We start from the raw sequence: 137,125 nt of genomic DNA on the forward strand, positions 1-137,125 counted from the left end.
GACACTTTTGAATGCTATTAAGTATTTGACACTTTGGTTTGACAAATTCTAACCACTTTACAATCTCTTCTTGGATATCATTAACTGATTTTCGTAACTCATAAAGACAATAAACATCACTGATAATGTTACAAACTAACATTCCTCCATTGTGGTCATCAACCAATATATCAAGATATTGAAAGAATAAAAAAAAAATCAAGCTGGGAGGGGAAGCAGCCTTTGTATAGAACAGGGAGAGAATTTAGGCTAATTTTGGTATTTAGAATAAAAAAAGTGCAGTACGAGAACTTGATTTGGGTTAAAAAAAAAAAATTTAAAAACTTGTTTTATATTCAATTACTCTGTTCCTTGTATATAAGCAGAGTTGTACTTTTCCTATTCATTCAATGAGAAATATCTTTCTCTTATCTTCATCCTAGTTTACCTTTTGACATGAGATGGCAAACAACTTATACATTGGTGGGTTGTTGTTTTAGCCAATAACATGGCTTCGTCCCCGGTTGCAAGTTTTTTTTTAATGTAAATAAGTAGATATCCTGTATCAAGTTTCCATGTCCATTTTTAATGTTAATAGACGGTTAAGATTAAAACAAGTAAAATGGATGGTGAGGATTTTAGTAGTAATTTTTTTTTCCCTTAGTATCAGTAACCAAGTTTTGATTAAGTTCCTTCTCAAAAAAAAAAAAAAAAAAAGTTTGATTAAGTTGATTATATAAAGAATTTTACATTTAATAAATTACGTTAGCCTTAGACGCCATCAAAATTCTTAGTATAATAGGAAACAGATAATTAGGGAATAGAGATTGAAGTAGGAAAAAACACTTGTTCATCCTTATAAAACTAAAGGGTTTAAAGCATGAGAAAAACATCTCAAAGATACTTGTAGATTTTTCTTTTTTGACAATTCAATCCAAATAATTCATATCAAGTATCAACATAAAAAATTATTATAATAGTTTCTTTAAAAATACTCCCAAAGTAAGTCGCATGTCACACAAATAGGATAATCACCAATATCATGGCACAACGGCAAAACCATGTCAAAAGCTCACAAGTTAATGTATTTAAAATACATAATTCACTTCTAAGTAGTTTCATAAAATATTTCAATAACCAAATATCAACAATATCTCTCTCTCTTAAAAGAGGCATTTAATTAAAACTAGGAACCAGATACAAACCGATCAAAACACACCCAGCTGCATCTAAACTAAGCAAAAACAAAACATCTACTATGGAGTCCAAAAAATTAAAAAAAAAAAAAATTACAAAGAGCAGCCATTCTAGCAAGGGGCATCAGCACATTTATTTACTTCCCGGAAACAATGCTAGATTTGGATCTTACAATCACTGACCAAAGCACCAATACCATTTGGGTGGCCATCATTCTTTTCCAGGGGGTCCACAACTAAGTGGGCATCCAAATCAATGATTACAGCAGGGATTTGTAGAGATATATATTCATATAGTCTGATTCTGTCCCATAAAGCCCACAGCTCCACTTCAACACTGGTGGTAAGCCCAATAGCTCTAGCATAGCCTTTGATCCATTCTCCCTTGTCATTCCGAATCAAACCTCCAACTCCTGCCAAACCAGGATTGCTAAGAGTTGATCCATCTAAGTTAAGCTTATACCAATTCAAAGGGGGTTGGTCCATCTCACCTGGATTTTGATACGTGAACGAGCCTGCTTCCCGCTGATACCAATGTATGCAAACTCGATGGCCTTCGAAAGAACCTTCGCTTTCAAATTCCTTTGATATTTTCATTTCGAAATATTATATTATTCCTACGGAACCACAAAGACCAGATACCGAATGAAAATATAATCTCTCAGTTGCTGCCCGACGAGGACGACACTTTGAAGCTGCGACAATTTAACCTTAGCCACTCAATAAGGTCAGACCCATAGAAAAGAGTCTGCCATAAGGGGAGGAAAAGACTTCCAGAAAACCTGGGCTTCGTGGCTATCTTTAAGGGCATGAATCTCTGGACCTTCACTGCAAAGCATGCACATAAAAAAGTGTTACGCATGCAAAGCGTGTTTGGTACTATCTACTTACTATCCCCGAATTTGTCCTCTCTCTCTCTCTCTCTCTCTCTCTCTCAAAGTCATTTCAATCCAAAACATCACTACTATTATAATAGTTTTATTATAAATGTCAACTAGTTTAACTATGGAATTTGAATTTATTTTTTTTATTTTTTTAAATATAATTATATAATGGACAAAGTTTGGCTATAAACTTAATTTTAGCCTTAGACAACTCCACTCAATATATTTTTATTGAACGTGAACTTCGACAAATTCATCATTAAATTATATTTTCTTCTTACATCCTTAATGCTTGCAAAATTTTAAAAAAATTAAAGATCAATAGTTATATTATCAATCAAATATTGAAATTTCAAGTTTTAGTATTCTAAGATTATGCATAAAAAAATAAGTTTATACATCAAATAATAAATCACATCTGTTTAACATGAAATTTGACATATATGTTAAAAACATAAAGAACATGCAATTTAACAGTTAAACTTTAAAAATAATAGCCACAGACCCACATGATGCATGAGAATATAGAAATATTATGTAGTGAGGTCTTATATATATATATATATATATATATATATATATATATATATAAAACAATTACTTCAAGTATTTTCTATTTTTTTATAAAAAAAACATTTTTTGTATTTTTTATCCTTTTATCACTACAAATATATCATTATTTTAATGGTCATATCATATGTAGTGTGCCAAGTGCCAACAGTGCACTCTATCTTCCAGATTTTTTTTTCAAAATGAATCTTTCCTTTTTATCATATCTTTTGACTTCTACAATTTCTGATACATTTCAGCTTCATTTTTCTCCTCTTCCACAAATGCTTTAAACCAATTTGCTAATTTTAAAACTCAATCTCATTGATATTAGCACATCACTAGTTTTTTTTTTTTTACCTCCCCTCTGGAAAAGCATGGTTTTTTACTTGTCTTTTCATATATATGTCCACATTCTAAAAGAAAGGCTGGTGAAAATATTCCTTCATTATTTGATTGCATTCTATTTCAATTTCATTACAAGTGCCTCTCCATGGTTCATGTACAATTTTACTCTAAGATATAAACAGATACAACAACCAGCAACAACCAAGCCCCCCAAAATTAATATAAACAAATCAATTATGAAAATATACAAAAAAGAAAAAAGAAGAACAAAGTAAGTCAAAATCTCAGCCGAAATGGTCTTCATCATCTCCGGTATGTTCTATACATGATACTCGCATTACCGCTTGCTGGTCTTCTCCTTGCCTATATCCGAGCTTCCCATATGTTAGAATTGGAAAGTATCACAAAATTTTAGTAACTCTAAAATTGAATTTATAACACAACTCACCAAATATACTTGATTTTAAAGGGAACCGAAGAGATGATCCTTTTACTCTTAGCTCCCTTAATTGCTTGCTTTTACTCTGTTTCTCTATTTTCGCAAGGCCGTTGCTACTTTCTCCTGTAAAAATATCTGTTCCTTTCTTTACCCTTTCATGATAAACAGCTGGCGGTGCAAGCCTCAACTGAGGCATGTGTTCTATTTGAACTAATCTCTGGTCCTTTTGCAAATTAGTCAAGATCTAAAACTGCAGCATCCAATTCACATTTGATTAATTTTCAATGTTTGTGAAGTCCAGGAAATGGAAAAGATAATGACGATTATAAGTCGATGCTTACCCGTGAAATTTGCTGAAGCCCATAGAAATTCTCTAATGCATCACTTTCATGGGGGTGTAGAATACTAGTTCCATGTGATTGTTGTGGCCTGGACGAAAATTTACTTACTAAACCATTTTCTGCAAGAATCGATTTGCTTCTTGCTTTGTGAGATTTCTTCTTTGGCATATAAACTGGGCATCCAGATGAGGCACCTCTACTTGATGCCTCATTTTCCGGAACTTCACATTGAAGACGCGTTGCATGACCACAATTAAAAACGCGAATGCTAAAGCTAGAAGAATTCTTCGACAAAAGGCAATTACATATACAACATATAGGACTCTGGGGTGCATACGCATGAGAGGCCCCCTTCTTAAGCAAGCTCATGGTATAGAATGTATCATCCTCTATTAAGGATTTGGCAGTGTCCTAAAGCAACAAATTAAATAATTATAATTAATAGAAAATTTTATACTCTGCAATATTTTATAATTACAGTCGAGTGAGTCAGCCTTGTATCTAACTTTAAAAAGAAAGTCATTTATCCACTAGAATGTCAACAATTAATATGCACATGCAATCAGAAATTACAATCAAACTAAAATATCACTATAAGTGTGCTTGAGCATTGTACAAGAGTAGCTTGTATCTAAAACCAGATGCCTTGATGCAAGTTTGCTGCTCACTTCAGTGCAGCAGAAATACTAAATGCAACGTGACATGCAACTCTTTGCAACAATTATACAAGCAACTTTCAAATTCTTTGCATTAGCTATGAGAAGACGTTAATATCCCAAAGATGGGAGAGGAGTTCATTCATGATCCTAAACAAAGGTCCTAGAATCGCACTAAAGAACTCAAATTCACAAGAAGAAGCTTTATGACCTAATCATGCATGTTGGCAAAGTTAAATCTCAACAAAGATGCAATAATAATTTCCATTATATAAACTAATGCAACAAGTATACACAAGGCCGACCACATGACTAAAGCAAATGATGAGTTTAAAAAGTATATCGTCCAGAATTCGCCTTTCAAAGCCATATATTCTGAGCATGCCCGGTATGGTAAGTTTAAAATCACCAAACTGGCTGCCATTATCAGAGAGGAGTTTGGACATGATGGTTGGAAGGCGAACATATCCTATCATTCCCTCAACAATCTCTTTGATGAACTGAGAGAACAATTTCCTCAAGATATGAGCCCCTCTGTGCGATTTTGATATTCTCCAATTAACTATGCATGCTTCATCCTCATGTGAGACTGATGATTCGGTCAGCAGTGGAGCATGATTTTCTCCTCTAGATACCATTTCATCACCATATGAATCCATCAAAGGTTCACAAAACCTAAAATGAATTTTTGTGAGCACTATTTATTATTTTTCCTGCATATATATATATATATATACACATATTTATTTATCTTAATTCTTAACAATATAATAACTTCCTCCTAAGAGAAGTTGCTTATTTAGCAACTTTATAAAGAGCAGAACAGTTGTTAACATGAAAACAAAACAAGTGAAACTAAGCATATGGAAATATATTCTCAGTATCTTTCAAGGTCATGTAAAAGCCAAACAAACCATACATGATGACAACCTGAGCCTTAATGACATATTCAAATCTTTCCTAGTTATATCTATCCTTGTTGATTTTCTAGAAGCTACTATCTCATTCAATCTCCACTCTGACCTAACAAAAATTAAAAATGAGAGAGAGAGAGAGAGAGAGAGAGAGACCTACTCCACTACCTTTTTTTTAATCTTTTAGAGGCTACCTTATCCTTGAGCAACTGCAGTTCACCATTTCAAAACCTTTTGTTTTACTGAAAATAAACTCTTTAATGCAGAGCAAACCAGAAGTTATTTCGATATTTTATTTTAGATTTTCAGTGGATAATTTCAGATTGTAACATAGTTATTTGATTAGTATTGGATTAGTATTTGAGATTGTTTAGAACTATTGGATAAGCATTTGAGATTGTTTAGGATTTGTTTAGGAGAGTTTATCCTTATCATTATGATCCTGGAAGCTGCATATAAAGCTCTAGATGATTTCTTTTGTATTTTCAGACTATGATTATTATTATTCAGATTATTTGCAAAATTGCATTGTATTTGTTTGGTGGTGAATCCAAACACCTTAGGTGGGAAGCCTAAGGTTCTATTGTAGGACTAATCTAGGTAGGAAGCCTAGGTTGTCCTGCATCACTTGTACGAGCCCTATCCCCTGTCAAGCCCAATTGCCCTAAGGCCCATAAGGACTAACTTTTATAGAGGCCCCTTCCCGACCACACGTGGTAATGCTCGTGCCGTCCAAGAGGTCCGATCTAGGAGCGCTCAAAGCAGCCTGTGGCGTGTCCAACCGAGCATATACTTACCCACGGATTCGGTCCCCGCACTACTATCATTTTCTCCTTCCCACCACCCAGTGTCCACTTAGATGAAACGGTATTGGACCTCTTTTCCATTGCCTAGGGAACACCCATGCCGAGCATCAAACCCAGCGGTGGAGCCAGTTCCAATGCCACTCATTTTCTCCCACTCCCAACTAAACCCCTACTAAAGGGTAATAGTATTGGACCCCTCCCATCGCCCATCAAGAGAATAATTATGACCATTCCACTAAATTTGGCTATAAATAGACAAAGAAGAATCAGTGATAGGGGTTGGAAATTTCAGAGGGAGAAAAGACTAGAGATTGAGAGCGGTGTCAGTTCCCCCCGAGGAAGAGAAGGGAGAGACAGTGGGGAAGCCTAGTACGCGGGCCTGCCGGGCATAACATCACCCTTTGTAGGAAATCCAGAAGCCCACTATACAAATAGATTGTGAGCCCAAATCCCTACGAGGCCCACGAGCCTAATTTTGGGACGCACAATACTCTTTTATATTAACTTGTTATTTTGTATTAGTGTAAGGGTATTTTTGTAATCATGCTATTTCTCTAATAAATATATGCTAAGGTGAGGGATATATTAATGTAACCCTAATCTCTCATATTTTACAACTCAAGGCCTTGAACTTTATCCATCTATCAACGACCAAGCTGCAATCATAAAGAAAAAACTTAAGGCTACCAATATAAAGTTCAAATAGAACTTAAGTCAACAGTTGTAAGAAGTATAAGAGAGTGCAACAACAATTTTTGAGCAAGCATATAAATGAAAATTTATGAGATACAATCAGCTGGGTGGTGCAGCTTGTTCATTAAAATAAACAACTGTGCCAGATGGAAATACAAAAAAACAGTAAATCCAAAAACCAAATATTCCTAAAAAGTTCATAATTATATGCCTTTTGGGTGTGTACAAGTGAAATATACATACATACATATATATAAAATATCCCTAAGGCGTTTGTTGTCAGCCACTTGCAAGATACTTCATAAAATGACAGCTTAATTAATATATAAAACCCCTTTTTGGCTAATTTTTATTGTAATAAGCCATTGTAAAACCCCTTTCTCTTCTCCTTTTTATCTTTATTAAGTAATCAACTCATAGCCATCAATATGGGTAGAATCATCAACATTTGCATTCCTAGGAATGATTTTTGCAACAGTTTTGTAATAAAAATTCACAAAAGATTTTCATACGCCACAAGGGAAATGACTCTCACACTCAACAATCAAACCACTGCTAACTTCTAATAAGTATATCCCAAAAAAAAAAAAATTGCATGCGTTGCTTACCTAGTTTGGAACGTGACTGCTTGTTGATGCGCGAATCACATTCAGACATCTCCTGCGGTTATGGCCTTCTTCATGACACACTCCACATTTCGGCTTGGGTTGACTCTCCCTCCAATCCATCTCATTTCTTATTCTTGTTGACATAGGTCGACCTTTGTCTCGCAACATTTCAGGGTCAGGGTACAACTTTGGGCCGGCAACCTCCTACCATAATTACTTATCCTTGGGCACACAAAACTCATGTGAATAAGTGGCAAGTCGCTGTTGTAAAGTATAACATGGGTCAATATACCTCATTGCATTAACATGTTCCCTGATACAAACTGCAATCATATGTGAACAAGGGATCTTATAGATTTCCCATTTGCCACAAGTACATGTGTTCTCCAGCAATCTTACTTCATGACTATGGTCTCCCCCATTAGAGCTGTGTGGATTATGTGTTGTGCAAACCTGATATACACCGTTCTGCTGGTTAAATGGCCTCACATAGTGTCTTGTCCCTTTTTCGTAATTTGCTTCATATTTCTCCATGACATGCTTGCTGAACTTCTGACCATGTTCAATATCACCCAATATTTTAGTGCGCCGATCATTGAAATAGGCGACAAGTTTGCACCAAATGTAGTCAACCAATGCAGATATGGGTAGTCCACGTGCACCTTTTAGAACTCCATTGAAACACTCAGGCATATTGGTAGTCATTGCCTTATAATGGCGTCCACCATCATGTGACAGTGTCCACTTATCTAGACCCTCCTTCGTTAGATAGGAGTACGGCTTCTTTTTTGCTATATTGGGATTGAGATCCTTACTGAATTTGAGTTCAACTTCCTTAAGGCAATCCAATATTTTTTCAAGTTTGCGATCTTGATGCTCGTATCCTACTTTCAAGGCCAAAGACTTTAAGAATTTGTCATTAAAATGGGTGTTGAAGTTACTAGCCACATGTCTAATACAATATCTATGATATACCGGAACATAATTATTGGGCCACTGTGCAATGGATGATATTATACCTTTATGTCGGTCTGATATTATGCAAATGCCAGAATCGGATACCACATCCCGTATTGCAGTCTGCAAGCATTCTAAAAACCATCCCCAACTGGCCCCCGTCTCATCATCCACAACCGCAAAGGCAAGCAGAAAAATCTCATTATTAGCATCGGTAGCCATTGCAATCAACAACTTTCCTTTATATTTTCCATAAAGATGAGTTCCATCAATACTAATCACTGGCCTACAATGTGCGAATCCAACAATGGAAGGAGCAAAAGCCCAGAACACATACTTGAATATAATAGTACCCGGTATGTCCCCATTGATCGACCGAAACTTTACTTGTGTACCTGGATCACTATCCTTATATGCCAACAACTTCTGCAACTTTTGGTATGACTCTTCCCAATTCCCGTGTATGTTTGCAATAGCCTTTTGTTTCGCATCCCATATCTTGTAGTATGATATATCGTGGTTAAACCTTTCCTTCATCAGATTTTAGAGATCTTTTATTTTGCTGGTGTGAGCTTCAAGTACATATTTATGCAGTTCTTTGGCAAGAAAATTTGAATCCATCATTCTGCCATCTTTGTACACCCCAACTGATGGACAAGTGTGAAGACCGCCGAATATTTTGACAGCCCATAATCCGTTAAGCTTCGGTTACGAGAATGCTCGGACTTTCCATGCACATAACTCATTTGCGCACTTCACACACAATCTATTTTGGTTGGACCACTCAGTTATATAATTCGTGTTGTTATCCAGAGAGTAAACTATTAATGCCTGTTTCACAGCCTCTTTATTAGGGAAAATCAACCCTTTGCCAAAATTCATTCCCCGCCCCCAACTTGATGAAAATGGTATCTCAACATTTGAAGAATCAACTATATTATCCCAAGTGTTTGTATGGAATGACAGGCCATAAGCTTCATATGTAGGGACTGTAGCATGATCACCATTGCCTATATCATCTTGAAACTCTATAGCATCATCATCATCATCATCCACGACATCATGACAGACATTGTCAACATTTTCATAGTTTATAGTATTCTCGTTAAAGTCATCGCTCCCAATCATCTCTTCATACTTATCTCTACCATGATCAACATCATCTTCGTCTTTGTCTTCGCCTTCCCCCCTAGAGATTGAATATATTCTTGTTGATAACTAGATCTGCAAGCCTCCATTGGAGTTGGTGTCTCTTGACATGGTAGTGTATAACCCCAATTATAGTGCACGGGGTAAGAGTCGGATGACTATCTGCATGTAATGATTGGAATTCTTCCCCGCCACCACCCTCCAAAGTTGTTTGTTGCACATCTTCACCGCCAACTTCTATACAAGGCTCCACACTTATATACAACTCAGCAGCTTTTAATTGGGGTGTAGAGTTTATCCTGTCAAACATAATCTTAACATGCTTGTCTCCTTTTATTTCAATAGGCGTGAAGACAATATGGTCACTGAACACTGCAAGAAGAGCACGATATGTAATTTTTATGTCACGCAACCGACAGTCCAAATTTAGTTCTTTCATAATTTTCTTTTTCAACTTCTTCAAATTGATCTCCCGCCGTTTTTTTAGCTGAATAATTTCTAACTTTGTACTAGACCCTTTATATGTCACTCCATAAGTCACATCATTGCAGAGCTCCCCACTATAATATAGATATAAATCAATCGAACTCATTACAAGCCTACAAGTCAAATAAGTTTACTGAAAGTTAGTGACAAATATAACACCTTTATTCGATATGAACTACAAAATATTGCCTCAAGGCAAATATAAAGATAACATTGTATAGTCCACCAAACAACTATAAACAAATTTTTAAACTCAAACAAATTTGTACATGGTCGCTAACCTTAAAAAATTAATACGTTACACCTTACAACTAACAACACATTGCAAATAAACAACATGTTACCCATTCATTCGCATTATACATAACAACACATTACAACGAAAAACCCATTGCATTTTCCAAATAACAACCCATTACAAAGTACAAATGACAAATGCCAAACACAATAATAATAATAATAATAATAATAATAATAATAATAATAATAATAATAATAATGGCCTACTCAATACGGCACTACTCAATATGACAAATTGATCTCTTTATACTAATTCATTTGTTCTTTATATAAGATATGAATATATACTGCTCAATATGGCACTGCTCTGTAAATTCTTATTATTGATGTTACCTGCTTTTATAATAAAACAAGTGTGGCTATCAACTTTTAGCAAGCTTGTTTATTAAGAGAAGTTCATGTTTCTTGAATCCTGCCACTATAATTTACAATGTATACATAGAAGAGCTCAAACTTTTCTTTGCTGGGAATTTTATGGTGACAGTTGATTGCTTTTAACTAATAATAATAATAATATTTTGATAAAAAAAACTAATAATAATAATATAACAGCACATTATAATAATGATAATGATAATAAACTACCATTACAAACAGCACATCATCAACAATATATATATATATCAAATGAAAAAGTGAGTAATTTATTAAAAAAAAAATTGAAGAAGGTTGAATAACCAGGTCTAACAAAAAAATATATATGTATTAAAAATGTTTGAATAAGAGTCATCAGAGTATTAATCTGAAACAGTTGAGATAGTTGTAGTATTAATTGGAAATCGAGTATATCAAACTCGATTTCCATTTAAAAGTTTTTTTTACCGTGCTCGCATAACTGACTTAGGTGGGGTTGAATAGCCCGGAAGTCGAGTATAGTATACTCGACTTTCACTAAAAGTCAAGTATATTATACTCGATTTTATGTGGTGTACAAAGTTTTAAGCAAGCTTGAAGTCGAGTTCACTGTATTCAACTTATGGAAGTCGAGTTTATTGAACTCGACTTCCACGTGGTGTTTTTTTCTTTTTTTAATCCACGTTAGACAGAAATATGTGGTGGGAGTGGACTGAAGTTACCCGGAAGTTCGAGTTTAGTAAAATTGACTTCCAAAAAGAGTCCAACTAACAAATTAAGTTTGAACGCATACCATCGTCCTAAAATTTTTTCCTTATTGTATTGTTTGCCAAATTTTGCCCTACATACTGCCTACATAACGTAACATGTGTTGTTGTGTTGGGTCCACCCAGTTTTTCATTTGTTTGGAGTTGATGTTTGCACTGATTAGCGGTCGGTCTCGGTCAGCAAATTTTAATCTTTAGCCTATAAAGGGCCAAACCCCATAAATTTTCACATTTAATTTTATTTTTGGCCCATAAGGTTTTTCTAAAATGGCAGTGGCAACTTGATAATCCCACCAGCTGCTTTACAGCTCCTCCATCCCACTCTTCTTATTGTGATTCTATAAATTCGCTTAATTCCATCCCTAAACCTTTGCTGCAAGAACAGGAAAAATGAAAAAGTGTCAAAAGCCCTTACTCTCATCTCATGTTCAAGTTCTAAGAATGCCAACGTCCCATTGTTCATGATAAGATAAACAATTTGTGATTGAGATATCTTAAATATATTATGCTTTCACCACGCATTAATCACATGGTCTAATCCAATTTATCAACATCACGTGTTGGAAAAATTATATATTCCTTTTCCATACCACACAGAAAAGTTAATTACCGTTAAATAAAGTTGACTTGACTCTTTAGTCTTTAGTCTTTTTAGTCCTTTTTTTTTTTTTTTTTCTAATAGTCTTTAGTCTTTACAAAGAATAGTAAATAAAAAAGTCAACTTGATTGATTCTAAGGATAAGGTCACTGAAACAGAGGTGAGCTTCACGGCGTAGGCATATTTACCAAACATTTCTTTAGACTATTCATCATGGATGAATGATGATAATTACTGGGCCCATGGTGATGTTGATCTTCACACAGTTTATCACTTCATCATGACTTAGTCTTTTTCTATCCGTTTAAGTAGACGTCCAAGTGCAACAAATATTTTTGGGAGGTGTCAAAAGTAATTCTTAAGTGTTTTTGGAGAATGGTGCTCCATCCTTTCATATTTTTGATAAGATCTATCATGTGAGAGGAAGAAGCATCATTTTTTCATATTTTAAGAATACTTAAAAGTTTTATGGTATCAACTACACAAGAATTTTCTCAAACAATTTGAAAACTTGACAAAGGCTAACAAATTTACACCAGGATATACTTGAACTTAATTGTTATAAATATATGATAAATAATATTATTAATAACAGGCCGGCTCAATGTATTTTGGCCATAAGGTAGGATCTGTACTTAAATATTAATTAAATAATATTTTTATGACTTTTAATATATTTGTTTCTTTAAAATATAATTTTATTGCCTTTTTTGATACAAAATTATTCTTTTTTTTTTTTTTAGAATGCTAAATTAGGTTTCTAAACATAAGTTTTCTATTTTCAAAAACTTGTTTTTGGGAATATAAAGAAAAAAACAATTTTCTTGTATTTTTGAAATAAAAAACATGTTTGGTTAGTTGAAATTAAGAAAATATTTTTTTGAAGAAAAAAATAAAAAATACTAAAATATGTTGTTATTAGAATTTGAACTTTAGTGCTAACTTATTAAATGAAACAGATTTATTAAATTAAATGCATATTTTCATTGACTTTTGAAAATTAGAAACTGAAAACAGCATTTTGCATGTTTTCAGTTTCCTTCACGAATTGAGTTTTGAAAATAGTTTTTATTTTATGTCCATTTTGGGTTACCAAACAAGTTTTTTAGTCTCAAAAATAGAAATTTTTTTTTGGAAATAGAAAATAAGGGGAAAAAATAGTTACCAAATATACCCTAAGTTTTTTTTTCTTCTTATAAATAGGAATTTGAGTTTATATCAAAACACATTTTTCATAGTTATGAATTTAAATATGCCTACCAATTTTTTGAGTAATAAATTATTGTAAAGTCTACCTTTTATTCCTTTGGTTTCATTTTAATGCTGATTAAGGTAACATTTTAATATTTTGATGAGTTTTGATTATCATGATAAATTTTGCACCATGTGTATTTATGTGGGGACCATACCATAGTTATCCACTTAAATTTGTGTCATTTATCCACTTAAGTTTTTTTTTTTTTTTTTTTTTGTGCCAAGTGAATTAATGAGTGCAAAATACTAAGAATCTAATACTAATAAACTATAAAATTTATAATAAAAAAAACAATCACATATGCTAAAAAAAAAATCACCACACAACAAAGATCACCACACATTCTATCTTATTAAAAAAATAAAAAAAATAATCGTAAGCAGTATTAAATTTAGGTAAGAATTTTAATATGTGACTAATTATGTTTATTTTTTTTCAAAAAAAAACTATTTAACTAATTATTTATATTTTTATGATAAAAATTGTGTTTAATTTTAAATGTATCCATATTTATACATGTGTTACAAGGAGAGATGAGAGAAGGTCCTAAAAAAACTGACAGTAGTGTATATCCAAAATAACCTAACTCTTGGATACACAACAAAGATTTTAAACCTCTTTAACTCACACTCATTTTCTGATGTGGAAGTAACCCACTATTTTTTCTTTTGGATACTAAGTTTTTGTATTCTAGTTCCACTAACAATTCTCTTTTTTCAATAGATAATATGGAAAATCCACTTAATTTTTCTTATGACATAGTTGATATTAACTAAGATTTCATTAATTTTAATTTAAAATTTTTCTTTCTGCAAACACATTTTAAATAAGTATTGTGAGTTATTTTTGATAAGTAATACATTCATCTGAAAAATGATCTAGCCTTTTGTAAGTGCACAATTGCACCTGGACCCAAGAACAGTTATGGGCTCAGGCCCAATGAGCCTTAAACAATAAAAATTTGTAGAGAGTGGGCTTGAAACCCAGGTTAGAAGTGAGTGAAGATTAAATGACAAACTAAAGATTGCCAGTATTTGGAAACAGCAAGAAGTAATATAAATAGGTCTCCTCGGACGTAGGCCGAGAGCTGTTCTTATATTATCTCTCTCTCTTTGTCCTTTTTCTTTTTAGGTTACAAAAAGTCCCGTCCTCATTTCTGTTCTAGATCTCCCCTTAAATACTCTTCTTTTTAATACTTTATACACGTGTTGCCCCAACTCCTCTCTTAGCCTAGATATTTCTTTTCTTAGTGCCTTTGAACAGTAACTAGAAGTTTCCCTTCCACTGTTCAAGTGTCACCTCCCCATTAATGCGGCCAGGGTGGTAGGTGCAGGGTCTTTAATGTGGAGGTAGCAGCCTTTACCTTTGACACTTTCCCAACATCGGTGCTTCTAGGACATTCAAGGGTTCACCCCCTTTAACCACTGGTCTTGACCGTGTCATTCACTAACCTGTACCATGAAGTCCCAGGTTCTCCGGTGTTAGTCCGAGGAGAAAAACATCCTCGGCTGGATCCTCGGATCCTCGGCGCATGGGCCGACCTAAAGTACCTACAAGCCCTAAACCCAAGAGCAGGTCGGCCTTCCTTAGTAAGGCCCAACGGCCCATATCCCTATTAAGATCTTTTTACCCCCCACACCTTTTATATAATTTTGTACATTAATGGGAGTTTTTTCATTTTTTGATAAACTCTTTTTATTTTTTTGTAACTTTTAGTTTTGTAAATAAATCTAAATCATCAATATCAAAATAAATATCATATTTGAGAAAACATTCAAGATTAAGACAATATTTATTCAAACTATATTGTCTAGATTTTAATTTTTCAATAATAATTAAAGTTGAAAGGAGAGAGCAGTCAAACACCATGCATTAATTGATAAGCAACTAAAGAGAGAGAGAGAGAGAGAGTAGCAAGGTGAACAGTGAGCTAGGAAAAAAAAAAGATTTTGATGTCTTCATAAATGAGGAGACGTGGAACTGTGGTTTTTTCTTTTTTCTTTTGGTTGTCGTTGTTTTAAGAGATAGTCATGGTTACTCTCTTAGCAATGTTGGATTTCATGTAGTAAACATTGGATTTCAGTAATGAATTTGATTGGAAAACTATTAATTTTTATTTTAATTTTAATAGAGAAAAAAAAAAAAGGAAAAGTCTGTTTACCCTCCATTAATATTTTTTTGAGAGATGGAAAATTTTTACACTTTTGAATTGCCACAAATAATGTAAAACACGTTACTAGAGTGCACAACATTGAAAGTGAAGATAATTTTTATTGACTAAAATTTTTGGATCTTAATTAAAATTATTGTACTGTGAAACAAATAAACAGTGCATTGTAAAAACCAATAAAAATGCCTTAATTCTTTTCTTTTTTTGCTAGGTGTGAGGCAGTATTATTGTTTTATATTTTTATATTAAGTTGTAAGTAAAATGGATATAGTATACTTTTTTGGTTAATAATAGAGGGCCTTTTTTTCATATGGGGCCTTATTCCATTGCCTAATTTCCTAATGGTTGAGCCACCACAATTAAATGGTTTGATATCTTATCGTTGGACCAAAAATATTTGATTTTAGTGAAAAATATAAGTGACAAATTTTATGGGGACAAAATTAAATATTAAAATCAATGGCTTTGGCCCTAGATAGAGGTGAGCTATATAGCCCAATTGGATGGTGCTTTAGTAAGTTGACCTTTCTATTTTTTTTTTTTTTTTTATAATGCTAAAGTGCAAGTTCATTTATGCAACAAAATTTAGAAAGATGGTAAAAAAAAAAATGTGTATTTGATACTCTTATTAGTGGATTCCAGTTAGTTGAATTGGTAAAGTTTTTTGTTATCTAATTGGAGATCTAAAGTTTAAAACATACTGACACCAAAAATCAATTTTAAATTTGGTAACTTTAGCCACAAATCAATATCAATATATATATAGAGATAAGCAGAGACCTCGTGCGGGAGTGCATGAAATCTTGTCAAATGACGCTCTAATTTTATATTTAGCTTCTTTTTTTTTACTTCTTTCATTAAGTTTTTTTTATATCAATATGAGCTGTGATGGTCCCACGCGTTTTCACTTTTCAGTTTTCTATTAAAAAGTGAGAATATACAATTTGATCAATTCACCAATATTTCATACTTTTTTTTTTTTTTTTTGATGAAGTTTCATACTTTTCTCACAATTCATAATTTTGAGTAAAGTTTGTGTTCTAGAAATTTTTTTCGCATAATCCTTCAGACAGTTCCATTATTTTTTCAAAGAAGACATTTCTTTAAAGGAAATTGTATTAATGCAATCCTTCTATGTAAAACTCTCTCTTCTTCCCTTTCCCTTCCCTTACTTTTTCCTCCTTCCTTCCTTTTCAATCATCTCCCTTACAACCAAACAGGATATTAGTTTCCAAATTCAACTAATAAAAAAAGAAATGTTTAGAGGATATTAATAAAAAGAGTCCAAATTTCATAAGAATGGGGTGTAAAATTCATATTTTATACCATCTAATGAGAGACTGTTACATTAACTTTTTACTTAAAACTCAGTACATCATACCGCGATTGATAACATCTTAATAAACTCCCATTTTGGTTGAATTTTCATATGAGTATTATAATTGATTGAGTGTGGATATGCTTATTCTTTAATATATGATAAGATGATGTGGCATGTTGGAATTGGAGGGTGTAAAACTTGGGTTTTAAACTACATCCTTATAAAATTTAATCTTTAATAAAAATATGTAAAAAAACATGTTTAATTACCATTTTAGTCTTTAACACTTGTACTATGTGTCAAAATGGTTTTTAACATCTTAAACTTATCAATTTTATTTCTAAACTTTTAATATTGTGTCAAAATAATCCTTATTATTAAGTGGTACATGAAAAAAATTGATGTATCTAATATTAATATCAAAATAATATTTTTATGTCATCTAAGCTATCCTTTGAATTATCACATGTCCTTAATTATAAAATAAAATAAAATATTTGAAAATATATTATTTGCATCTCCATAAGTAAATGAGATGTTATTTTATTAGCAGAAATTGAAAATTTCTTTTCTTTTTTTTTCCTCTACTTTCTTGGAAACCAAACGAGGTTTAATTCTTGACATTTTAGTTAAAGTGCTCATGAACATCATCTGAAAAACCTACTATTTACCTAATTTTAAAATAAAAATTTTTAAAAAACAAAAATCCAAATATCAATTTTTTACATTATCATTTTTTTTTAAGAAGTTAAAGTTATTACCAATTATTCTATAAAAATCTAGTAAACTACCATGGTAATGAATATAATTAGTGTCATGTGAACTTGGTAATAAATCAATTTCCTAATTATTTTCTATTTTGTGTTTAAAAATTTATACATTCATTTAATAAAACTAATGTGTAACCCCGTATGTATGCACAAGTACATCTAAAAACAATCACAATTATATATATATATATATATATGATTTATAATCTAATTGGATATAGACTCTTCGGTTTTTGCACTCAATAATTTACTTACTACAAAAATTAAAAAATTATATGGGATACATGGCGTAAAATTGAACTCCAATTAAAATTCAATTTAGAATCTAATTGAATTTAGACTCTTTGATTTTTGCACCTAATAATTCACTTGACACACAAATTTAAAAATTAGATGAGACACGTGGCACAAAATTAGACTCAAATTTAGAATTGAATTGAATTTTCTTTCAGTTTTGGCTATATTTATAGCAACCTACCATCACTCTATTTAAAATTACATATTGTGCATGAAATCACAATCTCATATATGGCCCTTTTTTAGGAGCCACTATCTCATTAAAAAAAAAAAAGTTAGAATAGTGCAATGTATTTGGAATGGTGAGTCCATCGGTATTTGGAATCCATTTTTTTTAATTAAAAAAAAAACTTAAATTGGACACATGGCACAAAATTAGACAACAATTGGAATCCAATTTAGAATCTAATTGAATTTTCTATCCATTTTGGCTTTAATTATATATATAGACCAGTTATTGGCCCATCCATTGTATGATTTTTTTGGTAAATATTATGACTGGAGAACATTTTTTTGGGAAATAAAAAACTTCTTTCATTTTTATTTAGTGATTTTAAAAAATACAATGAAGGGTTTTATGATAAATTTTGTTAATTTTATGAAATGCATTTATATAAAATAAAACTCATAAAATGCATAAGACATACGTAAAGGTATAATTCGTAACAACGCATGCAATTTTTTTGTATTTTTTTAATTTCTATTAGATCATATTTCTTAAATAAACTGAACAACTATTTCATCACTCCGTTATGCATGTAATGATTGGAATGGTGTTAGTTAGTACATGATTGCTTGATAAACAATATTGAGTAAATTATTTTAATTCAATTTTAAAAAAATTTTGTGAAATTTCCATTTTCATGTCCATTTTTTTTTAATCTAATGGATTTAATTTTTCACATTAGTTTAATTGAATAGTATTTGTGTTTGTACTTCTTCTTTTTTAACTACAATTGATAATTTACAAAATGAGTAAACAACTTATTGAGTATTGCAAAAGATACGAATATGAACATTAAAATGAGCATGACCATGGAGGGAGATTTCTATTCATTTTCTTGAAGAAAAAATGTACTTACAGAAAATTCCAAACTTTATTGGGTAAAAAAGAATCAAGTTATAGATAGGAAAATCAATAAACCAAAAATTTTAGGAGCCTAAGAGGAGCAATTACTCATTTGAAACAACCCAAAATACTCAAGGACTGAAGAGGAAAAAAAAAAAAAAACCATCCACTCCACACTTTCATCACAACTACTTTAGCTCAAGGAAAACAATTTTTTTTTAATAGAAATAATAACAATATATTGTTAACCCCCCAACTTGAACATTTTCTCTCTTAGACCCCAGACACTTTGTGTTTAGGGATGTGTCAATTCAACTACATGGCTCTCCACATATGTGTATATATATATATATAGAACTTCCTTTAAAAAAAATTAATATGTTTATCATAATTAAGGGAAATCTTAATGAGAACATCACTTGAGCATATGTTAAAAAGGCATATACATACCACAAATGGTAAAAGAGAAAGAAAAAGTTGCTAAACCCTTTTAATATGGTTAACTGATTTGCCTCAATCAGTCACCCAAATAACATACTACTTATTCATACCACAATCACAAATGACAATCCAGCATTGCCCATCTGTAATTTCTAATCTGAAAGTACAGATTTCTTTAATAGCTCTACCTTTGTTTTTTTTTTTTTTTTGGCTAATATGTCTTTACTAAAATCATATAAAAATCTCCAAATTAGAGTTTAAAATTAAAATTAAAATTTTAAAACAAATCTAGGCACAATTGCACAAAAACTCCATGTAACTAACTCACACTCAAGAATATTGGACCCCTTTTTCTTCGTATAAATAGGAGGGTCCTAATGGGATGAGGGGGCTAACAATTTTCTCTCCAAAACATTTATTATAGGAACATAAAAGTTTTCTATTGTAGATTTGTCACGCTTAAAGAACATGACTTGTAAACTAATAAAACTAGAGTTCTTAATACCTATAGCAATTTTACAACATCAAGAATAAACCCTAGTGTATACAGTGTCAAATTCCATAGTCTTCTGTTATATTAAATGAGTACTTAATTTTTCTTGCAAAGTATTGAATAGTAAAGCTTCTAGGCCATAGCCTCAATGTATTACCACTCTTAATCATGTTGGACTTGGATTATACCTTTCCACAAGGTATCGTTATGAGATGCAAACAAAGATTGGAGTGTACAGAACGTTTAGCGTGTACACAACGTTTCTAAAATGACAGTGGCAGCTTGATAATCCCACCACCATCCCACTCTTCTTATTATGATTCTATATATTCTCTTAATTCCATTTTCTTGTTTCAAAGACAAGAATTATTTGTAGGAGAGAAAAGAGTGAGAGTACTGCACTATATATATCATCAATATCATCATTTTTGGTTAATTAGATTTTAGGTAGAGATAGAGACAAAGAAAGATGGCAGCTAAAGATGGTCCAACTTTGGAGTACACCCCAACGTGGGTTGTTGCTGTTGTGTGCAGTGTTATCGTCGCCATCTCTCTCGCCGTTGAACGTCTCCTTCACTGCACTGGCAAGGCATGTCTAGTAGTTGTGCATGTTAATCTCTTTTCTGCATCCATCATTTCAATTTCCTTATTAGTCTTAAGACTACTTTGGTAAACTGATCATCATTAATTATTCATATAATGAATGATTCTCTCTCTTTTGCAGTATCTCAAGAAAAAGAACCAGAAGCCTCTCTTTCAAGCCTTACAGAAGATCAAAGAAGGTCACCAGTACTCTCAACTCTCTTTCTCTCTCTATTACTTTTATATATACATACAGATAGAGTTCGATATATTCTGGGTGTGCCTGATCATATCGTTTTATGGTGTGAATGAATGCAGAGTTGATGTTGTTGGGCTTCATATCACTGCTACTCACAGTGTTCCAAACACGGATTGCCAAAATTTGCATGCCCAAGAACTTTGCCAATAAGTGGTTGCCTTGTAAATTAAAAGATGCATCTACTTCTTCTTCTACTACTACCCATTTCCAAACCTTGTTCACTTCTTTTATTCCCGGTCGCCTCCTCTCCGAGGCAACTACTCCCAAAGATTATTGTGCTGAGAAGGGGGTACTTAAAAACTTTTTCTCTTTCTAAATTTTGGAACTTAACCGCAATCAGTGCTTCTATCCATATTACTATTTTGGCTATTGGTGATTGATTAATGGGGTTTTCTAGTTTTGTTGTTTATTTTAATCAAAGTAGATACGAAAATATCGCAAAGGAATCAATTTTTAGTGGAGTTAGTTGACTTTGTCAACGCACCAAAACAATTTTTGTATTTTAGTTTGTAGTTTGAAGTGTATTGAGTACTGTTTATTGGGGGGGAAAAGGGCCATATGAATTTATTTTATTTTTTTAAAGCAAACTACAGATCAATATTTTAATCATGACTTGACTTGGAATAATATTTAATTTTTGAAGTCTTATAAAAACAAATATATTATTGATTGGTGGAATCTTCCGGTCAGTCTTCTCAAAGCAAATGCATTGGTTGCAAATGCATATGCTCTTCTTATCTACATACTTGTTAAATCAACGTGCAGGGTGGATTGTTTGAAATGTCACATATTTGGAATCCTAAATCCTACATTTGACTTTTCACTTTCTACTTTCTTGATTTCTCATAATTTGCTTTTTCTATCATCTTAGTTTAATCCGATTTTGAAACACAAAGGATCATTTTGATTGGGTTGACACTTTACTCCCTCTCTCATTTCTGTAAGACAAAATTTACATAATCTAATTGGTCTGGATGGTTTTACAAAAAAAAAAAAGTTATAATCACATTTGCCATCAATGATCTTCATATTAGGTGCTGAATTAGAACATGTCATAATCCCCAGTATTGTTGATCAAGTCAACCTGGTATAAATAAGAAGATTTGAGAACCAAGGTTCTTAATGCTCATGTTTTAAATATTGCCAAGCATATATGTTTGCTGTTTCAGGGCTTTTCCTGTCTTCCTGGTCACTTACTTTAGATTTCATAGTAAAAAGACTTAGAACTTGGAGATTCAGCTATTATGAAATCGGCCTCCTGGGGCAGGATGGTTAATGTGCTCATGTGAGTTCTAGCTTTAAAACATTCAAGTTAAGTCTGTAAAAATCAAAATCCAAAAGATACAACAATCCAATTGTTTATAGGTAAAGCACACACATAATCAACGTGATCATTAAAACAGAGTAAATTGCGCTAGTTAGCTTGTCCTGAATTACCTTCCTTTTCCTGTATAATAGAAAGATACAACTGCACATACGTAAATTGAATTTAGCATCTATATATAAGAGTCTTTCTTACCTGATGAAGCACCAACTTTCTTCTGATATGCATTGCCAATATAACAGCAAGGATAACTCCCTAAATAAATCATTAAACTTTCACAAAATATTGAGGTTCTAGTCATGGATAAGGTTTCAAGCAGATATGTTTGACTGATTATTTTGGATATGACTTCACAAACTCTTACTAGCCAGGGTGCATTTTCAGAATAAATTCTAAATAACCTTAGATGAAGCATCCCATATATTCTTATTGAAGAGTTTTTTGGTGTTCCAAAGAGCCAAAAAGATTTTTCTAAAAAATTGGTGTTTAATCTTTGGAGTGCTTATTTCTTCGACTAATTCCTGCAATTGCTAGTTATATCTTCAGTATCCTTATATGATACACTAGGTAGCCTTAGAGCAATATGACCTGAGGTGATTGTTAATAGTAGAGTTCTCTCCAAAGCAGTGAAAAAGAATTGCAGAGTATACATTGCCACTTTGAGGCTATAAGACATTAATTACTGTTCCTTATTGTTAGCAGTTTCTTTTCTTTTCTGTTCTTTTCTTCTCCTCCTTTTTCCTTCTTTTGAATTGTCTTTGTGTATCATAGACTCTTGTTCAATCTTCTGCAATAGCTAAATCTTACTGGTAGGAAGCCTGTGTTACAAAATTGTCAGCTAATGTTATATAAATTGTTAATACAAACAAAATATTTTCTCTTCACTGTTTGAAATTGAATAGATCAACATCTTCTAGTGTGGACAGAATTATGTTTTTTTTTTTTTTTTCCAGTTGAGACCTTTGTGGGTTATAACTTATATGCATGCATAACTGAACTCAGCATCATATAAAGTTAATAAGGTCTTCAAAGAATGCTCTAGGAATGCAATCAAAATCTAATTTGTTAACTAAGGTTGCACATGTGTTTATGGATTGAAATATCTTATTAGTTTTTTGCTTTCTTTACATCATTTTTTCAGGGAAAGGTCCCACTTTTATCTCTTACTGCACTGCATCATCTTCACATATTTATCTTTGTGTTAGCTGTTGTGCATGTGACTTTCTGTGCTCTAACCATTCTTTTCGGAGGAGCAAAGGTTAGTTGTCCCTATTCTTATAATTATCCATCTATTTTTTTCTTTTTTTAATTATAACCAAGAATTTTTATTCTTTAACCTTAGAGTCAATTTTTCTATAATATGTTTTAATGGTGTAGATACGTCAATGGAAACATTGGGAGGATTCTATCCTTAAAAAGGAAAACAATCCAGAAGAAGGTAATGCTCAATTTCTCATTAAAAGTTTAAGTCTACAAACTTTCCTGTGTTATGTTTCCTTCTGCTGAATCCCAGATCATAAAATAAATTTTTTCCTTACCTCAATTCTTTGGACTGAATGATATAGAATTGAGTCACTCAGAATTTTTCACAATGGACTGAAATTTCATCATTCACCCTGAAGTGTGTGCATTTTCTTTAGTATCCAACAACTACTTGCCGTTTTTTACTTCTTTTCTCATGAAAATACTGTATTTGCAGTTCTGAAAACAAACTTTACACAAGTCCAAGATCACGATTTTATCAGGAATCGCTTTCTAGGTATTGGCAAAGATTCAGCTTTGTTAGGATGGGTGGTAAGTTATAAAAACCCTTTATAATCAAGTCAATCTGCCTGTTTGACAAGTAATACCAACTATGATTACAACCGCTACTAATTTGATTCATCAATGTTATTAAAAGGATAATGTAATGATCATACTTATCAATAGTTTTTAATGATGGAGAGCATTCATTTCACCATGGTTTCTTGGTCTTTCTTCTTCAGAATATAAATTTCATTGATGAAATTTGTGAAAAATTATAAAGTGACCATACTGACCATTTCCATTTTAAATTCGTTTGATTAAAAGTTGGCTTACTAAGATTCATAACTTAATAGTTTCCGACTGTATCCCAGGTTGTTTTATAAATATCAGGAAAAAGAAAAACCACTATCTTTTACCTCTTCTTGTATGCCAGACTACACGTAATTTTTTTTTTTAAAACCCATGTACTACTCAAATGTTAACAAGCCTGAAATGCATAGGGAAAGGTCAGTTTCAAGACACAAAAAAAGAAAAAGAGATTAACAAAAAATGATTTCGCTCTGAAAATTTAAATGTTGTAGATCACCTTTCCTGTGCATTTTATGTATAATAATCAAGAATGAAATATTTCAGTTATGACATTAGAATATCACTTCCACAGCCATAATATATATAAAAGATAGAAATCATTCTGGGATGCTTGCCTGACTTGTAATGGACATCAGAATTGGGCAGTTAGAACAAAATACACTAATTTTTCTTCTCTACTATTACAAACAAATTTTTTTTTTTTAATGACATCATCATTTTCAGCATTCATTTTTCAAGCAATTTTATGGGTCTGTGACCGAAACAGATTATCTGACAATGCGACAGGGCTTCATTATGGTAAGTTATATAAAGTTCTACATGTATTCAATTTATTATTCTTTTAGTTTTTTTCAAAACCCCATTACTTTTTACTTCACTAGATAATCTTTCTGATTTTTAATATCTTTCTTTTCTATAGACTCACTGCAGAGGAAACCCACAGTTTAATTTCCACAAGTACATGATTCGTGCCCTTGAAGCTGATTTCAGGAAAGTCGTTGGAATAAGGTTAGTCACAATAATTAAAGATATTCCAAGTGCACTCATTATCTCATTTTCTATATTTTGAGCTTATTATTCCTAATGTTAAACCGATAAGAAAGTACTGACTTAGAAGGTTTGTGCTTATGCTCAACCTCTTTTGTTTGAAAACTGGTAGTACTTCTATTTTCCATGTATTTTATTACAATACACTAGCTCTCTGTGCACTAAGTACTTTCTAATCTGATTCCTCTTAGTTGATAGATCCTACTAAATTCTAACTTCATCAATTGCAGTTGGTATCTTTGGTTATTTGTGGTCATTTTCTTGTTGCTGAATGTGGCTGGTAAGCTCTCTCTCTCTCTCCCTCTCACGTTAACAAAGTGTAACAGGTTTTTCGCACATAATTGAATGTATGGCCCTAAGGCCATTCTTAGCAACCCAGTTTTTCTATTCTGACTTGCATTATAATATGGTCCTAACCCAGGTTCTGAAAACAGCGTAGAAATTTTCGTTGTAGAGGTTTCAAGTTCTTATCCATTTGACTCAAATTTCTAAATCTAATTACTGTTGAGTGGAACGTCATGTTCCACGAATTATTCATCAAAATTTCTGAGTTCCAATGACCATAATGCCATAGTCCTTGTCTCTGTTCTAGGCTCAGCTACATGAAGATCATTATCTCCAATCCATCATGTATTCTGACTTTTCTTGCAGGTTGGCATGCGTACTTCTGGATTGCATTCATACCCTTCATTGTAAGTTCTACGTCATAGTTTACCTGTTAAATTGCTTATATATTTATGCAACTTCTAACCTATCACAAGGAGCTTGTACTATCTTAAAGCTGAATGTTACAGTTTTACACCTAGTGTAGATCAAGGAAAAATTGTGGTTGTCAAATATAAAATAGAGTCCTAGATCATCAATTCATAGAAACCATCATATGTCCCCTCAAAAGCTTGACATGCTTATATAGGACCAAATCATAAACATCTCTTGCAGCAGCAATTAAGCATTGCTACAATTCACCCAAGCTTAGGCTCTATAAAAGGAGTCTTACAATCTTACAGGCGCTTCCAGAAATTCAAGGAGCTCTCAGTGGTACGAGATAATTTTTGGGCAAGAATTTGATATATACATGCTCATTCTCCCTAAAAAGGAACCTGTGAAAGATAATAATTATATTAGACTGTATTTTTGCAAGCATGTCTTCTATCATATTCAACTTGGTAAAACATAGAGATCATAATCTCCACCTTATCTAATCATCCAAGTCAACTAAGATTATTTTTAAATAAAATTCTATATGATAAAAAGCAAGAAAATTCCTAAAATTGACGTCATTGATGTTAAGGTGATCCTTCATTCAGTTGACCTCAAACTGTAGCAATGAACAAGCAAAAGCTCTGTTTTCATTATAGTTGACTGTTTAGGACAAATCGAACATGTGCCAAAAGATGTCAAGAAGGATGTTATTCCTGGTTTCATTAAATAGTACTTGAATACTAGTATTTACACATATAAATCTGTTAGAGATATTGGTTTGGGATTTTGTTATTTCTATATGAATTAAATTTCACAATTATGTTGTCAAGACTAAATTCTGTACCCTTCAATTTTAATCCATTTCATCAAGTCCTAACACATGTTTGTGTGTGTGTGTGTGTGTGTCAAAAATATAAGGAAGATTGCATGCACTATTTAAATGGCTGACATTGTTCAATTTTGAGTGTGTGCAATTTCTACACTAGAAGGAAGACTGGATATAGACTTGTATACCACTTTATGATATGTCCCTCATCAGTCAACCATGCCACCTAGCAGCTACATGTTATCTATACTGTTATAGTTGAATAGATGGATTTCAGGCTTTTCAGCCTCTAAAGATAAATGTGTTAGCTCATTTCTAGTGTCTTTTCCATACTTTTGTTTAACTTACCATGTTCTTTTGTTGAAAATAACAATCAAATAAATGATTCATAATAATTGTGTGTCTGCTCAATTCATCAAACTACATGTTCATCTTGTAAATGTCCTAGATAAAATGTTGGGTAAGGGCCATAACATTGATATTGTTTTTTTATATTTTACAGCTTCTACTTGCTGTGGGCACTAAGTTAGAGCATGTAATTATCCAGTTGGCCCAAGAGATTGCCGAGAAACATGTAGCAATTGCAGGTGCTTTGGTAGTTCAACCTTCAGACAATCACTTCTGGTTCCATAGGCCCCGGATTGTTCTCTTGCTGATTCATATCATCCTGTTTCAGAATTCATTTGAACTGGCATTTTTCTTTTGGATATGGGCAAAGCAATTAAAATTCAATATTCATTACATACTAATGAGACATAAATTTGAAATGAAAACTATGGATTGAATTTCTATGATGCTTCAATATGTTACAGGTTCAATATGGATTTGACTCGTGCATAATGGGAGAAATCGGTTATATCATCCCAAGACTTGTTATAGGGTAAAACAGTGATAATGATTATTCTATTCTTGAAATCATGTATTTCTATTGATGAACCAATCTGATGTTAAATGCCAACTTTTATTCATAGGGTATTCGTTCAGTTCGTCTGCAGTTATAGTACCCTACCACTTTATGCAATTGTCACACAAGTGAGTTGGATCATCACTAAGAATTCACCTTCTTTATTATCAATTAATTTATGTTGGGATTTAGGCTGATGAAGATTGCTGAATTCCTTAAAATGTAGATGGGAAGTTCATTTAAGAAGGCTATATTTGAAGAACACATACAAGAAGGGCTTGTTGGTTGGGCTCAAACGGCAAAAAAAAAAAAGGGTTTGAGAAAGGCTGCTAAAGGCTCGACTACTACTACTACTCAGGGTTCTACTACTCATGCATCCGGCCAAATGAGTCCAAAAGATACTACTCCTTTGGCAATTCAGATGAGTGAAGCATCTGCAATGGAAGAAGGCAATGCAGGAGAGATTACAGCTGCAACTCTCTACGGTGGACATAGATAAGGGCATCATAGTCTCACTCAAAACTCTTGTAGTTAGCCGGGTGTTTTTTACATGTTGTAGTTAAGGTGAATTTAGAAATAGTTGTGTTTTGATATATGCTACATATTTATTAAAACTAGTAAGTTATTTATGCGATGCACGAATAATGTTGTAATATTTTATGTAAAATGGTTTTAGAGAATATTGTATTTGTATTATGGCATAATTGTTATAGAACTTTATTAGTAATGAGTTCATCATAAAAAGTAACAATTATAAATTGCACACCCATTTCTATTATAAATATTCAATTGAAATAATGAGAAGAAAAACACTTTGGAGGAATATTATAGAATAAAAAGTTGATATAGAATGTGTCTTCCTCTTTCTCCTTAATTCTTAAACAAAATACACATCACAAATACTCACAATCAATCATATCATTTACAAAACCCACAAATCCACAATGCCTGGCCTTAACATCAAAATCATAATTGCTGTCGTCACTTGTCACTCAATATAAAATTCAAGCCCCCCTTCCTTAGTTGTAGTCAACTCATTCGGGTTATGATTAGATAAAACAACTATGTTAGAGCTAGATAAATGTCATTGAAAGATTGAAAGTAAATGACATCGTTTTTGGTTTGTGTGTGTTTGACATGAGATGACATGAAGGGTTATAGGTGGGTATATATAATGGGGTAGAAGTGCAAAAGGTGAAGATGATGAATTAAAATGCAAAGATTTTTGTGTGAGGGATGAAAAATCTTGAAACATTGAACCAAAGGATATAAAAAATATGTATTTTTTAATTAGAAATATCTTGAAACATTGAACCAAATGAAACAAAAAAATATCACTATTTAATTTGTTCTTATCTCCTATGTGGCACTTGAGAACGTTCTCTTTGCATAGAATTCGCCACTTGGCAGAACTTCATGCTTTTCCACAAGAGGTCTCTGCTTTTATATATATATTGATTGTTCAAATGCATACTATATAGTTGGTTTATTGATTTTATTTCTTGTATAGTAATGATGATGATGTGTAAAATGATGATATAATTTTGATGTAAGTAGTTAACTAGTAAGTTCAATAGAATTGTTTGCTAGCAATCAGAACTAAATACCTTAATAATATTTCATGTGGAATTATTTTCTAAAGAAAAGTCATTAGAAGTTATTTCATGTGAAAATTTCCCTCTACATTATATTCAAAGAGTCTATTCATAATGGATTATTCAAAAAATGGCACTCAGCTAACAAAACAGACTAATAACAAACATAAACAGATATCAAGTGCTTAAAATACGACAACACAGCACCCATTAAGTATTGGCTATAATATAATCTCTACATCACTGTTCTTCTACACAGGAATAGGATGTTTCAACTTTCAAGATTTAGACCGATAGCCAAATTCAAGTGCTCCGTTTTCAAGAAATCCAATTATTCAAAAACAAAATTGAAAGTCATTTCAACCCAACAACATAGAAAAATCCACTACTTTTATAAATGTCTACAACTACAAATACAAGTGTAGAACTGTGGGTAGGGAGGAAGCCAGAGCTAAAGGTTTGGATTTTTTTTTTTTTAATTGCAACTTCAAGAATAAGAATTTTGGTGGGGGGGGGCGGGGGTGTCAATTTAAGATTTATGAATCATCTATTTGTGTTAACAGTTGAGATTGGGTATGTTTTTAATATCACCGCATATTCTGGCCTAATGTTCTGTCATAATTAGCGAGGCATTTTAAAGCCCAATTGACACCTTTGAATGCTATTAAGTTGAGATTGGGTATGTTTGGCATAATTAATTTTGCCAATTTATTTTACTATTCAGCTTATTTTTGTTATTATTTACATGTCTCACTACACTTTTTTGCACTATTCATGAGTCTCACTGTACTATGTTAACTAATTTTTACCTTTATTTACAGTATCTTCAACAAAAAGTTTTAAGTTTCAATAAAATAAACAAATCCTAGGGTCTGTTTGGGATATCATTAACTAATTTTCGTAACTCATAAAGAATAAATATCACTAATAATTACAAACTAACATTCCTCCACTGTGGTTATCAATGAATATCAAGATATTGAAAGAATAAAAACAAAAATCAAGCTAGGAGTGGGAGCAGCCTTTGTATAGAGCAGAGATAGGAATGGCAACGGGCTAGGTATTTGCATACTTGGACCTGTGACCCAGACTCGGCCCGATTATTAAATAGATTTTTTTTGCAGGGCCTAGGCCTGCCCCGCCAGGCCCCCTTTAGCCCAACCAGATTTGGGCCCAAGCGGCAGCCCAACCAAAAAAAAAAAAGAATTGAAGCCCATTAAGATTTTTTGCCTAGATTCAAGCCCATTCAAGCCATATAATGTGGCCCAAATGCCAAATTTTGGCATTTGGGCCACGTTATGTGGCAGCCAAATCAATTCAAATTATAGGTTAATCACAAATCAATAAATCACCTGTTAATTATAAATCAATAAATCATAGCTAATATCATAAATCAATAAATCACCTATTAATTATACATCTATAAATCAATAAATCACCTAGCTAAGATAACCATTTAATCATAAATCAACAAAATCATAGCTAAATTCACCTGCTAAACATAAAAATAAAATAAATCCAACAAGTCCAAGAAATAAGTATCACAAGTCCAACAAGTCCAAGAAATTAAAAAGCTACAAAATAAATCCCACAAGTTTAGAATAATTACAAACCAACAAATTAATCCAGCAAGTCAAAGAAATTAAAAAGGCTACTAAATTAATACAAAATGTCTAATCCTCTATAGTTGTGACACAACTCTCATCCTCTTCATGAGGCTCCCCATCATCAAGAATTGATTGAACTGTACAATCTCCAGACATAGTTGAAGAACCTACAACAACAATGAATTAAAAAATAGAATAAACTTCATCAAATTGTAACTAGCAAATATAAAAATATAATTTTGATTTTATAAATACAAATTAGACAATTACTAACCGTTGATTTCACTCCATAACCAATTCTGAGCACACACATTTCTTGATAAGAAGACTCAAGATAGGGTATTTGAAGATATGTAATCAAGAAGAGCTAGTCCAATACACATAGAAACTTATTACCCTTATTATATCTATTCGTTAATTTGCAAACCATTGAAAACAGAAACTTCCTCCCATGGGTTGCTCCTACATTTTCACTTTATGGATGGGTCCAAGCATGATAAACAGAAAAGTTTAATTTGTTTTTTAATTGTTATTATTTTGAGAGAAGTAACAAGTTGAACTTTTAGGAAATGAGAAAAGTGGTCAATTGTTCCAAAAACCTTAACAAACATAAACATAACAAATTAATTTTAATTGGTTTACATGCCATCAGAAAGAAGAAGAGCACAACTATTTCCAAAAAATTAAGTTACAATGAACATAAACTGAAAATACATGTCTCAACATTATTATTGCAATTAACCTCCACGCCCCTTTTTAAAAAAAAATACTATGCATATGGTTTCTCTCTTGGAACCATTATTTAACAAAACATAAAGATAGTACCAAAATAGTCCTCACACACACACACACAAACTCAAATTCACATAAGAACAAAATCCAACCAAACACTCAACAAAGTCAAGTATGTAACAAAAACAAACTACTCCCCAAATATGGTTGCTGCCCTGTCACAGTTGCAACAAAATCATCAAGAAACCAAACTACATTTGTGATTTTAGATAGTAACCTTATTTAAGCTTGTCAAAAAAAAAACATTTTATGAAATACTTAATAAAACTATGGGTTTTCGTTGGTTTTTGGATTTACAAGGGAATGTGATAATGAAATACTTAAGAAAAAAAAATTGAAGAGAAGTAGAGAATAGACTGGTGGTGACAGCTGGGGACAGGACAGGCGATGCAAAAAGCTTGGACAGGCGGTGAGAGGCAGAGAGCTTGGGGCTTGAGCGGCGGTGCTTGAGAGTGAGTGAGACGGACGCCATGTGACTGTGTGAGATGTGAGATTGAGAGTGAGTGACAGAGTGAAGCGTGTTCTTGTGCGTGGCAACGTGCTCTTGAGTGACTGAGTGAGTGACTGAGAGATTAAAGGTTAGGGTGAGGCATGAGTTGAAATGAGAGGTGTGAGCTAAAATGAGGGTTAGGGTTTACAACTATATATATATATATATCTATATATATAGTTGTAAATCCATACCCGACCCTATTCTTTATTGAGCCGGGTAAAATCCAGCCCATTAGGGTCGGGTTGGGCCGGGTATCCAAGGGTCATATATAAATTGCCATCCCTAAACAGAGAGAGAATTTAGGCTAATTTTGGTATTTAGAATAAAAAAATTATAGTACGAGAACTTGATTTGGGTTTAAATTTAAAATAATATAAAATAAAAACTTGTTTTATATTCAATTAATCTGCTCCTTGTATATAAGCAAAGCTATAATTTTCCTATTTATTCAATGAGAAATTTCTTTCTCTCGTCTTCATCCTAGTTTAGCTTCTAACATGAGATGGCAAACAACATATACATTGGTGGGTTGTTGTTAGCCAATATCATGGCTCTGTCCCCGATTGTAAGATTTTTTTAATGTAAATAAGTAGATATCCTGTATCAAGTTTCCGTGTCCATTTTTAATGTTAATAGGGGGTTAAGATTAAAACAAGTAAAATGGATGGTGAGGATTGTAGCAGTAATTTTTTTTTCCTTAGTATCAGTAACCAAGTTTGATTAACTTGATTATTAAATGAATTTTACATTTAATAAATTACGTTAGCCTTAGACGCCATCGAAATTCTTAGTATAATAGGAAACGGATAATTAAGGAATAGATATTGAAGTAGGAAAAAACACTTGTTCATTCTTATAAAAATGGTCCAAAGCATGAGAAAAACATCTCAAAGGTACTTGTAGATTTTTCTTTTTTGAAAATTCAATCTAAATAATTCATTTTAAGTACCAACATAAAAAATTATCATAATAATTTCTTTAAAAATACTCCCAAAGTAAGTCACACAGACCTGGTGGTCACACAAACGGGGTAATCACCAATATCATGGCACAACGGTAAACCACATCAAAAGTTCACAAGTTAATGCATTTAAAATACATAGTTCACTTCCAAGTAGTTTCATAAAATATTTCAATAAGCAAATATCAACAATCTCTCTTTCTCTCTCTCTCTCTTAAAAGAGGCATCTATATCTATATATTACTAAAAGCTGAAGTATAGCATTTAATGTTGCTGTGTTCAAGTTGAGCCACATCAACTACCATATTATTACCATTCTATTTCAAGAATTTGTCCTACAATTTAAAATTATTTTCTTAAATTTAAAAATACTAATAAAAAGAAAATAATTCCCAACCCTTTGTGTTCCATGGTTACAATTTTAGATGGCAATCCTTTGTGTTCCATGGTTACAATTTCAAACAGCAACTCTTTGTGTTCCACGGTTACAATCTCTAACAGCAACCCTTCAACTTCCTAACACCAGACTTTGGCTTTCTAACTCTTTCATCTCTTCCTCTCCTCAGACTATGTTAATACTGAAAAGCTAGATGATTCAATTTAGGTATCTCTATATCTCAACTGCTCTTGACCTCTATTCTTGTGGCTGCCTGCATAATAGTTCAATGTAAGGATTAGATTAATAGTGTTGTTCTTTTTTATTGCTATTTTTTTTCTTTTTAATTTTGTTACTACCTCATTTGTGTTGTGAGTCATATATGAGTTTTTATGTAATTAGGTTGCATATTTGTACTAATATATGATTGTTCGTTTCTATGTTTAAAATTGATTTTTTTTTTTTTTAATGTTTGAGATGGTAAAATTATTGGTTTATATTGTGTAATCCGTGTCATAACTTTTTAGTAGTATTCGTGTGATAGAATTTTAGTAGTTAGAAAATTGAATGATAGAGTTTTAGTAGTGCCCATGCCTACAAAAATTCAATTGAATGATATAATTGGTGCCTGCAAAAATTCAATTTGCTGAGGCATTTTAGCAATTAGCAAATTGAATTATAGAATTTAAAATTCAATACTATACTCTAAACATGATACTTCTCTTTTTTTTCTTGGTCTCCTCATTTAAGTGAATCCCTCCATCATTGAAATCGATTTAAAATTCCTTCTATTAGCTTTGATTGTATTCTTGGCTATATCATAAAAGACTGTTTTTTATATAATCTTTTATGGTAATTATCGTCATTTCTATTGTAGTTGAATCAAAATAAGATTATGCTAGATCTGCATAATTAGTAGTTGTTGCATCTTCATCATTATCACAAGTTTAAGATAAAGATTACTTTTATCAATAGCATTTAATGTTGCTACGCTCAAGTTGAGCCACATCAGCTGCCATGTTATTATCATTCTTTTTCCTGAATTTGTCCTACAATTTAAAATTAGTTTCTTGAATTTAAAAATACTAATCTATATCTATATATTACTAAAAGATGAAGCATAGCATTTAATGTTGCTACGCTCAGGTTGAGCCACATTAACTGCTATGTCGTTATCATTCTTTTTCTTGAATTTGTCCTACAATTTAAAATTATTTTCTTAAATTTAAAAATACTAATAAAAAGAAAATAATTCTCAACCCTTTGTGTTCCACTATTACAATTTTAGATGGCAACCCTTCATGTTCCACGGTTACAATTTTAAACAGCAATTCCTTGTATTCCACGGTTACAATCTCTAACAGCAACCCTTCAACTTCCTAACACCAGACTTTGGCTTTCTAACTCTTTCATCTCTTCCTCTCCTCACACTATATTAATACTGAAAAGTTGGATGATTCAATTTAGGTATCTCTAAATCCCAATTGCTCTTGACCTCTATTCTTGTGGCTGCCTGCATAATAGTTCAATGTAAGGATTAGATTAATAGTGTTCTTTTTTATTGCTGTTTTTTTTTTCTTTTTAATTTTGTTGCTACCTCATTTGTGTTGTGGGTCATATACGAGTTTTTATATATTTAGGTTGCGTACTGATATATGATTGTTCATTTCTATGTTTAAAATTGATTTGGTTTTTTTTTTTTTTATGTTTGAGATGGTAACATTATTGGTTTATATTGTGTAATCCGTGTGATAAAATTTTAGTAGTATCCATGTGATAGAGTTTTAGTAGTTAGAAAATTGAATGATAGAGTTTTAGTAGTACCCATGCCTGCAAAAATTCAATTGAATGGTGTAATCAGTGCCTGCAGAAATTCAATTGAATGGTGTAATCAGTGCCTGCAGAAATTCAATTTGCTAAGGTATTTTAGTAGTTAGCAAATTGAATTATAGAATTTAAAATTCCATACTATACTCAGAACATGATACTTCTCCTTTTTTTCTTGGTCTCCTCATTTAAGTGAATTCCTCCTTCATCATTGAAATCGATTTAAAATTCTTTCTTTTAGTTTTAATTGTACTCTTGGCTATATCATAAAAGACTGTTTTTTTTTATATAATCTTTTTATGTTAATTATCGTCATTTTTGTTGTAGTTGAATCAAAATGAGATTATGCCAGATCTGTATAATTAGTTGTTGTTGCATCTTCATCATTATCACAAGTTTAAGATAGAGATTACCCTCATCGATAGCTGCTGCATCTTCTTCATTGCCAAACTTGATCATCTTGACAAACCTTTTATTTATCTGATTATCCCACATGTATTTATTTACTTATGGATTCTATTTGATTGTAAGATTTTTATGTCTTTTGATATAAATTAACTAGCTGGTATGCTAGCCAAACTGTTTGCTTCTTCAGTTTTTTTAATCTTTTACTTTGCCTCCAACACTATCGTAATTGGTTGTCTCTTTAATGGCATGTTTTGTCTCCATTGCTATATATTATTTTGTTGGATCCAAGCAAGAAAGAGTTTAAGATGCTTGCTGTGTTATTCTCTCAAATTTTTTACAACATGAACAAATTGCGGTATTGAAGTAATTACTGAATATTTTATATCAATAGTTATTTGTTAATAGGCATTTGTCAATTTTTGCTTTCTAAATTACTAATAGTGATTTATCATGTTAAATTGGTAGTTTATTTGTATATTAATCAACTACAATGTTGTAATGTTATTTATTTTTTCTTTCTAATTTGTGAGGTTTAATTCAAATAATTTTGAATAAGTCCTCTGAAATCAAATTCAATACAAAAGAAATTTTGTTAGGAACACTATAAGGCTAAGGGGAGCTTGAAGATAATATAAGTTTTGGCCTCATATAACATACTTATATTGTGAGCTTCAATTGCTACAAGTAGTATTGTAGTAACTTAGATATGAAATTTTAGATGTAACACAAACAGCTAAGGATAATGACATTCACGAATATTTGTCTTTTAATTTAAATGGTATTTTGCATAATTGCTTTGCATTCATTAGATTTCATTTTCAGTAATTTTCCCGTGCATCACACGGATTAGCAACTAGTTTAATTAAAACTAGGAACCAGATACAAACTGATCAAAACACACCTAGCTGCATCTAAATTAAACAAAAACAAAACATCTACTATGGAGTCTAAAAAATTAAAAAATATTACAAAGTGCAACCCTTCAAGCAAGGGGCATCAACACATTTTTTTTACTTCCCGGTAACAATGCTGGATTTGGACCATAGGAATCTCCCTTACATTACAAAAAACTTGTCCTACACCAGCGTTTTTTCCCAGTGCTTTTCAAAACGCCGTAATAGGTCACCCTATAGTAGTGCGTTCAGAAACTGCTGGTATAGCTTTTCAAAATACCATATCAGGTTTATTTATAACAATATATTGTTATAAATAAACCTGAAATGGTATTTTATTGATATCCAAACACATTATTCCTTTAACCAAACCGAAACAGTTATCATACGAAATTGATTCCATTTGTTTTTAAACGATTCTCTCTTAGTAGAGAACTCTCTGCCCAAGTCTTATAAATTGGTGTGTCATCAATTACAAAAATTATTATAAATACTAACTTATTATTTTGTTAAAATGGTACTAATTAAATTAATTACCACGTCAATTTGTAAACTTTTTGTTAAAATTTTTATAGTAGTTTTAGCATTTTTCTAATTGTATATTAGTGCGTTGATAATTTGTTAGTGCCAAATTGAATGTAATTTGCATTTTCATTAAAAAAAATTATTCATATTCCCTAATCAAAATTTTAGTTCCGTCCTTGACTATTTTTGTTGGATATAATCTCTCACAAATTTTAGGTCTAAAACACTTCTTCATCCCACACTTGATCATCTTAATTCTGATCTTGTTCCTTGTTGCTAATACGACTTTCTAAGACTTGATGCATGGCATGGCGCTTACTGGTTCTGTGCCAGACAGAGACTGGGCGTATCTTCCAGTGTCGATTCTGTGCACCATTCTAGACATGTTACCACCTGAACTCATCGACCATCTTCGGTTTGGTGCAATTTGCAAGCAGTGGAAATCTGTTTCAGAGGACCATAATCAAGCAAAGTATCAGCGTTGTGATAAACAACAACTACCTCCCATGTTATTGATCCCTACCGAAAACAACACCCCAACAGAGCGAAGGTTGTACAGTGTTGTCCAAGGAAAAATCATCTATAACATTGAGTTACGAGTGCCTGATTGCGAAAGATTTTGTGGTTCTTCACATGGCTGGTTGGGCATGTTAGACTAAAACAAGTGTGTAACACTCTTCAACCCTTTCAAGAATGGACGCACCATTTGTCTCCCTTAGATTGAACCTCGCCAGTCCCATGCTTTCTTCCAATACTACGTCTCTAAGCTTATATTGTCCGTTGATCCTGACTCAAATGAAGAAGATTATGTGGTTGTGGCAATCTATTCTCTATATAAAAGATTGGCCTTTATTAAAGCGGGTGATAAATCTTGGCGTCACATAAAGAGTCATCATGTAGAGATAAAGGGATTTCTTGTTGGATATATTTTAACAATTTACTTTTTTGATAAGGCAAAAGGAACAACATACAAATCTAAATATAAGAAATAATACAAATAGATGTGATAGACAAACATAATAAATAGATATTGTATATATAAGAAGAAATCTGCAAATAATTAAAAACTCATAGACCAACTGCGTGAAGGATGAATAATTCAGATCAAGTCTTGTGTTTGACACAATCTCCTTAAATCAGATTTTCACCCTCACACAATCGTTATGGTGTTTTGAGACTCACCAACGTCTGCCTCTCATGATAAAATAATTTACAGCACGAAAACGAAGCACACAAGGTTGTGCTCTGCGAACTACTCAATGTCTCTTTCTCTCTCTTTGACGCAAAATGAAATGCACAAAAATATTCTCACTGGGAGAGTTTTTTGAAAAGTAGTTTTTTATGAATGAGGGACTATGAAAAATTATACGTTACTAAATAGGTACTCTGTTTTAGTAATAACTACTATGCATAGACTAACTGACTCAAAAAATTAAAATAATAAAGCATTATTATTTGGACCAGTAGACCCAGTCCACATATGCCAAAAGCCCAATCTAATATCCAACTCATGAGTATATAAACTCATATATTATCTCTTTCATTTCCTATGTGGGAGTGTAAGACTCAAGATTTTTACCACTTTTAATAACATCTTCAAGTGAGCATAGAGAACATCAATTTCTTATTCACTCCATGCTATTTTTCTAACAATCCCCCACATGAATAGAAATTGATAAACACAATGCAAATGATGATGCAGACAAAGAGAGAGTAGAAGAAAAGTTACTGTATCGGGAGAAGTAGCTTGTGACTTTCAACTTTCCTTTGTAAAAGACTATCGGATATACTAGCTAATTAGTGAACATAATGTCTTGAACTATTCAACCATTTGTGTATACCAATACAATAGAATTCACACAGCTCCTTTTCGAACATATTTCATTCTTATAATTGTGTTCATTTCAGCCCTGAACATATCTTGGTAAATTCATGAAGTGCTTTAGAGAATTCAGCCTTAAAACTCTCATGGAAGCGGCCCACTTCACACTCATATAGGTGACTCTTATTAAGAGTATCCTGCTATACCCCACTCGAAATTCCAAGATATAAGAATCATTAAAAGCAAAGTTTACCCTAAACATCACTTGCAGGCATCACTATTTCATCATAGGAATGGGAGGGAGATGTTATCTCCATAATGATAAAACTAGTCTCCACAATTCGGTTGTCCCCTTGAACCTAGATATTGGGATCTCCAGTCAGCTAGGTTGGGTTGCCATCCTGGAGACTTTTATGTCATAAGCTTTAACCTCATTCCCCTCGATAAGCAGTTTACTTGCTCTCCACTCAAACAACTGATTACGGATCTGTTTTATAATTTGGAACAACTTTCATTTGAGAGCAACTGCCTCATGGTAATATGTCTCTGACGAATATGTCAAAATCTACCATAACTATGTGTACTACCAAGACACTTGATTGGTAATTACACATTTAGAAATAGGTAGCATATTTCTCATGTCATTGTTTTGTATCTCAATCAAAACCTCTTTAAATAAGCCACCTTCTTTTTAAGAAGACACCCCCACATTTAAAGAATTATAAAAAAGTTATTTGACTTTTCCATAATTCATGGTGTCTTACAAATTTTCTTTCATTCTTCCTTTGTTTTGTCCAAATGGATTGCACCATTTGCTCCACACATCACCGTTTTGCAGAACCATTTCAATTCCACTCAATGTTATCAATGATCATAATCACATATGGTCATTAAACGCATAATATAACATTCGGTCAACAAATAGTTATTGCAAAGAAACAATTTCACAAAACAGTGAATACAAATGATGGCCAATCCAATTCATCACGTCCATAAAGGTTAAAGTAATATACTAGCTTAGATTTATATAACAAGTTCACATGGCTACTTAAGCATATTAAAAGATTTGACTACACTAGCCTGTCACTTTATATATCTAGGCTATGTGAACTCCTTTTTCTTCTGTAATATGCCAGACTACTTTTTCCAAAAAACAGTCAAGAGGAAAAGTGTAAAGAATCATCTACACAAATAAAGAGAAGCAGAAAAGTAATAAATAATTCTTGATATATTACATCAACCACACCTATAAGTCAACTGAAGATTATATATATATATATATATATATATATGTGCGCGCGCGCGCTTTTACAATACAAAAGTACGTAAACTACAAGCTGGTTGTATATATAATATAAGTCATCTCTATATCACACAACTGCAATATCACACTTAAATTATTACAAACCAAATCCACACTTGCAATAATTCAGATTTACTCTATATTAATTTTGAATAGCCCATTGCTCACATAACCCTTTCCCACGTACATGTCATTCTTTGAGTACAAACTTGTCAGATTCAATGACCAATTTGAAACCATTTCTACTCCACAGTGAGCAAGAAACAAGATTCTTACGAATATCTAGCACATACAGCACATCATGCAAAGTAAGTTTCTTGCCTGAAGCCATCTTCAATATTACTTTTTCTTTTCCTACAACCTTAGAGGTTGAGGAATTCCCCATAAATATTTCTTCTCCATCATCCACAAGATGCTATGAAGAAAACAAATTCTGATCTAAACATACATGGCAAGTAGAACCAGTTTCCATCCACCATTCCCTAGTATCTCCTCCTACCAAGTTCACTCCAGAAATCACTATAGAAAGGTCTATATCATCCACATCTTTAGAAAGATTTTCCATTTCAGTAATGTTGGCTTAAAAGCCTTTCTTGGTCCCTTAATCTTACGCTTATGGCAGTCCTTAGCACAATGCCCCATCTTGCCACAAACATAGCATTTTTCATTGAACCTTGTAAAGTTACCCCCACTAATTCCTTGACTCTAAATTTCACCAAAGTATTTCCTCTTATTCATATTATGCTCCACAATGTTTGCTTTAGATTCCATGTAGTGATTCCCTACGGTTTTTTCTGAAGAACGATTGTCTTCCTCAATTCTCAATCTTACAATCAAGTCTTCTAGCCGTATCTCCTTGCGCTTATGCTTTAGGAAATTTTTGAAATCTTTCCAAGATGGAGGCAATTTCTCAATAATAGTAGCCACTTGAAATGATTCACTTACAGACATACCCTTAGCATGTATTTCATGTAATATTACTTGTAGCTCTTGCACTTGACTAAGCACAATTTTGGAATCCACCATTTTGTAATCCAGAAGTTTGCCCGCAATGAACTTTTTAGTTCCAGCATCTTATGTCTTGTATTTCTTATCCAAAGAATCCCACAATTCTTTTGCTGTCTTGATTAAACTATACATACTATACAATGTGTTGTCCAATCCATTCATAATATAGTTTTTGCACAGAAAGCTAGCATGTTTCCATGCTTCCACGGCCGCAACCACTTGCCTATCTGTCTCATCTTCCTTGAGTTTTGGAGCATTCTCACACAAGAATTTTGTCAAATTCAGTGTTGTGAGATAGAACAACATTTTTTGTTGTCATCTCTTAAACTCAGTACTATTGAATTTCTCTGGCTTTTCTCCATGATTAATAGGAACAGTAATAGGGGCAGCAATAGGTACAATTTTATTCGACATTTCTATCAAAATAAAACTCCATCAAATTGAATTCTCAAAATCCAACTGAAGCATTGTTTTATATTACACAACAACCAAAAAAATATAGACATGGCATTGCATTCAAGTATCACTTTAAAGAAAAATTCATATAAAATATAATAAGCCATCTAGTCTCTATATAATGTCAGAAAAAACAAAGAATCTATGATAGTAAAAGTATTTAAGTTACGAGTGCCCGATTGCAAAAGATTTTGTGGTTCTTCACATGGTTGGCTAGGCATGTTAGGTGAAAACAAGTGTGTAACACTCTTCAACCCTTTCAAAAATGGATGCACCATTCGTCTCCCTTAGATTGAACCTCGCCAGCCCCACGCTTTCTTCCAATACTACATCTCTAAGCTTATATTGTCCGTTGATCCTGACTCAAATGAAGAAGATTATGTGGTTGTGGCAATCTATTCTCTATATAAAATATTTTTATTAAAGCAGGCGTCACATAAAGAGTCATCATGTAGAGATAAGGGGATTTCTTGTTGGATATATTTCAGCAATTTACTTTTGTGATAAGGCTAAAGAAATAACATACAAATCTAAATATAAGCAATAATACAAATAGATGTGATAGAACACAATAAATAGATACTGTATATATAAGAAGAAATCTGCAAATAATTAAAAACTCATAGACCAAATGCATGAAGGATGAATGATTCAGATCAAGTCTTGTGTTTGACACAATCTCCTTAAAGCAGATTTCGTCCCTCACACAATCATTGTAGTGCTTTAAGACTCATAGACGTCTGCCTCTTAGAATAAAATGATCTATAGCATGAAAACGAAACACACAAGGTCATGCTCTACGAACTACTCAATGTCTCTTTCTTTCTCTTTGACACAAAATGAAATGTACAAAAATATTCTCACTGGTGGAGTTTTCTGAAAAGTAGTTTTTTATGAATGAGGGACCATGAAAAATTATACATTATTGAACAGGCACTCTGATTTAGTAATAACCATTGTACACAAACTAACTGACTCAAAAAATTAAAAAAATAAAATGTTCTTATTTAGACAAGTAAGCTCAGTCCACATATGTTAAAAGCCCAATTCAATGTCCAACTCATGAGTATATAAACTCATATATTATCTCTTTCCTTTCCTATGTGGAACTCAGGATTTTTACCACTTTTAATAACATCTTCAAGTGAATATAGAAAACATTAATTTCTTATTCACTCCATGCTATTTTTCCAACATTTCTACTACCCACCATGATTTCCGGTATTATATTTTACAAGGGGCTAGTCTATGCTGTCACTCATCGCGGCTCAATTCTTTGCTTTGATGCTAAAGATGGTTCTATCAGGCGCAGCAGAAGAAGCAAAGTAAAGATACTTGCACCAAAGATGGATCCTCAACATTTTCTAATCGGACATATCTTATGGAATCATCGTCTGGGGGAGACCTCTTCTTTGTCCAAAGGAATTTAGATCCTACATCATTGCAACATACTACCCATTTCAAGGTTTACAAGTTAAGATTGGATGAGCAAAGTGGTGAGGTGATGAACTGTATCGAGGTAAAAAGTTTGGTGGTGACACATTCTTTATAGGTACCAATTACTCCATGTCTGTCTCTGTCTCAGCTGTTGCAAAATTCTCAGACTGCCAACCAAATGCCATCTATTTCACACATGACTAGTTTGACGCCTATGTATTTAGTGAGTCTTACAGACCTCTTGATGTGGATGTCTTCAATCTAATGGATGGAACCTTTGGACAACACTACAAACTAACATCTTTGGACGAGCAAATGCCCCCTGTTCTTTGGATCGTGCCTCCTCCATCCCAGAGAAAATTAAATTGAAAGTACTTCATTTCATTAACTTTGTATTCTTTTCTTGTTAATTATACATTAACTCAAACTTCGTTTGTTCACTTCTTTTTTTATTTACTAGATGAATGATGTCTCGTGCAATGCGTGGACTACTTTATAATTTAATTTGAAATTTATAATTTAATTTGAAATCAATTTTTTGTGTATATTAAGACCAACATATAGTACTTATTTTATTGTATAATATTTATGTTTGCCCACAATATTGTTAAATACTTTGGAACTTAATTTTCTTAATTCATTTTTTTTTTAATTGTATAACACTATAAGACTACAACATATTATTATATTTACGGCTAAAAGTAGATTTTATTTTTTAAATTGATTATATGATTTTGAAATCTTTAAATAAGAATTTGAAGCATAAAATACTTTTGTATCCTAAAATTACATAAATTTAAGCAACCTCTCAAACACTTCCTTAACCACTCTATTCTATAGAATATAGAGACCTCAATCACAAACACCCAATTCATTATCTCAATGAAATTAAGAAAATGATTTGTAAGTATTAACATAAAGAAAATGTGATTAAATAAAGATAAATTGGCTAAAAACACATCCAATTATCAAAATTTAATTGTCTTTAGTTGGGCTTCTGTATCCTTTTAAAAAAAAGTGAAAAATACTTTGAAATCATCATTGATTTATTTTTTTTATCACTATGACTTATATCACACAAAATAACAGTAAAAAAAACTTACAAAGAAACATACAAATTATGAGTTCTAACATAAAATGTTTTTTAAAAAAATAATAGCTAACTTCATAAATAATCAATTAGAATGTTTCATTTTTTTTTTTTTTAGTTCTAAAACAAAATACATTTATGACTTTCCCAAACCAAAATCTCAAACACCCAAAGACTCAAAGTAAATCACAACCTTCACAAAATCCATCACGTCCAACTTCAACATCAAAACCGTAATCTACCGTCACTGAATAAAAAACACAATCCCCCTTCCTTGGTCATAGCTCACTCATATAGGTTAGGATCAAATTGTACAATAATGTTGGAGTTATGTAGGTGTCGTTAAAAGGTTGAAGGTAAATGACAGTGTATTTGAGATGGAATGACATGAAGGTTGTAGGCATGTATATAAAAAGAGGTAGAAGTTCAAAGGGTGAATGAAAATGCAAAGAGTTTTTTTGTGTATTAGAAAGAAAAAGTCTTAAAATATTGAACCAAATGAAACAAATAGTAGTCTTAAAATATTGAATAAAAAATTTAATAAAAAATAGTCTTGAGATAATGAACCAAATGAAATAAAGAGTTTTCTTTTTTTAATTTGTTCAGATCTCTAATGTGGCTTAAAAATATTTCAATTATCATAGAATGTGCCACATATGGCAGAAATTCATTCTCTCCGACACAAGTTCTCTACGTTTATATATATTATTAAACACCCTCACTTAAGAATCTAAAGATTTGTGTTTGACAAAAATAATCTAACCCCCCAAACATAATCATTAACCCCTTAATCAAAAATAAAACAAATAAATGCCCAAATAACACCAATAAAAATTAGACTAAAATGCAAATGACATCCTCTAAATTTAACTAAAATTCATTTCAGTCACCTAATTTTACTTTGTCCAATTGAGTTTAATTCAAACATTCCATCCAATTTCATTAAATTTTTTCCATTTAAAAAAAGTCTCACATGAAAAAAAAATTTTAATTAATAAAATTATTTTTTAGATTTTTTATGCGAGACTTTTTTTTATTTAAAAAAATATTTTTCCATTAGTTAATTGAATATTTAATGGCAATTTTTTTAACAAAATTGGCAAAATTTCCTAAATTGAATAAATATGAAACTTAGAAGACTTAATTGAACGAAAATAAAGCTAAATGATTGAAATGAATTTCAATCAAACTTAAAGTATAAAATTTGCTTTTTAGCCTCAAAATTAATTCAAATAATAGGAAGATTAGGCCAAACAACAACAAATGAACAAAATACTCAACAAAAAACCCATTCAAAAACAAAAAAAATAAAATAAAAACCCCTAAATCTCTAATCATTCAAATTTGTCATTCGTTCAACTTATAAAAATAATCTCTAACTTTTTTTATTATTATTAAAAAGGGTATCAAAAGAGATAACAATGCGGCTTTACTCTCTAGCTGCCTTTCTCTCTCACTTTCGAACTCTCTGGCTGCCTTTCTCACTCACTTTCTCCATTCGCATAGTCATTTCAATCCAAAACATAAAAACAACATAACAATCACTAGTTTTATAAATGTCAACGAGTAGAACTATGGGATTTGGATCTATTTCTTTTAGAAGGTTATTATGAACAAAGATTGATTACAGACTTAATTGTAGCCCAAGGTTGCACCTCCACTCAATATGCTTTTGACATATGAGTTAGAAATGGTTTTGAGGCATTGTAGAAGGAATAAGAAATAGGATGTTTTTGACATATTAGTTAGAAATGTTTCGAGGCATTGTAGTAGCACTAAGAAATAAGTATCGCAGGGCAGGGCAGCCATAATGACTGATGAGACTCATAAGAGAATACAGCAGGTTCTTCTGAATGGATTAGCGAGTTCTGACCACATAAATTAGTCCTCCAAAAGTAGTGAGGACTGAGGACCATCAACGCTTGAACCTAATTTTTCCTTTGGCAATTGACAATTCCTATTAAGACGTAATGCTATCGGTAACCCACACAGGGCAGATAGAAGAGCCTTCATCCATTTTGAGACGTTATACAATGCTATTGTAATTAAATTAATAAGTTTCATTTGGAAGCTGCCAACACAAGTGAGTAGTCAAATTCACATCATAAATCTACACATCAAGTTCCACCAAAGTTCATTTGAAACAACACTTTTATCATATAAGACAGTCTATGACCGAAAGAGAAAACAATGCAACTTCTGCGACTGGCGAATTTTTAACACTCATTTTGACGACTGGCAACTTCAACACTCTTGAAGGAGGTTGGAACAGAGCAGAACCATCAAGTATTCATCAATCCTCACTCCTCTGCAGCACTGGCAGCACTTAAATCCACGCTGAGGTCAAGTACCTGCTCAAAAGCATCAGGTCAAACATTGCAAGGGTAGCACATACAGTTCCAGCAATTTAGAGAAACAAGCACTTTTTATCTGTAATCATTTTTTGAAATTATAACTTTTAATAGCCACTGGAATGATTTTTACAACCTAACATTTTCTAGAATCCTTTGTGTGTGTGTGTGTGTGCGTGTGTAAGATGTATATCATATTGGACAATATAGTGCAAACTACGTAATTGCTTGATCTTCCAATCACCAAGGTAGCCTTTCATGATTATTCCTTGAAGCAAGTAAATCTAACCTTGATCATGTATCATTTCTAGTAGTTCAATATGAAACTTTATATTAACACTGTAATTAAAATTTGTCATTGCATTGGTCCTTTGTTGATGTAAAGGGGCTCCCATTATGGTAAATATGTGTGTAGCATCATGAATTATCAAAATAAAAGATAATTACTAAGCATGTTCTTCAAATAATTTGGACATGGCAGGATGACTTATAAACGGAGAGGATCCAGTTGCTTAGCAAGATAAAAAAAACTCACTACCTTCCCAGTTATCATGGTATACATGTTGAGTACGTCCAAGACAGTTGACTCAAAGTGTGTTGTTGCATCATAACTCTGCAAACATGATGATCAGACTTGTTCAGCTTGCATCAGTTAGTAAAAGCTACAATGTAAAATGGTGGATATCAACTTACAGTTGATATAAAGCAATTGTCCAAGGTCGGTTCATTGACTGGTTCGTATCTGTCATAAATATCAAAGAATATCTCATCAACAGGCCCTAGAAGGTCAATTCCTGCCTTAAGTTCAGTCTCAGGATGATCAGTCTCCGCCTCCGTTGAAACAAATGCAATAAATTTTCCCTTTGGAGCAACGTTGTGAGAATAAGAACAACAGAAAAGATACTTGCTCAACCATAGAAGGATAACAAAATCAAGCTCCCAAGAAAACATAAGAGAAGAAAATGAGCACCACAATAAGTAACTAATGACAAGTTATTGTAATATTTTATGTAAGACAGTTTTGAATAATATTGTACATATATTATAAAGAAAGTAAACTAAATTAGAGTAAAAAAAACATATACAGAATACTTTTTGCATGTATAATCACACAACAAAGCCATAACAATTAAGAGGAACTAGTAAGTTGCCTGTGCAATGCACGGATAATTTTGTAATATTTTATATAAAACGGTTTTGGATAATGTTATATATATATATATTGTAAAGAAAAAGTAAACTAAATTAGAGTAAAGAAACGTATACCTTTTAAAATATTAAAAATTAGTTTAGTAGTTTCACTGCATATTTATAGCATTCTCAAGTTAAGATTATTATTTTTTTTTTTTTAAATCATGAAACCAAAGATAAATGCAAAAGAGTAATAACACCATGAAAATCAACTAATTTGTATTGCGTTCACATATATACCATGAAATGAAAGTATGCCCAACTCTCTCACCGTCTTCTATTCATCAATACTGTGACAATAAGACATGATGTGGACAAGTGTGTATTCATATGTCTTATAGATGATTTAAAATTAAACCGTAGTAGAATATGGTTTTACATTGTGCACCAAATATTCTCCCTACTTATATGCCAAAAACAAAAACTACCCAATCAAATTACCCAAACCTAAATCATATTTAAGCCCCTAATTTTCTTTTTAAAAATTACCCATAGGGGTTTCGGCGTCTTAATGTTGGTAGGAGGTCAGTATAACAGAGGTGGTGATCCCTCAAATTCATCTTCCTCTCTTTCAAATATTTTGTCAATCTCAGGTTTTTTATTTTAGTAATATATAGTGAAATAGTGCATTTCATTTAACAATCCATAACATTTTTGTGTCTATCTATCTCTCTTCAGAGCCTTATGTGATTAGTTATTACTATTAGTCCTTTTTTTTTTTTTTGAAATACTAAAACGGTAGGTATGCTAAAAGACATGAAGAATAGAAAAAGATATGGTGTAAGCTTTGGCAATTAATAAGATGTTAAGAAGATAACAGTAAAATAAGTTAATGTGAACTTTTGGGGCAACAGTAAAAAAAATTTAAAAAAACCTTAATGAAAGAAGTAAAAAAAAGACTAAATGCAAAATTAGAGCGCCACTTAACAGAACCTCATACTTTCCCGCATAAGGTCTTTGCTTTTATATATATATTGATGATCAGACACCACATCGATATGCAATTATACAATATTAATTTCACAAAGCACTAAAATAGACAAGCTAGTCACAGAATTTTTCCTGCTGAAATTACAGTGGCTAAAACATCCTTAGATAGATAAAGTGGGACAGAACCAGGGATTTAACTGACCACTTAGTGAATAACACCAACAGTGCTGTAACGAGAAAAACCAATTTGGAAAGTGGAGAATTGTTTCACCATAGTCATCAAAAATGATAACAATGCATAAAGATCAAGTCCTACTAGATTTGAAAACGCATCAAGCGTACTTCCTTTTTGTTTATCAATAAGTTACACACACACCGGATGAGTCTTCAACCTACAACCTCGACCTCCACCTAGCACTTATTAAGGGAAGGAGGTGCCAGCAGCCAACTGCATGAGCTCATAGGCAAATCATCAAACATACTTTCTATCCTTGTTCACTATTCCCATTTAAGTAATGAATAGATTGGAAAAGATGGAGAGGGATTTCCTGTGGATGCTCGCTGTATAGGATGGCTTGGGTCCAGCAAGCTCCAATGAGTTATCATGGTTGAAAGAGATGTAGGTGTGTTTGTGTATGTGCGTGTTTATCATGCATGTATATATGTAACTATGTATGCAAATATATTAATAGATTATAAGGTAGGTTTGATCCCATCCTAAACAAATGGGTTGAGTTTAATATGAGTGTTGACTACATGGAAAAAAACAAGTAAATGGTAATTATATACCCGGCTCATCGATGACCCAATCCAAACCTGCAATTTCCCACCACTAGCAATGAATCAAAATACCATCTGGTAGATTGGAATATGGTAAGCACTAAGTTCCCGTACTAAAAGCGGTGTGCTGCGTGTTTGAAAGAAAACTACTCCTAATCAAAATTATTTTCACTCTCCCAGCTTTTGATTCCCCAAATCCCAGAAAAAATGTGGACTTCGTCTCTGTTTGGCATCAACTTCTAAGCTCAACTTTTAGCTAAGCTCAACTTTTAGCTTTTATGTTCAACATTTTACAAGCTCACTTTTTCCGACTCTTATCACTTTATTCAAGGTACAAGTATATTTTAGCAAGCTTTCAGCAAAAAGCTAGATAAGCTATTTTCAAATGGACACTTCATCTCACCCAGATTAGTGATGGATACCCAATTTTATTTATCAAATTTGTGCTACATATGCATTCCTATATAGCAAAAACCCAGCAGATATGAAAGGATTAAAACAGAAACGCAGTATCAGAACTCACATGTCTGACATGCGACCCAACTGTTTCTGTGGGAGGATAACTTGCACTGAATGAGACTCGTTGGTGTTTGGGATTGGGTGGCTCATTATGGCAATTGCCCTTGCAACCCTACCAACCTTCCTAACCTGTTGAAATGCAAAGAGATTTCTGTTAAGGCATGGAAAATTCATTGTCTTCTGTATTCATAAATAATTAGGTTCCTTAGAGAAGTTCAAAAAAGGAAAGAAAATGAAGGGGGGGCAGGGGGGGGGGGGGAGTATTAAGATTATTACCTTGTTGGGCAAGTATGAAGGATCACAGACAACTTTTTTGCACCTAGCAGTTTCCCCTTCTGATGTGACACCAAGAACTTGACCAACCTCATTGAACTCCACCTGGCATTCAAAGTCCAATCAAAATCAGAATCTAACCCACAATCTCATATACACCAGAATATGGCAAGTGCAGCTACAAAGTGTCAATACAAGATATGAAGCACATGTACCTTACACTCAGGTTTGTTCAACATATATGTCCCACCATAAACAGCACTAAGTCGTGCAAATGCCTGAGGGACAAATCAAATTGACATCAATTGACTAACCTAAACCAAAACCACAAATTTATTATTACAAAAAAGTGTTAACAAGTATAAGGGTTTTTTTTTTTTTTTGGGAGGGGGGTTGAGTGTTAGAATGAGACCTGGGGGAGCTCTCCCAATCCATACAAAGGATAAATGTATGGTGATCCTCCTTGAAAACGTGCAAGAGACTCCACATAAAGCTGTGACATGGTTTAAAGAAACCAAAAAATAATGTGTAATACAAAGCTGTTGAGACTTTCTATGACTAGAATCCAAGTTTAAAAATAAATTTAAAATTAAAATAAATAGAAAGGAGTAACCATAAACCCCAGGCAATTTTCACCTTCATTCTCTTTACGGTATCAAGTGCAGGTTCATCAAGGTAGCGATCATCTCTATGAAGTGCTAATGCATGACCGATAACGTCCACAGTGTTGTCATCCAGACCATATTTTCTGTGAAAATTTCAACAGTATAATAAGTAAATGGGCTATTGGTGCTCACTAAATTCAGTAGATGAGTACCATCAACAATGCCATCATTTGAGATCACCTTCCCTTTCTTTGAAGAGATTAAATCAATAAAAGAAAGCATGTAAACTGTGGGAAACAAGAAATTAAACTTAGGCCAAAGCACACTTTCAATCCCTAGTGTTGTTATCCCGACCATATTTTCGGTGAAATTGTCAACAGTATAATAAGCAATGAGCTATTGGTGCGCACTAGGTTTAGTAGATGAGTACAATTAACAATGCCATCATTTGAGAACACCTTTCCTTTTCTTTGAAGAAATTAAATAAATAAAAGAAAGCATGCCAACTGCCGGAAACAAGAAATTAAATTTAGGCTAAAGCACACTTTCGATCCCTATAACATATCGCACATAATTCAATTCCATTACTAAATTTTAAAAAGATCCAAGTTCAACCAAACTGATGAGCATGCCATTGCAATAATTAATGGTGTGGCTCATTTCAATCTTTGCCTCGACATCCATATTTGTAATGACAATATTAGTTTTATTGATGGAATGACTACATTGCTCATAATTAAAAAATTTAAGTACGAAATTGAAACTTCTTTAGGGACCATCTTGAACTCGACTGTATATTTCAAGGACCCAAAGCATAGTTTAGCCTTAAATTTATTAGTTCCACTTAACAACTTCACATTACACATTTAGTTGGTTAAAAAATAATTCTACAAGTTTCAGCTTGAAACTTATGTTTAAAAATATAGTTGAGCTATAATTCTTTTGGGCATAAAATTTATATTTTACAAACAACTACAAAATGCCATGCCTTAGGAACTAAATCTCAATTATGTTCCCCAACACCAACGACTTGATGTTTATGAAAACATATGGAAACTGCCTAAACTGTACATTCAAATATCAGAAGACACTATGCAAGACACAGAAACCTGTACAGCGAAGGCAAGAGCAAGAGCTTACGCTATCAGTTCTCTAGTTGTCACTCTAGTCAAGTCCATCCCGTCATGTGTTTTGGGATCAGTCTCATTATAATCATGAACGTAAATGAAGAACTTATGAGCACGGCGCTTTTCAAATATTCCCATCAATGGGGATTTGAGTGTCTCCATATCAGTTGCTGGAACCTTGTAAACCTATAACCATGGGCTTACTCACCAAATCAAGTTACGATCAAATAAATATATAAAAGCTAAGTAAAATGCATCTTCCAACATCTTAAGAAAATTATTATACCTTTCCTTTATTGTAGACAAAGCTGCCATCAACAGCTTTGAAGTACAAATACTTGGTAACATCTGTATGAATGAGGACACGAACAAGAGTGCCATTTGCCATCATAAACTAGCCAAACAAAAATCATTCAATACATTAGAAAACTTGTATGGCCACAGGTGGTGAACAAAATGGTTATAAGCGATAAAGAAAGATGACAAAAGAAAGTGAACACACTGTTACACACACCTTTGGTATCATGTCAACATTATAATCCCTACTTGAACCCAAATGTGCCGGAGGCTTGTCATTTCCCCTGAACCTCTTCCAGAGCTGTAAATTAAAAAATAATAATAATGATAAAGCAGTCAATAAATACTACTAAAAAATAAAGAAGCAATAAAAAATTTCAGACTTCAAATTTAACTTCAACAAATTTTAAATGGCACAGCAAAAATGAGACCTGAATAAGATTAAGCGATGTTGACTCTCCTCCATAATAATCATTCCTATCCATGTGCAAAACCTGATTCAGAAGATATGAATATCAATTACTTCAGTGCAAATGACAAAATGATATTTGTCCACTGCTTCAAACCAACAATATAAAATATAATTTCTACAACCAAAACTCAAAGGGAAAACCATGAACTGCTGCATAAAATAAAAGGTAGTCCAGAAAGGTTGATACAAGCTATGAAAAATACTCCATCCGTCCCAGTTTGTTTGTCCTATTTCAAAAATCAAACCTTTCAAAAAAACATCATTTATTGTCTTGTCTGCCTTAAAAAATGTATAAGTTTCCAAAAATGCCCTTAAATAAATTTATCAAAAATAGGAATATTAAATCTGAAATTACAGGCACAAAAATCTGCTCCATACCAGTATTAGCATTTTTGAAATTACACAACACAAATTGTAACTTATCCTCTTAATCAAATTTGAAAAATCTACAACTACAGCAATACAAAAACTATTGGGTATTGGCTCCAAGCAATTTCGGATTACTTCAAATACAAATTCTAGTTTATCTTTTTAATCAATATTAATTTTTTAAATATTTGTTGGTTTTCTTTTCAAATGGTTTTGGAAATAAAGTAGGGGCATAATAGGAACATTAGTAAATTAATGACTTCTAATTTTAGAAATTAAACAATATTTTGGGGCATTCTAAAATTGAATAGAAGACAAATAAACTGGGACGGAGGGAATATAGAGCATGTTTTGCATGACCAAAAAACATTAAAAGGGGGGCAAAAACCTTGCACACTTTTTTTTTCTTTGATATGTACTAAAATATTGAAAAAAGATGTGAGAAAATACAGAAGAAAGAAGCACACAGGCCGTCCGTTAGAAGCAACATCAAAATAATTAAGTAACAAAGCAAGTACAAAAATCAAGCATATCAGATAAAGAAATGAAAGAAAAGACACCTAAAGCATTTGCCCAATCATGCAATGTCAGAAAAAATAAAAGTAAAAGCTAAAAGCTTCAACTCATGAATCGATCTTTCAATCCCTTCAAAAGTACGTGCATTCATTTCCCTCCAAGTGACCCAAATAAGACAATGAGGGATCATTCTCCAAAGTAACTTAATTCTGAGTTATTTGAACTTGCCTAACCAACTTGCTATAAGCTCCAAAACACTATGCGGCATAACCCAGTGAACCCCAAACAGTGTACACACCATATTCCACAACTCTTGAGCTACTAGGCAGTGTAAGAGTAAGTGGTCAACGGTCTCCCCATTCCTCTTGCTGTCTTGCACATGCAACACCAATCCATCACTACCACTTTTCACCTCCTTAAATTATCAACTATTAAGATTTTCCCCAAAGCCATTGTCCAAATAAAGAAACTAACCTTTGGAGGCACTTTTGGTTTCCAAAAAGGTTTCCATGGAAAAAGAACAGAGTTTGTGGGTCATTAGGCCCTATAATAAGAACAAACATCGAAAACACCCCTAGGAGAGAGTTTCCAACACATTTTATCCACCCCACTACTTCTCCAAGATCCTGAATATATGAGGTCCATAAAGGAGGCAACCGATTCTAACTCCCAATCTTGAACCGGTCAAGTGAACCTGATATTCCAATGGTAGTTTGCCTCTAAGGACGAGAACAACTCAAGCACTAAGCGTCCTTGTTACTAGCAATATTGTGGGACTATTTGGTAAGGTGTTTTGAATAACAATTTTCAGTATTTAAACAACATTACATGCATTTCCACACACTTTTTCACCCATAAATATTTCCAAAAAATACAAACAACGTTACTAGAACAACGTTACCAAACACCTTCTATATAATTTTGGGAAGCTACTTTCCAAAGGAAACTCCTCACACCAAAGATCATGCCAAAATTCAATACAAGAACCATCCCCCACCTTAAAGATAATAAAAGAATAAAAGTCTTCTCACCCCTTTCTGATATATTTTCATAGACCAACCCCATAAGGCCCTTAGAGCACCAACCCCCCCACATGCTACAATATTTAGCTTCTATTATCCTTCTCCACAAGGCATTCATTCCCATAGCATATCTCCACAACCATTTCCCCAACAGAGACTTACTAAATAAAACCATATTATGCACAACCGAACCCCCATATTGAACCGGTACACAAACAGTCTTCCAATTAACCAAATGATACTCTTGTGCAAGGGTACAACAATATACAACTTTATAAGTTTGCAAAGCAGTCCAATAAAATTGATAGGCAAGAAGAAGGCATAAGCGATATTCAGGCTGAAGATCGCCACCCATCTCCTCTACTCATCTATGGCAAAAAGGAACTGTGGAACTGACAAACACACCTCACAAACAACCTCTAGACTTCCTAGGTAGTTCAACTTTTTTTTTCTTCTTCTTTTCAAGTAAGTATTAAGTAACATCCTAGATAGCCCACTTTGAAGCAAGTTATTGAGTTGACAACCTCAGCACAATTGTATTCAAGCTGTGACATGAGGTTTGTTAATAGGAAAAGCTATTACTAGAAAGAATAATAACAATAAGGGAGCAGTCACTGTCCCCAAGTTTTATTTATTATGTCTGCTTAATTTTGTTTGTTTTATCGAAATGGGTATCTTGCATTTAATAGTAAATCAGGTTAACAAATTGTTTTATCGTGCTATAGGCGTTAGTTCCAGATAGCTCAGCTGATAAAATATCTTGTTATCAAATAGGAATGATTTGGAATCAAATCCCGTGAACACCAAAAACTAATCGATGTCTTTGCCTAAGCCTAATAAAAAAGAGCAACCATTGGAAAGTAGGAAAGGATCAGACTCAGAAATAGAATAAAAAATACTTATCATCGACGATTATTGAAAGTGTAAAAATAAAAGTCTAAATCATAGAAAGTAGATCCAATTTCGATGATCAAAATCAGAAATCTGAGTAACCCAATTGCGATCTTAATTAAGGAAACCGAGGAATAATCGGAGATTGACATAACAATAAGAAATGAAGAACTTTGCGAGAGAGAGAGAGAGAGAAAACCTTGAGGCCATCAACGGAGAGAAGACCGCTAAGGATGCATTCCTTGAGACCGGTACCCAACACTACCACATCATACTCTTCATCCATCGCGACGAGATTTTAACAGGTCAATGATTCATACCTTTTCTCTCTCTCTCTCTCACTCACTCTTGCTCACTCTCTCTCTCAGCTCTTGCTCTCCGCCTCTCTCATTCTTTCTCTCCACTGGTTCTGGTTCTACTCTTAAATCCTTCTGTTGGTGGCTCATGCTCAGTGATCTATCTGCGCTCTCCACGTAGATATAGTTTTATTCTATCTCTCTTTCTTATATGACTTTTCCTCTGCAGATGCCGTGGTTTTGGGGGTGGAAGTCTTAGTCGTTATCTAATAAGACTTGTGGGTGGACTGGACTGGAGTCTTATGACTCCAGTCTCCAGCTGGGACCGTGCGCTTGGTGTAAATCTTGCGTATTTTACCACCGCATAGGGTGTTCATTCCAAGAGTACAAGAGAGGAGAGATTGTTAAGTGTGGGGAAGGCCGAGCTTTATGACACCAATTTATTTTAAGGAAAATCTCTTATTCAACAATTAAAAATTTTAACAAATAAGTTAACTGGAACTAATAGTAGGTTTTTTTCTTCTTTTTTTTGCGTTTTTATATTTATGCAGATTGAGAACTTGAGATTGCTATATACTTATTATTATTCGGTGAAGCTAGAGCTATAATAGTACTTTTTTATATACATCAGGTTCTATTGTTTTAAACTTGAAATTTATTTTTTATTTCAGTCATTATAAATATTGTGAGGGGACAAGGATCCGAGAATACAAATAAGGAGATTAAGGACAGCGTTGGGGAAACGAATATCAGAAAACACCAGCAGAATGTTCTCGGAAAAATACAAGTGACCTTATGCAAGTACAACAAGGCTATGATGGACAAGGCTCCCGAGGATGCCAACATGCTCTCAGAAAGCTAAGAGCCGAGGCTAAAGGTTGTTAGGTACAAACCAAGGATGAAAAGAAAGATTTGTCACCGAGCAGGAAAGAAAGGAAAATGGATTGACAAAGCAACCGTCACCTCTACATTTAATACACTGCAACCACTCAACTGGCCGTATTAATGAGGAAGTGACCTTGAACAGTGTCCACCCAGCTCATATCTCAGTGTAGAAACCTTCTAGTAAGGCCTTGATGGGACAATTATCAAGGAAATCCGAACCCGACCTTCCAAGTGTAGGGCTGAGATACATCTAGACTGGTGATATAAAGCCAAGAACCCCTTGGATCGTGGGATGGATTTTCTGGGACTTAGAAAGTTTATGTAGCTTCTATCTCAGACTAAACCTAAGGACCCCAATATAAGCATTTCAAAACTGTTCCTTATCTAATATCATTTGTCCATATTTGGAATCAATTCTAACATACCCCTAAATATTTTCTTCTTGTTAAAGGTATTTAAGGTTAATTGAACATTCCACCTCTTAAAAATTAATTGTGCAGGCAAAAGTAGCAATATAATATTTGACAAAAACCTTACTTACTTTTTGCCCGCCACAAATATATTATAGATAGTATTTATTTATTTGTAAATATTGTTTTATTAGAATTGTATATTAGAAAATATGCATTTGGATTTGAAAAACTTAAAAAAAGAAGAGAAGAAGGAAATTTAATTGAGTCTCAAAAAGGATCAATAAATAAATTTGTTATTAGTAATAAACAAAATACAGCACAAAATTTAGATGAAAATATCACAAATGAGCAAGAAATTGAATACAAAAATTTATTTGCAATTTAATTAGTTATATTATCGATTGAAAAAAGATATGTTAGAAGAACTTGAATACAAAATTTTTAATTAATCAATTTACATCTCAAAAGGCAAGAAAAATATATTTTAAATGAAATATATTATAATATAAAAATATTAGATAAATATTAACTTAATTAATACATAAATATAAAAATAAAATAAAAAATGTCCAATTTTAATTGTCACCTTAGGCCCCCAAATGTCTGGGGTTGGCCTTGTCAATGAATGAAGATTTTTTTTTAGGGTAAATTGCAAATTACATCCCTAAAGTTTGGAAGTGATTGCATTTTACACCCTGAAATTTCAGAATTTGGATTTTACCCCCTAAAGTTTGGTGATGTTTGAATTTTACACCCTGATGTTTCGGAATTTGGATTTTACCCCTGTAGGTTAGGAGTGTTTGGATTTTACTCCCTAAAGTTTTGGAGTGTTTCGATTTTACACCCCAAAGTTTCAAAATTTGGGGGTGTAAAATCCAAACACCCCTAAACTTTAGGAGGTAAAATCCAAGTTCTGAAATTTTAGAGTGTAAAATTCAATCATTCCCAAACTTTAGGGGTGTAATTTGCAATGTACCTTTTTTTATATATATGCTACACACTGAGCTAAGTTAGTCCTATTATTCGAGGGAGAGATGAAAAAAAAATGTTTTGTTTATTGATCCTTACTCAAACGAAGAAGATTATGTGGTTGGCTCATTTGGTATATGCACTTAAACAACCATTTTCAGTTTTTAAACAACATTACAGTTATTTTCACACACTTTTTCACCTACACGTATTTTAAAAAAATATAAACAATGTTACAAGAACAGCATTACCAAACAGGCCCTAACCCTTATATAAAAGATTATTAAAGCAGGTGATACTTGCACCAAAGATGGATCCTCCAACATTTTCTAAACGGGCATATTTTGTGGAATCATCATATGGTGAGGCCACTTCTATGTCCAAAGGAATTTAGATCATACATTGCAACATACTACCCATTTCAAGGTCTACAAGTTACGATTGGATGAACAAAGTGGTGAGGTGCTGGACCGTATCGAGGTAAAAAGTTTGGGTGGTGACACAAAGTTTGTAGGCACCAATTATTCCATGTCTAGTCTCTGTCTCAGCTGCTGCAAAATTCTCAGGCTGCCAACCAAATTCCATCTCACACGACTATTTTAATAAAATTGGACAAAAAATCTGAATTGAATAAATTTAATGAAATTGGACAAAAAGCCTAAATTGAATAAATATGAAATTTAGAAGATTCAATTGAACAAAAGAAAATTTAGAAGATTGAAATGAATTTCAGTCAAACTTAAAGTTTAAAATTTACATTTTAGCCTAAAAGATAACTCAAATAACCAGAAATTTAGGCCGAACAACAACAAATGAACAAAATTCTCAACAAAAATCCCATTCAAAAACAAAAAGTAAAAACCCCTAAATCTATAACCATTCAAATTTGCTACTCATTCCACCCATATTATAGAAATAATCTTCAATTTGATTTTTATTAAAAACAATATCAAAAGAGAGAACAATGTGGCTTTACTCTCTGGTTGCCTTTCTCTCTCGCTTTCAGACTCTCTGGCTGCCTTTCACCCTTTCTTTCTTTATTTTGAAAGAATATTGAAAGCTATTTCAATCCAAAAAATGGAAACAACGTAACAATCACTACTCACTAGTTTTATAAATGTCAACTAGTAGAACTATGTGAATTGGATTTATTTTTTTAAAATGTCATTAAGTAACGAACAAAGATTAGCTATAAACTTGGTTGTAGCCACTGAATATGTTTTTGACCGCAGAAATTAGTACTCCAAAAGTAGTGAGGACTGAGGACCATCATTGCTTGATTATGGAAGAACCTAATTTTTCCTTTGGCAATTGACAATTCCTATTAGGACGCGGTGCTATCAGTAACCCACACAGGGCAGATAGAAGGGCCTTCATCCATTTTGGGACGTTATACAAATGCTATTGTAATTAAATTAATAAGTTTCATTTGGAAGCTGCCACCACAAGTGAGTAGTCAAATGCACATCATAAATCTACACATCACGTTCCACCAAAGTACATATGAAACAACACATTTTTATCATATAAGATATAGTCTATGACGGAAAGAGAAAACAATCACAAGTCCAATGCCACTTCTGTGACTAGCGAACTTTTAACACTCTTTTTTGATTAAGTGACTGGCAACTTCAACGCTCTCGAAGGAGGTTGGAACAAAGCAGAACTGTGAAGTGTTCCTCAATCCTCACTCCTCTGCAGCACTGGCAGCACTTAAATCCACGCTGAGGTCAAGAACCTGCTCAAAAACATCAGGTCAAACATTGCCAGGGTAGTACATGCAGTTCCAGCGATTTAGAGAAACAAGCACTTTTTATCTGTGATCATTTTTTGAAATAATAATTTTTAATTTCCACTGGAATGATTTTTACAACCTATTTTCTAGAATCCTTTATATTACAGGTAAGAGATGTATCATATTGGACAGTATGGTGCAAACTACGTATTTTGGCCTCATTGGAACTAAGGTAGCCTTTCATGATTATTCCTTAGAGCAAGTAAATCTAACCTTGATCATGTATCATTTCTAGTAGTTCAATATGAAGCTTTATATTAACATTGTAATTAAAAGTTGTCATTGTCTGAGTACTTTGTTGATGTAAAGGTGCTCCCTTTTATGGTAAACGTGTGTACTAGCATCATGAATTATTAAAATAAAAGATAATTACTGAGCATGTCCTTGAAATAATTTGGACATGGCAGGATGACTTATAAAAGGAAGAACCAGTTGCTTGGCAAGATAAAAAAAAATTCACTACCTTCCCAGTTATCATGGTATACATGTTGAGTACGTCCAAGACAGTTGACTCGAAGTGTGTTGTTGCATCATAACTCTGCAAACATGATGATCAGACTAGTTTAGCTTGCATCAGTTAGTAAAAGCTACAATGTAAAATTGTGGAGATCAACTTACTGTTGATATAAAGCAATTGTCCAAGGTCGGTTCATTGACTGGTTCGTATCTGTCATAAATATCAAAGAATATCTCATCGACAGGCCCTAGAAGGTCAATTCCTGCCTTAAGTTCAGTCTCAGGATGATCAGTCTCCGCCTCAGTTGAAACAAATGCAATAAATTTTCCCTTTGGAGCAACGTTGTGAGAATAAGAGCAACAGAAAAGATACCTGCTCAACAAAAGAAGGATGACAAAATCAAGCTCCCAAGAAAACATAAGAGAAGAAAAGGAGCACCAGAATAAATAACTAATGACAAGCTATTGCTCTAATGGCATCTGGGAGTCTCCAACATGGACTTGTTTCAATACCTTTCTTCTTTTCCTTTTAAGTGGTTTAAGGAATAGTAAAGTGGTAATAGTGCGGTAGTAGGATGAAGTGTGCACAGTACAAATGCTCCTAAAGGCACTCCTTACCAGTAAAATATAGAGAAAAACTAATAAACATCAAATCACCTAAAACAGAGAGACAGAAACCTTTTTGCATGTATAATCACACAACCAAGCCATAACAATTAGGAGGAATTAGGCACCACATTGATATGAAATTATACAATATTAATTTCACAAAGCACTAACATAGACAAGCGAGTCACAGGATTTTTCCTGTTGAAATTATAGTTGTTAAAACATCCTTAGATAGACATAGTGGGACAGAACCAGGGATTTAACTGACCACTTAGCGAATAACACCAACAGTGCTCTTATGAGAAAAACCAATTGGGAAAGTGGAGAAGTGTTTCACCATAGTCATCAAAAATGATAACAAAGCAGAAAGATCAAGTCCTAGTAGATTTGAAAAATCATCAAGCGTACTTCCTTTTTGTTTATTGGTAAGTTACACACACCCAATGAGTCTTCAACCTACAACCTCACCCTCTACCTAGCAATTATAAGGGAAGGAGGTGCCAGCAGCCAACTGCTAGAGCTCATTGGCAAATCATCAAACACACTTTCTATCCTTGTTCACTATTCCCATTTAAGTAATGAATAGATTGGAATAGATGGAGACTAATAAGATGGCTTGAGTCGAGCAAGCTCCGAGTTATCATGGTTGAAAGAGATGCAAGGGCTTAGCCAGCCTTACAAAGGGTAAATTGCCAGAGATAAGTCAAGGATGTTATCAGATAATATGTCAATGCTGTTCACACATGCTGAGGCCTGTAGAGGTGTGTGTGAGTGTTTATCATGCACATACATATGTAATTATGTACACAAATATATTAATAGATTAAAAGGTAGGTTTGGTCCCATCCTAATCAAATGGGTTGAGTTTGATATGATTGTTGACTACATGGAAAAAAAAGAGAGTAAATGGTAATTATATACCAGGCTCATTGATGACCCAATCCAAAACTGCAATTTCCCACTAGCAATGAATCAAAATACCATCTGATAAATTGGAATGTGGTAAGTACTAAGTTCCCCTACTAAAAGTGGTGGGTTGCGTGTTTGAGAGAAAACTACTCCTAATCAAAATTATTTTCACTCTCCTAGATTTTGTTTCCCCAAATCCCAGTAAAAAGGTGGACTTCGTCTGTGCTTGGCATTAGCTTCTAAGCTCAACTTTTAGCTTTTATGTACAACTTTTTAAAACCTCAATTTTTTTTCCCACTTTTTTCTCACTCTTTTCAAGGTACAGGTATATTTTAGCACACTTTCAGCAAAAAGCTAGATAAGCTTTTTTCAATTGGAAACTTCATCTCACCCAGATTAGTGATGGATACCCAGTTCTATTTATCAGATTTGTGCTACATATGCATTCCTATAAAGCAAAAACCTAGCAGATATGAAAGGATTAAAACAGAAACGCAGTATCAGAACTCACATGTCGGACTTGCGACCCAACTGTTTCTGTGGCAGGATAACCTGCACTGAATGAGACTCATTGGTGTTTGGGATTGGGTGGCTCATTATGGCAATTGCCCTTGCAACCCTACCAACCTTCCTAACCTGTTGAAATGCAATGAGATTTCTGTTAAGGCATGGAAAATTCATTGTCTTCTGTATTAAAAGACAAATTTTAGGTTCCATTATACAAATCTTTTCCAGAATTCACCATTTACCTCAGATAAGTTAAAAAAAGGAAAGAAAATGAAGGGGGGGAGTATTAAGATTATTACCTTGTTGGGCAAGTATGAAGGATCACAAACAACTTTTTTGCACTTGGCAGTTTCCCCTTCTGATGTGACACCAAGAACTTGACCAACCTCATTGAACTCCACCTGGCATTCAAAGTCCAATCAAAATCAGAATCTAACCCACAATCTCATATACACCAGGATATGGCAAGTGCAGCTACAAAGTGTCAATACAAGATATGAAGTACATGTACCTTACACTCAGGTTTGTTCAACATATATGTCCCACCATAAACAGCACTAAGTCGTGCAAATGCCTGAGGGACAAATCAAATTGACATCAATTGACTAACAAAAACCAAAACTACAATTTTTTTTTTTAAATGTGTTAACAAGTACAAGGGGATTTTTTTTGGTGGGGGGGAGGGTGTTAGAATGAAACCTGGGGGAGCTCTCCCAATCCATACAAAGGATAAATGTATGGTGATCCTCCTTGAAAACGTGCAAGAGACTCCGCATAAAGCTATGACATGGTTTAGAGAAACCAAAAAATAATGAGTGCAATACAAAGCTGTTGAGACTTTCAACGACAAGAATCCAGGTTTAAAAATAAATAGAAAGGAGCTAAATAAACCCCAGGCAGTTTTCACCTTCATTCTCTTTACGGTTTCTAGTGCAGGTTCATCAAGGTAGCGATCATCTCTATGAAGTGCTAATGCATGACCGATAAAGTCCACAGTGTTGTCATCCAGACCATATTTTCTGTGAAAATTTCGACAGTATAATAAGTAAATGGGCTATTGGTGCTCACTACGCTTAGTGGATGAGTACCATCAACAATGCCATCATTTGAGATCACCTTTCCTTTCTTTGAAGAGATTAAATAAATAAAAGAAAGCATGTAAACCGCGGGAAACAAGAAATTAAATTTAGGCTAAAGCACACTTTCGATCCCTAACATATAGCACATAATTCAATTCTATCACTAAATTTTAAAAGATCCAAGTTCACCAAATTAATGACCATGCCATCACAATAATTAATGTTGTGGCTCAATTCAATGTTTGCATCATCATCCATGTTTGTAATGACAATATTATAAGCTTTATTGATGAAATGACTACATTGCTCAAAATTAAAATTTTTAAGCACATTGAAACTTCTTTAGGGACTATCTTGAACTCGACTGTATATTTCAAGGACCCAAAGCATAGTTTGGCCTTAAATTTATTAGTTCCACTTAACAACTTCACATTACACATTTTTTTGCTTAAATTAAATAATTCTACAAGTTTCAGGTTCAAACTTATGTGTTTAAAAACATAGATGAGCTCTAATTCTTTTGGGCATAAAATTTACATTTTATAAAGAACTACAACATGCCAAGCCAAAGGTACTAAAGCTCAATTATATTCCCCAACACCAACGACTTGATTTTTACAAAAACATATGGAAACTGCCTAAACTGTACATTCAAATATTAGAAGACAACATGCAAGACACAGAAACCTGTACAGCGAAGGCAAGAGCAAGAGCTTACGCTATCAGTTCTCTAGTTGTCACTCTAGTCAAGTCCATCCCGTCATGTGTTTTGGGATCAGTCTCATTATAATCTTGAACATAAATGAAGAACTTACGAGCACGGCGCTTTTCAAATATACCCATCAGTGGGGATTTGAGTGCCTCCATGTCAGTTGCTGGAACCTTGTGAACCTATAACCATGGATTTACTCACCAAATCAAGTTAAGATCAAATAAATATATAAAAGCCAAGTAAAATGCATTTTCCAACATCTTAAGAAAATTATTATACCTTTCCTTTATTGTAGACAAAGCTGCCATCAACAGCTTTGAAGTACAAATACTTAGTAACATCTGTATGAATGAGGACACGAACAAGAGTGCCATTTGCCATCATAAACTAGCCAATCAAAAATTATTCAATACATTAGAAAATTTGTATGTCCACAGGTGGTGAACAAAATAGTTATAAGCGATAAAGAAAGACGACAAAAGAAAGTGAACACAAACCTTTGGTATCATGTCAACATTATAATCCCTACTTGAGCCCAAATGTGCTGGAGGCTTATCATTTCCCCTGAACCTCTTCCAGAGCTGTAAATTAAAAAATAATAATAATAATAAAGCAGTCAATAAATACTCTTCTGAAAAATAAAGAAGCAATAAAAAATTGCAGACTTAAAATGTGACTTCAAAAATTTTCAAATGAGACCTGAATAAGATTAAGTGATGTTGACTCTCCTCCATAATAATCATTCCTATCCATGTGCAGAACCTGATTCAAAAGATATGAATATCAATTACTTTGGTGCATATGAAAAATGATATTTGTCCACTGCTTTAAACCAACAGTATAAAATATAATTTCTACAACCAAAACTCAAAGGGAAAACCATGAACTACGGCATAAAATACTAGTCCAGACTCCAGAGAGGTTGATAGAAGCTATGAAAAATAACATAACTTTATATATATATATATATATATATATATATATATATAGGTGGGAAAAAAAAACCATAACTTAGACTAAAGTCTTAAATATTATCTGTGAATTTTACAGAACATGTTTTGCATGACCAGAAAACATTAAAAGGGGGGAAAAAACCTTGTACTCCTTTTTTTTTTTTTGATAAGTAATAAACTTTATTGAAAAAAGATGTAAGAGAATACAGAAGAAAGAAGCACACAGGCAATGTGCTAGAAGCAACATTAAAAAAATTAAGTAACAAAGCAAGTATATCAGGTAAAGAAATGAAAGAAAAAACACCCGAAGCATTTGCCCAATCACGCAAAGTCAGAAAAAATAAAAGTAAATAAAAGCTTCAACTCATGAATCGATCTTTCAATCCCTTCAAAAGTACGTGCATTCCGTTCCCTCCAAATGAGCCACATAAGACAATGAGGGATGATTCTCCAAAGTACCTTAATTCGGAGTCTATTGAACTTGCCTGACCAACTTGCTATAAGCTCCACTACACTACTCGGCATAACCCAATGAACCCCAAACAGTGTACACACCATATTCCACAACTCTTGAGCTACTTGGCAGTGTAGGAGTAAGTGTTCAACGGTCTCCCCATTCCTCTTGCTGTCTTGCACATGCAACACCAATCGATCGCCACCACTTTTCGCCTCCTTAGATTATCAACTATTATGATTTTCCCCAAAGCCGCTGTCCAAATAAAGAAACTAACCTTTGGAGGCAATTTTGGTTTCCAAAAAGCTTTCCATGGAAAACAGAGTTTGTGGATCATAAGGCCCTAAAATAAGAACGAACATCGAAAACACCCCTAGGAGAGAGTTTCCAACACATTTTATCCGCCCCACTACTTCTCCAAGATCCAGAATATATGAGGTCCATAAAGGAGGCAACCAATTCTAACTCCTAATCTTGAACCGGTCAAGTGAACCTGATATTCCAATGGTAGTTTGCCTCTGAGGACGATAACAATTCAACCACTGAAGCGTCCTTGTTACTAGCAATATTGTATAATTCTGGGAAGCTACTTTCCAAAGCAAATCCCTGACACCAAGGGTCATGCCAAAATTTAATACAAGAACCATCCCCCACTTTAAAGATAATAAAAAAACAAAAGTCTTCCCACCCCTTTCTGATATATTTCCATAGACCAACCCCATAAGGCCCCTAGAGCACCAACCCCCCCACATGCTACCATATTTAGCTTTTATTACCGTTCTCCACAAGGCATTCATTTCCATAGCTCCACAACCATTTCCCCTACAGAGACTTATTAAATAAAAACAAATTATGCACACCAAAACCAACATAAAGAACCAGTACACAAACAGTCTTCCACTTAACCAGATGACACTTACTCTTAAAAAAAGGTACAACAATATACAACTTTATAAGTTCTCAAAGCAGTCCAATAAAATTGATAGTCATGAAGAAGGGATAAGCGATAACGTGGACTATTTAGACTGAATGGAATCAGCATTCCTTTGAGGATACTGGGAAATCTTTGGCTCATTTGTTAGATTTATGCCATCGGAACTTCTTTGATTGGTCTCGGTGTTAGAGTCTCTCGGATTGTTCTGCACTTATGGATTTTCTTTTGTCTCTTAGAATAGCTTAGTGTCTATTTGTTACTTTTTGCTTCTTTTTACTCTTTGTTCACTACCGTGAACCTTGTGTATTTTCCTTGCTATTCCATTTTCAATAATAATTTTTTCTTGCCTATCAAAAAAAGAAGAAGGGATAAGCGATATTCAGGCTGAAGATTGCCTCCCTTCTCCTCTACTCATCTATGGTGAAAAGGAACTGCAGAATTGACAAACATACCTCACAAACAACCTATAGACTTCCTAGGTAGTCCACCTTTTTTTCACCTTCTTTTCAAATAAGTAATAAGTAACATCCTAGGTAGCCCACTTTGATGCAAGTTATTGAGTTGACAACCTCAGCACAATTGTATTTTAGCTGCGACACAAGGTTTGTTAATAAACCCATTGGTTGCTAATAGGAAAACTATTACTACTGCAAAAGAAAAATAATAATAAAAAAATAAGGGAGCACTCACTGTCCCCAAGTTAAATTTTTAATGTCTGCTTAATTTTGTTTGTTTTTATTGAAATGGGTATCTTGCATTTAACATCAAACCCCAATATTATAATTTGAGTAAATAAAGTTAATAAATTGTTTTGTCAGGCTGTATATTTCAATCCGATTTTTAAAAAGTTGGTGTTTAAGCTGGTTACAATTATGGGTTCCAGTTAGCTCAGCTGGTAAAATCCCTTGTTGCCAAATGAGGGATGATTTGGGTTCGAATCCCGCAAACACCAAAATCTAATTGGTGTCTTTGCCTAATAATAAATCACAGGTTTATATCTAATCCAAAACAACACTTTCGTTTCAACAATCGCGTTGGAAAGTAGGAGAGGATCAGACTCAGAAATGACAAAAATCCTTATCATCGACGATTATCGAAAGTGCGATAACAAAAGCCTGAATCGTAGAAAGTAGATCCGATATATCGATGATCAAAATCAGAAACCCGAGTAACCCAGTTGCGATCTTAATTTAGGAAACCGAGCAATAATCGGAGATTGACATAATAATAAAAAGAAATGAAGAATTGAGAGAGAGAGAAAAAGAGAACCTTGAGGCCGTCAACGGAGAGAAGACCGCTAAGAATGCATTCCTTGAGACCAGTACCCAACACTACCACATCATACTCTTCATCCATCGCGACGAGATTCCGATCTCAGATCCAAACAAACACAAACAGAGAGAGAAAAGGGTTAGGGTTTTGAGTTTAACAGGTCAATTAATGATGAAGATTTTAACACACTGAGCCAAGTTATTTGAGAGAGAAATGGAAAAAAAAGATGCTTTGTTTGTTGATTGAGGAAAAGCTTTTTATATATTTATATTATTATGGGTTATGGGTTATGGGTTATGGGTCATGGGTATATGGCTTGTTTTACTTTTGATACCGTGCCACTGCTGCTTAATTTTAATTCTTCATCATCATCATTATTATGCTTTTATCTTTTTTTGTTTTGTAGGGAGTAAGTACACACATTTTTACTATTTATGGCTTCTTAAACATCTTTACCTACCCGATTTTTCCTACCCTTTTCCTCTTTTTTACTGCTTTATTATGCTCATGACTTTTCATTGACTGGACTCTGCCCCATATTATAGCCCCAATGGCCCATATATGTGTGAACAATTAGACCCATACATTTTTGTTTGGCATTCAACATGTACTTCAATCTATGCCCACAAGCCCAATGACCCCTTCCAAATAAAACAGATTATGCCTTTGATGAAAATAACACAAATTATGTTTGAAAAAAAAATTGAAGTCTCAGTGAGTCAGTGGAAATACCAAAAAAAAAAAAAAAAAAGTTGGTTTGAAGTTTTACATGGTATGTGGAAACAAATACAAGAAGTCATTTGAAAAGCCTTAGTTTTTACTTGTTTAGTAATGAACCATGGAGGGTATGTTATTTTAGGTCTAAAGTGATTCGGGAATGTGAAATCATTAGAAATATGGGCCTGTTAAATACCTTTTAAAAATAATATATACAATGAAGCTCAAATATATTGACAAAGCTTATATGTGCTCTTTTCTTTAGCAAGACAAGATTCGGGAGTTGTGGTTTGGAAGGCATAAAGGGGATTTGGCAACCTCTCTTGGATCTCATGAGTGGTATTACAAATATATTTAAAATGCTTACAAGCCTATAAGAGATATACAATGCATAAGTTGAGTTATTTAGATGGTCTCACAAACCTACTAAATAAAAACATATTTCTCATCAATCTATACTCAAAATATTATAAATGGGTTTGGAGAAGTTCTAAGACCCATAAGTCCATGAATAACCCATTACATAGCAACCAAAACTCAGGTATAAATTTTCTTCTATCTTATGGGCATGAGGTTGTTCCTGTTAAACCAAAAATCCTCATAAAATGCCACAAGGACCTTAATTGTTGATTATATTCTTGATATGTCATATTTAGCAGATCTAGAGGCTGTCATTTCCCGTAGAGAAACAACCCAGCCCATAGCAAACCAATCAAATTATCTTATTCAATGTAAAACCATATTAATTTAATATCCTTAAAAGCCCATTACCACATTTAGTTGCTTCCATAACCTACTACCCAACACCTAGAAATCCAATCTCACAAACTAACCCATTTCACAAGTTATCTCTCTTAACTTTGGGGGCATAAAAGAGCTGTAAAGAACGCTAACACACAAAAAAATTTGGTGTGTATTGGCTTGCTTGTATTCCCTCCCTCTTTTGCATTACAAATGTAATAAGGGACTAAGATTTGTTTGTAGTAGTTGTAACCTGTAAGTCATACTTGCTAGTGTGAATTATTCGCCATAATTTATTGCATGTGTTTCGCATTAGTTTCGGCAAAGAGATACAAATTGGTTATCTTTATCTTTATAGATGTGTGCAGATAAGATGTGCAGATAAGATATGCAGATAAGATATGTTACTATCCCTTTCTATTTGACTACCCTCTTTTATTACTAGATGTCCTTATATGACATTGCTAAATACTTTAATTTTCTTGGATTTTCTGCTAATATACTTTACTTAGGTTGTGACGAATATAGGGTTGTAAATGAATTACATCGTTCATAAACAACTCAGTTTGATATAATAAAAAGTCTGTTCATGTTTTTTTGTTTATAGATGACCCAAGGCCAAGCCTAAAAAACTAGGCTTGTTTAATAAACAAGTTGAGCCCGAGCACCTAAAAAAAAAAAAAAAGGTTTATGAATAGACTTGTGAACAATAAGGCTCAATGAAAAACATGTTCAGCTTAGGCTAATTTATTCGCTTGGTAATAAGTTTGATATGATCTTAAAAAATAAAGTAATATCTTACTAAACTTTTAATTAATTGGGAGTTGGAACCACATGTTTAAAGTTTAAACCAAATGAGCTTGATATTATGCTTAATATGGGCTTGACAATGTACTTGTATTGGGTCTTGAACTCAAAATTTTGATATTGAACTTGATGTTGAGCTTAAACTCAATTTGACTAATGAATCAAGCTAAGTCAAGTCAAGTTCAAACTTTTGGACTATTTAACAAGCTCAAACATAGTTTATAGAATTGATTCAAGCTCAAGCCGAGCTTGAACATTTAATACTTGACAAAGCTTGGTTTGTTTACAACCCTAGACAAATCTATTCATTTAATATTTTTACTATTTTGTGGAACCCATGCCTGACTCACTCAGCCCCTAATAACTCTCTCTCTCTCTTTCTCTCTCTCATGTCTTTCTTTTTGGTCTCACAAGCAGATCAACCTTCTTCTCCACCAACTTTCATCTATTTTCACTTCCATTTTTTGTTTTCTCACTCTCAAATTCCAAACATTTCTCATGGTGGTTTTTTTTTTTTTTTTTCCTGGTGTGGGCGTGGGCTGGACTGGATCAGGTAGTGGTGTGGGCATGGGCCTGCGTGGGTTGAGTGGAGGCTTGGGCATGGGTCTAGTGGCGTAATCAAGTGGTGTTAATCGATGGCTTGGGTTTTCTGTTGGGTGTGGTGGCGTGGTTGTTGGCGAGTCGGCACGGTGGGTTTCTTTTTTCTTTTTTTTCCTCTTGGTGGTTCTTGTGGTGGTTGTTTCTTGTGGCTGTTGTTGGTGGTGGGTTTGGCAATGGTGGTGGCTATTGTGGTTGTAGTGGTGGTTGCTGGAAACCAGTGAAAGAAGAAGAAGAAAAAAAACCCCCAGAAACCCGAATCCAGTGAAAGAAGAAGGAAAAAAGAAGAAGAAGAAGTAGTGTGAAAGGGAAAAGAAAAAAAGGAAGAAGAAGAAGACCACTCATCGAACCCAGTGAGGAAAAAAAAAGTGGTCAAAAGTTGTGGCTGACTTGACTAGTAGGTCCCTTAGTTAATGTTTATTTACAGAAATGCCATTGAAAACGGAGTTATGGAAACTGAAAACACCTAAAATATATTTTTAGTTTCCATAACTCATCACTCAAAAATCAAATAATTGAGTGATGGAAACAAAAACTGAAAACAAAATCCAAACAGCCTTCTGAGTTATGGGTCCCACCATTTTTGAGTTATGAGTTATGAAAATAGAGTTATGAGCTATGAAAATAGCAAATCCAAATAGCCCTTAAGGGGCTGTTTGGATTTTCAATTTCCATCACCCATAACTCAAAATTGGTGGGTCCCACGGCTGAGTAGTGTGTTTGGATTTGTTTCCAGTTTTTGTTTCCATCGCTCAATTTTCTGATTTTTAAGTGATGAATTATGAAAACTGAAAACACATTTTAGGTATTTTCAAGTTATGGAAAATTGAGTTATGTGGCATTTTTGTAATTTTACTTAACCGGATGAGACCCACTTTTGCCTTGTCTCATCTATTTGACTTCATGAGCATGTGCTCTCCCCCTCTTTGCCTCTCATCTTTTTTTTTTTTTTTACTTTTCAAACACACAGCTCTCATCTCCTCTCTTCACTGGACCTCCATAAACCCATAACTCACTGCCACATGAGCATCACATGCCACCTCCATAGACCCATAACTCTCCGCCACCACGAGCATCACCGGACCTCAAAACCCAAATGCCAAAAACATAAATCAAATCCATTCATAGGCTGGGTCACGCCGCTGGGTCACTCTTCCTTCTTCCACTTCATTTTACTTCTGTTCCTATTTTTCTTCGAAACCCACTTCTTCAAATTTGAAGATTGTCTCTTTTGCTCCTTTGGTTTTCTATCTAAGACACAGTTCTCTATGTATATCTGTGCCTGAGTAATTGAACAAAAGTTTCAACCATTTTGAGAGGTACATATAATGGCTTAGTTGAGGTTTGCTTTACATTTGGATTTGGAAACACTCCATTATTTCGATGGAGGAACTGTACTTCATTATTACAAAAATAACAAAAAAAAGAAAGAAAGTAGAATTATTTGAGTGAGGCAGGTAGGCTAACTATACTCACTGACGTGGTGCTCAAGTAGTGGGTCCCACAAACAATAGAGAAATTTGAGTGATGATAAGCTGAAAATATGTACCAAACGGATGGGGTTTAAAAATTTTAGGTATTTTAAGTAATGAGTGAGGAGTGATAAGTGATGGAGTGACGAAAATTGAGTGAGGAGCGAGGAGCGATAGTTTTTAAAAAACCAAACAACCCCTTAATTATGGGAAATCTTGTTCTAGTTGAAATTCGAATCTCAATTACTGTGCACCAACAATACTATTACCACTAGGCCAACAACACCAAAAGTTTATTTGGAATAAACAAAATTGGCCCATTTGGCAACATAGATGGCCCATAGGCCATGTATGTGCTCATATTCATCCAAGAAATCATAAAAAAAGCTAATGCCTTTCGACACTAAATTAATTAGTATTACAAAGTCATTAATGTTGATGGTCACTTTGAAAATTACTATATCTTAATCATTGAATAGCCGGTTTAATACTTTAAGTTATTCATCATATATTTATGAAATTCAATTTCATAAATATATACTTTAGTAACTCCTTACTAAAGTGGTTGAGCCCAATACTCTGAATAACTAAACCTATTAAATTCATCTCAAGTAAATATTTTATATTTCTGTTAAGAGATTATGAATTCCATATTGAGAATATATGCTCTATCAACATTAAACGCGGCTGACCAACATATTGAAGTTTTGATCGTAACTTTAGATCTCAATCCTGATATATCAAAACAACCTACATCTCATGATCAAATTCATTATTCTCTCAGGATTTAGAGTTGATGTAAATAGAAGTGTGAGATTTATTATCATTTAACAGTCTTTAAGTGAATAATAAATTTCACAGCGGTCTAGTTTAATATGTCTTAACTCTTAAAACATATCAACTAGAAGTTTCCACTTCCATGATCAAGACAAATCATCTTAGTTGATATGTTATAATTTTCGCAGATGAAATGCTCAATTTCATCACTAACTACGAACTAAAATTCTGAGTTTACAAAGAACTTGTGATATGCCAAATAATTAAACAATTTAATTATTTATAATATGTCAAAAACTTAAATTTTAGGGAATAAATCTTAACAGTTTATAACTCCAGTCTATAACTACAAAAGTTAGACCCTTTTATAGTTTTACTAAAAAAAAAAAAAATTATAGGAAATCTTATCCTAGTTGGAATTCGAATCTCAAATACCGGGCACCACCAGGGCACCAAAAGTACTATTACCACTGGGCCAACAACACCAAAAGTTTAATTGGAATAAACAAAATTGGCCCATTTGGTAACATAGATGGCCCATAGACCATATCTGTGCTCATATTCATCCAAGAAATCATAAAAAAAAGCTAATGCCTTTCGACATTCTAAATTAATTAGTATTATTATTATTATTATTATTTTTCATTTTGTTTCTCAATAAAATTTTGAAGGAAGCACAAACATTTCACTATCACTAACACCGCCAAAAAATATTCTTCCACTCTCTTCCATTTGTCATTTGGTCTTGGTAACATAGAAGAAGCATCATGAAGTGGGCAACTATGTCTTTTTCACTTTGTGAAACATAATTTTTGGTGTCCACACATGAAAGATAGTGAGGAGGAGGTGCCCGTATCATTAAGCAATAGATGAAAGAAGGAAAGGTACCAAAGGAAACAAGAAAACAAAAACAAAAGAAGAGTGATGAAGGAAAGAGAGAAAGAGAGAGCATGGAAGGTGTGTGAACTGTTAAGAAAGAGAATATGGGTAATGATTGTAGTGGAGGGTTTGTTTGCATGTGTGGGTCCCATTCTCTCTCCCAATTGATCAAACCCCCTTCTGTGGTGACTCTCATTTTCATGAGGTTGCCACTAGCCAGCCACTCCTCACAATTTTTTGTTTAACCAAACTTTATAGTATAATAAAATATGAAAAATTCTTAGCTGTTCATAGATTACGGAAAAATGATACTTGCTTTTTTCACTTTCGTGATAAACCCTATTATTAATGTGAAAAGAAAAAATATCATTTTTTTATTCTTTGTAAATACTTAAGAATTACTTATAAAATACTAACCCTGTTCTCAAATCTGAAAAGCATCTCTCGCATGCCGGTTTGGTATTAGCATGTGAGTGTATTTTTTTATCTCATTTCTCTTCTTCTATATATATATATATGTGTGTGTGTTTCTCAAAAAAAAAGAAAAAAGAAAAAAGAAAGCATCTCTCATTTACTACCTTTCATTTTTTCTTTCGCTAAAATAGTTATACGGTAAATTTCATCAACACACTTATTTTCATATCAAATTTTTTATTTTTTTTAGAGAGAAATTTTATAATTTATTAACTTATACAATTGTAAATAATCAATAAAAAATGGTAGATCCATATTCTGGGTAAGGGCAAAAATACCCATTACTCAAAAAATACCCATTAAAATTTCTAAGTTTATTGAAAATTTAATGTAAGAGGGATCTTTTTTTATTTTTATATATTTTTTTATATACCAGAAAACCTGTGGGTTAGTTCTAAAATAAACAAATAAATAATCTCAAAAGCCATCAGAGGCAGAGGGTTTTTGATTCCCCGTTTCTCTCTCTCTCTCTCTCTCTCTCTCACACTTTCAGGTTTGCTGTCTATTCATTCATATTTCTTTTGCTTTCTCTCTCTTCATCTTTTACTATTTCTGTATTCACTTAGTTTTTTCCTATTTTGGCCTTTTAAAAATTTTTATTTTATTTTATTTTTTGTTATTTCTCTTTCCTTAATCTTCTCGCCTTTATATCAAACAGACTCTTTATTGTTTCTGGTTTGTTTGTTTTGTTCAATTGGTTACATGTTTAACTATTTATATATGTTAATGTTTGTTTCTGTTAACTGAAATGTTTTTGGTGTCATAGGTTTGGTTCTGGATCTCTCTCAATTCCTGAGGATTTTATATTGAAATTGAAGTTGAAGTTCAAGGAGGAGGAGGAGAAAAGAAAAAAAAAGGGGGGGGGGGGTTGTTTGTTAGGGTTTTCTGGAACTGTGGGTCCTGATGTCCATGCCTTCTTTGTCTGATGGTGCTATTGAAGGTTAGATTTGCACTTCTTTCATGGGTCTGTTTCTTTTGATCCATTTGATGCTTATCTATCACTGATTTTGGATTGGATTGGATTGTCTCTCAACAACAAGAGCAAGAACAAGAACAAGAACAAGATATACATATCTATCTATCTCTTTTGGTTTTACAAATTTCACTTTTTTTTTCCCCATTTTGTGTAAGTGGGGTATTGTTTCTTAATTTCACTGGGTTCTGGGTCATTTTCAATTTTGGTTTTTTTTTGGCCAATCGGGGACTTTGCTTATCATTGTTTATTTGGAGCTAATTGTAGCTGGGTTTGAAGAAGAGAGAGAGAGAGAGAGAGTAATTGGGGAAACTTTGTGGTTTTCAGTTTTTGTTATGAACCCATTTGGGGTTGGTTTGATGGAGTTGGAATTCTGAGGGAATTCTTTTTTTCTCTTGCAGTCTAGTTGTTTCAGGATTTTCCTTTATGATTACTGCTATTGGGAGAGTTGATTAGGATTTTTTTTTTAATTGATCAGGGAGGGTAGAGAGGAATTGTGTAGAAGGTAAAGGCTGGAAGAGGAGATGGTATCTGTAGTGGGGAGTCCGGAGAATATTTCTGAGGACCCTATGTTTGTGGCAATGGAAACCGAAGTGAATGGAATTGATTGTCCTAGGAATGAAATTCAGGATTTTACGTTGGAGCAAGGTGAGGGAAGTAATGTTGTATTCAGTAGAGAAGGACCCCTTGTGAAGAAAGACTCGAGATTGTCCACTGGTTGTTGTTGCAGTGTCAAAAATCTCAAATCTCAGGTGTTTGCAACAGATTCTGAGGTTCGAAAGAATGAGAAATTTGGGGATGAGAAGAAGCTCAGTAGACAAGATAGGATCGAGCTGGGTCGGTTGTTTCAGACTGCAGTAAGTTCTCATGATTGGGAGCTTGCTGATAAGTTGATCGAGTTGGCAGATCCTCAAACTCTTAATGATGCCTTGTGCATGACATTGGACTCAATCTGGTTCCTCAGCACACATCAAGAGCTTCAAGGGATAACAGGATTGATTAAAAATATCATTGTAAGTGGTGCTTATGACTTCACAAGAGCTGCACTTAGGACTTCATTTCTTGCTTCGTGCGTCTCTGCATGCCAGAGTCGAACAATGAGTCTTGCAGATACAGTCACTGTTATGGCCCAAAGGTAAGTGTCTAAGCGTAATATTCTTATACTGTTGATGAGACAATAGTTGTGTAATTTACAAACCATTTGAAATGATTTAGAAGTGTTTAACCAAAAAGATCATCCTCTACATTGAATGACTACTAGTCTGTTAGCGTTGAAGACCATTGTGCTTTAACTTGGTTTCATATTCTGGTGTAATCTGATTTTAATTTATCATAAAAAAGGATGTTCTGATTGTTACCTTTTAACTCATTTTGTATTTGATACTTCTTGTCCCTTCTCAGTAGTCTTATTTGTACAAATGGAAGTATTCTTTAGTTTTTTGTAAAACCAGAGCAAGCACTACCTGCGTCATTTGATATATTTCAATCTCTTGAATATTTTGAGGAAATTTGTTTTAGTGAATTTTTTGTCTCATTTGTTTTGAATGCATTTAAAAGTTAGGAAATTAGAGTATATTAGTAGATTCAACAGTTTTTTTCTTTTCAAGTCAATAACTAGATTTCATTAAACTTAAGAAGGGAGTACATCCATCTGTAAATAATGGCCTACAAAGGGTGGGGTCTTCTCTACCCAACCTAACTCAGAATCCACATCGTGAGCAAATTTCGCAAGGGTGTGCGCAGCGTGGTTTCCTTCTTGCCTGACATGGTTGACCATGCTTGTGCGAAAATACCCATCTTCTCCACTTTGTAGAGCACGTTACCTATCTTGGAAATAATGGGCTCTTTTTGTTTCAGTGCCGCTAAGAGTGAGCTGGCATCACCTTCAAGCATAACATCTCTAATACCAATTTCCAGCGCAAACTCCACTGCTCTGCGAACTGCCAAAGCTTCAGCCTCCTCCCCATCCAACACTGGCGGTCCCTTCAGCCTTCGCACTCAAAGGCCCATAACTTACCCTGCTCATCTCTTATAGCCTCCCCACAACTGATCGTTTCTGACACGCGAAGACAGCGCCATCAAAGGGAACTTTATAGTGCCCCCACCTCTGGTGGTGATCAACAAGAAGGTTGAGTCACTTGCTCCCCATACTTCTTCCTACAGCAGTCCTAGTATTCCATAATATAAGCCACTGCCTTATTTGCTAATTTAGTGGGGTCTAAAATTCGCCCTTCTTGGATAAAGCCACTTCTATTATGCCAAACCAACCATACATGCATGAAGACATTTTCCAATTCCGAGTGTTCCAAGCAATCCAACAGGTCCCAAACCAGCTCTTTGAAGGAAGCATGCCCCCTAGCCATTTTCTGCATTTTTGCTCTGCTTGCCATCCATATGGCCCTTTCAGCTGGACACCGCCACAGTGTATAGACAGCCATCTCCATCTCTTGTTTGCACAGGTCACAGGTTGTGTCTTAAATCATCTTCCGTTTTGCCAGGTTATCCTTGGATGAGAGAATGTTGCTTCCTGCCCTTTACCCAAAAATTTTAACCTTGTTTGGGACATTTAAACTCCACAGATTCTTCCATTTAATCAGATCCCCACTACCAGATGAGCTCTTAGCGTCATTCTTCTCTCCTAGTATTTGTTGTACTACATGGTTCGCACTTTTGACTGAGTAACCCTGTCCTTGTGTGCATTCAAAAGAGTTTACCGTTTTAATGGAATTGTGAGGATAGTATCAGCATATACAGTCTAAATAATTGCTTCACCAATGCTACATTCCATTACCATGTCTCTGGGAGTCGAGGGTTACATACTCTCCTCACTGTGCCACTAGTAGGTGGGAATAAATCCTTAATAGTTGACCACCTGGGCAGCTTCTTATCTTTCACAATATTAATGTTAGGTCCATCACCTACTTGCCATATGCTTCCTTCTTATAGGACTGGCCTAGCTGCAAGAATACTCTGCCACACGTAAAACATGTTGCCACTCTCATGTGCTTCCATAAAAGAACAGTGTGTGTAGTATCTTTGGCTTCAGACATTTGCTTAACAGTGTGGATAGTTTTCCATATAATTTGTGAATTGACCTTTTTGGTTAACCAAAAATAAAATCAATATTGAAAATCCTTGAATTACAACTTTGAGTAAAATTCCACCTCAGATTGATGTAAGTTGGCATTTATTATACCAAAGCTATTATCTATTTCCAACTTTTGAGAAGGGTTTAATATAGTTTATGCAAACATATGTGCTGACAACCTTGCCAAGATCTTTACTGATTAGCAGCACCTCTGTAACTCTTTGTTAAAAAATTTGGCCAGTGAGAGGACCTGGACTTTAGTAAGTTTTGTGCTATGCAACAGAATAGTCCCACTCCTTTCATTCTATAGTTCAAGAGACAGATAATGGTCACTGGTTGTGCTGATTTTCATGCAGATATGTATAGCATGCCATTGACATGTCATAATGCTTCATATTTTGTTTTCAATCAGGTTGCATGAGCGTCTTCAGGAGTGTAATGGAGATGAGGTCTTGAAGGCAGAAGCTGGTGCCAAGGTTCAAAAGTTTACTGAATGGGCTCTGAAATGTATAGGCTTCCATTCTCGTTGCCAGGGTAATAAGGATAGAGTGAGCCACAGCTCAGCCGTTGAGATCCAACTCCAGTTATCTGCATTCAAGATTTTTTTAGATCTGGCGGGCAATCATCTTACAGGGAAGGATTTCACGGAGGCTTTTGATGCAGCTTGCTTTCCTCTTACTCTTTTCTCTAGCTCATTTGACCCTGGTTGGGCATCTGGGATATCAGCAACTGCAATCCAAGGATTGCTGGGTATGTTGGTTGAGGGGGGTGCAGATAATGTCAATCAGTGTTTCCTTGAAGCCTCTCGGTTTGGTAGTACAGAACTTGTGCGCATTTTATTACAGGTATTGCTAATGTCATGTTTATACTTCATGATGATACGTAGTTTTCTTTGTGTCTTTTAGCTGGTTTTTTATTATTATTTTTTTTTTTAATCTGGGGGGGTGGGGGGTGGGGGGAAGTATTTTGTTAGGTTTAACTCATCTGTTTCTGTGTGAATATGACTTCACTTTGTTCTTTATATGCACGAGTGTGTAGTTATAAATATCTTTAGATAGTTCCTTTCTTGAGAATTAGGTGTTCAAATTCAAGATTTCCTGATTTGGCTTCAGTCTCTACAAGTTTAAAATCCTCTATTAGTGGTGATCTCTCTGCATGCAGTGTAAGGTCTAATCTAAACTCAGAGTTAAAAAAAAAACTATTAATAAGGATGGGTTAAGGAAAGCCTTGGGAGGAAATTATTGGAAGTCATTCTGCAATAACACGTAAATTATAAGAAACTATTAGCAAGGATGGGTTAAGGAAAGATATGGGAGGAACATATTGGAAGTCATTATGCAATAACACCCAACCTGTCAACTGCAATACCTATTTGGTAGCATTTTAACCCTTGTTATAGAGTGTCAAGATGGACATGATTACCTCAAATGGAGAGCTGTAGATGGACTTGACTTTTTATGGTGAAACCATAGATAACCATGAGAAAGATAAAATATCTCACATTTCGTGCAGATGAAGCCTTTTGTTGATTACCAGGAATGTAAAAGCAGTGACAAATCAAAAAGTACAGTGGCCTCTTGAGCTTCTTATGGATTTTTATTATCCTGCCCTGCTTTTTATAAAGGAAATGGCTCTGCTTTCCAGTTGTGAAGGGTTTATAAGACTGCGTAGGCTATCCAAGATGTGTTTTTGTAGCTATCATGTTAGATCTTGTCATCCCTATTACTTAATGAAACTATTAAGTGCAGACTGAGTTCATTAACATTATAATATGTAGTGCTGAGTTTAAGACTGTTACCGTGGCAGCACTTGGATTGTGTTCTCCATTTTCTAATCTTTACCTTGAGTATTGTATTAACAATCATGTTATCTCCTCCATCTAGTGGGTCTGTTGTGTAGTATCTGTGCTCCACAGTGCTTGTGATTTACAATCTAAAAAATGCCCGTTTAACTAAAAAGATTTTTGTACAAGACCTTTATTGTTTATTTCTTGGAAGCAATACCTGTCTTAGTTATTGAATGGTGTCCTTGACCTTTTTTGATTTACTTGAACATGGTATTTTTTATATACCTGTCTCCGTGACCACACATACACACACTGAGAAAAGCTATGATCATGGAATTTACCCTTCAATACTTCAAATCCACTAAATTATGTATCATATATGTGTGTTTTCTCTATATGTTCTGTTTGTGATATAATAGTTTGCTTGTCTGACATAGTTCTCATTTTTGTTTGTCAATCTGGGATATTTATCTGTAGATTGCTCAAAGAAACAGCTTGGATGTTGATGTTGACCTCGCTTTGGGATTTGCTTCTCACTACTGCAAGATTGGCACAATGGAATGCCTGGTGGAAGAGGGTAATGCCATTGCTTTTTTGGGCCCTTTGATGAGAGCTGCTGAGAGAGGTTGTATGCAGGTTGTTGAGTGGTTTGTGAAAAGGGGTTGCCGAGACATGGAGCTTTGTCTTGCCCTCACAGCTGCCACATCAAGCAGCCAAGTAGATATTGCTGCCTATCTTCTCCCGCATGTTCCTCAACACGTCCTTGCAGCACTCAGCATTGAGATTCTGAAGGCTGCTGGTGAAAGAAGCGGAGGGTCCCTTGATGGTGTAGCATTTCTCCTCCGTTCTGACTTCTTAGGTGATCCAGCAGCTACTTATTCTGTTGCGGACAGTATCGCTAGGTCTGATGACGAGGCTGTAGCTCCTGAACTAAGGTCTTTTCTTCGAGAGCATTGGTCGGAGTCGGCTTTCTTTGATGGACTTAGGCAAGGACGAGAACATTACATGAACATTGTAAGGATTTTGAAGTGGGGTGGATCTCCTATTTGCTTAAGAGATCTTCCAGGGCCTCTGAGATTGGCAATTGCTTACCTGCCATTGTATAGAGAATGTATTAAGGCAGGTGGGTGTTTGTTATCCCAAAGGCTAAGAGGTCAACTTGTTGAAGCAGTGAGTAGGCTTGGAGGTGGGGTCTTAGAAGAGGTGAACCAAGGCAGAGAACTCCTGGCTGTTTTGGAGCATCATCTTCCTCCATTTTTGGTTCATACCTCCAGCATTGCCTAGCAAGCTTTTGCCCTCTTTATCTTTTGGATTTTTGCTTCCTCCTTTTTTTTTTTTTTTGACCAACCTATATGTGCCATAGATAATAATAATATTACATTTTAGCTGGGGATCAGGCGATGAAGCTATCGAAGTTTGTCAAATTTGCTTTCCATCATTTGTGGTTGGCTCATATTATAGGTCTCCCTGCACGTTTTCTATATAGGACCTACTATCTTTATATCGATAGTGCAAGTTGATCTACCGTGTAAGACAAAGTGCAACTACCCTCAAATGGGTTGAAATATGATGGGTGTGTGTGTATATTGGCTTCCTGTGCCCTCCCTCACTCCTCTTGCTTTCAATTCCTCCAATCTCTCATTTTGTTTGTCTTCTCTACTGTTCGATTTCTGCAACTTAAAAATTTTGAAATCATCCGAGGGAGTGAAAAAAGAAAAATTATGTTATGAGAGGGGATAATAATATTGACATTCATCTACAACATGTAGACTCCACATGCCAAAGGTGAGAGGGACATTGTATAAGCATGTTTCACAAGATACTTTCTCTCAAGGAGAAACTTAAGTTTCATAAGATACTTTTTCTCAATAAGAAACTTATTAGTATGCAATTGTGTTTTCCTTTGCTGCGTTTGCGCGTTTTCCTTTTTTTATTATATATATATATATTGAAAACAGTGTTTTCACATAGGACGTTGTCTGTTAGTGGGTCTTGTGAACTGTGCACGAGACCCACTACCTCTTTGGCAGTCCAAATTTTTTACTGGAATATGACTGTTCAGTGGGTCCTGTACACTGTTTACGGGACCTACAAATCTTTTTTTTCACCAAAATTTTCATTAATAATGAGTCGTACGGTACTATTCACACATTTAAAAATTATTTTGTTATAATATTTTTATTTTTTAGCAAAATCAACTGTATCCAAATACATTCTTATTTTGTAATCTCAAGGAGAAACTTATTTTTAAAAAAATAAAGATTTATCACATGGCCAGAGGGTACCTTTGTTTAGAGGCAGATGTTGAAATATTTATGAAGTGTCTTACAAATGAATCCAACACCTAAAAATATAGAGACTATTACAAAGAAAAGAAGAAAATGATTTTCCACATGGGTAATTGACCGTGGCCGTGAGGGGTGAGAATCATAGCCATAAATGAAGCAGATTGGAGATCTATGAAATTGTAGTTAACTGGACCCATTGGTTTGGTAGTTGCTACGAAACTTGCACTATATATTATTAGCTTTTTCAGAAATATATATATTTTTATGATTGGGAAAGAAAGATTACCTCCCAGCTATTAAATGAGTTTATACTAACAAAAAAAAGAAAAAAAAAGAAAGGCTTTTGGCGTGCCTTACCTTTCCTGAAAAGCACCATTATGATATGAGGTTAGAATTAGATCATCAAACCCTTTAACTTTCAGTCAACACAACAATGCATGCAATGCAACTGACCCAAATTACATTTTGGGTATACATGAATATCTGTGTCATGTGGAATATGATTCTAATGCGTCATGCTATGATGTCACTTTTAGCATATTCATGATCTCCTCCTAACCGACCCATGTGGCCCTAACCATTTGGTACCTCTCCCCTGTAAAAGCAAAAATAGGTGATAGGGAGATTAATTAGAGTAGAGGTTACCAATTCCCTAATCAACTAAAGCATTTGTTCTCATGACATATGTTATCCCTGTTGAACTTAATTAAAGTTATTCTTATGCTTTTTTGAGATAACTTATAATTGGGGACTAAAATAGTTGTATGATTGTATTTTTAAAAATTAAAAATTAAAAAAAAAAATCCTCCAAAACTATTGACATTCCTGTGGAAGTGTCTATCCTAGAATCTCTTTTTCTTCTCCACCTATCATTTCTCAACATATTCCTCAGAATAATCAATCATGCCTTTACTGTGGAATTGTAGATGGATTGTTATAAATTTTTATTATGTATCGTAGATCTCCACTGTAATGGTAATGGAAGGTACAAATTAGACATATTTGGCAATTGTAGGATCGTAAACAAGCTGAACTTTGTCGAGTATTAAATGTTCAAGCTCGACTCAAGAACAAATATAAATTTTTCAAGCTTGGTTTAAACTTGAACCATGCCTACAAACTATTTTTGAACTTGAGCTTGTTTGATAGTGTAAAAGCTTGAGCTTGACTTGGCTCGACTTGAGATTTTGAGTTTGTGATACAATACAAGTATGTTATCAATCTCATTTAATTGAGACATGTGGACCCAACCCAATTAATTGAAGGCTTAGTAAAATATTCGTTTATTTTTCAAACTCATATCAATCTTATTATCAAGCTTATAAACCAACCCAAACTTGCTTTGTCTTTTTTTATTAAGTCCTATTGTTCACGAGCATATTTATGAATAATTTTTTTTGCTTGGGTTGACTCTTTCATTAAATAATATTAAAATTAAAATCTCAAGTTTGATAGATTTATAAACAAAACATGAACAAACTTTTTTTTATTAAGTCTTATGGTTCACGAGCATATTCATGAATAATTTTTTTTTGCTTGGGTTCGACTCTCTTATTAAATAATGTTAAAATTAAAATCTCAAGTTTGATAAATTTATAAACAAAATATGAACAAATTTTTTATCAAATCAAGTCCGAATTGTTTATAAACAACTTGATTCATTTACTGCTCGTGACGAGAAGCCAACTTTTGTGTAACGCGTTTGGGTGGTAAGGATGCTTCTCAGCAGGAACGAGAAGTCGTACATGACTACTATATGGTACTTACCCTACGTTTCTTTTCTTGTGAATATTAGCCTTTTTTGGACTCCCATGAACCTTTTCTACTGCCAGAACTCGTAATTAAGTTTATTTCAGCTGTACTTTTAACCGTGTGTGGACCATTTCTCTATTAAGTCAATAGTCTAATCCTCCTCTTTACGCATAAACCAAGTTGTGACAAAAGACTTTTAGGTAGGAACGACTCATGGGAGCCAAATAGTCTACCAAATTGCGGATACTCCAACTTGTTTAGCCACATAATAATTAGGCCAAATGGTACTAATCAACAAACAAAAAACAAAAAATTGGGCCAAGTTGTTCCCCGCAAGTAAATGAACATGAACAGAAATCAATACAACTTTGTGTATCATAAGTCTACAATCTCTTTAAGAAATGCACAGTTAGTCTGTCAATTGGGATAATTTCACAAAGATACCTTGAAATTGAAGCAATATCAACCCAAAAAAAAAAAAAAAGTAACGCTATTCAGAGAAGGGGATGTTGTGTTGGAAAGAAAACAATGAATAAGAAATGAAAGAACCGTTAATCTTTTTTCTTTTGAACATAAAGAGAATTACAAAATTTGTAAGAAGAAAGAGGTACGATGTGCATGTTTATAACAGCATTTACACATAAGTATAAGTTATATCCCTCACATTAGAAGGCATGAAAGCTAAAACCATCAGCACTGCTAGAATCCCAATAGGAAGCAGTAGCAACATGAAAGGTGGTGGAGGCAACGGTGGAAGTATCAAAGGAAGGATCAGCAAAGACACTGTAAGGCAAACTAGTAAAAGCAATGACTCCAAGCTGAAATAATTTGAAGGCAACAATCTTCTGCCGCTTCCTTTACCGTGTGAAAGAGTGCGTTGGAATTCAATCTTCTTTCCTTGATGATGATTTTGATGATATTCTACTCTCTTTCCTTCAACCAGAGGAGTACCAGAAACCTTTCTTGTTCTCACATCCATAATGCTGCAACTTGTAGAATGATCTTGCAAATAATTCAAACCTTTTGACAATCTTAGATTCACCACAGGAACTTCAAAATTCATTTAAAAGTCACCAAACCGCCCTGATTCCCAGCACCCCAGATCAGATTGAACCAATGCAGATTGCAATTTGTTGAGACTTGCTATGGTTTCAATTTAGTGACACATCTCTCGGGGCAATGTCCAAACTTCAAGAAACTCAAAACTCAAAAACAAGCAAAACTAGTTATTGTGCTGGTGCACACGTGCAATAGGAAATATTTTTAGCTTCAATATATATGCAAATCTAATCTAGGAACTCACATAATCTGCTGAGATTGTAAACCTTCCACTTCAACAACACAATGTAGTTTGTTTTCCTTTTATAGATACTAATGCTGCTTTGATTCCAAGTTCAAGACTTACAAGCTTCACTAACTAGAAATGCAAATTGGACCCCAAATTCAAACTATGTATAAGAAAAAGCTGTTGCAACCATCTTCAAATTCTAATCAAAACCACAACTATCTGTCTGTACCACAAGAATTACAACTTCACTTCAATGCACAAACCACGAGACGTCGTCCCCAATTAGCCAGCTGGGTTAAGGAAAAATCATGGAAAAAAGATAAAAATCAATCAGTCACAAGAAATTTCAATTAATTCCACCAAAGAAAGAGTCAAATAAAGCTACAAACGCATACAGGTTTAGACTTCAGAGCACAACATTGAAAATCAAAGAAATTATATAGATTCAGAGATATTGATCTCAAATTATAAACACAATACGCATAGACAATCAAATCAAGAAACCACCAACGCAATATACATAGTACAAAGATTCAAACTTCTGAACTCGTATTAGAACCAAAAGAGGAAGCTTTGATTAAAGAAATTTTGATTTAATAGAAACTAAAAGAAGGGTTTCTCCAAAATTTGGATTTGACTGACTCCCATGAAAGCCTTTGGACTATTAAGGCAAAAAGGAGTAAGAAGAAAACCCAGAAATGAAATTTAGCTTTTTGTGAGGGGATGACAAACAAAATAGCAAGAGATCAAGCAAGCTCTGAATTCATAGGAAGGCCAAAAGAGAAGCATAGGTTGACACCTGTAATGTTGAAAGAGCTGGTGAAACCTTTGATGTTGTTGTTGTTGTTGTTGGTGGTGGTAGTGATGGTAAGAAAATTTCCAAATTAAAGAGCAAGATAAAGAAGCCCCCCTGTCCACTTTTTGCATGTCAGCCCCTAAAATTCAACCCCCCCTCCCAAACTCTTGCTCTTAGAGATCTCTTATATACAAAAGCCTATAGCGAAAAGACTGTAAATTTATCATTATCTAGCATAACATATAAACAAATTAAGAAAAAAGGAGAATTGGGTTTGATGCTATCTTTGAAAAGGAGATGCAAGTTATAAGGAAGAATAAAGATGGTGAGAGAGAAATGTACCTCCTTTTGAAAAAAGGATGAATTTTGATGAGTCTTGGGTTGTTACACTGTATTTGAATAATTATCATTACTATTGTTATTATTAAGCAGAGAGAGAGAGAGAGAGAGAGAGAGAGAGAGTAGAGGTTGGGTTGGGTTCAGTGAATTCCAAATTCAAGTGGGGTTGCTGACATGAAAGTTGCTGGTTTTGGAAACTGAGGGCAGTGTGTCTCCCAAGGTTCTTCACCCCTAGACTTCTTTTCTCTCTCTTAAAATTATCTATCTCTAGAAATTGTGTGTCCCTCTAGAAAAGCTTAACGCCAGCATCAACTTTATTATGCTTGTCATTCACATTTAGGGCCCAAGCCAAAGTTTTTATTCAAATATGAAATCATTCCATTCAATGTCACCACAACATTTTTGCAATGGGTCCATATTGTTTCCCACCTTGTTTTCGAATAACCTCATGTCCCCTGTCAACCTTGACTTCATGCATCATTTTTTTAAATTTTTTTTTATTTGGCCAAAACAAAACACTCTCTACAGTTTGAGGTTCAAAGTCTCTATTTCATTTATTTAAGATTTGTTTGGATATTACTTATTGTTGAAAATTGAAAACTGAAAATACTGTAACAAAATAATTTTTAAATGTGTGAATAGTACCATAAGACCTAGTTTTAAAGTTGTTTTTGCTGGAAAAAAGTACTTGTGGGTCTCGTAAACAGTGCACGAGACCCACTAAAAAAACGTAGTCGCTAGAAAACGTGTAAAATGTGCTTCCCAAACTCACACTTAAAGTCTCATTGCGTATTTACTACTCCACTCCATTTAGGCTTCAAATTTCTTTTGGACAATTTGGCTTCATCTATTAACATCACTCACCATGCGCGTGAGATGAGGCTTTTTTTTTCAGCCAATAGAAAAAAAAAAAAAAACTCTGTGTTTTTATTTTATATATATATATATAATTTTTATTTTGAGAATTTAATTTATAAGTGGATAAAGCAATTTGAAAATTAACATGAGAGTAGTCCTATTTTTTTAGGTAATATTTTAGCGGGAGTTAGAGTTGCATTTTTACTGAATTGTCCTTTAGTTTATCTCTACTTAAACATATGGATGTAAGGGCATTTTTGAACTAAAAAATGAGGAATCCAAACCGAGAAACCCCTTAAATAATAGTATAAATAATAATAATTCTATTTACTATGCATTGAAATGAAATTTCTAGGGATTACTTGGTTGTACTTAAAATTTTGAATCCTTGAAGAATGTACTTATTATAATTAAAAAGCTTACCATATATGAAAATGTTCTATATAATGTTTTTAATAATTTTAGAAGGAAATCAGTGGATGTTCAGTGTCTTTAATAATTTAACATGGTCCAGCTACTTGAGTTGAACCATAGTAGTGGTCCAAGCAGTTTGTATTGTCCTTTGGTTTGGTATTCAAAACTTGTATCTATTGATGGATGGTTGTGCAACGTTTGGTCTATCGTTGTTAGTTAGGCAAATAGACATTGTCTTCTGGTTTTGGTGTTTCGACTTTGGACCTATAATTTGCTGCTTTTATTGGGTTGGCTTATTTGTCGAAAATGTGTAAAAATTAGCTAGTTCTTGTATTCGTTAGGTGATTTATTTTCTAAAACTTGAATGAAAATTAGGTTTGAAAATAGCAAAAGTTGGCTTTAAAAAGCAAGTTACATTTTGGATCCACACATATTAGGTGCAAAAGGTTAAAAACTCACAAAACGTGTGCAACCAAACTAAAGTCAAATATGTTGTTGAAGAACTAATTTACATCTCAATGCGCTTTATTAATTGCTTATTTGTTAAAAAAAAAACTTTATTACTAATTTATATGTTTAATTTTTTTTTTGTCAAACAAGCTTAAGGTTATTCATGGACTATTTAATTAACTTTTTTTTCTCATTATATAGTAAAATTATTTACTCCCTTCATAAATTGATATATTTTTTTCATGAATGAATAGTTTGTATTATCAATAAATTATAAATAATAATTTGATATCATATAAGCCTAATTATAAACTTACAAAATCAAAGCTCAAATCTATATAAGTATATTTTTTTTTACCAATTATACAAATAAAAATATAATATTATATATATATATATATATATAGTTTAATCAAGCCTTATTCATAAATAATAATAATAAAAATTTAATCAAGCCTTATATTCACGAGTTTGTTCACAAAAATTGTATTATGTTTAAAATTAACTTGATTAATAGTAGAACTTTAACTTAAACTTAAGCTTAAGCTTAAGCTTGACTTGTTTGCTAAACAATCGAACATAAACATGACTTTTTCCCAAAATAAGTTTTTTGTTGTTCATAAACAGTTTGATTCATTTATAGACTTAGCTCTTATTGAACTTGTAACTTATGAGCACTAATAAATATTTGTTTTCTTTTGTGAGTAAAGCTTAATTATTCGTAAAAAAAAAAAAGGGTGGAATTTCACGTGAAAACCAAATAAACCCAAAGTTTACCTTTAAAAAGTGTCAGTTTTCTACAATTGCGTTTAAAGAATTCCATGCGATAGACTTCAAAACTCTTGAAGATCTTTGATCTTTCAGGTTACAGAGAAAATGCAATAAAATAAAATAAAAAAATTTAAAAATTAAAAAAAAAATTGAGCAATTAAGGAAAGGGTCAAGGGGCTATTGTCTCCGTTAATTCAAGGGCATCTCGTTTTAGAAGCAAAGCACGTTTTAAAAAGTCGGCATGTATAAAAAGATAAGCATAGTGCATTTGCATTTGTGTATTAACATTTTTTTTTTCAAACAAAATCATAGGCTGACTGAATTATTATTTATTTTCTCTGGAAAAATGAAAAGTCAAAACAATGGTAATGCAAGACATCTTAGATTGATGGGATGAAATGTATAATTCAAATGCTACTTTTTTTTAGGGAAATAAATAAAGAAATAACGCCTAGTGGTAGTGGTGGTTCTTTAAAAAACACGTACTGTGCACAATTAAATTTATATATATAGTGTAAAAACAATAAGTTTAGGAGCTCGATAGTTGTATTATGATTGATGCATAATAAAAGTAATATAAATTATAAATCCAATAAATTTAATATTATTCTAATTACAATAGATTATATTAATAATTATGAAATATATTGTATCCCACGTCACTTCCCAAAAAAAAAAAACAGTTAAGTAGAATAGATTATGTGACAGGGCACAAGTAGATCCATACCATAGGCCATACCGCCATAGGCCATAGGCATGTGTGAAGTGGACCTCTTAGTACAGTACATTGCATCTTCTTGTGGTATGAAAATTCAACTTTGTAATTCCATCCTCCTCCTCCTCCTCGTACGTACACAATTCCTATTATAATCTTTTGGGATTCAAACTATGTACACTGCACTTTCAAATGCTCCATATTCCATCCACACGACTGGTCTTCACCTTAATATGGAATTCATGAGACTGTACCAGTCAGGACCCAATAGTCAGGCAAATAAAATTCAGCATTTTGACAGGTTCATTCATTCTGCCAAGAATTGTTCCAACATGTTGACAAGAAGATTTCAAGACACAACACAAGTTGATGTAGTGGGCTGAGATTTTGAGGATTTCTTTATATATATATATATATATATATATATATGATAGAATTTCTACTTTAGTCTAATCTAAGTGTATATGTGTGTGAAACTCCCTCCTGGAGACTTGGACCCCGGTTCTTGCCCCTCACACTTTATAAGCACTTATACCTGTGGAGTGACCATCGCACCAAGAGTGTGCAGTGGTGATTTTGAGGATTTCTTAATTATACAAAGTTTTGAAGAAAGAAATAAATGCCAAAAATAAGGACCCTTCGAAGATACATTTGTCTCATTACACATTTAAATGGAATGATTATTGGAGCTAAATAATAATTACTATAACATTAACCTAATCCCCTATCACTTAGAATAGCTAGTAATACCTTATATTTTAGTAGTTCTTAAAAGATAGCTTGATCTTTGGCTTTTGGCATATAAATAAAATAGAATTACTTTTGTCCTGTAATATCACAAATGATATCAAATTTGGCATAGGTTTTGGAACCACTCCTCTCCCAATTACGCGACACCTCTCCCACTGGCCACTATATTCCACAACCCTCAATATATTTTGTGAGAAAAAATGGGATTCCATTCACTGCTTCCAAAAGGTGCAGTCTCAAATTAAGGGGTGTTCAGAAAAGTGCAGCTTGGCTGCTATGTATGGGTCAACTATACACCAATTGAAAAAAAAACTAGTATTCCTAATAATGCCAATGTTCACCACCCTTGTTGCGATATAAATCACCCAGCACTCGGTGTGTGTTTTAATTAGCTTATTTTTATTAGTTTATTCTAATCATTTTATTTATTTTATAAAACTACAATTATTTTTTTTGATGAAAAAAAGGGTCCATGGTGCAATTTTGGTCCATTTTTATCACTGTAGAACACTATGCAGTTTGGCCACAACCATAGATACACCGCCTCAATTTTGCAATCACATGTGTGGTATATCAATTTTGAGCTAGGAAATTTTTCAAAATTTTGGGTTAAATTGACTCAACCCAAAACTAGTTTTTCCTTTGTTTTGGGCCAAATTTTAAAATGTTGAAATGATTTTTCTTTATTTTGAACTGATTAATAGTAGCGCAACAAGTTTTTAGGTGTAAAATGACTCATCTTTTATAATAGTATATATATATGTGTGTGTGCACGCATATATGCATGTAATGCAATGCAATTTTATACGGTTTTTTTAACATAGAATGGCACATCACATTGCACTGTGCAATGCAATTCTATATTTTAAGGACAGTTTTGGTTATCTTAGGTGTGGTTGTACAGTTTGAGCAATTTGGTAAACCACCCAATATAACTAATCTATGTGTTATGAGTTATCAACTCTTGGCACCAAAAGAAGTATTCAATTCAGCCTACATTACTAATTTTTGTATTGATTAGAATAATTTGGTGTATTCTAAGTCATGAAAGGCTTTTTAACCTTTAACTTCAACGGGTCACGAGTTAGAAGTGAGAACAATCAGCTCATTCACATTGGAATTTGGATACCCAACAAGAAGCACGGAAATTTCAATTTACCACATATTTTGTTCCTGTTTTCTAGATTCGGCTCGTCGGTATTAATAATAATCAATCTTGACCATACGAGAAATATTCAGCGGTTGAAATCTTACTATATTAACTTTTTTTTCCCTCTATATAGTAAAATTATTTACTCCCTTCATAAATTTATAAATTTTTTTTTTACGAACGGATAATTTGTATTATCAATAAATCATAAATAATAATTTGATCATATAAGCCTATTTACAAACTTACAAAATCAAATCTCAAGTCTATATAAGTATTTTTTTTTTACCAATTATACAAATAAAAATATTATATATATATATATAGTTTGATCAAGCCTTATTTATAAAATAAATAAAAAAGTTTAATCAAGCCTTATATTCACGAGCTTGTTCACAAAAATAGTATCATGTTTAAACTTAACTTGATTAATAGTGGAGCTTAAACTTAAGCTTAAGTTTGACTTGTTTGCTAAACAAATAAACATAAATATGACTTTTTTCCAAAAGTAAGCTTTTAGTTGTTCATAAACAGTTTAGTTCATTTATAGACTTACCTCTTTTTGAACTTGTGATTTATGAGCACTAATAAATATTTGTTTTCTTTTGTGAGTAAAGCTTAATTATTCGTAAAAAAAAAATAAAAAAAAAAAAGTGAAATTTCACGTGAAAACCAAAAAAACCCAAACTTTACCTTTGAAAGTGTCAGTTTTCTACAATTGCGTTTAAAGAATTCCATGCGATAGACTTCAAAACTCTTGAAGATCTTTGATCTTTCAGGTTACAGAGAAAATGCAATAAAATAAAATAAAATAAAATAATTATAAAAAATTAAGCAATTAAGGAAAGGGTCAAGGGGCTATTGTCTCCGTTAATTCCAAGGCATCTCGTTTTAGAAGCAAAGCATCTTTTTGTTTTAAAAAGTCGGCATAAAAAGATAAGTATAGTGCATTTGCATTTGTGTATTAACATTTTTTATTTTCAAACAAAATCATAGGCTGACTAAATTATTATTTATTTTCTCTGGAAAAATGAAAAGTCAAAACAATGGTAATGCAAGACATCTTAGATTGATGGGACGAAATATATAATTCAAATTCTACTTTTTTGAGGGAAATACATAAAGAAATAACACCTAGTGGTAATAGTGGGTTATTTTATTTTATTTATTTATTTTTAGAGATAATTACAATATGCTGCTAACCCTGTAGGTTGAACTTTTTTCCTTTTAGATCTCCAAGCACTTTGTGCATGGAGAGATGTCAATTCAGCTACAGGACTTTTGACATAATGCTGGCTCTTTAAAAAAACACCTACTGTGCACAACTAAATTTATATATACAATGCAAAAACAATAAGTTTAGGGGCTCAATAGTTATACTGTAATTGATGCATAATAAAAGTAATATAAATTGTGAATCTAATAAAAATAATATTATTTTAATCACACCATATCATATTAATAATTATGAAATATATTGTAACCGACGTTAGTTAAAAAAAAAAAGTTAAGTAGAATAGATTATGTGACAGGGCACAAGCAGATCCATACCATAGGCCATAGGCATGTGTGAAGTGGACCTCTTAGTGCAGTACATTGCATCTTCTTGTGGTACGCAAATTCAACTTTGTAATTCCATCCTCCTCCTCCTCGTACATACACAATTCCTATTATAATCTTTTGGGATTCAAACTATGTACACTGCACTTTCAAATGCTCCATAGTCCATCCACACGACTGGTCTTCACCTTAAATAAAGTTCAGCATTTTGACAAGTTCGTGAATCAAAAAATGTGGATAGATCAGGTTCATTCTTCTGCCAAGAATTGTTCCAACATGTTGACAAGAAGATTTCAAGACACAACACAAGTTGATGTTGTGGGTTGAGATTTTGAGGATTTCTTATTGTACAAAGTTTTGAAGAAAGAAAGAAAGAAAGAAATGCCAAAAATAGGAAGGATCCTTCGAAGATACATTTGTCTCATTACCCATTTAAATGGAATGATTATTGGAGCTAAATAATTACTATAACATTAACCTAATCCCCCATCACTTAGAATAGCTAGTAATACCTTATATTATAGTAGTTCTTAAAAGACAGCTTGATCTTTGGCTTTTGGTATATAAATAAAATAGAATTACTTTTGTCCTACAATATCACAAATGATATCAAATTTGGCATAGGTTTTGGAACCACAGCCACTCCTCTTCCAATTACACGACACCTCTCCCACTAGCCACTATATTCCACAACCCTCAATATATTTTGTCAGAAAAAATGGATATCCATTGACTGCTTCCAAAAGGTGCAGTCTCAAATTAAGGGGTGTTTAGAAAAGTGCAACTTGGCTGCTAGGTATGGTTCAACTATACACCAATTGAAAAAAAAACTAGTATTCCTAATAATGCCAATGTTCACCTCCCTTGTTGCGATATAAATCACCCAGCACTCGGTGTGTGTTTTAATTAGTTTATTTTTATTAATTTATTCTAATCATTTTATTTATTGCATAAAACTACAGTTTTAAAAAAAAAAAAAAATGAAAAAAAAGGTCTGTGGTGTGATTTTGGTCCATTTTTATCACTGTAGAGCACTATGCAATTTGGCCATAGCCATAGCTACACCACACCTCGATTTTGCAATCACGTGCGGTATATCAGTTTTGAACAAGGAAATTATTCAAAATTTTGGGCTAAATTGACTCAACCCAAAGCTAGTTTTTCCTTTGTTTTGAGCCAAATTTTAAAATGTTGAAATAATTTTTCTTTATTTTGGACTTATTAATAGTAATGCAACAAGTTTTTAGGTGTGAAATGACTCATCTTTTATGATAGTACATATATGTGTGTGCGTGCACGCGTGCAGTGTGATGCAATTTTATACGATTTTCTTAACATAGAATCGCACATTGCATTCACCGTGCAGTGTAGTTACTCTATTTTAAGTGCAGTTTTGATTAGCTGAGGTGTGGTTGTACAATTTGAGCAATTTGGTAAACAGCCCAATATAAGTAATCTATGTTTTATGAGTTATCAACTCTTGGCACCAAAAGAAGTAATCAATTCCGCCTAGCTACATTACTAATTTTTGTATTGATTAGAATAACTTGGTGTATTCTAAGTCATGAAAGGCTTTTAACCTTTAGCTTCAAGGTCACGAGTTAGAAGTTACAACAAGCAACTCATTCACATTGGATACCCAACAAGAAGCATGGAAATTTCAATTTACCACATATTTTGTTCCTGTTTTCTAGATTCGGCTTCTCGGTATTAATAATATTCAATCTTGACCATACGAGAAATATTCAGTGGTTGAACAATCTTACTATATTAGATTATGTCAACAAAAAAAAAAAGTTGCTATATTTGATTTAATTTTCTTTTAATGAATCCAAATTACCCTACCCCAAAAACAACCTTCTTTAATGATACATAATTATACACTAGATGAGTAAAGACAATCATATGTGATAGATGCAAAAGATATGTTAGGAAAATTGAAATCCTTATTCAATGTAAGTTGGTTTTGCATTATCTTTTTATTTTATATATATATGATTTTGCCTGGGCTTGCCTGCAGGTGAAACCATAGCAGGACCCAGGCTGATGGGCCATGTTGCTGTATGGTGAAGATGGCTTGTCCCAAGCATGGCCTTTTGAAGCACGTGAGGTGCACATGGTTCCCTTGTACCCTCATGACAGTGACATGAATCCATATTTTTATCAAATTCATGCCAACCAGTTCTATTTTTCTAATCATATTTTGTGATCAGGAATCAGGGGAGAGATTAGTGATCATAAGATTTGATGCCCCCCCTCTAACCACCTTATTATTCATATCATAATTAAACTTACTGGATCACAATGAGAACATAATTAATGACAAATGTTAGTCTAGGTGAAATTTTAAATTGTTTGCAGAATTGATGATTTAAATATGGAGAAGGCAAGGTTTAAGGTAATATGATTCATTTGTTTGTGATTTCTTAGTACTTCACTCGATGGTTCTAGGAATCTAGGAAATTGATTCATAAAAAAATACAGCTTCTGGCTGTCAGTAATGGTCATGTCTCATCTACCTATAGTTGCCTCCAACATAGCAGAATATCATAAATAATTTTAGGACTCAATGGCACCATTGATCTATTTGACTGTTTTTATTCTGGTCTCTTAGATTTGAGATTTTGCTTTTTAATTCGTCAAGTTTGATTCCGTTTTTAAAATTGTGTATCAAATACCAACAAAGTGAAGTTTTTTTTCTTCTTAGCGATTAGATTAGTTACAAAGATGAATAGAATGACCATTTGAAAACAAAGTCAAACTTATTAGTGGACTAAAATGAAAATTTTAAACTTAAGAGACTAAAATAAAAATAATATCAAACTATAAGCATCAATTTATACTCTTAATAAATTTTAATTATATTAAATATCTATTATATATATTTATTATATTCATTACAATTTATACTCTTACATCAAAACATGTTTTTAATTAAATATAAAACTTATTAGTGGGAAGAGTTAATAAAATTAACTTACGTGTAACTAAAAAAAAAAAAGAGTTATTTTATATAACAGTTTGATTGTATATAAAGCCCCACGTATGATCATTTGCAAACCAAATGAAATAAATAAATAAATAAAAGGAAAAAAGTTTTCTCTTTTTCTCTTTTTTTTTTAATGGAAAAAAAGCTTTCTCTTTCATTTTATCTTTTTCACTCTTTTTTTTTTAATCTTTTAATCTTTTTCTTTTTGTGACTGGTGTTCAACGGTGGGTGGAATCACCAATATTTTCATGTTCATACTTTATTGTACAATATTCAAACACTCAAAAGATTTCAAATCAAAGAAAGTTGATTATCAAAACAACAAAAAAACAAAAAAAATCAAAGAAAGTTATTTTCCGAGAGAACTTTGGGCTCAACTACTTTTATAGAGTTGGTCCAAGTCATAATAACAAATGGTTGGACCGTTGTTACATATTAGAGAAGACAAGTCTAATTAAAGAAAAGTTTTGTTGAATCTCTTTGGAGAGAATGAGATTTCCATACTTCAGCCTAATCTCCATCGACCGAATTTTAAATTTGATTGTAACAACAATACTTTATTGCAACTTCATCAATGGTCTGACAATTATAACTTATAAGTAACAAAAATCAAAATCAAAATCAAGTAAATTTTACATTAGACCTAATTTATATTTTGAAATATCATTCATGTGAACACTGAAACATAATATTTGCAAGAAACAACTAGTAAAATCTCAGCATCTTCATTAAAAAAATGTTTATCTATTACGTTTAGAACGTAAATAAGTTGATATATAAGATTTTTTGTCAATGATATATAAAGAGTTTTCTTTTTGTGCTTAAATAAGATTCTAAACTCTAAAGGCAAGAGCACAGATTCTTATTAATAGTTGAGTTGAGAGGGATTTGCATATTTGATATCTCTATTAAGTGTTAATTGAGCTACAAGATTCTTGGCTAGATTTCTATTATTTTTAATCAAAAGGAACTTACTCAAGATGCCATGTTAAATTTTGGAATTTACTTAACAACTAAGAAAATTATACAAAACTTTAGAATTTATTATATATTAATCCCTAAATTTTTATCAAATACAATATAGAAGAGAAAGAAGCTGCATTTGTTCAACCAATTTAACTAGCCACAACCAATAAGCTACAATTTATCATCTAAAAAAAAGCTTAAATGAAAAAATACTTGGGTTTTAGGTAGTTGGGTTTTTTTTTTAATAATATATTTTGGCTCAAATAATAAAAAAGTGGTGCCAATGATACTACACATTTTACTACATGAATTACACAAATTAACATGTCACCGATCACTAAAAAGTTAAAAATAATTTGAACATTCATTTACTATGTTATTTAAGATACAATATTTTCCCTCACCTCAAAGAGGTGATGGAGCAAGGACAAGCTTTGCTCAATTATCCTATTTTACACTGCCTCACCCTGAATGTATATATATATATTTTTTCTAATATTTATTTATTCAATTTATACATATAATACTTTTTTATACACATCTCAGTTATAATATATAATATATATTTTTAAACATATCCTAGTTATATATTTTTTATACATATATTATTCAATTACTATCTTTTAAACACTTTTTTTGGTAAGTTACACGCGCACCCAATGGGTGTTTGAAGTTTGAACCCGTGACCTCACCCTCCACTTATGGGGAGAAGCGACAGTTGAGCGAGAGCTCATTGGCTAAATCTTACCCCCAAAGCTTCAGGCGACGGTGATGATGAGGAGCTTGTGGTCACGACAGTGGAGTGGTGTTGTGCGGTGAGTGGTGATCGAGAAAGGTAGAGGTGAGAGTCGTGGCAGTTGGCAAGGAGATTGGGTTTGTGTAGTGCAGGTAAGGTGTTTGAGGTTTGGTTTATCTTTCAAGCACTTGTCTCTACTTATCTCTTAAAACTCTCATAGTAATTCTTTATCTTTATCTTTATCTTTTATCTTTATCTTATTAATTAATGTTGAAACTATTTTATTAAGATTAGTAAAACATCCCCTCCAACTCGCTCCAAACTAGACCCATAACATGATGTTTTCTTGCCCCAAAGTTGAGGTTGAGACAGAACACCCATGATCTAATCCCAACAATCCCATTACTCCCATTGCCATCCATAAGTAAAATCTGAAATAGCTCTGTCACTCTAGAATAAAGTAAAACAAACAAATAAACAAAATACTGGATGACTCAATACTCTACAATCTACAGTAGCCTGTAGGCTGTAGCCCAGTTTTCAACAAAGAGCAGCACTCAGTTTTCTTTTTGTATTTTTGTTTTTGTGTGGCTGTGAAAAGAGACTTTTTTAAGTAGTATCTCTCACGGGCCACCCTTTCCCGGCTCCTTAGAAATCAGGGGCAATAAAACCATCATTATCTATAGAACATAATTTACAACTTTCAAGTTCCATCATATCTAGAATAAGGGCTTGGTCTATGCCTCCACGCCTTAACCAGTACTGAAAGCAGGAACGCACAGCAGATTGTTTCAAGTACTGGAATGGAGCACAGCTACAGCAAAGAACGAACAAAGGAGCCAGTGTGTTGCTTGGCAAAACTAGCTTTTATTGTAGACTACATTTTGGTGTTTTAGTTGCTAAAATGGCATTATAGCAATTATATCTCTCTTGTTGTGAATGCTCTTAGTATGACAATGGCATTGGGTAACCCCGCCAGTTCTAAAGTGCTATTTTGTAACTGCTTTATTACTCATATATATATATATATATATATCAATCAATTTCTACCGGTCTTTACCTCGAAAAGAATAAGAAACCAGTAATCCACATGAGAATTAAATACGGTGACACATGGAGGACGGAGCAAGGATAAGGAGGAGCTCATTCAGTTTGTGGCTAGTTATGTTGCAGAGATCACGGAGGAGAAGACACCGCTGAGCAGGGGCAACTCTGTTTCTTCGCATGGTTGGCTACCGCCAAAGCATGATTGGTATAAGGTTAATACGGATGGGGCGGTTTTTAAGGAAACTGGAAGTTGCGGCATTGGGGTGGTGATCAGGAATGAGAAGGGTCAGATTATGGGGGCTCTGTGCAGGCGCCTGGAGTTTCCGCTGGGGGCGCTAGAAGTTGAGGCAATGGCCGTGGAAGAGGGAGTTCAATTTGCAAGGGATCTGTGCCTAAACCAGATTGTTGTGGAGAGTGACTCTCTAGGGGTGGTTAATTCCTTTTGTCATCCTGACTTGTGCCAAAGCAGCATCCGGAAAGTGGTTGAAGGAGCGAGGCTGGGCTTGCGTTGTTTTGAGGCATGGGAGGTGACTCACACTCGCAGAGGCTGCAACACAGCGGCTCATATACTAGCGAGGAATGCTAATTTTGTAAACAACAGTGTTATTTGGGTGGAGGATATCCCACCGATGATTGTAGATCAAGTGATCAAGGATGTAAATTGTATGGTTTCCAATTCGGTTTAATGAAATTTAAATGTTGACTATCAAAAAAAAAAAAAAAAAATCAGTAATCAAAAGAGAAAAAAGTAATGATCTTTCACTAGAAAGAATTATATCATGGAGGTCGAGTATAGGGAGTCCATTTGAGGAATACCAATGGCCCAAAGATTCTTTCATTGATGATTCTTAGCTCAAGCCTGAACTAATAGCCCGGATAAAGAATAATACTTTTCTAAAACAAAACGAAATTTTTTTTTCCAAATAACATTAAATATAAAAAAATTTAGTTAGTTATCACGTTTCAAAACAATGTTAAAAACTAGAATCTTGAGTGTTTAAAACTCGAGTTTCAAGATAAAACTTGAGTTTTTAAGTCTTGATTTGTAAGTGGTGGTAGTTGATGTGGAAGAAAAATTTACGTGAAACTCCACGTGGAACTCAAGTTTGTAAGACTTGAGTTTCACTTAATACTTCCTCTTCCTCCTAGTCAGACCTAGCGTTCTTCTTCGTGCAGATCTGAAGACTAGATCGTCCAATCGCCCACCCAGTGTTCAATCGTCTAATCGGAGCTCCAACGTCGTCCAATCATTCAATCTGTTCTTCGTCGTCAGATCGTTCTGGGTTTCTTCTTCTTCATCATCTTCGTTCTGTTCTTCTTCTACTGGGAATTCATCTTCGTTCTGTTCTTGTTTGATTTTCGATTGGTTCGGGCTTCATCTTTTTCTACTGGGTTCTTGTTCTGTTCTCTTCTTCAACGTTTGTCTCTCTGTGGAACTCAAGTCTTACAGACTCAATTTCCACTTCTTCCACTAAGAAAATCGAGTGTTTAAGACTAGATTTTGATTTGGAGAAACTCAAATCTTACAGACTCGAGATCTATGTAGCATTTCCTGTCCAAGTCATGTACAAAGTGAGTCTTACAAAGCGAGTCTTGGGGACTCGAGTTTAAAATGGAACTCGAGTTTCTAAAACTCGAGATGCTAGTTTGTTAATACATTTCAAATGTGTGTTAACTACTATATTGCTCTCCCTTACTATGCCATAAGCAAAATATCCTTAAAACAAGTATGAACAAGTTTGCCGAGCCACTTTGACTACTATCACCAAAACACCTCCCAACATGACATGCTCTCAAACTAAGAATTATAGGCCTTTCTTCAACCATCAGTTTTCTCTAATAACAATGGGGTAACAAGCAATAAAGGTACTGGATGATTAGTAACACGAAAATTGATGGTTGAAGAATACTCAATCACTCAGAGAAGTTCACCTGTCATATATATATATAGGATAATTCCATAGTTGAGAATGAGGGGATTTGAAATTTAGATGTCTCTGTTAGAAACGGAGGTGTTAGTCGAGATATAAGGCTCTTGGCCTATCACATAAATTTAATACACCATGGCCTCATCCCTCTCATACACAGGACTGTAACCCACAATTGCATCAATATTTCTGCATATAAAGATTAAGAAAAGGAAAGCAAATATGTTTGAAAAGAAATGAAGCACTCTAGTATCATCTTATGGTAAGTCGATTCATTAATATCAGCAATATCACAAGTGAAAGACAACAATTTCATCTCCTGCTCAAACATCTCAACAATAGAGTGGGCATGCAAGCTAAAGAGCGCCAGACCTCATATTTATCAGAATAATACATTCATAAACACACATATATAAACTAATAAACTTCACCTTGCAAGAGATGTACATCACTGCTATATGTAAAAACCACAAGTTCAAGTGCCTATTTATCTATTATTCTAATAGACCACTACTGATAAACAGACCACAGCTACTAATATGACCACTCCTGCCAATGTCACCTCTATTCCTGCACACAAGAAGTAAAAAACTTATGAGCGTCGCAGCTTTGCAGGGCACAAGAAAATGCAACATATAAGTATTTTCATAATATATTTAAGTCACAGGTTGGTCTGTTATGAACATTAAGTAACAATAATCTAATCTAATGGGGTGCATGCACCAAATGTTAATCTTGAAGGTTATGAAAATTAGGCAGGGATGTTATGAATCCAATTCATATGGGTGAATTTGAGACAGATGCGCCAGGTGAATGGCATTCTGAGGTAGAGTTGCTTTTGTCATCATAACTACATCCCTGATGCACATCTTTTTGAAGCTATTAAACTATTACATGACAATATAGATTTATGGGTTTGCATGTATTTGTCACTAGGAAATTGTCAATGCCCACACTTGTATACTAATGCATCTAAATATTCCTTAATTTGTTCCATTAAAATGATGGTAACAAGGCACCACTTATTTTTCTTCTGACATGCACAAAAGACACAATGTTTATAGGACAGCATTGTGAATACCTTCGCATCTAATGCTTAATTTTCTTCTGGTGTCTCACCTCCTCACCACAAAATTAATGGCAGTCCCACAAGGCCACAGCTTAATTCTTGTGCAAGTATAAGAACGTTAAAATGACTTATCAATCTAGTTGGCATAAGAACATTAAAATGGCCTATCAATGTAGTTGGCATGCTACTGTTGGATGGTATTAACTTAGGTTATTGCACACTTGTAACCATGGACACCAAGTAAATCAACCATTTTCTTAACTAAAACATGGAAAGAGGAGGCCTATATTGTCAGAAGAAGGCATCGAAAGAGAAGAGGGAACTGTTTAGATGATGCATGTAAAAACATGTATACCCTTTCATACTAATAAAAATGAAAAAAAAAAAGGCACAAGACATCAATATATGTATCTATGTGCCTCTTAGTAGAAAACTACAGGCCTAACTTACCTCGTTGTCATCATCATCATCATCATCATCATCACCACCATCTTCTTTGTTCTTCTTGATTCAGGTAGTACCACCCTCCTTGGTGATGGGCAGCTTCATTGATCCAAAGGGTGTATCCACATTAATATTTCCTTTCATGCTGTAACCAGTGCCTTTTCCTCTAATCATGTCCCAAAGTGCAGAGCTAAAGTCCTTAGGCCTGAAGGTGATGGGAATATCAATATAAGTGATTCCATTTTTCACAAGATTTGCAGATTTTTGGAGGTCTACAGATCCAATGCTCTCATCACACAGCCAAACCTCATAGTCTAGGTCATTAAGCCCCAAGTCAAAATCATTCTTAGTTTCCAGTTTCAAGTGAAGTACTGCAACAGTTTCTTCAAAGGAGAATCTGTCAAACTTTATTTTCTCAATATCAATATCAGGCTTTTAAGGTATAGGGATCTCTCCAGTTTTCTCAAGTGGTAGAGTTATTCTTCCAAAAACAGGCACATCCACAATGAGATCAACCTTGATCCTGTATGGAATGATGCTTCCGGGCTTAATATCAGCATATGTGTTTTTTTATGTCATCATAAATTAGAGTAACTGGTATTTTGACAGTCTCCTAACCATGTGCTTGGATCGTTCCAGCATCTGGGATCAACCCTGAAATAAGTTTCCTTCCATCACTCTCAATCAAGTGGTTTGTGTCAATCAGAGGGATAGGAACCGGATTTGGATTCTTTATGAGAATTTCAATGACAAACTCCGCTTTTTCAAGATTGATAGAAGGGATGTGAAGCCCTGTCACATCTGCAGTAGGCTTCCCAAATCCAATAGCTCCTTCAATCTTCTCGCCAAAATCCTTCACCTTTCCAAGAAAACCACCTTTCCCTTCCTCTTTATCATCCTCCTTGTGCTTCTTGTCCTTAACATCCCTTTCAACAACTTCAGGCTTATCGTAGGACGCCATGCCTTCATTGAAATACAATTCCAAGGTTGAAAGAATTAGTTATTAAGAAGTAACAAGTAAAGTAGAGAAAACGGGCAAGAACTAACAAATGAAATAAAGGCCACTGCACTTGTACTAGCAACCATAGAATCAAATTCTGTAATCCACTTGCTAATCACATGCAATGCATATCGAAAGTTTTTAGATGATTAGAGTATATAAGAACACAGATGATTTTATCTATGGTTAATGCATGAAAAATGGGCTCAATGTTCATTGTTACTCAGAGGAAGGACCATCTGATCTGATACCATGATAAATTAGCGACATTCCCAAAAGTTTAAGTGGATTGAAAATCGTGAAATTTAACCATAATTCTAACAGAAGCATTACTCAGTTTATAATTTTTATAAAAACCATATTAACTGCTAAAAATATAATCAATCTGGACCATCCAAGTTGTTACACAAATAATCATCTTTTTATTATATATATAAATATATGATTTTGCCTGGGCTGGCCTGCAGGTGAAACCATACCAGGACCCAGGCTGATGAGCCATGTTGCTGTATGGGGAAGATGGCTTGTCCCAAGCATGGCCTTTTGAAGCACGTGAGGTGCACATGGTTCCCTTGTACCCCCATGACAGTGACATGGATCCATATTTTTATCATATTCATGCCAACCAGTTCTATTTTCTAATCATATTTTGTGATCAGGAATCAGGGGAGAGATTAGTGATCATAAGATTTGATGCCCCCCTCTAACCACCTTATTATTCATATCATAATTAAACTTACTGGATCACAATGACCATTTGAAAACAAAAGTCAAACTTATTGGTGGACTAAAATGAAAAATCTAAAACTTAAGAGACTAAAATAAAAATAATTTCAAACTATAAGCATCAAAAGTGTAATTTAGTCACAATTTTAAGCGGTAACTACAATATAGAGATTTTAATTTTATTTAATAATAATTTTTTTTTATTTTGTTTTAATCAATTTTAATTATATAAAAATCTACTATATATATATATATATTATATTCATTATAGTTTATACTCTTACATGAAAAACATGCTTTTATTTAAATATAAAACTTATCAAAAAAAAAAAAAACTTACCACCGCACATTAAGTCATTTTATCTTTTAATTAAATATAAAACATACTTTTACATTAATGGTCCGTTTGGATAAAAGTTATTTTGTTAAAAACTAAAAACACTGTAGTAAAATATTTTTTAAATGTGTGAATAGTGCTGTGGAACTCGTGAACAGTGCACTTTGTCTCTTGCATAGTGAATCCATGTGCATGAATAGTGCGGTTACTATTCATACATGCTGGAGAAAAAAAAAATGCAAAAAACGCAAATGTGAGAGAAAAACGTGGATCCAAAAAGATACAAAGTCATTTTATATTTTTCACTCCTTTCTTTTTTCTTTTTGCGAGTGGTGTTTAACGGTGAGTGGGCTCACCAATATTTTCATGTTTATACTTTCTAATATGATATTCAAACACTCAAGAAGATTTCAAATCAAAGAAAGTTATTTTCCAATAGAACTTTGGGCATGGAGTTGGTCCAAGTCATATAAACAAATGGTTGGACTGTTACATATAAGAGAAGACAAAACTAAAGAAAGGTTTTGTTGAATCTCTTCAGAGAGTGAAAGCATAATTAGTGTAAAAATCCTAATACTTGTTTAGATCCTCAATTTTAAATTACGACTTAACAAGGTTGTCAAAATCGGGACCCTACGTAGGATCGTGGGAGGTAAGTGAGATCGTGGATCGTAGGATTGGATCGTGGATTGTAGGATTGGATCGTGGATTATAAGATCCTACATTATTTGAGAAAAAAACAAAAAATACATATTGGTATGTTAAATAATCACATAAATTATACATTCATTGATATAATACCATACATCACTATATCCATTTGTAAGCATCATTTAAAGAGGCCAAAAATCTCAAAACACGATACTCTATTGGAATATTTTTTATTTGGATTCAACTGACACTCTCTTTTTCATTAGAGTGGAAAAACTTGGTTTATTGGGATTTTATTTTTCATTTAAGTCTAACTGAGCCTTCTGTCTAGTTAAAAAACATTACAAGAAATAAAGGTCGTTTGGGATTGTCAGAATCGTGTGATCCTACTGATCCTGAATGATGGCAAAGATCCTTGAAAGATCTGGATCGTTTAGGGCAAGTGAGATCGTAAAATCGTAGGATCATAGGATCCAGATCGGGATTTTGACAACCATGCATGCGGCTTAATTGCTTTTACTTTAACTTATCTAAGTGCAGAATAAGAGTAAATGAAACGCAATAAACCAGAACACTACTTTAAGCCATAAGCAAGTACAATAAGTGATAAATGTAAAGTTTAAAAAGTAGGGAATAGAGATTCAAACACAAGATAACACCAAGACGTGTTATCAAAGATGAAATCGAAGTACTCGGCAAAATACCTCTTCGCGGCCCTCCAATCCGAAATCAATCCACTAGTGAATAAATTGGAGTATACAAATATCAAAAAGACCCTCCAAACCTAATCTACCCAATGTATTTGAGCCCTCCAAGCTCCAGCTAACAACGGACTTCTTGGAGTCTTGTCTTCACTAGTTATCTAGATCCCACAATTTTGCCTGATTGCATCCGTCACTCAATGGCTTCTTTCAATGCCTCCTATAAGCACCAAAGCTTCTCTCAACACTCAGAATGGGTGAGGTAAGTGTTTGGACTAAGAACCTCTCAAGGATATGTAGATGGAGAGGTATGAGTAAATGGAAACTTTATATAAATGATGTAGAGAATTGTGGGTAAACAAATTCTAACTCTCAAGTGTTTGGTTAGGATTTTCTCTCTCAAAAGTTTCTTGTGAATACTCCTTGTTCTTCTTACATTTCATGGGTAATGAGGATTTATATAGTGTTGGTAAAGGAATGAGAAAAGGCATACTAAAAAATAATCAGGCAGAGAGTTTCGAATCACTTACGACTTGGCCTGAGTCGCGAAGTGACTCATGAAATACAGCTTGTCATAGACTCTTCAAATTCCCGCATGTGCTTCTCACGTGGCCTGTTTGCAAGTCAGTAGTTGCAAGCTAGTCACAAAATCCTCTTCTTCATGAATTCTTCACCAAACTCTCACACAGAACCCTTACATTAAATCCCACAAAAATATAGGAAAATGATTGAACAAAATAACAATCAAATTTAACATAGAATTAATTCTAACCTAAAACTTAGTTGTAAATCACAACTTTATAGGGAGAATGAGATTTCCATACTTCAACCTAATCTCAATCGACCAAATTCTAAATCTAATTGTAATCACAATACTTTATTGCAATTTCATCACTAGTCTGACATTTATAAGTAACGATAATCAAAATCAAAATCAAGTAAATTCTACATTAGATCTAATTAATATATTAAAATATCATTCATGTGAACACCTGTGGGTTCTTTTTTTTTTTTTTGACAGCACACATGCCCAAGTACAAATGAGGATCTTGGGCCTAGTGCTTAAGTTTAATGGACTGGGCTCGGTTCATCGCAGATAAGTTGGGCTGATTTCAAACTAGGTTGTGCACAAAATGTGGATCCTACAGTACATACATACTAACACATAGAAAATATATACGTATTGCATAGTAAAGAATAGTAAAGAATGATATAAGTAAAGGGAAAATGAAGTAAAATGTTAGGGATCCTCAGAATAAAAGAAATGCTTCATTATTTTTCTTAAGTTTTTCAATACATTATGCTCTTTATTGCACTAGGATATGTCACAAGGTCCAAATAAGTTCCAAAATCGCAGACTTAGATAGCTTTTTTAGGCTTCCAAGACTTGTGAGATTTGAATCCCTTTGAATCCACGTGTATTCTCTAGTGTCTGTCTTAGGATCTTGGGCGATGTTTTCCTTCTTTCCTCTCTTTTTGAACTTTGAAGGAGTTTTCTAAAGGATCTTTTCCCTTTGATTCACTATTGCTGAATGATTTTTACTATTGTCTCCCCCTCCTTTTATAGTCTCCTCTTAGGGTTTTTGGTGTACCTCTGATTCCCTTCATTTGTTGCCTTGGGTATTAGAACCAATGTTGTGTCAGCAACATTGGTGGCTGGTCCCTTCCTTATTTTCTCACTATTTTCCTCTTTTGAGGTTCCCTATCCAAAAGCCCTTAGCTGACCTTCCTCTTCTAAGAGGTCCTAAAGGTTGACTTCTAATTCTTCTTTTCCCAAAACTCCTAGATACTACTTTTCAGACCCACTTTTTGGTTGCTCTACCTTTTGTCATTTTCTCTAAATGGGCAAATTCCTTTCTATCAGGCTGAAAGATCCCCAGTCACCTTCCTTCATGGTCCATCTCCCTAGGTTCCTTGTGGTACTAGACCTTTTTTCATGAAGTGCTAGTTCCCAAGTCTTCTGCCTTTTTTTGCATCATTGGGTGGTTGATGAGACACATCTACTCTCATTCTTTGTGTTGTTGGGCATGCTTCCTTGAGCTGCCTCAATCCCAACCTGGTCTTGCTGCATATCCCAAGGATCCCAGGTTTTTGGGAATCCCCAGGTATCCTAGTTCAGTTTTCTCTCTAAGTTCCCCAGCGATTTTCTCCCCAAAGGGCTGGGCTGGGCTTCTCTTTTCCTTTGTTTCATAAGGCCCAAAGCTTACCCATTCATGGGTTTGGGCCCCTTCCTACTTATTTTTAGTGAATTTGGGCCTTACCCTTTTCTTGAAAGCGCAAATGGTTCTTAGATTTCAATTTTTGTATTATTTTGGGCTTTGATACAATACTGTGATATTTTGGACCGAAACAACACTGAAACAAAATATTTGCAAGAAACAACTAGTAAAATCTCAACATCTTCATTAAAATATGTTTATCTATTATGGTTAGAACGTAAATAAGTTGTTATGTAAGATTTTTTGTCAGGATACTATGATACATAAAAGGGTTTTTTTTTTGGTGCTTAAATAAGATTCTAAACTTAAAATGCATGTGCACAGATTTTTATTATTATTCGGGATAATTACAGTAAACTCACCTGTGGTTAGACCCATTTTCACTTTGCCTACCCGTGGTTCAATCATTTACACTTTGCCCACCTGAGGTGCCTTCTGTTAGGGATCTGTTACCCACCTCTCCCTTTGCCGTTAGAAAAACACATTTTTAGGGAAAAACAAACATAACAAAGATAAAAAAAAGTTAAGGTTTTTTATTGCTTAAGAACTTCTTTGAGAACAAAACACAGAAATAGCACACTGATCAAAGGCTCAATGAAATCACTTTTAATCTATATCAATATCAACAATCTCTTAACAACTCAAAATTGTGAACCAATTTTTACATGAAGACCAAAAATCTCAAAACAACCAGCAACTTTATTAACAAAAGAGAGTGAGATAGAGATAAGCAATCAACAACCAAAGAATGAGGTAATGAGAAATCCAGTCGTGGGTTTGGATTGTGGTAAATCAGCCATGGGTTTGGTGGCGTGGTGACGACCCTAGGTGCTGCTTGTGCCTCTCCTAATTCTCAGTCCTTTTCTGCACAACCAAACACCACCAATTAAGGAAAGGAAAGGAACCTTCCAACTTCAAACCCACCCCCAATTCCAACTTCAAACCCACTCCGAATCCTAACCTCTCTCTACCGCCAATAGCGAGCAACGACCCGATTCTGTCATGGGTTTGGGCCCACACCACTCTGGTTCACATAGGTCAGCCGAAGGATTGAACCGACATGGCTCTCGAGCTCGCTTCGCTGGCCAAAGATAACGATCGGAACAAGAAGATCATCGTCAACGAAGGTGGGGTCCTGCCACTTCTCAAGCTGCTCAATGCGAAGGAACCCATGGCATTAAGTTCTTCAATGGAGGCGGAGGCTGAGGCTGAGGCTCTGCGTCAGCGCCGTTGCAGTCGAAGGAGAAGCAAAAGGAAAAGGAGAAAGTGAGAGTGAGTCGGACCTCTTCGATTCTCTGGCAAGCGCACCAAAATGACACCGGAGCCGTTCGGAAGCTTCTGGAGGAAGATCCAATGATGGTGCACGCTAGGGACTACGACAACTGCACGCCGCTCCACGTGGCGTCGCTCCACAGTTATATCGAAGTCGCGAAGTCACTCCACGGCTGGATCGAAGTCACTCCACTTCTTTTGTGGGTGATGCCATGAGTGGGTTCGGTTTGAAGAGAGGGAAAAGTTAGAGAGATAGAGATGAAGAAGGAGAAAAAATAATAAATAAATGAAGGAGATGGCTCTAGAAGCTATTGGATTTTTTTATTTATATTTGATTTGTATTCCTCTAATTTAAGTTCTTCAACAATCAAAAACTTAACTTTTTTATTCTTGTTATATTTGTTTTTGCCTAAAAATGTGTTTTTCTTAAGGCAAATGGAGAGGTGGGTTACGGAAGGCTAACGGGACTAATTTCAAGTGGGCAAAGTGTAAATGATTTAGCCACGGGTAGGCAAAGTGAAAACAGGTCATACCACAGGTGGGTTTACTGTAATTATTATTATTATTATTATTATTATTATTATTATTATTATTTTGATACATTAATAGTTGAGAGGAATTTGAATTTATGATATCTTTCTTAGGTGCTAGTTGAATTACAAAACTCTAGGCTAGATTTCTATTATTTTAATTAAAAGGAACTTACACAAAATGCATATTACATAGGACTTGTTTTGTCATATTTTTAGAGAATAGTTTCTAAAGGTATGTTTGGTAGCTATTTTTTTCTCTTTATTTTTTGTTTCCAAAAACAATTTTTTATTTTTGAGACTAAAAAACTTGTTTGGCAACCCAAAATGGACAGAAAACAAAAACTATACTAAAAACTCAATTTGTGAAGGAAACTGAAAACATACAAAATGTTGTTTTCAATTTCTAATTTACAAAAATCAATGAAATTAATTTAATGAATTTGTCTCTTTTAATGATTTAGCATTAGAGATCAAATCCTAGTAACAACATATTTTAGTATTTTATATTTTTTTCTTCAAAAAACTAACTTTTTAATTTCAACTAACCAAACATGTTTTTGATTTCAAAAATACAAGAAAAATGTTTTTTTCTTTATATTCCCAAAAACAAGTTTTTGAAAATAGAAAATAAAAACTGTTACAAAACATAACCTAAAATTCCTGCTTTCTATGAGTATTGGTCGTGCTTGTTTAAGACTGGATAAAGACGACACAACCTGTCTTCTTTCGGCCAGTGGTGGTGGGTTGAAATTTTAGCACAGTTCACATGCGCTTTAGCGTAAAATATTTGACCTTCTAAAAGACTTGGATGCGAAAGCCCTCGAAACTTCCCTTTTCACACTAAGATTTGACCTTTGAAAGGAAATATGTTAAGAAGAGAGGAATTTTTTTTATATAAGTAGTTTCATTACACACTCACTAATACACGCACAAAATTAAGTGTATTAATACACTAGACACAAGTTGTGTCTCATTTTTTGTTGTGCAATAGTGTGTATTAGTGCATGTGTAACAAAATTTTCCCTTTTGATATTATAGCCATTTGAGAAAGGATGGGAAATGAGTCAAATGACTATTAGACACAAACTTACACACATGTGCATTTTAAACTTTAATTATGACTTCAAATTATGATTTTAGTTCTCCTAAAAAAAGAAAGTTTCGCTTTCAGTTAAAAACCTAAGTGTGTGTTAGTATATATACACACCTTTATGAAAGTATAACTGTTTAAATTAATAATGATAAATTTTTTAAAGAATACTAGCCTCTGAGCATGCGCATGAACACGTACTCAGATGCTCTTTTATTTTTTTAGGAAAAAATTAATAATTTGCATTCATTATAATTTGAATTACTACATTTTTCAATTACAAAAAATCTAGGGGTGTGATGAGTATTCGCATTTGTGTTGCTAAGAATAACCATCGTAGATCCTTAAAAAAAAAACCATTTTAGATAAAAGGATCATATAGAACAAATCCAAACTATAAAGTACGTAGAATTGTTTAAATTTGAGCAGTCAATGCAAAATTAATAAAGAATCTAAATTTTGAGGAACCAAATTATTGGTTTTTTTTAAAAAAAAAATCCAAATATGTGCTAACAAGAAATAAAATTAAAAAAATAATAATAATTGCAAGTTGGGACACAAAGAATAAAATCAAGGACTTAATTTTTTTTTTTTAATGTTTGCCAAAAAAAAAATGTACTCTTTTTGTATCACTGGAAAACCTTCTGTATAGATAGTTTTCTACATTTTCTAGTGTTTGGTAGCACAAAAAAAAAAATTGATCAATAGAAAATTATCTTTAGTCAATGGAAAATACTAATAAAATGCAATTAAGGCTTATTTTCTACAAGTTGTTTTCCAAAAAAAATTTTTGGAAAACAATCTCTCTCTCATGTGTTGCATCTCCTATAAATATTATCTTCATTTGTAGCCGCTGGAAACATAATTTTTTGGTGTCTTCTCTCTCTCACGGTAAGCTCTCTCACTTTTTCTCTCTTTCCTTTACTTTTTCTCTCCTCAGTCCTCACACTCTCACTGTTACTAACTCTGGTCTCTCATTTTCCCATAGATCTTTCTCTTTCTCATCTCTCTTTTCTTCATGTTTCTCTTCCTCTGTATAACACAGTTCTTTGATTAGATCTTTTTCCCCCCTCACTGACCGGTCAATAGCTCCAACTTGCGAAGGAGAATAGATTTGCAGCGGTAATTTTGATTGTATCTATGTATTGTCAAAATTTTAGTATAAAAACCAAATTCATTCTTGGTTTTTATTTATTTATATTGATTACATTAGTTGGTTTGGATAATACACATGTTTTAAATTATACAAGAAATATAAATAAAAAAATTGCACACCAAACACCAGAAAATATTCTCAAATTCATTTTCAAGATTGTTACCAAACATTAAAAAATGAGATAATTTTCTAGAAAATGCTCTTTGGAAAATGAACAATTTTTCAAAAAATGAACAATTTTTTTTAGAAAATGTTAATGTTGAAAGAAACAAAGGAATAAAAAGTAAATGAGTTTGGCTTACCTTTAGTACTTTTTTAACTGAAGATATCCTTTTGTTTTAAATACACAATGTTAAGTGGTAGTAGGTTTTAATATTCACATTTTTTTTAGTTAGTGAGTGATGCGACAGTTTTTCATTAAAATAAAAGGAAATTTCAGTTAAAAAAGTATTGGAAGTAAGCCAAACTCAAAGAAAATTAACAAAATGAGATGCATTAATGTTTTTTTTTTCTTAAATTGGAAAAAAAAAAAAAGGTTCTAATTGACCCTCTAAGTTTCTTCAGATTTTATTTTAGTCCTCTAACTTTGCTTTTGTTCATTTCAATTCTCTAACTTTCAAGTTTATTCAATTAAGGCTTTTTTATCAACTTTTGTTATATGTTGTGGTTATTTTTCCAATTTTATAAATTTTTCTTCAAATTTTTTAATTAAAAAAATTCAATTAATGATTAAAAAATATTTTCCAGATTTTTTTTTTCAAAAAATTTTAACAAAAGTTAACAGAAATGTCTTAATTGAATAAATTTGAAACTTAGAAGACTGAAATAAACGAAAGCAAAGTTAGAGGACTGAAATGAAATTTGAAAAAAGTTAGAGGGTCAATGTTGCATTTTAGCCTAAAATAAATTATAAAGATCAAATTGATAACAAATTTAAATTTAGAGGAAACAATTGTGGATCGATGAGAAATAAAAACTACAAGTTAATGAGAATCATAGCACGAGACTAAGGAGTTTTTTTTGGGACACAAATAAAGATACAATACAGCGACTTGAGCAATTTTGAAAAAATTATAATATAAAATGGTCAGTACAACACCAATATGACGGATATATTACAACAAGGATACAACAATGAAGCGTACAAGCTTCCTTGCCATGTTTCCAGAAAACAGTTTCTAATAATACCTGTTTTCTATGTTAACACGCTATTACATTTTTTTTTCTCTCTTCCTCTTCACTGTCTATTATTACCTTCTCTATCTATCTCTCTTTCTCTCTCCCTCTTTCTCTTCCTCTTCCTGACCTCCATTATTGACTGCATCTACCCAGGGCCAGCCCAACAAAATTTGAGGCCTAAGGCGGAAATTTTATATGAGGCATTTTTATATATAAACATTAATTAAATAAATTTACATAATAATAATCAAATTAAGATTAATTTGATGTAAATACAGAAATTGATGAATGATAATAATTAAACTAAGGTTAATTTCATACAGAGGATTGAGTATCATAGTTGAACCATAAATTTAAACAAAAAGAAATAGAAAAAATATTATTTTAAAAAAAAAGAAATTTACTTTAACTTGGATATATAACTATGCATAGTTAAGTACAGTTGTAACCTAAATTTTAATTTATATATTCTTTTTAAGAGAAAAATATAGATAAATATTATTTGGTGCGTGGTTTTGTAGGATATTAATTTACAAAAATTAAGATCTCAAACTATTAGAGGAGATTAGTCATCATTGATGATTTATCACATTTGCAGCATTTTTTTTTTAACATTTTAGGGTTTCAATTGGTTTTAATTTCTATTGGTCTCCTATTTTGGAAGCCTTGTTAGAAATGAAAAAGAAAAATACCACAGATACTGCAAAATGTTTACAATATAATGTGATAATAACTATAATTGATAAAATTCAACAACTTAATTTATTTGTGTTTGAATAAATTTTTTATGTGATTGGTGACATGTTAGTTAAATCTAAACTTAAACCTATAGTAAAATTTGTGGTATCTTTAACATCACTTTAAAAAAAAAGTACCAATTATTTAAAAAATATTATATTTTTATAAAATTTTGGGCCTTTACAAATGGAGATGAGGCCTTTTTTTAGTAGGGAATTTTTTTTTTGGTTGTGAGGCCTTAGGCCTAGGCCTAAGTTGCCTTGGCCTTGAGCCGGCACTGCATCTACCTATTTGCTGGCTACCGCTGCTACAGTAAGTGCACTCTACAGTAAGTACCAATGCTTTTTCCTTTTATTTTTATTTCTTGTCTGAAGTAATAGTTTAATTAACACAACGAAAGACAATAAGCTCTTCCATCTTTAGTCTCCTCAACTAACAAAGAGTCAAAGACTGAGAGAGGGCTGTACTAAAGAAAATCTTTTTTGTTTTCTTTGCTCTCATACATATTAGTTTTCTTCTCGCTATGCTCACATTTTCTTTTTCTTCACCACTGCACTCGCTGCGAGTTCTCTTTCTTTTTCTTTAGGCTATACACTCTTGGCTACTCTCTCATTTTCTTCTTTATGATTTTTTCCTCTCTCTATAGAGGACTCTTAGTCTTAGGCCTAAGCCATCAAATTTTTTGCAACACCATCTTTAATACTCAATTTCCTATTCCTTTGATTCTCAAAAAAAAAAATTCATATTCCTTTGGAGATAATAAATACATTACTTCTTTAATAAAGAATAGACTTTCATTTTACTCCAAAAAATAACATTTTCTTCCGCACACAGACAAAAACAATAATTAATTAAATTAATTTCTTCTTCTTCAACAAGGAAACTCAATTAGCTTTCTTAGTCACAATAGGAAATTTGAGGCAAATTCTCAACATCCCAAATCACGCAAAAGTATGAGCTTTATGCATTGAGTACAACATTTTTTTTATAAAAAATTTCTTCTTCCATTTTGGGCTGAAACCACTCAACAATACTTGTATGGTTTACCAAATGCTCTAAACATTACTCTTCACAATTACAGCTCTTATCGCAAAAATTTTACAAGTAAAGCTTTTAGTAAAGGGAGAGTCGTGATCAAATCTCAACATAAGAAAGAGGATGGAAGAGATTTGAAAGAAATGGTGTAAGTGCACAATTACACCTGGTCCCAAGAACAGTTATGGGCTCAGGCCCAATGAGCCTTAAACAATATGAATTTGTAGAGTGTGGGCTTGAAACCCAGGTTAGAAGTGTGTGGGGATTAAATGACAAACTAAAGATTGCAAATATTTGGAAACAACAAGGTATATTGTAGATAGGCCTCCTCGGATGTAAGCCGAGAGCTGTTCTTATATTATCTCTTTCTCTTAGCCTTTTTTTCTTTTTAGGTTACAAAAAGTCCGTCCTCTTTTCCTGTCTTAGATTGCTCTTTAAATACTACTCTTTTGAATGCTTTGTACACGTGTTGCCTCACCTCCCCCTTAGCTTAGATATTTCTTTTCTCAGTGCCTTTGAATAGTAACCAGAAGTTTCTCTTCCACTGTTCAGGTGTCACTTCCCCATAAATGCGGCCAGGGTGGTAGGTGCAGGGTCTTTAATGTGGAGGCAGCAGCCTTTATCTTTGACATTTCTTCAACACCGGTGCTTCTGGGGCGTTCTAGGGCTCACCCCTCTTAACCATTGGCTTTAACCGTGTCATCCCCTAATCTTTACTATGAAATCCCAAGTTCTTCGGTGTTCATCCGAGGGTAAGGTCACCCTCGCCTGGATCCTCGGATCCTCGGCGTATGGGCCGACCCATAGCACTAACAAATTCTAAACCCAGGATCAGGTCGGCCTTCTTTAACACGGCCCAAAAGGCCCACGTTCCCATCAGGATCCTTTTTCCCCACACAATAGCCCCTCAAAACTCTAATTTTCAACGTCCGAGGAGAAAAATAGGGTTTTGATCCGACGAGAACCTACTCTACTCACCTTGCGAGTAATGGCACGTGTGGAAATCGTTTCGCGTCCCAGAAGATGCCATTTGGCGGTTTTATTTTGAACAACGCGCGTATTTATTACTGCCAGTTACACTTGGTCCCTCACGTTCAACGGTGAGATGGACATCCAACGGCCCTCATTACTCCACGAAATTTTAGGCGGGACAAATATAATTTCGAGGCCGCCTTTTCGCACGTCGTGACGCTTCGGGAACCTGCGCCTTCATTTAATTCCTCAGGGGGTAATCCCATCAAGACATCAGCCATCATACCTTACTTGCAGAAAACCGTGGAGATTTGCACACCTTCAACCTTGTAAGTTCTTGCTCCTATTCTTAACCTTTTCTCCTCGATATTTGTCCTCGGCTATCACTACAAACACTCTCCCTTTTAGAGTTTAGTCTATCGTTCCTCTGTAATGGGAAAATTCAAGTGTCTAGTTGATACCGCCGCTGGGATGGAAGGCTTTAGGGCCAAATACCGTATTCCCAGCGACGTAGGGTTAGAATATTGCCCGGCAGAAGCCGTGGCCGGTTCTAGGAAGGAGGGAGAGGTTATCATTCCTATGATAGCCTTTATAGAGGGTGGGATGACCCTTCCAATGAAACCTGTAACTAGGGAGTACCTTCGCAACCACCGGTTGTCTCCCGATCAATGCCTCCCAAACGTTTTTAGAGTTTTGGGTAGTGTAGATGCTCTAAACGAGCAGATGGGTTTAAACCTCACATGGCACGATGTCGTGTTCCTATATGAGTCCCATAAACTTTCTAAGGTAGGTTATTATATTAAGTCTCGGTCCAGCACCGTTAGGCTAATCTCCTGTCTGCCCAAATCAAACAAAGGCATGAAGGATGACTACTTGATCGTGTCCGGGAACTGGCACGACGGCTTCCACTGCCCAGTTCAGTGGGGGGATCCAGGTGCGATGCCGTAGGATTAATCTCCCCACAACACAACTTCTTCTAACACACACAGAAATGCGTATTCGTACTTGCTTAAAGTTGTTAAACATCTGTGTGAATTTGACCAAGTTTGTTTGTTTTGACGTCTTTTTGCGGATAAGCAGCACGTGCGTCCTCGTCTGAGTCACTGTAACATCGCAGATCTAAACCGAGTACTTCGCTCCAAGGTGTTCGTTAGCGAAGACTTACAACTCCGGGCCGCTCACCTCATTCTAGGGTACAATCCCCTTTCCTCGGATTTCCAGGAGATAGAGAACGCCATAATCGTGGGCGACCGAAGACGAAGGAGGATAAACGTAGCTCGGCCCCACTTTCTGGACGACCGCGACCTCCCGGACGCTCCTAACACCATTTTATACAACCGGCCTATAGCAGCAATTCCCCTTGCTGTGCACTCACAAGCAACTGTTGTTCCAGAAGAGCAGGTGTCTTCTTCACACACACTTGACGATGAGATAGATAAATTCCATCTCGAAGACACCGATAGACCTCGCGGGAACCAGTTTGTGGTACTTTTCGACGAGGAGGAAGAAGCCACCGAGGCCTCTGGAATTGCAGGGTTTGTGGTTGCCCTTCCCGAGGACGAATTTGAAGAAGACATGGGAAGAATGGAGGGTCTCCTCACCAATAGGTCTGCTAAAGTGGTAGAGAAAAAGAAAGGGACGTCTCAAGCTCCCCCATCCTTACCACCTCCCCCTCCTCCAGCTGAGCCAAAACTTCCAGCCGAGGATCCAAAGAAGAAGAGGAAGGGGGATAACGAGGGTACGACTAATAAAGACCCCAAGAAACCACGACAACAACTCCCACCGGCCCAGTAGCAGAAGGTGGACAAGGGCAAGGGTAGGGCCCGCTCGGTTGAAATCGAGGAATTCAGGGACGAGGTTGAAGTGCGCCGAGCACCGACCACCTGGTCCCCCGATCTAAGACTGGACAGCGCACCTATCTCCCCGCGATCCGTATAAGGGCGGTTCAACAAGGCCATGCCCACCACTTGGCCGAGGTTTTGGAACGCCTTCTCCTGCTGCCCAAGGACATGGAGACCTTGGAGAAAATGGGCCAGCCATAACTATTCCTCTCCCTGAAAAGAGACTTAACGCTGGTAAATGTTTCTCCCTTTCTTCGGAAGATTCCACTTTTAACAATATTTATAAGTAAGTTTGTTTTTCACTGTTCCTAACTCCATACTTTATTACAGGCTATTCAGGAGGTCTTTGTAGCTGAGAAGTTTATTGAAGACACTCGGAAGGTAGCCAGAACTGAGCTCGAAATCAGGATGGAAACTGAGAAGTCCTTGGGCACAGCCCTTGCTGAGAATGAGAAGTTGACCTCAGAGGTGGCTGATCTGAGGAGAGAGAAAAATGGGGTCGAGTCAAACTTGAAGACCATGAAGACCCAGATAGAAGGACAGCGCAAGCTCCTTCGCGAAAGAGATGAAGAGCTCTCCCAAGCTCAAAGGGAGTGCTCAGATCTGAAAGAGCAACTGGCGCTGATGAAGGAAGAAGCCAGCTCCTTCCAACTCTCTCTTCAAGCTGCCAAGCAGGCAAGTTTCGATGAAGGGGTAGCAATCACAGAGGAGCAGCTGACAGAGGAATTCGCGGCTTTATGCCGGGAATACTGTCAAAAAGTATGGGGGGAAGCTTTAAACGTAGCTGGAGTTCCTCCATCTTCGGATCTGAGGAAATCCGAGAACGTTTGGCTTCCTCTGGAAATACAGGAGATTGAAGAGGCTCCTGCTGCAACTCCTACCCCCGAGACAACTCTTCCTGCTCTTCCTCCGGTGGTCCCACAGCAGATTCCTGATCCTACAGAACCTTCTGGTTCCCACAAAGAGAAGGAAGGAGGAGGGGATGCAGAGAAGGACTTGAGCCAGACAGCGGAACCCAACGTCCTTTCAATGAAGACAGCAGATAAGGGAAAGCAAGTCTTGACTCCCTTTGAGCTGGAGTTGAGAAAGACCGAGGGCACCAGTACCTCTCAGCAAGATCCTCCTCCACAAGCTTAGGACTTTAGCTTAGGGCTTCTCTTTTTCCATTTTTGAATTATATATGTAATGTACATTTAACAGATTAATGAAGAACAATTTCGTTTGCTTTTTACTTGGGTTATATCTATTTTTACTTTATTCTTTTTGTACTTATTACAAAAGTTTCCCATTAAGTCATAGCAAAAGTTTCTCAGAGCACACAAATCTAACTCCAAGGATTGCACAATCATAACTTCCACATAATCATGCGTATATTATTAAAGATTCAATGACATGGTTAATATATTTGAACAATGCCTCGATTAAGAAGAAGAGAGGGCCTCATATAACGATTAAACCCTTGTAATGCATAGCTCTGTTTCTAGTAAGATGTAAGATCCGAGTTAATAAACAGTAACGCATTAACATCCAGACATAATAAGGGAATGACTTTGATAAAAGTTGTGGTTAGAAGATAAGACTTAACCAATTCTCCGTTTGATTCTTAAAGGTTATAACTTCAAAAGTAAAATTCCCCAAAGCAGGAGGTCCGAAGACCCAACATAGCTGAGGTTCTGTTTGAATCTTAAAATTGTAACTTCAACTGTTAATTTTCCCAAAGTAGGAGGTCCGAAGACCCGACATAACTAAGGTTCTGTTTAACGAATGACAAGACATCAATTTCCACAAGGTTTGTGGTCCGAGGATTGCACTTAACCAAGTTTCTGTTTGATTCTTAAAACTGTAACTTCAACTGTTAATTTTCCCAAAGTAGGAGGTCCGAAGATCCGACATAACTAAGGTTCTGTTTAATGAATGACAAGACATCAATTTCCACAAGGTTTGTGGTCCGAGGACTGCACTTAACCAAGTTTCTGTTTGATTCTTAAAATTGTAACTTCAACTGTTAATTTTCCCAAAGTAGGAGGTCCGAAGACCCGACATAACTAAGGTTCTGTTTAACGAATGACAAGACATTAATTTCCACAAGGTTTGTGGTCCGAGGACTGCACTTAACCAAGTTTCTGTTTGATTCTTAAAATTGTAACTTCAACTGTTAATTTTCCCAAAGTAGGAGGTCCGAAGACCCGACATAACTAAGGTTCTGTTTAACAAATGACAAGACATCAATTTCCACAAGGTTTGTGGTCCGAAGACTGACTTAACCAAGTTTCTGTTTGATTCTTAAAATTGTAACTTCAAATGTTAATTTTCCTAAAGTAGGAGGTCCGAAGACCCGACATAACTAAGGTTCTGTTTAACAAATGACAAGACATCAATTTCCACAAGGTTTGTGATCCGAGGACTGCACTCAACCAAGTTTCTGTTTGATTCTTAAAATTGTAACTTCAAATGTTAATTTTCCCAAAGTAGGAGGTCCGAAGACCCGACATAACTAAGGTTCTGTTTAACAAATGACAAGACATCAATTTCCACAAGGTTTGTGATCCGAGGACTGCACTTAACCAAGTTTCTGTTTGATTCTTAAAATTGTAACTTCAACTGTTAATTTTCCCAAAGTAGGAGGTCCGAAGACCCGACATAACTAAGGTTCTGTTTAACAAATGACAAGACATCAATTTCCACAAGGTTTGTGATCCGAGGACTGCACTTAACCAAGTTTCTGTTTGATTCTTAAAATTGTAACTTCAAATGTTAATTCTCCCAAAGTAGGAGGTCCGAAGACCCGACATAACTAAGGTTCTGTTTAACAAATGACAAGACATCAATTTCCACAAGGTTTGTGATCCGAGGACTGCACTTAACCAAGTTTCTGTTTGATTCTTAAAATTGTAACTTCAAATGTTAATTTTTCCAAAGTAGGAGGTCCGAAGACCCAACATAACTAAGGTTCTGTTTAACAAATGACAAGACATCAATTTCCACAAGGTTTGTGGTCCGAGGACTGCACTTAACCAAGTTTCTGTTTGATTCTTAAAATTGTAACTTCAAATGTTAATTTTCCCAAAGTAGGAGGTCCGAAGACCCGACATAACTAAGGTTCTGTTTAACAAATGACAAGACATCAATTTCCACAAGGTTTGTGGTCCGAGGACTGCACCTAACCAAGTTTCTGTTTGATTCTTAAAAAATGATAACTGCGAGCGTCAGAGCTAATCATAACTTTGAAATACAAACTGACAAAAGCTCATTTCATTAATAATAATACCTTCTAAGATTATTTACATTCCATGGACGTGGTACAATTCGTTCGTCTAGATCAACTAGCCTATATGACCCTATGCTTGCTACTGAAACAATGCGATAGGGGCCTTCCCAGTTAGGTCCCAGCTTACCCCAAGCTGGGTTCTTAGAAGTGCCTACAACTTTCCTTAATACAAGATCACCAGGTGCAAGTGGTCTTAGCTTCACATGGGCATCATATCCTCGTTTTAGCTTCTGCTGATAATAAGCCATTTGGACCATAGCTGCCTCACGTCGTTCCTCAAGTAAATCAAGATCTTTCTCTAGAAGTCCCTTGTTATTCTCTGGGCTAAAAGAACTTGTCCTTAGAGTAGGAAAACCAGATTCCAATGGTATCACCGCCTCGGCACCATACGTCATAGAGAATGACTTTTCTCCAGTGAATCTGCGCGGTGTGGTCCAATATGTCCACAGGACATGAGGGAGCTCTTCTACCCATCTGCCTTTCGCATCGTCCAACCTCTTCTTCAGCCCGTTAACTATGACCTTGTTTACTGCCTCGGCTTGTCCATTCCCTTGAGGGTAAACTGGGGTGGAATATCTATTTATGATACCCATGTCGCCACAATACTTCCTAAAAGCCCTACTATCGAACTGGACACCATTATCAGAGATGAGTGTGTGTGGTATTCCGAATCTAGTGACAATATTTTTCCATATAAATTTCTTGGAATCATCATCTCGTATATTGGCTAAGGGCTCAACTTCAACCCATTTAGTGAAGTAGTCTGTTCCCACGAGCAGCCATCTTTTGTTGCCAGCAGCTCTCGGAAATGGCCCTATAATGTCCAAGCCCCATTGTGAGAAAGGTCAAGGGCTGAAGAGAGGGTTAAGAACCCCTCCAGATTGGTGAATATTAGGGGCGAACCTCTGACATTGATCTCATTTTCTGGCATAGTCCTGAGCCTCCCTCTGCATATTGGGCCACCAATAACCCTGAGTCAGGGCTCTATGGGCTAAGGACCTTCCCTCAGTGTGGCTCCCACAAATTTCCTCATGCAATTCCTTCAGTAATGCCTCTGTTGATTCAGGGTGTACACACAGCAAGTATGGTCCTGAAAAGGATCGTTTGTATAGCTTCTGGTCCTCGGACAACCAGAAACGCAGCGCCTTTCGACGTACCTTTTCTGCTTTAACTTTGGCTTCGGGAAGAATGTTATTTTTAAGAAAAGATATGATCGAATCCATCCAACTAGGACCAGGCCTTATTAGATGGATGTGAGGTGCGTTAGCAGTTACAAGAGAATGTTCTACCAAATCCTGAACGAGGATAACCCTTGGTAAACCTTGAGCCGAGGATGTTGCCAACGTAGCCAAGGAATCTGCATGAGTGTTTCCACTCCTAGAAACGTGAGCTAAGACAAAGGAGTCAAATTCAGCCTGCCGGCGTTTGACCTGGGCCAAATATTCCTGCATTCTGGGGTCTCTAGCCTCCATGGTTCCCATGACCTAGCCGACCACTAACTGAGAGTCCGAGAACACGTGGATTTCCTTGCCACCCATCTTATGTACCATTTGCATGCCTACCAAGACTGCTTCATACTCGGCCTCATTATTAGTAGCCGAGAAGGCCAATCTCAAAGATTTTTCGAAGACAATTCCTTCAGGGGACATTAGAACAAGTCCAACACCAGACCCTCTTTGATTAGCAGCCCCATCCACATAAACTCTCCAAACCGAGGGCGATACGTCTGTGATCACACCGACTGATTTTTCACCCATGTGTGATTCTTTTGTAATTTCTTCTAACAATGGTTCAGTAAACTCTGCCACCAAATCAGCGAGGACCTGTCCCTTTACCGATGTGCGAGGCTTGTATTTAACATCAAAGGCTCCCAAAATGGTTCCCCATTTTGCCACCCTGCCAGAATAATCAGCACTACCCAACACAGCCTTAAGAGGCAACTGGGTCAAAACAACCACAATATGAGATTGGAAATAATGAGGAAGTTTGCGCGTGGCGTGGACTACAAAGCCGAAGTGCTTTTTCCAAGGGCGTATAGCGCACCTCGGCCTCATTCAAGGATTTAATAAAGTAGTAGATCGGTCTCTGTACTCCGCTTTCGTTCCTTATAAGGACTAAGCTCACCGCGTGAATAGCCACGGCCAGATAAGCGAATAATACCTCGTCCACCTCAAGGCGAGATAAAATAGGTGGCCGAGAAAGATATTGCTTAAGCTGTTGGAAAGCTAACTCGCAGGCCTCAATCCATTGAAACCCTTTCCACTTGTGCAACAACTGAAAGAAAGGACGACATCGGTCAGCTGACCGAGAAATAAATCTATTCAACGCAGCAATCATTCCAGTCAATTTCTGAATCTCTTTTGGGTTCCTAGGCGGCTGCAAATTCTGAATAGCCTTAACCTGCACTGGGTTTACTTCTATGCCCCTATGAGTAATCATATATCCCAAGAACTTTCCGGATCCCACGCCAAAAGAACACTTGGAGGCGTTAAGGCGCAACTTATACTTCCTTAGCATCTGGAAGGTGTCGGCCGTATCCGTCATGTGTGAAGGTACTGTCTTACTCTTCACCACCATATCATCCACGTATACTTCGATGGTTTTCCCCAGTTGCTGTTCAAACATTCAGGTCATCATTCTTTGATAAGTAGCCCCAGCATTTTTTAATCCAAATGGCATAACCTTATAATGATAGTTCCCGGTTGGAGTAATGAAAGCAGTCTTCTCCTGATCCTCTAGCGCCAAGGGAATTTGGTGGTAACCCTGGAAGGCGTCCAAGAAACTCATCCGAGGATGTCCAACAAGAGCATCTACCGCCTGATCAATCCGTGGCATTGGGAACGAATCTTTAGGACAGCCTTGTTCGTATCGCAAAGTCCACACATACTCTCCATTTGCCGTTCTTCTTCTTAACAACAACAAGATGAGCCAACCATTCGTGGTAGAAAACTTCTTTGATAGCCCCCGCCCTTTTGAGTTTAAGAACCTCTTCCTTCACGGCCTTAGAATGTTCTCGGGAAGATCGCCGAGGTGGCTGCCTCCTCAGAACAATGGCAGGATTGACGTTTAAGCGATGACAAATAAAGTTCGGATCTACGCCTGGAGCCTCATAGGGGTCCCACGCAAAGACATCCAAATTATCCTTCAGAAACTTCAACAACTCCATCTTCTCTTGGTGTGGCAAAAGTATGCCAACTTGAAAGAACCTCTTTGGATCGTCTGTTATTATAAACTTCTCTAACTCCTCACAAACAGCCTCATCTCCTGTCATCGCTCCAGATGCCTCCGGAGCTGTTAATTGCTATGACTTCTGGTTGGACAAGGTTGATGACTCAATTTCCGACTGACGAAGCACTGCTGCCGATATGCACTGCCTAGCCACTACCTGGCTGCCGAGGATTTCCTCAACATGCTCCCCCGAGGGGAATTTCACCTTAACATGTAAGGTAGAGGAGACAGCTCCCAAAGCGTGCAGCCATGGCCTGGCGAGGATGGCTGTATATGGAGAGTACGCGTCAACCACAATGAAATCTACCTCAACCGTTTCTGTGCCGGATTGAACGGGTAAACGGATCTGTCCCTTCGGCACAACGGCCCTTCCTTCGAAGCTTATAAGTGGGGAGTCGTAAGGGGTTAAATCTTCCAACTCCAATCTTAGCCCTTTAAATAGATCGTGGTACATGATATCCGCACCGCCGCCCCGATCTATCATCACCCTCCTCACATCATAGTTCCCTATCCCGAGGGTAACCACAAGAGCATCGTCATGGGGCCGGATAGTCCCTACTTTATCCTCCTCGCAGAAACCCAAGACAGTAAAGTACACTTTAATCTCTTCGGCTCGCTACCTACATCCTCGGCCCGCGGATGGGAAACCGCCATCACCCTAGTGGGACCCGAGCCGGTCCTACTGTGTGCAGCGAAGATAACATTAATTGTTCCCAATGCTGGCCGAGATGAACCGTTCCTCCGGTTGTTTGAACCAACTTGACCGACCCGCCCAAAGGGCCGACACAAGTGCCGCTTTAACTTTCCCTCACCGACGAGCCGCTCTAGATGGTTCCACAGGTCCGACAGCTCTCGCAGTGTGACCCACATCCCGATGATACCGACGTAAAAGGTTTTGATTTCTTCTCGCAGGTCCCCCGCCATCTTGCCGGCCATCCGAAGAAGGGCTCCTTACGAACCTTTTCTAATAACCGATGCACCGGTTCTCGAACACGCATTTACAGCTCGAGGTGCCGCCGAGCCGGATTGTCCGAAGTAATCCCTCCTCGGCTTGTTGTTGTGATATCCGTCCGACCCGAAATCCCTTCTCTCCCGTGGGATAACCTTCTCCTTTCCTTTTCCCCGCTCGCCGGTCTTCCTCTACCCTTTTATATTCATCAATACGATCCATAAGACGGCGTACGCCGCGGACGTGCTTTTTCGTCAAGGACTTTCTTAGGTCGTGATCAGTAGGGAGACCCACCTTGAAGGTATTAAGCGCCACCTCATCAAAGTCACCGTCTATTTCATTAAACATCTCCCAGTATCGGTCGGAGTATGCTTTCAGTGTCTCCCCTTCCTTCATGGCCATGGATAGCAACGAGTCCAATGGCCGAGGGACTCTGCTACACGTAATGAATCGCGAAGCAAATGCCCTAGTTAGCTCCCCAAATAAGCCTACAGAACCTGATTTGAGACCGTTAAACCATCTCATAACCACAGGTCCCAAGCTAGAGGGGAAGACTTTACACATCAAAGTCTCGTTGTGAGAGTGCACTGCCATCCTCTGGTTGAAATGACTCACGTGCTCCACCGGATCAGTCCGGCCATTATAGATGGTAAATGTGGGCTCGGTGAACCTCCTGGGAAGCCTCCCCTTCTCAATCCTCCGTGAAAACGGAGATTTAGAGAGTTGGTGCAACGCCCTACTCATGGTATCGTTGCCTAAGCCCCTAGAACGAAACTTCTTACGTCTGCGGGTTGGCTGGTCGTCCTCCTCACCGGAGGATGTTGCGCTGGTGGGGGAACATGACCTTGAACTGTAAGCAAGTCCCCTATCCTTCTCTGAGGAAGAACTAGACGAGGACGGGGAAACCTTACGTTTAGCGAGGCGTAACTTCCTCTTCAAACGATTGATTTCCCTCTGCATGGATTTAGAACCCTCATCATGGGTAGTGCTACCCCCTCCATGAGTATGGCTAGCCCCTGGGTATTCTGTATGGACGCTTCCCTCACGATCCCTACGATGTTCAAGACGTTGGAAATGATCTTCCGGTTGTGATCCTTGTGACTCTGCATGGTGAGAGCCTAAGCTTGCCATAATATCCCTACCTCTTCTAGACTAGATTCCCCACAGACGGCGCCAATTGTAAGCGCACAATTGCACCTGGTCCTAAGGACAGTTATGGGCTCAGGCCCAATGAGCCTTAAACAATATGAATTTGTAGAGTGTGGGCTTGAAACCCAGGTTAGAAGTGTGTGGGGATTAAATGACAAACTAAAGATTGCAAATATTTGGAAACAACAAGGTATATTGTAGATAGGCCTCCTCGGATGTAAGCCGAGAGCTGTTCTTATATTATATCTTTCTCTTAGCCTTTTTTCTTTTTAGGTTACAAAAAGTCCGTCCTTTTTTCCTGTCTTAGATTGCTCTTTAAATACTACTCTTTTGAATGCTTTGTACACGTGTTGCCTCACCTCCCCCTTAGCCTAGATATTTCTTTTCTCAGTGCCTTTGAATAGTAACCAGAAGTTTCTCTTCCACTGTTCAGGTGTCACTTCCCCATAAATGCGGCCAGGGTGGTAGGTGCAGGGTCTTTAATGTGGAGGCAGCAGCCTTTATCTTTGACATTTCTTCAACACCGGTGCTTCTGGGGCGTTCTAGGGCTCACCCCTCTTAACCATTGGCTTTAACCGTGTCATCCCCTAATCTTTACTATGAAATCCCAAGTTCTTCGGTGTTCATCCGAGGGTAAGGTCACCCTCGCCTGGATCCTCGGATCCTCAGCGTATGGGCCGACCCATAGCACTAACAAATTCTAAACCCAGGATCAGTTCGGCCTTCTTTAACACGGCTCAAAAGGCCCACGTTCCCATCAGGATCCTTTTGCCCCACACAAATGGTATTTGAGAGAAAAGAGAAACCATTAGGAATCCCATAGAATGAGGCAAGCATATTTTGTCTTTTGATTTTTTTATTTTTAATTGCTCGCCAACATGCGTCAACATGGCATAAATATTGCGAACGTAAATATTATTGGAGGAGAGGACTAAGCTAATTAAAAATTTATCAAGTAGGTGATATTTTGTTGGTTAGGTGGATCGGATGGGGTGTGACTCTTATTTTGTCTTTAGAGTTTTGTCGTTTATTCTGATCACGGCTTTTGAGATGTTAAAGTATGGAAATTTTATTTAGCCATGAATCGACGCGCTAGTGAACATAAATTAAGATTTAAGAGGCAGGTTGATTTGCTTTTTAATAAATTTCTGAGCATTTTATATTATATTTTCTTTGAAATTGCTCAAGCTTGTACACTTCTTTATTAATGACGGTTCCACTTCTCTTCTCGATCGTCTCGTCTCTTCCTCTTATTGTTCACACGCCATTACATTTTTTTCCATCTCTTGCTCTTCACAGTCTGTTATTACCTTCTTTATCTATCTCTCTTTCTCTCTCCCTCCCTCTTCCTGACCTCCATTATTGACTGCATCTACCTATTTGCTGGCTACTACTGCTATAGTAAGTGCCCTCTAACATGCCTTTTTCTTATTATTATTATTATTCTTTTTTGCCTTTCCTTTTCCATTTATTTCTTGTGTGAAGCAATAGTTTAATTAACACAACGAAAGACAAGAGTTTGTTTGGTTTGGTTATGACTCAGTTTTATAACTTACACTCAAAATTCATAACTCATAACCTAAATTTTACTTTATTTCTAAAACTCTAAAATTATTATTTGGTCACATAATTCAATCACATAATTCACTTTTTGCCACCATAACTCATATTTCAGAAATTGAAAATACTAAAATTCTGTTTTGAGTTTCTCTTATCCATCACTCAAATTTTTGAGTTTTGAGTTTTGAGTGATGGAAACATCACTCAAAAACCAAGTCAAACAAAATTTTTTCGATGGAACTCACGCGTTTTGGAAACTCAGCGATGAAAATTGAGTCACTCAAAATCATGTTTATCCAAACAACCCTTAAGCTCTTCCATCTTTAGTCTCCTCAACTAACAAAGAGTCAAAGACTGAGAGAGGGCTGTACTATTTGTTAACATGATCGAAAATGATACAGACCTCCAAAAAAAAAAAGGGTAAATTTAGTTTGATATCTTCCATTAACAGGAAGATAGACCAGTACAGAAAAGTAGCTGAATAGAAGATTATTTTCTCTTCTAGGATTAATATATTAGGTCCAATTCCGTAGCCTGTGATACAACCGAAAGAGCCACCTTCGTTTATCTATTGTACATGCTCAGTAGTCGTTACAACATGAAGGGATAGATAGTAACAATTGTTGAGAACTGACACTGATAGACAGTTTGCAAATATGTTTATTATATTATATTATATATTTTGTCTGAACTAAATTATATCTGATTTTGATATTGTATTATTATTGCAAGGAAAAGGAAGTATGGGCAGAGGGATAGATCCGTTTTGGGCTCATGCTGAGAAAGTCAATGGCGGTTTAAAATTCAAGTGCAATTATTGTCAACGAGATTTTTCTGGAGGTGCATCAAGGATTAAAGCACACTTGGCTGGAGTTTCAGGTCATGACATTGTGGCATGTGATGCTGTGCCTCCGGATGTTCAAAACCAAGCTCGAGCAACTCAAAAAAAAAGAGAAGCTCAAGCAACTCAAGGGACCAACAAAAAACTTAAAAGTGCATCAACCTCGGCTTCAAAATTAAAAAATAAGGTGATTATCTAGTCCTAACTCTATACATAGTTATTTATTTCTAATTAAACCAATGCTTTTTAATTAACCCTTTGCAAACCTTTTCATACTATTTTCTCTTTCCAGGGTAAGGAAGAATATATGGCTGAAATTGTCCTCAATGATGTTGTGGACAGACTAATAGCCAATGCATTTTCACTACATGCCAGTGAGTATATTGGTTTTGAGTCGAGTTTCAAGGTAGAGTTGAAAAATCTTCTTGAAGCATTATTCAAGATTAAATTCTTGTTAGATGATGCTCAAAAGAGGCAATCAAGTGATGAGTCTGTGAGGATCTGGTTAATGAAGCTTCGAGATGTAGCTTATGATGCTGATAATGTGCTAGACGAGTATAGCTATGAAAGTTTTTGGCAAGAGGTACAAACTCAAAATCTAATGGTGGATCAGGTGCGTAGCTTTTCATTTTGCAATCCTGATAAAGTTAAGACTATCAAACAGTTATTGGATAAAATTGTGCATGATGTCGCTGGCTTTGGTCTTAGAATAGAGTTGGTGAATTCAATCCCCAATATTAGCTTGGACATGAATATAGACCCCCTCGTCGATGATTCAGAAGTTGTAGGAAGAGAATACGATGTCTCAAAAATGGTAAACGTACTTATTAGTTCAAGCAATCAACAAGTTATCTTTGTTCTCCCTATAGTGGGTATGGCAGGTCTTGGAAAAACAACTTTAGCAAAACTTGTGTATAACAATGAACTAATAAAGAAACATTTTGATGTACTAGCATGGGTAAATGTTGGTATACATTTCGATGTTGAGGGGATTTTAAGAGAGATTCTTAAATCTCTTGAAAAAGACTTGAGTTATTTAAAATATGATAAAATACTTCAAATATGTGCAGAAGAGTTGGGGGCAATAAAATATCTTCTCATACTTGATGACATGCGGGATGAAGATCTTGAGAAATGGGATACTTTAAAGGGTTACTTGTTAAATTTTAGTTCAAGTACAGGAAATAATATTGTTTTTACAACCCGTAGTGACAATGTGGCTAAAATTATGGAGACACATCCCAAACATCAATTGGAAAAATTATCAAAAGATGATTGTTGGTCCATATTCAAGAAAAGAACATTCACAAATGGAAGAATTCCATTAACTTTAGATTTGGATGTTATTGGCAGGGAAATTGCTAAAAGATGTGGAGGGGTTCCATGGGCTGCAAAAATTTTAGGGGGAACAATGAGCTTAAAATGTGATAAAAACAAATGGCTAGAGATTCAAAATAATAAAATTTGGGATTTGTTGGATGAAGATAATAGTGACATCTTTCCTGTGCTTAAGTTATGCTTTGATCATCTTCCAACACCATCTTTAAAACGATGTTTCGCATATTGTGCAATATTCTCTAAAGATTATGACATGAAAAAGGATGAAGTAATTCAGTATTGGATGGCTGAAGGGTTCCTTGAACTAGCTAAAGAAGTTAATATGGTGATGGAAGATATTGGTAACATGTATTTCAATATTTTGTTAGCCACTTCCTTTTTCCAAAATGCTACAATGGATGACTACGGTAATATTATTAGTTGCAAAATGCATGATTTGGTGCATGATTTTGCACTCTCAATATCAAAATCTGAATCTCTAATCTTGGAGGGAGATCTCGTGGATAATGTTAGTAGCATACAACCTTTATTTTTCCGATTTGATAGCAAAACAACGCTAAGAACTTCATTTAGTGGAGATGGTTTCATAAAAGTGCGAACGTTAATTTCAGGAAGTTTCAACTCTGACATTATGTTATCAAATTTTAGATGCTTACGTGTTTTAAAATTATCAAGTCATGGGTTACCGGATTCAATTGAGCAATTAATACATTTGAGGCTTCTTCACATCTACCAAACTACAATTAAGGAATTACCAAAATCTATTACCAAACTCTACAATTTGCAAACTTTAAGAATTGAACCACGGAGTCGTTTTGTGCAGTTCTCTCTTCCAGAAGATCTAAGTAATTTGATTAAGTTAAGACATATTCATATTGATACGATCCTGTCTAATAATAAAACTCCTAAGAATATGAGGCGGTTGACTTGCCTTCAAACCTTGCCATATTTTTATGTGGGTCAAGATGAAGGTTATCAGATCAAAGAATTGGGACCTTTAAAGAATCTCAAAGGACAAATATACATAAAAAATCTAGAGATGGTGGAAGATGAGGAAGAAGCCAGAAGTGCAAAATTAAAAGAAAAGGAAATATTCAATTTGGTATTAAAGTGGAGTTTTGGCAGAGATGAAGATGAAAAGGTGTTGGAAGGCCTCCAGCCTCACCCAAATTTGAAAAGCTTAACAATCGAACTCTACGGAGGAAAGAAATTCCCATCATGGGTTGGTTTGTCTTCGCTATATCACAATTTGATTAAGATCTATTTGAGCTATTGTACGGAATGCGAAGAAGTTCCCACTCTGGGGCAATTACCCTGTCTTAGGGTTCTTGAAATAATGGTAATGGGGAAGGTAAGATGTCTAGGAAGTGAGTTTTACTTTTACAATGATGGGAGTTACAGAAATACTACTACATTATTTCCGGCATTGAGAAAACTTTTTTTTGGGGAGATGGATAGCTTAGAAGAGTGGAAGGATGCAAAGGAGTTGACAAGCCCAGGTGAGATGTTGGTGGTGTTTCCTTGCCTTAAGATATTGGACTTATTTTGCTGTACGGAACTGAGGTCATTGCCAGGTGTCCCGTCAGTTATTCGACACTTGGAGATAGGAGGGTGTGGTATTGATGAACTACCCAGTGGGCTACAATTCTGTACATCTCTTCAATTTTTGCAGATTAAGCACTGTCCGAATCTGAAATCAATTCCAGATTTAGGAGAAGTATTTCATCCTCTTATTAATTTAAAAATTAGCAACTGTTTTGATTTAAGACTGAAGCTTAGGCGAGAAGGCCGCTTAAAGACTTTGGTAATCGGTGAGATTATCGAAGAGTTGGATGCTTTCCCGATTCTGCGTTATCCTTCCATTCGATACTCGCACGCGTCCCTCAAAAAGCTAATATTGCATGGGAGTCCTACACTTAACTCTCTCCCGAACGAAATTCAACTCTTCACTGCCCTTGAAGAGCTGCGGATACAGAACTTTAACGGAATGGAAGCTTTGCCTGATTGGTTCAGCTATCTTTCTTCTCTTCAAAAGCTGTCTCTTGACTACTGCAAAAAGCTGATGTATCTTCCCATTCTAGACCTCACCAATTTAAAACATCTGCACATTGATCGTTGCCGCAATTTCGGGAAAAGATGTGCAGAAGGGAGCGGCGCTGAGTGGTTCCAGATTGCCCATGTTCCAAACATCATAATCGATGGAGAATACATCCAAGGGGGAGAGGATTCTGACGGCTCTAAAGACTATAACGACTTTGAGGATGAATATGGCTACGTGGAGGATGATTATGACGACTCTGACGACTCTGAAGATGAGTAAGTGTACTTATACCTGGACTAAAAGTATTTTCCATTTCCCACTCTTAAATGTCACATCTTAATATTTTAGGTTAATTATAAATATATATATATATATTTTAGATTAATGTTTCTTGAATTAATTAATAGAAATTTATCTCACCAACCACTCTAATTACTGGAATGTTGCAAAAAATCTTCAACTTTGCACTTCAAAAATGCATGTTGTCCTGGCAATTATCAGAGCCTGCTTTTTGTCCATTTAAGATAACACACTTACTCGTACTTTTTCGCAGCATTTCTTGTAACCTTCACTTCTTCGTGTCAAATTGATTATGTCCATTGATGAAAACATACTCATTCTTTTCAATTTCATGAGCTGGAATTCTAATATAATACATGGACCAGTTTATGTTTCTAGGGCTTTGTAAAAGATGGAAAATAGATTTTGTTAATTTGGGCTGCAGGGTCATAATTGCTATGTTTATTTGAGTGAATTTATTGTGGGAAAGTGGAGTTGGGTTGCATAAGAATAAGATTAGACATTGGGTGGGAGAAGGTCCTGCAGATTTAAGTTTTCATGTTCAGGTTGGAAGGTCAGTTTTACTGGTCCATGAAGTTATATGATCCCCAGTTCTACTAGTGGAAGCAAAGCTCAAATTTCTTATTAAGTTTTAGACAGCACTGAAAGTGTTGATGCCTTGATGGTTGTAATATATTTATATATCAGTTTTAGCTTTTGAAGGTTTCTAACACATTTAAATTTTTTGGCTAACTCATGAAGCTTGCATGAATATTCTATCTGGGAAAATGATCAAGTTGATGATAACTAATGCCGAGGTACTTGAGGTCTGCTTTCTCTTTACCATTTTAGATGCGTGTATATAACTGACTTCTTAATTGGTGCTTTGCGAGATCCCAATTCAGTCTATATATATTTGTACAGTGATTGGGTTCTATACCCATTGTGCATATATATATTTGATACGTAATAAAATTTTTATTGATAAGAAAAGGACAATTAGTTTACGATAGTAAACTCACTGCAAAAAAACGGATACAAACAAATCAATAGGAAAAGCTAATAGAATTAAGAAAATCAGACAAAGCTGTACAATGCGTAAAACTCCAAATACGAGACCACTCAAACAAAGTCCTAGTTAGCAAAGACTTCAACAGGTCCACAGTTCTTTCAATGTCCTCAAATATTCAAGCATTGTGTTCCTTTCAGGTTAACCACATAAGACAGGCCAGAACCATATTTCAAATATTTGAAGATTGAATCCCCAATCAATTCCACCATGCAGAAAGGAGAGAGACTACTGTCTTCGGCATCACCCACTGAATCCCAAACAAGGAAAAGACTTCACTTGACAAGGTATGGACAAACTTGCAATGGAGCAATAAATGATCCACGGTTTCCTCATCACACTAACATAGGCAACGCCAATTAACAAGAGGCAAGTTCTTCTTAACAAGGTTCTCTATTGTGAGAATTCCACCCATTGTGCATATCTGTGTAAACAAAATTGTTAGTGTATGTAAAGGTGTGTAGGTCAACTCCAAGTGTTCATATGTCACCAAATCAATATATAGAGTTAGAATGAGTAGTCAGATGACTGAGTTATGGTTTGACAATCTTTGACTTGAAAGTCATTCTATGCATCTGGTTAACCTGAACAAATGTCCTTTGCTTTCTCTCTTTTAATTGCTGACATGTATATATTAAACTAATTGCTAGGAGCATGGGATGTTAAAAAACTAACAAAACTAACATTTGGACACTAGGAACAGCATATCTATTGTGTAAATAGAGTACTAATTAAATCTGATAAGTATATCATTCATGCCAATTACCCCCTCTTCACTCTCACTTTTGCTACAACATTTTATAACTTGTTACTTAGCATCTATTCATCTTGATCTTCTGATATATATGTAGTTTTCACATGTTGATGTCATTGTATCAGTGTTGTAAGCCACATGTAGCACTTAACAATTCTTCCAATGTAAAAGCCACCAAAAAATTTCTCATTTATCAGAGGATATTTTTCCCAATGTCAAGGATACTTCACATAGCACCCATTTCAAAGCCTAATTTTCCTTTTGTTACCTGAGTTGTTCTGCCAGCTTTGACATGTATATGTCCTTAGTTGGAGACAATAAATTTGATGATGTTGGAGCCTAATATTCTTTTTGTAACCTGAGCTGTTCAACTAGTCTGACACCTATTTCTCCTTAGTTGGAGGAGAGGAGCTGTGGTAACTTTTCATCGTCTTAAGAACTGAAATTCTAGAACAAGAACTGCTACTACTTATCTGCAATGATGGAGGTGCTCCCTTTCTGTGGAAAGCTAGATGGAAGTATCCTGGAATGGTTGTTGAAGCTGGATGTTTTGTTTCTTACTGGTTGCTTTGCAAGGGATATGGAATCAGCAAGAGTGGTCATTGGTAGAAGATTGTTCATAGTCCAAGAATCACAATGGAGGGAATTTAAAATTGATTCCAATGAAATTGTTTCATAGAAATTTGTGAGTTCTCTCATTCTCGTCTTTATTTCTTTTAATTTTTCTCTTCCAAGAAAACCTATTATGAATCCTTTCCCTTTTGGTTCTAACATTTAAGTTCGCATACTCCTTACTAAATTTGTTGTTCATATACTATTTACATATTTTGGTTATTCTTCAATTAGCAGTCATGTACTTCAACGCAGAATGGTCCAAAATTTCCCCTGTTCCAAATATCCAGATTAACTTTTGATTCCTATTCTATGCTAAAAATAATCTAAAATTGGTATTTTTCTCAAATGTCCCTTTCTCCAACATTTCAATTTGGAATAAAGTAGTTTTTTTTTTCCTCTTACCATATTTCTTATTCACTTATTTTATAGTGAGAACCCTTCAATTTTAGTTTCAAATTTGTATTGCCATTTAGAGCAACATGTTTTACTGCATAGCATAGGTAGACTTTCAAATTTTTGACTTGTCAGTTTTCTAATAGTTAGGGCTTGTTATTTATACATTGTTTAAAAAGATAATATCGCCTTCACGGTTAGGTGTATCTGAATCTTAAGAGAAAAAATGTTGAATTTATGACTATGATTTTTGTAAGCCATAGTTAGCAGCACTTGACAATTCTTTTGATGTAACTGCCACCAGTAATTTCTTTTTTATCAGCAAATACTTTTCCAATGTCAAGGATGCTTCACGATTATTTGGGGCTGGGATAACTTTTTATCTCTTCAAGAACATTCTAGAGCGGAGTGCTACTACTTACCAGTAAAGCAAGTGGCACACTCGCTTTCCATGGAAAGCTAAATGAAGAACTGAAGGTTGAATTGGTTCCAAATTTCCAATCTAATTGTTTCATTGAAATTTATGAGTTGGCAAATTCTCTCACTACAAACAGCTTGATTTTTTTCAACATATTTTTACCCACAGTTACTAAAACTTGTTGATAGAAGCTTTAATTTTCTACAATTATGCGCAACCGTGGAGGCGTGGAGTAAATTTGAAGAAATTAGCATACATATTTCAACAATTATGCACAACTGTTTGAGGTAAGTGTTAAAAATAAAGGGGCTCCCTTTCCCAGTGTTTTCTTTCCCTCTAGAATTTCACTTTCAATACCTTAAAAAGAGTCTAAAAAATACTTAAATTGGGAAAAATTTTATCAACAGGTTGATGAATGTAGAAAAAATAATTATATATTTTATCAAGACTTTTGTAAACGTAGAAAATCAGTAACACCAGGAAGCTACAAGCCAAAGGTTTCTCACTTTCTATCTCTCTCTCTAAAATTCTTTCTCTAATTCTCACTCACACACATACAAATGCAAATCTTTTTCTTTTTTCTCAGTGGCATTTGTTTCTCTCTCTCTCTAACGCTCTCCTCTCTCTCTTTCTATTAGAAAAACCTAATTCCATATTTCCCGTTTGGTACATCGATTTCCTTCGATTTCGGCTGTTTGGATGGAAAATTTCTTGAATTTTGAGGCTTCAGTAAGTGATTATGTCTATTTGTTTTTTGTAGTTCTATTTCTTTTTTTCAATGTTTAAGAATCTCCGTATTTGATTGAGAACCTGCACTTGGAGAATTTTGAATTTTTGAATTTTTGTTTGAATTTTTTCTTGAATAGAGCATTGAATTCAAAATGCTATGCCAAACTTGATTGTGAGAAGAATAGATTGGTGAAAATTAGGGCTTAAATTGGATGTTATAGTAATGAGGTAATCAAACTTGTTGAACCTAAGATCAAACTTGGTAAAATCACCATTTTAATAGTTTTTCTTTATTTATTTTTAATACTGAGATTGAGGTGCATGATTCTGAATTTAACAATTTTTATTTATTTATTTTGAATGATTTTTTTAATTTTAGCCTATCATGATGCTCTTACTCAGCTCATTCTAATGATTTTTGGAAATGTACTTTGTTACAAATCAACTTGTTCTTTAAGTTTCAAATCTATGTTGTTGGATTTCTCATTGGTCACATAATATAGATTTAAGATATCAGCATCATGTTCAAGAAAAAAGACAAGAAGTTTCTTTAAATCCAATATTTAAGAAGGGGTGCAATTTGACCTGTATAAAAATAAAAAAGATGAGGTGCAATTTGTCCAGTATGTCATCCTTAGAAACTACTAGTTGTATATATCTGTCAAAATTCAAGTGCTTGAATAAGTATAAATTATAAAATGACTTGAATGATTTTAAAATTACTGGTATGTAGATCTGGAACTCTAGTGAATGTACAAAATTCAAGTTCAAGGCTTTAGAAGTTGATCTTGAAGCTTAAGGATGATGGGTGCTTGAGTTCATCCTTAGTAAATTGAGGTTCTTAGAAGACCCTTTTTCTGTATATCAATATTTACATTGTCTGCATTTCGCTTATTTAGTAGTGAAGGCTCTAATTGTTGCATG

General features: G+C 34.6%; 7 protein-coding genes, 2 long non-coding RNA genes and 1 pseudogene across 22 annotated transcripts in view; 5 read left to right on the forward strand and 5 right to left on the reverse strand.

Annotated features, from left to right (window-relative positions):
* Nucleotides 1-7,626: 7,626 nt before the first annotated feature.
* Nucleotides 7,627-8,907, reverse strand: LOC142631373 (uncharacterized). The gene has a single exon (XM_075805510.1). The coding sequence runs from the start codon at nucleotides 8,905-8,907 to the stop codon at nucleotides 7,627-7,629; it is 1,281 nt and encodes a 426-aa protein (XP_075661625.1).
* Nucleotides 8,908-20,216: 11,309 nt separating this feature from the next.
* On the forward strand, nucleotides 20,217-27,928 carry LOC142631730 (MLO-like protein 1). The gene is made up of 14 exons (XM_075806020.1): nucleotides 20,217-20,429; nucleotides 20,565-20,622; nucleotides 20,741-20,970; nucleotides 23,147-23,263; nucleotides 23,383-23,443; nucleotides 23,705-23,799; nucleotides 24,565-24,639; nucleotides 24,761-24,849; nucleotides 25,119-25,168; nucleotides 25,540-25,580; nucleotides 26,919-27,128; nucleotides 27,229-27,296; nucleotides 27,388-27,448; nucleotides 27,547-27,928. The coding sequence occupies exons 1-14, from the start codon at nucleotides 20,310-20,312 to the stop codon at nucleotides 27,817-27,819; spliced, it is 1,548 nt and encodes a 515-aa protein (XP_075662135.1). The 5' UTR covers nucleotides 20,217-20,309; the 3' UTR covers nucleotides 27,820-27,928.
* Nucleotides 27,929-45,952: 18,024 nt separating this feature from the next.
* Nucleotides 45,953-55,964, reverse strand: LOC142631419 (guanosine nucleotide diphosphate dissociation inhibitor 2-like). Of its 4 annotated transcripts, none has more exons than XR_012843607.1 (13): nucleotides 55,456-55,964; nucleotides 52,418-52,480; nucleotides 52,204-52,287; nucleotides 51,976-52,083; nucleotides 51,703-51,875; nucleotides 50,594-50,705; nucleotides 50,370-50,450; nucleotides 50,173-50,235; nucleotides 49,961-50,062; nucleotides 49,689-49,813; nucleotides 46,958-47,125; nucleotides 46,803-46,877; nucleotides 45,953-46,264 (listed from the first exon to the last, which is right to left on the reverse strand). XR_012843607.1 is itself a non-coding variant. In XM_075805585.1 (13 exons), exons 1-13 carry the CDS (start codon nucleotides 55,540-55,542, stop codon nucleotides 46,214-46,216), a joined length of 1,173 nt encoding a protein of 390 aa, XP_075661700.1. In that variant the 5' UTR covers nucleotides 55,543-55,964; the 3' UTR covers nucleotides 45,953-46,213. The 4 variants fall into 4 exon arrangements, 3 of the variants coding, with proteins under 3 accessions (XP_075661700.1, XP_075661698.1, XP_075661699.1); XM_075805585.1 differs by having other exon boundaries at nucleotides 46,958-47,006; XM_075805583.1 differs by having other exon boundaries at nucleotides 46,958-47,166; nucleotides 49,687-49,813.
* Nucleotides 55,965-59,223: 3,259 nt separating this feature from the next.
* Nucleotides 59,224-67,788, reverse strand: LOC142632157 (guanosine nucleotide diphosphate dissociation inhibitor 2). The gene is made up of 13 exons (XM_075806570.1): nucleotides 67,497-67,788; nucleotides 64,586-64,648; nucleotides 64,384-64,467; nucleotides 64,166-64,273; nucleotides 63,893-64,065; nucleotides 63,003-63,114; nucleotides 62,795-62,875; nucleotides 62,607-62,669; nucleotides 62,395-62,496; nucleotides 62,100-62,224; nucleotides 60,233-60,443; nucleotides 60,078-60,152; nucleotides 59,224-59,557 (listed from the first exon to the last, which is right to left on the reverse strand). Exons 1-13 carry the CDS (start codon nucleotides 67,581-67,583, stop codon nucleotides 59,507-59,509), a joined length of 1,335 nt encoding a protein of 444 aa, XP_075662685.1. The 5' UTR covers nucleotides 67,584-67,788; the 3' UTR covers nucleotides 59,224-59,506.
* A 6,615-nt stretch (nucleotides 67,789-74,403) lies between these two features.
* On the forward strand, nucleotides 74,404-81,405 carry LOC142631297 (ankyrin repeat protein SKIP35-like). Of its 2 annotated transcripts, none has more exons than XM_075805441.1 (5): nucleotides 74,404-74,456; nucleotides 74,730-74,903; nucleotides 75,415-76,071; nucleotides 78,437-78,869; nucleotides 80,288-81,405. In XM_075805441.1, exons 3-5 carry the CDS (start codon nucleotides 75,461-75,463, stop codon nucleotides 81,092-81,094), a joined length of 1,851 nt encoding a protein of 616 aa, XP_075661556.1. In that variant the 5' UTR covers nucleotides 74,404-74,456; nucleotides 74,730-74,903; nucleotides 75,415-75,460; the 3' UTR covers nucleotides 81,095-81,405. The 2 variants fall into 2 exon arrangements, with proteins under 2 accessions (XP_075661556.1, XP_075661557.1); XM_075805442.1 differs by lacking the exon at nucleotides 74,404-74,456 and adding an exon at nucleotides 74,592-74,638.
* A 2,980-nt stretch (nucleotides 81,406-84,385) lies between these two features.
* On the reverse strand, nucleotides 84,386-86,089 carry LOC142631047 (uncharacterized). The gene is made up of 3 exons (XR_012843495.1): nucleotides 85,938-86,089; nucleotides 85,154-85,428; nucleotides 84,386-85,048 (listed from the first exon to the last, which is right to left on the reverse strand). It is a non-coding gene; the product is annotated as an uncharacterized LOC142631047 (long non-coding RNA).
* A 12,499-nt stretch (nucleotides 86,090-98,588) lies between these two features.
* Nucleotides 98,589-99,365, forward strand: LOC142631378 (uncharacterized). The gene is made up of 2 exons (XM_075805523.1): nucleotides 98,589-98,598; nucleotides 98,752-99,365. The coding sequence occupies exons 1-2, from the start codon at nucleotides 98,589-98,591 to the stop codon at nucleotides 99,363-99,365; spliced, it is 624 nt and encodes a 207-aa protein (XP_075661638.1).
* A 1,367-nt stretch (nucleotides 99,366-100,732) lies between these two features.
* On the reverse strand, nucleotides 100,733-103,081 carry LOC142631379 (uncharacterized; annotated as a pseudogene).
* A 24,317-nt stretch (nucleotides 103,082-127,398) lies between these two features.
* LOC142631380 (putative disease resistance protein RGA4) lies at nucleotides 127,399-132,223 on the forward strand. The gene is made up of 4 exons (XM_075805524.1): nucleotides 127,399-127,565; nucleotides 128,457-128,752; nucleotides 128,858-128,939; nucleotides 129,024-132,223. The coding sequence occupies exons 2-4, from the start codon at nucleotides 128,468-128,470 to the stop codon at nucleotides 132,221-132,223; spliced, it is 3,567 nt and encodes a 1,188-aa protein (XP_075661639.1). The 5' UTR covers nucleotides 127,399-127,565; nucleotides 128,457-128,467.
* Nucleotides 132,224-132,975: 752 nt separating this feature from the next.
* LOC142632305 (uncharacterized) overlaps nucleotides 132,976-137,125 on the forward strand; it is an 8,910-nt gene continuing 4,760 nt past the window's right edge. For 3 of the 10 annotated variants that reach the window (XR_012843784.1, XR_012843782.1, XR_012843788.1), the window contains exons 1-5: nucleotides 132,997-133,050; nucleotides 133,433-133,661; nucleotides 134,453-134,731; nucleotides 135,377-135,759; nucleotides 136,111-136,201. This is a non-coding gene — a long non-coding RNA (uncharacterized LOC142632305). The other 7 variants (XR_012843783.1, XR_012843787.1, XR_012843786.1 and 4 more) reach the window with 7 other exon arrangements.

The sequence above is a fragment of the Castanea sativa genome, chromosome 4 (assembly GCF_040712315.1).
Source record: "Castanea sativa cultivar Marrone di Chiusa Pesio chromosome 4, ASM4071231v1".
In the NCBI taxonomy this organism is placed as follows: Eukaryota; Viridiplantae; Streptophyta; class Magnoliopsida; order Fagales; family Fagaceae; genus Castanea; species Castanea sativa.

Excerpts from the sequence above, each read along its gene's own strand:
- LOC142631373 (XM_075805510.1), bottom strand. The coding sequence starts at position 8,907 with ATGAAGGAAAGGTTTAACCACGATATATCATACTACAAGATATGGGAT.
- LOC142631730 (XM_075806020.1), top strand. The coding sequence starts at position 20,310 with ATGGCAGCTAAAGATGGTCCAACTTTGGAGTACACCCCAACGTGGGTT. Across the intron at positions 20,430-20,564 it reads TCCTTCACTGCACTGGCAAG|TATCTCAAGAAAAAGAACCA; the intron begins GCATGTCTAGTA and ends TCTCTTTTGCAG. Across the intron at positions 23,800-24,564 it reads CAGCTTTGTTAGGATGGGTG|CATTCATTTTTCAAGCAATT; the intron begins GTAAGTTATAAA and ends CATCATTTTCAG.
- LOC142631419 (XM_075805583.1), bottom strand. The coding sequence starts at position 55,542 with ATGGATGAAGAGTATGATGTGGTAGTGTTGGGTACCGGTCTCAAGGAA. Across the intron at positions 52,288-52,417 it reads CATCGCTTAATCTTATTCAG|CTCTGGAAGAGGTTCAGGGG; the intron begins GTCTCATTTTTG and ends TTTAATTTACAG. Across the intron at positions 50,706-51,702 it reads ACAACTAGAGAACTGATAGC|AAAATATGGTCTGGATGACA; the intron begins GTAAGCTCTTGC and ends AAATTTTCACAG.
- LOC142632157 (XM_075806570.1), bottom strand. The coding sequence starts at position 67,583 with ATGGATGAAGAGTATGATGTGGTAGTGTTGGGTACTGGTCTCAAGGAA. Across the intron at positions 64,066-64,165 it reads TTGTCTACAATAAAGGAAAG|GTTCACAAGGTTCCAGCAAC; the intron begins GTATAATAATTT and ends CCATGGTTATAG. Across the intron at positions 60,444-62,099 it reads TTGGGTCGCAAGTCCGACAT|GTATCTTTTCTGTTGCTCTT; the intron begins GTGAGTTCTGAT and ends TTTGTTGAGCAG.
- LOC142631297 (XM_075805441.1), top strand. The coding sequence starts at position 75,461 with ATGGTATCTGTAGTGGGGAGTCCGGAGAATATTTCTGAGGACCCTATG. Across the intron at positions 76,072-78,436 it reads GTCACTGTTATGGCCCAAAG|GTTGCATGAGCGTCTTCAGG; the intron begins GTAAGTGTCTAA and ends GTTTTCAATCAG. Across the intron at positions 78,870-80,287 it reads TTGTGCGCATTTTATTACAG|ATTGCTCAAAGAAACAGCTT; the intron begins GTATTGCTAATG and ends ATTTATCTGTAG.
- LOC142631380 (XM_075805524.1), top strand. The coding sequence starts at position 128,468 with ATGGGCAGAGGGATAGATCCGTTTTGGGCTCATGCTGAGAAAGTCAAT. Across the intron at positions 128,753-128,857 it reads CTTCAAAATTAAAAAATAAG|GGTAAGGAAGAATATATGGC; the intron begins GTGATTATCTAG and ends TTCTCTTTCCAG. Across the intron at positions 128,940-129,023 it reads TGCATTTTCACTACATGCCA|ATGATGCTCAAAAGAGGCAA; the intron begins GTGAGTATATTG and ends AATTCTTGTTAG.